General features: G+C 36.4%; 3 protein-coding genes and 34 non-coding genes across 48 annotated transcripts; 36 read left to right on the top strand and 1 right to left on the bottom strand.

Moving 5' to 3' along the window:
* Window positions 1-1,635: 1,635 nt before the first annotated feature.
* On the top strand, window positions 1,636-1,707 carry trnaa-ugc (transfer RNA alanine (anticodon UGC)). The gene has a single exon. It is a non-coding gene; the product is annotated as a tRNA-Ala (tRNA).
* Window positions 1,708-2,086: 379 nt separating this feature from the next.
* On the top strand, window positions 2,087-2,158 carry trnaa-cgc (transfer RNA alanine (anticodon CGC)). The gene has a single exon. It is a non-coding gene; the product is annotated as a tRNA-Ala (tRNA).
* A 116-nt stretch (window positions 2,159-2,274) lies between these two features.
* Window positions 2,275-2,346, top strand: trnaa-ugc (transfer RNA alanine (anticodon UGC)). Its single transcript has one exon. It is a non-coding gene; the product is annotated as a tRNA-Ala (tRNA).
* A 187-nt stretch (window positions 2,347-2,533) lies between these two features.
* On the top strand, window positions 2,534-2,605 carry trnaa-cgc (transfer RNA alanine (anticodon CGC)). Its single transcript has one exon. It is a non-coding gene; the product is annotated as a tRNA-Ala (tRNA).
* A 187-nt stretch (window positions 2,606-2,792) lies between these two features.
* trnaa-ugc (transfer RNA alanine (anticodon UGC)) lies at window positions 2,793-2,864 on the top strand. Its single transcript has one exon. It is a non-coding gene; the product is annotated as a tRNA-Ala (tRNA).
* A 116-nt stretch (window positions 2,865-2,980) lies between these two features.
* Window positions 2,981-3,052, top strand: trnaa-ugc (transfer RNA alanine (anticodon UGC)). Its single transcript has one exon. It is a non-coding gene; the product is annotated as a tRNA-Ala (tRNA).
* A 125-nt stretch (window positions 3,053-3,177) lies between these two features.
* On the top strand, window positions 3,178-3,249 carry trnaa-ugc (transfer RNA alanine (anticodon UGC)). The gene has a single exon. It is a non-coding gene; the product is annotated as a tRNA-Ala (tRNA).
* A 175-nt stretch (window positions 3,250-3,424) lies between these two features.
* Window positions 3,425-3,496, top strand: trnaa-cgc (transfer RNA alanine (anticodon CGC)). The gene has a single exon. It is a non-coding gene; the product is annotated as a tRNA-Ala (tRNA).
* Window positions 3,497-3,552: 56 nt separating this feature from the next.
* trnaa-ugc (transfer RNA alanine (anticodon UGC)) lies at window positions 3,553-3,624 on the top strand. The gene has a single exon. It is a non-coding gene; the product is annotated as a tRNA-Ala (tRNA).
* A 435-nt stretch (window positions 3,625-4,059) lies between these two features.
* Window positions 4,060-4,131, top strand: trnaa-ugc (transfer RNA alanine (anticodon UGC)). Its single transcript has one exon. It is a non-coding gene; the product is annotated as a tRNA-Ala (tRNA).
* A 187-nt stretch (window positions 4,132-4,318) lies between these two features.
* Window positions 4,319-4,390, top strand: trnaa-ugc (transfer RNA alanine (anticodon UGC)). The gene has a single exon. It is a non-coding gene; the product is annotated as a tRNA-Ala (tRNA).
* Window positions 4,391-4,515: 125 nt separating this feature from the next.
* Window positions 4,516-4,587, top strand: trnaa-ugc (transfer RNA alanine (anticodon UGC)). The gene has a single exon. It is a non-coding gene; the product is annotated as a tRNA-Ala (tRNA).
* Window positions 4,588-4,703: 116 nt separating this feature from the next.
* On the top strand, window positions 4,704-4,775 carry trnaa-ugc (transfer RNA alanine (anticodon UGC)). Its single transcript has one exon. It is a non-coding gene; the product is annotated as a tRNA-Ala (tRNA).
* A 187-nt stretch (window positions 4,776-4,962) lies between these two features.
* On the top strand, window positions 4,963-5,034 carry trnaa-ugc (transfer RNA alanine (anticodon UGC)). Its single transcript has one exon. It is a non-coding gene; the product is annotated as a tRNA-Ala (tRNA).
* A 314-nt stretch (window positions 5,035-5,348) lies between these two features.
* On the top strand, window positions 5,349-5,420 carry trnaa-ugc (transfer RNA alanine (anticodon UGC)). Its single transcript has one exon. It is a non-coding gene; the product is annotated as a tRNA-Ala (tRNA).
* Window positions 5,421-5,607: 187 nt separating this feature from the next.
* On the top strand, window positions 5,608-5,679 carry trnaa-ugc (transfer RNA alanine (anticodon UGC)). Its single transcript has one exon. It is a non-coding gene; the product is annotated as a tRNA-Ala (tRNA).
* Window positions 5,680-5,983: 304 nt separating this feature from the next.
* On the top strand, window positions 5,984-6,055 carry trnaa-ugc (transfer RNA alanine (anticodon UGC)). The gene has a single exon. It is a non-coding gene; the product is annotated as a tRNA-Ala (tRNA).
* A 175-nt stretch (window positions 6,056-6,230) lies between these two features.
* trnaa-ugc (transfer RNA alanine (anticodon UGC)) lies at window positions 6,231-6,302 on the top strand. The gene has a single exon. It is a non-coding gene; the product is annotated as a tRNA-Ala (tRNA).
* A 578-nt stretch (window positions 6,303-6,880) lies between these two features.
* trnaa-ugc (transfer RNA alanine (anticodon UGC)) lies at window positions 6,881-6,952 on the top strand. The gene has a single exon. It is a non-coding gene; the product is annotated as a tRNA-Ala (tRNA).
* Window positions 6,953-7,212: 260 nt separating this feature from the next.
* Window positions 7,213-7,284, top strand: trnaa-ugc (transfer RNA alanine (anticodon UGC)). The gene has a single exon. It is a non-coding gene; the product is annotated as a tRNA-Ala (tRNA).
* Window positions 7,285-7,409: 125 nt separating this feature from the next.
* trnaa-ugc (transfer RNA alanine (anticodon UGC)) lies at window positions 7,410-7,481 on the top strand. The gene has a single exon. It is a non-coding gene; the product is annotated as a tRNA-Ala (tRNA).
* Window positions 7,482-7,656: 175 nt separating this feature from the next.
* Window positions 7,657-7,728, top strand: trnaa-ugc (transfer RNA alanine (anticodon UGC)). Its single transcript has one exon. It is a non-coding gene; the product is annotated as a tRNA-Ala (tRNA).
* A 115-nt stretch (window positions 7,729-7,843) lies between these two features.
* On the top strand, window positions 7,844-7,915 carry trnaa-ugc (transfer RNA alanine (anticodon UGC)). The gene has a single exon. It is a non-coding gene; the product is annotated as a tRNA-Ala (tRNA).
* Window positions 7,916-8,040: 125 nt separating this feature from the next.
* Window positions 8,041-8,112, top strand: trnaa-ugc (transfer RNA alanine (anticodon UGC)). Its single transcript has one exon. It is a non-coding gene; the product is annotated as a tRNA-Ala (tRNA).
* A 175-nt stretch (window positions 8,113-8,287) lies between these two features.
* trnaa-ugc (transfer RNA alanine (anticodon UGC)) lies at window positions 8,288-8,359 on the top strand. Its single transcript has one exon. It is a non-coding gene; the product is annotated as a tRNA-Ala (tRNA).
* A 955-nt stretch (window positions 8,360-9,314) lies between these two features.
* Window positions 9,315-9,386, top strand: trnaa-ugc (transfer RNA alanine (anticodon UGC)). Its single transcript has one exon. It is a non-coding gene; the product is annotated as a tRNA-Ala (tRNA).
* Window positions 9,387-9,561: 175 nt separating this feature from the next.
* Window positions 9,562-9,633, top strand: trnaa-ugc (transfer RNA alanine (anticodon UGC)). The gene has a single exon. It is a non-coding gene; the product is annotated as a tRNA-Ala (tRNA).
* A 1,518-nt stretch (window positions 9,634-11,151) lies between these two features.
* Window positions 11,152-11,223, top strand: trnaa-ugc (transfer RNA alanine (anticodon UGC)). Its single transcript has one exon. It is a non-coding gene; the product is annotated as a tRNA-Ala (tRNA).
* Window positions 11,224-11,339: 116 nt separating this feature from the next.
* On the top strand, window positions 11,340-11,411 carry trnaa-ugc (transfer RNA alanine (anticodon UGC)). The gene has a single exon. It is a non-coding gene; the product is annotated as a tRNA-Ala (tRNA).
* Window positions 11,412-12,068: 657 nt separating this feature from the next.
* Window positions 12,069-12,140, top strand: trnaa-ugc (transfer RNA alanine (anticodon UGC)). The gene has a single exon. It is a non-coding gene; the product is annotated as a tRNA-Ala (tRNA).
* A 125-nt stretch (window positions 12,141-12,265) lies between these two features.
* On the top strand, window positions 12,266-12,337 carry trnaa-ugc (transfer RNA alanine (anticodon UGC)). The gene has a single exon. It is a non-coding gene; the product is annotated as a tRNA-Ala (tRNA).
* A 313-nt stretch (window positions 12,338-12,650) lies between these two features.
* Window positions 12,651-12,722, top strand: trnaa-cgc (transfer RNA alanine (anticodon CGC)). Its single transcript has one exon. It is a non-coding gene; the product is annotated as a tRNA-Ala (tRNA).
* Window positions 12,723-16,510: 3,788 nt separating this feature from the next.
* On the top strand, window positions 16,511-16,582 carry trnaa-ugc (transfer RNA alanine (anticodon UGC)). Its single transcript has one exon. It is a non-coding gene; the product is annotated as a tRNA-Ala (tRNA).
* Window positions 16,583-16,769: 187 nt separating this feature from the next.
* Window positions 16,770-16,841, top strand: trnaa-ugc (transfer RNA alanine (anticodon UGC)). The gene has a single exon. It is a non-coding gene; the product is annotated as a tRNA-Ala (tRNA).
* Window positions 16,842-31,864: 15,023 nt separating this feature from the next.
* tomm70a (translocase of outer mitochondrial membrane 70 homolog A (S. cerevisiae)) lies at window positions 31,865-41,627 on the top strand. The gene is given in 13 exon segments (XM_058779834.1): window positions 31,865-32,223; window positions 35,256-35,429; window positions 35,509-35,635; window positions 35,836-35,945; window positions 36,029-36,177; window positions 37,645-37,739; window positions 37,742-37,851; window positions 38,036-38,170; window positions 39,217-39,324; window positions 39,517-39,633; window positions 39,752-39,849; window positions 39,941-40,063; window positions 40,193-41,627. Coding segments are annotated over 13 exon segments (1,737 nt in total). The 5' UTR covers window positions 31,865-31,986; the 3' UTR covers window positions 40,347-41,627.
* Window positions 41,628-46,388: 4,761 nt separating this feature from the next.
* tbc1d23 (TBC1 domain family, member 23) lies at window positions 46,389-70,069 on the top strand. 2 transcript variants are annotated; one of them, XM_058778014.1, is made up of 19 exons: window positions 46,389-46,534; window positions 49,798-49,912; window positions 50,371-50,476; window positions 51,770-51,974; window positions 52,271-52,394; window positions 52,762-52,886; window positions 53,012-53,052; window positions 53,161-53,264; window positions 53,421-53,543; window positions 54,751-54,843; window positions 56,183-56,353; window positions 56,475-56,517; window positions 57,595-57,701; window positions 59,817-59,953; window positions 60,269-60,313; window positions 62,348-62,436; window positions 65,909-66,044; window positions 66,399-66,593; window positions 68,776-70,069. In XM_058778014.1, exons 1-19 carry the CDS (start codon window positions 46,497-46,499, stop codon window positions 68,858-68,860), a joined length of 2,082 nt encoding a protein of 693 aa, XP_058633997.1. In that variant the 5' UTR covers window positions 46,389-46,496; the 3' UTR covers window positions 68,861-70,069. The 2 variants fall into 2 exon arrangements, with proteins under 2 accessions (XP_058633997.1, XP_058633998.1); XM_058778015.1 differs by lacking the exon at window positions 60,269-60,313.
* Window positions 70,070-70,121: 52 nt separating this feature from the next.
* On the bottom strand, window positions 70,122-110,781 carry tp63 (tumor protein p63). 11 transcript variants are annotated; one of them, XM_058778002.1, is made up of 14 exons: window positions 110,557-110,781; window positions 102,521-102,658; window positions 101,972-102,101; window positions 88,855-89,103; window positions 79,999-80,185; window positions 79,785-79,900; window positions 79,520-79,629; window positions 79,288-79,424; window positions 78,988-79,070; window positions 78,177-78,301; window positions 74,018-74,160; window positions 72,487-72,670; window positions 72,291-72,384; window positions 70,122-71,525 (listed from the first exon to the last, which is right to left on the bottom strand). In XM_058778002.1, exons 1-14 carry the CDS (start codon window positions 110,607-110,609, stop codon window positions 71,223-71,225), a joined length of 2,052 nt encoding a protein of 683 aa, XP_058633985.1. In that variant the 5' UTR covers window positions 110,610-110,781; the 3' UTR covers window positions 70,122-71,222. The 11 variants fall into 11 exon arrangements, with proteins under 11 accessions (XP_058633985.1, XP_058633987.1, XP_058633986.1 ...); XM_058778004.1 differs by having other exon boundaries at window positions 72,487-72,634; XM_058778003.1 differs by having other exon boundaries at window positions 79,300-79,424.
* Between the last annotated feature and the right edge of the window lie 23,598 nt (window positions 110,782-134,379).

The raw sequence follows: 134,379 nt of genomic DNA, 5'->3' as shown, positions 1-134,379 counted from the left end.
AAATATATGAGGCCCTGGGTTCAATCCCCAGCATCTCAAGCTTTATTTAATGCATTTCATGCAAATTTGAAGAAACTAATTTAATTTCTATCTTGTAGATTTATTCTTAATGGAATTAAAAGACTTTAAAAAATACAGAAGCAGAAAATTCTGCAGTTAAATGGGGATGTAGCTCAGTGGTAGGCGCATGCTCTGCATGTATGAGGTTCTGTGTACAATCTCCAATCTTTATTTCATGCATTTCATGCAAATTTGAGTAACAAATGTCATTTCTGTCCTGTAGATTTCATCTTAATGGAATTAAAAGACTTTAAAACCTACAGTAGCAGAAAAGACAGCGCTTAAATGGGGATGTAAAACCTAAAAGAAACCTTTAAAACCTAAAATTAAAAGACTTTAAAAATCTACAGAAGCAGAAAGCAGAGCACTTAATCGGGATGTAGCTCAGTGGTAGAGTGCATGCATGTATGAGGTCCTGGGTTCAATCCCCAGCATCTCAAGCTTTATTTCATGCAAACTTGAGTAACAAATTTCATTTCTATCTTGTAGATTTATTCTTAATGGAATTAAAAGACTTTAAAACCTACAGAAGCAGAAAATTCTGCAGTTAAATGGGGATGTAAAACCTAAAAGAAACCTTTAAAACCTAAAATTAAAAGACTTTAAAAATCTACAGAAGCAGAAAGGACAGCGCTTAAATGGGGATGTAAAACCTAAAAGAAACCTTTAAAACCTAAAATTAAAAGACTTTAAAAAATACAGAAGCAGAAAGGATTGCATTTAAATATATGAGGCCCTGGGTTCAATCCCCAGCATCTCAAGCTTTATTTAATGCATTTCATGCAAATTTGAAGAAACAAATTTAATTTCTGTCCTCTAGATTTAATCTTAATGGAATTAAAAGACTGTAAAACCTACAGTAGCAGAAAAGACAGCGCTTAAACGGGATGTAGCTCAGTGGTAGAGTGCATGCATGTATGAGGTTCTGTGTACAATCTCAATCTTTATTTCATGCAAATTTGAAGAAACAAATTTCATTTCTATCTTGTAGATTTCACGTTACTGGAATTAAAAGGCTGTTCTTAAATGGGGATGTAGCTCAGTGGTAGAGTGCATGCATGTATGAGGTTCTGTGTACAATCTCAATCTTTATTTCATGCAAACTTGAGTAACAAATTTCATTTCTATCTTGTAGATTTCACGTTACTGGAATTAAAAGACTTTAAAAATCTACAGAAGCAGAAAGCAGAGCACTTAATCGGGATGTAGCTCAGTGGTAGGCGCATGCTCTGCATGTATGAGGTCCTGGGTTCAATCCCCAGCATCTCCAAGCTTTATTTCATGCAAATTTGAAGAAACAAATTTAATTTCTGTCCTGTAGATTTCAATGTTAATGGAATTAGAAGACTTTAAAAATCTACAGAAGAAGAAAATTCTGCAGTTAAATGGGGATGTAGCTCAGCGGTAGAGCGCATGCTCTGCATGTATGAGGTTCTGTGTACAATCTCCAATCTTTATTTCATGCATTTCATGCAAATTTGAGGAAACAAATTTCATTTCTGTCCTCTAGATTTAATCTTAATGGAATTAAAAGACTGTAAAAACCTACAGTAGCAGAAAAGACAGCGCTTAAACGGGGATGTAGCTCAGTGGTAGAGCGCATGCTTTGCATGTATGAGGTCCTGGGTTCAATCCCCAGCATCTCCAAGCTTTATTTCATGCAAACTTGAGTAAACAAATGTCATTTCTGTCCTGTAGATTTCACGTTACTGGAATTAAAAGACTGCAGAAAAGGCTGTTCTTAAATAGGGATGTAAAACCTAAAAGAAACCTTTAAAACCTAAAATTAAAAGACTTTTAAAAAATACAGAAGCAGAAAGCAGAGCACTTAATCGGGGATGTAGCTCAGTGGTAGAGTGCATGCATGTATGAGGTCCTGGGTTCAATCCCCAGCATCTCCAAGCTTTATTTAATGCATTTCATGCAAATTTGAAGAAACTAATTTAATTTCTATCCTGTAGATTTCAAGTTAATGGAATTAAAAGACTGTAAAAACCTACAGTAGCAGAAAAGACAGCATTTAAATGGGGATGTAGCTCAGTGGTAGAGCGCATGCTTCGCATGTATGAGGTCCTGGGTTCAATCCCCAGCATCTCCAACCTTCATTTCATGCAAATTTGAGTAACCAAATTTCATTTCTGTCCTCTAGATTTAATCTTAATGGAATTAAAAGACTTTAAAAATCTAAAGAAGTAGAAAATTATGCCATTAAATGGGGATGTAGCTCAGTGGTAGAGCGCATGCTTTGCATGTATGAGGTCCTGGGTTCAATCCCCAGCATCTCCAAACTTTATTTCATGCAAACTTGAGTGAACAAATGTCATTTCTGTCCTGTAGATTTCACGTTACTGGAATTAAAAGACTGCAGAAAAGGCTGTTCTTAAATGGGGATGTAAAACCTAAAAGAAACCTTTAAAACCTAAAATTAAAAGACTTTTAAAAAATACAGAAGCAGAAAGCAGAGCACTTAATCGGGGATGTAGCTCAGTGGTAGAGCGCATGCTTCGCATGTATGAGGTCCTGGGTTCAATCCCCAGCATCTCCAAGCTTTATTTCATGCAAATTTGAAGAAACAAATTTAATTTCTATCTTGTAGATTTCACGTTACTGGAATTAAAAGACTGCAGAAAAGGCTGTTCTTAAATGGGGATGTAAAACCTAAAAGAAACCTTTAAAACCTAAAATTAAAAGACTTTAAAAAAATACAGAAGCAGAAAGGACAGCGCTTAAACGGGGATGTAGCTCAGTGGTAGAGCGCATGCTTTGCATGTATGAGGTCCTGGGTTCAATCCCCAGCATCTCCAAGCTTTATTTCATGCAAACTTGAGTAACCAAATTTCATTTCTGTCCTGTAGATTTAATCTTAATGGAATTAAAAGACTTTAAAAATCTACAGAAGTAGAAAATTATGCAATTAAATGGGGATGTAGCTCAGAGGTAGAGCGCATGCTTTGCATGTATGAGGTCCTGGGTTCAATCCCCAGCATCTCCAAGCTTTATTTAATGCATTTCATGCAAATTTGAAGAAACTAATTTAATTTCTATCCTGTAGATTTCAAGTTAATGGAATTAAAAGACTGTAAAAACCTACAGTAGCAGAAAAGACAGCATTTAAATGGGGATGTAGCTCAGTGGTAGAGCGCATGCTTTGCATGTATGAGGTCCTGGGTTCAATCCCCAGCATCTCCAAGCTTTATTTCATGCAAACTTGAGTGAACAAATGTCATTTCTGTCCTGTAGATTTCACGTTACTGGAATTAAAAGGCTGTTCTTAAATGGGGATGTAAAACCTAAAAGAAACCTTTAAAACCTAAAATTAAAAGACTTTTAAAAAATACAGAAGCAGAAAGCAGAGCACTTAATCGGGGATGTAGCTCAGTGGTAGAGCGCATGCTTCGCATGTATGAGGTCCTGGGTTCAATCCCCAGCATCTCCAAGCTTTTTTTCATACAAATTTGAGTAATACAGAAGCAGAAAGGACAGTGCTTAAACGGGGATGTAGCTCAGTGGTAGAGCGCATGCTTTGCATGTATGAGGTCCTGGGTTCAATCCCCAGCATCTCCAAGCTTTATTTCATGCAAACTTCAGTAAACAAATGTAATTTCTGTCCTGTAGATTTCACGTTACTGGAATTAAAAGACTGCAGAAAAGGCTGTTCTTAAATAGGGATGTAAAACCTAAAAGAAACCTTCAAAACCCAGCATCTCCAAGCTTTATTTCATCCAAAATTCATTTCTTTCCTGTAGATTTCATCTTAATGGAATTAAAAGACTTTAAAAATCTACAGAAGCAGAAAATTCTGCAGTTAAATGGGGATGTAGCTCAGTGGTAGAGCGCATGCTCTGCATGTATGAGGTTCTGTGTACAATCTCCAATCTTTATTTCATGCATTTCATGCAAATTTGAGGAAACAAATTTCATTTCTGTCCTCTAGATTTAATCTTAATGGAATTAAAAGACTGTAAAAACCTACAGTAGCAGAAAAGACAGCGCTTAAATGGGGATGTAGCTCAGTGGTAGAGCGCATGCTTTGCATGTATGAGGTCCTGGGTTCAATCCCCAGCATCTCCAAGCTTTATTTCATGCAAACTTGAGTAAACAAATGTCATTTCTGTCCTGTAGATTTCACGTTACTGGAATTAAAAGACTGCAGAAAAGGCTGTTCTTAAATAGGGATGTAAAACCTAAAAGAAACCTTTAAAACCTAAAATTAAAAGACTTTTAAAAAATACAGAAGCAGAAAAGACAGCACTTAAACGGGGATGTAGCTCAGTGGTAGAGCGCATGCTTTGCATGTATGAGGTCCTGGGTTCAATCCCCAGCATCTCCAAGCTTTATTTAATGCATTTCATGCAAATTTGAAGAAACTAATTTAATTTCTATCCTGTAGATTTCAAGTTAATGGAATTAAAAGACTGTAAAAACCTACAGTAGCAGAAAAGACAGCATTTAAATGGGGATGTAGCTCAGTGGTAGAGCGCATGCTTTGCATGTATGAGGTCCTGGGTTCAATCCCCAGCATCTCCAAGCTTTATTTCATGCAAATTTGAGTAACCAAATTTCATTTCTGTCCTCTAGATTTAATCTTAATGGAATTAAAAGACTTTAAAAATCTAAAGAAGTAGAAAATTATGCCATTAAATGGGGATGTAGCTCAGTGGTAGAGCGCATGCTTTGCATGTATGAGGTCCTGGGTTCAATCCCCAGCATCTCCAAACTTTATTTCATGCAAACTTGAGTGAACAAATGTCATTTCTGTCCTGTAGATTTCACGTTACTGGAATTAAAAGACTGCAGAAAAGGCTGTTCTTAAATGGGGATGTAAAACCTAAAAGAAACCTTTAAAACCTAAAATTAAAAGACTTTAAAAAAATACAGAAGCAGAAAGGACAGCGCTTAAACGGGGATGTAGCTCAGTGGTAGAGCGCATGCTTTGCATGTATGAGGTCCTGGGTTCAATCCCCAGCATCTCCAAGCTTTATTTCATGCAAACTTGAGTGAACAAATGTCATTTCTGTCCTGTAGATTTCACGTTACTGGAATTAAAAGACTGCAGAAAAGGCTGTTCTTAAATGGGGATGTAAAACCTAAAAGAAACCTTTAAAACCTAAAATTAAAAGACTTTAAAAAAATACAGAAGCAGAAAGGACAGCGCTTAAACGGGATGTAGCTCAGTGGTAGAGCGCATGCTTTGCATGTATGAGGTCCTGGGTTCAATCCCCAGCATCTCCAAGCTTTTTTTCATACAAATTTGAGTAATACAGAAGCAGAAAGGACAGTGCTTAAACGGGGATGTAGCTCAGTGGTAGAGCGCATGCTTTGCATGTATGAGGTCCTGGGTTCAATCCCCAGCATCTCCAAGCTTTATTTCATGCAAACTTGAGTAAACAAATGTAATTTCTGTCCTGTAGATTTCACGTTACTGGAATTAAAAGACTGCAGAAAAGGCTGTTCTTAAATGGGGATGTAAAACCTAAAAGAAACCTTTAAAACCTAAAATTAAAAGACTTTAAAAAAATACAGAAGCAGAAAGGACAGCGCTTAAACGGGGATGTAGCTCAGTGGTAGAGCGCATGCTTTGCATGTATGAGGTCCTGGGTTCAATCCCCAGCATCTCCAAACTTTATTTCATGCAAACTTGAGTGAACAAATGTCATTTCTGTCCTGTAGATTTCATCTTAATGGAATTAAAAGACTTTAAAAATCTACAGAAGCAGAAAATTCTGCAGTTAAATGGGGATGTAGCTCAGTGGTAGAGCGCATGCTCTGCATGTATGAGGTTCTGTGTACAATCTCCAATCTTTATTTCATGCATTTCATGCAAATTTGAGGAAACAAATTTCATTTCTGTCCTCTAGATTTAATCTTAATGGAATTAAAAGACTGTAAAAACCTATAGTAGCAGAAAAGACAGCACTTAAATGGGGATTTAGCCCAGAGGTAGAGCGCATGCTTTGCATGTATGAGGTCCTGGGTTCAATCCCCAGCATCTCCAAGCTTTATTTCATGCAAACTTGAGTGAACAAATGTCATTTCTGTCCTGTAGATTTCACGTTACTGGAATTAAAAGGCTGTTCTTAAATGGGGATGTAAAACCTAAAAGAAACCTTTAAAACCTAAAATTAAAAGACTTTAAAAAAATACAGAAGCAGAAAGGACAGCGCTTAAACGGGGATGTAGCTCAGTGGTAGAGCGCATGCTTTGCATGTATGAGGTCCTGGGTTCAATCCCCAGCATCTCCAAGCTTTTTTTCATGCAAATTTGAGTAACCAAATTTCATTTCTATCTTGTAGATTTATTCTTAATGGAATTAAAAGACTGCAGAAAAGGCTGTTCTTAAATGGGGATGTAAAACCTAAAAGAAACCTTTAAAACCTAAAATTAAAAGACTTTAAAACCTACAGAAGCAGAAAGGATTGCATTTAAATGTATGAGGCCCTGGGTTCAATCCCCAGCATCTCCAAGCTTTATTTAATGCATTTCATGCAAATTTGAAGAAACAAATTTAATTTCTATCTTGTAGATTTCACGTTACTGGAATTAAAAGACTGCAGAAAAGGCTGTTCTTAAATGGGGATGTAAAACCTAAAAGAAACCTTTAAAACCTAAAATTAAAAGACTTTAAAAACCTACTGAAGCAGAAAGGATTGCATTTAAATATATGAGGCCCTGGGTTCAATCCCCAGCATCTCCAAGCTTTATTTAATGCATTTCATGCAAATTTGAAGAAACAAATTTAATTTCTGTCCTGTAGATTTCAATGTTAATGGAATTAAAAGACTTTAAAAACGCACAGAAGCAGAAAATTCTTCACTTAAATGGGGATGTAGCTCAGTGGTAGAGCGCATGCTCTGCATGTATGAGGTCCTGGGTTCAATCCCCAGCATCTCCAAGCTTCATTTCATGCAAATTTGAGTAACCAAATTTCATTTCTGTCCTCTAGATTTAATCTTAATGGAATTAGAAGACTTTAAAAATCTACAGAAGCAGAAAATTCTGCAGTTAAATGGGGATGTAGCTCAGTGGTAGAGCGCATGCTCTGCATGTATGAGGTTCTGTGTACAATCTCCAATCTTTATTTCATGCATTTCATGCAAATTTGAGGAAACAAATTTCATTTCTGTTCAGTAGCAGAAAAGACAGCACTTAAATGGGGATGTAGCTCAGTGGTAGAGCGCATGCTTTGCATGTATGAGGTCCTGGGTTCAATCCCCAGCATCTCCAAGCTTTATTTAATGCATTTCATGCAAATTTGAAGAAACTAATTTAATTTCTATCCTGTAGATTTCAAGTTAATGGAATTAAAAGACTGTAAAAACCTACAGTAGTAGAAAAGACAGCATTTAAATGGGGATGTAGCTCAGTGGTAGAGCGCATGCTTTGCATGTATGAGGTCCTGGGTTCAATCCCCAGCATCTCCAAGCTTTATTTCATGCAAACTTGAGTAAACAAATGTCATTTCTGTCCTGTAGATTTCACGTTACTGGAATTAAAAGGCTGTTCTTAAATGGGGATGTAAAACCTAAAAGAAACCTTTAAAACCTAAAATTAAAAGACTTTAAAAAAATACAGAAGCAGAAAGGACAGCGCTTAAACGGGGATGTAGCTCAGTGGTAGAGCGCATGCTTTGCATGTATGAGGTCCTGGGTTCAATCCCCAGCATCTCAAGCTTTATTTCATGCAAACTTGAGTAACCAAATTTCATTTCTGTCCTGTAGATTTAATCTTAATGGAATTAAAAGACTTTAAAAATCTACAGAAGTAGAAAATTATGCAATTAAATGGGGATGTAGCTCAGAGGTAGAGCGCATGCTTTGCATGTATGAGGTCCTGGGTTCAATCCCCAGCATCTCCAAGCTTTATTTAATGCATTTCATGCAAATTTGAAGAAACAAATTTCATTTCTCTCCTCTAGATTTAATCTTAATGGAATTAAAAGACTGTAAAAACCTACAGTAGCAGAAAAGACAGCACTTAAATGGGGATTTAGCTCAGAGGTAGAGCGCATGCTTTGCATGTATGAGGTCCTGGGTTCAATCCCCAGCATCTCCAAGCTTTATTTCATGCAAACTTGAGTGAACAAATGTCATTTCTGTCCTGTAGATTTCACGTTACTGGAATTAAAAGGCTGTTCTTAAATGGGGATGTAAAACCTAAAAGAAACCTTTAAAACCTAAAATTAAAAGACTTTAAAAAAATACAGAAGCAGAAAGGACAGCGCTTAAACGGGGATGTAGCTCAGTGGTAGAGCGCATGCTTTGCATGTATGAGGTCCTGGGTTCAATCCCCAGCATCTCCAAGCTTTTTTTCATGCAAATTTGAGTAACCAAATTTCATTTCTATCTTGTAGATTTATTCTTAATGGAATTAAAAGACTGCAGAAAAGGCTGTTCTTAAACGGGGATTTAAAACCTAAAAGAAACCTTTAAAACCTAAAATTAAAAGACTTTAAAAACCTACAGAAGCAGAAAGGATTGCATTTAAATGTATGAGGCCCTGGGTTCAATCCCCAGCATCTCCAAGCTTTATTTAATGCATTTCATGCAAATTTGAAGAAACAAATTTAATTTCTATCTTGTAGATTTCACGTTACTGGAATTAAAAGACTGCAGAAAAGGCTGTTCTTAAATGGGGATGTAAAACCTAAAAGAAACCTTTAAAACCTAAAATTAAAAGACTTTAAAAACCTACTGAAGCAGAAAGGATTGCATTTAAATATATGAGGCCCTGGGTTCAATCCCCAGCATCTCCAAGCTTTATTTAATGCATTTCATGCAAATTTGAAGAAACAAATTTAATTTCTGTCCTGTAGATTTCAATGTTAATGGAATTAAAAGACTTTAAAAACGCACAGAAGCAGAAAATTCTTCACTTAAATGGGGATGTAGCTCAGTGGTAGAGCGCATGCTCTGCATTTATGAGGTTCTGTGTACAATCTCCAATCTTTATTTCATGCATTTCATGCAAATTTGAGGAAACAAATTTCATTTCTGTCCTCTAGATTTAATCTTAATGGAATTAGAAGACTTTAAAAATCTACAGAAGAAGAAAATTCTGCAGTTAAATGGGGATGTAGCTCAGTGGTAGAGCGCATGCTCTGCATGTATGAGGTTCTGTGTACAATCTCCAATCTTTATTTCATGCATTTCATGCAAATTTGAGGAAACAAATTTCATTTCTGTCCTCTAGATTTAATCTTAATGGAATTAAAAGACTGTAAAAACCTACAGTAGCAGAAAAGACAGCACTTAAATGGGGATTTAGCTCAGAGGTAGAGCGCATGCTTTGCATGTATGAGGTCCTGGGTTCAATCCCCAGCATCTCCAAGCTTTATTTCATGCAAACTTGAGTGAACAAATGTCATTTCTGTCCTGTAGATTTCACGTTACTGGAATTAAAAGGCTGTTCTTAAATGGGGATGTAAAACCTAAAAGAAACCTTTAAAACCTAAAATTAAAAGACTTTAAAAAAATACAGAAGCAGAAAGGACAGCGCTTAAACGGGGATGTAGCTCAGTGGTAGAGCGCATGCTTTGCATGTATGAGGTCCTGGGTTCAATCCCCAGCATCTCCAAGCTTTTTTTCATGCAAATTTGAGTAACCAAATTTCATTTCTATCTTGTAGATTTATTCTTAATGGAATTAAAAGACTGCAGAAAAGGCTGTTCTTAAATGGGGATGTAAAACCTAAAAGAAACCTTTAAAACCTAAAATTAAAAGACTTTAAAAACCTACTGAAGCAGAAAGGATTGCATTTAAATGTATGAGGCCCTGGGTTCAATCCCCAGCATCTCCAAGCTTTATTTAATGCATTTCATGCAAATTTGAAGAAACAAATTTAATTTCTATCTTGTAGATTTCACGTTACTGGAATTAAAAGACTGCAGAAAAGGCTGTTCTTAAATGGGGATGTAAAACCTAAAAGAAACCTTTAAAACCTAAAATTAAAAGACTTTAAAAACCTACTGAAGCAGAAAGGATTGCATTTAAATATATGAGGCCCTGGGTTCAATCCCCAGCATCTCCAAGCTTTATTTAATGCATTTCATGCAAATTTGAAGAAACAAATTTAATTTCTGTCCTGTAGATTTCAATGTTAATGGAATTAGAAGACTTTAAAAATCTACAGAAGAAGAAAATTCTGCAGTTAAATGGGGATGTAGCTCAGCGGTAGAGCGCATGCTCTGCATGTATGAGGTTCTGTGTACAATCTCCAATCTTTATTTCATGCATTTCATGCAAATTTGAGGAAACAAATTTCATTTCTGTCCTCTAGATTTAATCTTAATGGAATTAGAAGACTTTAAAAATCTACAGAAGAAGAAAATTCTGCAGTTAAATGGGGATGTAGCTCAGTGGTAGAGCGCATGCTCTGCATGTATGAGGTTCTGTGTACAATCTCCAATCTTTATTTCATGCATTTCATGCAAATTTGAGGAAACAAATTTCATTTCTGTCCTCTAGATTTAATCTTAATGGAATTAAAAGACTGCAGAAAAGGCTGTTCTTAAATAGGGATGTAAAACCTAAAAGAAACCTTTAAAACCTAAAATTAAAAGACTTTAAAAAAATACAGAAGCAGAAAGCAGAGCATTTAATCGGGTATGTAGCTCAGTGGTAGAGTGCATGCTTTGCATGTATGAAGTCCTGGGGGTTCAATCCCCAGCATCTCCTAGCTTTTTTTCATGCAAATTTGAGTAACCAAATTTCATTTCTATCTTGTAGATTTACTCTTAATGGAATTAAAAGACTGCAGAAAAGGCTGTTCTTAAACGGGTATGTAAAACCTAAAAGAAACCTTTAAAACCTAAAATTAAAAGACTTTAAAAACCTACAGAAGCAGAAAGGATTGCATTTAAATGTATGAGGCCCTGGGTTCAATCCCCAGCATCTCCAAGCTTTATTTAATGCATTTCATGCAAATTTGAAGAAACAAATTTAATTTGTTTCTTGTAGATTTCACGTTACTGGAATTAAAAGACTGCAGAAAAGGCTGTTCTTAAATGGGGATGTAAAACCTAAAAGAAACCTTTAAAACCTAAAATTAAAAGACTTTAAAAAAATACAGAAGCAGAAAGGACAGCACTTAAATGGGGATGTAGCTCAGTGGTAGAGCGCATGCTTTGCATGTATGAGGTCCTGGGTTCAATCCCCAACATCTCCAATCTTTATTTCATGTAAATTTGAGTAACCAAATTTCATTTCTGTCCTGTAGATTTAATCTTAATGGAATTAAAAGACTTAAAAAATCTACAGAAGCAGAAAATTCTGCAGTTAAATGGGGATGCAGCTCAGTGGTAGAGTGCATGCTTTGCATGTATGAGGTCCTGGGTTCAATCCCCAGCATCTCCAAGCTTTATTTCATCCAAAATTCATTTCTTTCCTGTAGATTTCATCTTAATGGTATTAAAAGACTTAAAAAATCTACAGAAGCAGAAAATTCTGCAGTTAAATAGGGATGCAGCTCAGTGGTAGAGCGCATGCTCTGCATGTATGAGGTCCTGTGTTCAATCTCCAAGCTTTATTTCTTGCATTTCATGCAAATTTGAGAAAACAAATTTCATTTCTGTTCTATATATTTCAAGCTAATGGAATTAAAAGACTGTAAAAACCTACAGTAGAAGAAAAGACAGCACTTAAATGGGGATGTAGCTCAGTGATAGAGCGCATGCTTAGCATGTATGAGGTACTGGGTTCAATATCCAGCATCTCCAATCTTAATTTCATGCAAATTTGAGTAACCAAATTTCATTTCTGTCCTGTAGATTTAATCTTAATGGAATTAAAAGACTTTAAAAATCTACAGAAGCAGAAAAGACAGCACTTAAACGGGGATGTAGCTCAGTGGTAGAGCGCATGCTTTGCATGTATGAGGTCCTGGGTTCAATCTCCAAGCTTTATTTCATGCAAATTTGAGTAACCAAATTTCATTTCTGTCCTCTAGATTTAATCTTAATGGAATTAAAAGACTTTAAAAATCTACAGAAGTAGAAAATTATGCAATTAAATGGGGATGTAGTTCAGTGGTAGAGCGCATGCTTTGCATGTATGAGGTCCTGTGTTCAATCCCCAGCATCTCCAAACTTTATTTAATGCATTTCATGCAAATTTGAAGAAACAAATTTAATTTCTGTCCTGTAGATTTCAAGTTAATGGAATTAAAAGACTTTAAAAATCTACAGAAGTAGAAAATTTTGCAATTAAATGGGGATGTAGTTCAGTGGTAGAGCGCATGCTTTGCATGTATGAGGTCCTGTGTTCAATCCCCAGCATCTCCAAACTTTATTTAATGCATTTCATGCAAATTTGAAGAAACAAATTTAATTTCTGTCCTGTAGATTTCAAGTTAATGGAATTAAAAGACTTTAAAAATCTACAGAAGCAGAAAATTCTGCCGTTAAATGGGGATGTAGCTCAGTGGTATAGCGCATGCTCTGCATGTATGAGGTCCTGTGTTCAATCTCCAAGCTTTATTTCTTGCATTTCATGCAAATTTGAGGAAACAAATTTCATTTCTGTTCTATATATTTCATGTTAATGGAATTAAAAGACTGTAAAAACCTACAGTAGCAGAAAAGACAGCACTTAAATGGGGATGTAGCTCAGTGGTCGAGTGCATGCTTCGCATGTATGAGGTCATGGGTTCAATCCCCAGCATCTCCAAGCTTTTTTTAATGCAAATTTGAGTAACCAAATTGCATTTTACTCTTAATGGAATTACAAGACTACAGAAAAGGCTGCTCTTAAGTGGGGGTGTAGCTCAGTGTTACAGCGCAAGTTTTTCATGTATGAGGTCCTGGGTTCAATCCCTAGCATCTCCAAGCTTTATTTAATGCATTTCATGCAAATTTGAGAAAACAAATTTCATTTCTGTTCTATATATTTCATGTTACAGTTTTTCTCGATTGCTAACACACTATAACTGATTAATTTGGCCCATTTTTCCAAACCATACATACAGTTCTCAAAACAAAGACATGTTTCTCAAAACTTTTAACACATTTCACTTGTTTGCACACACGTTCCAATTTTCTCAGTGTTTTCTGCAAAACTCTACACAAAAACGCCATCATTTTGCACAGGTTTAACCATGTTCTCATTTAGAAAACACAAACACACAATATAATTAACGGTCACACTTTATATTAGGTGGCCTTACAGTTTTTCTCGATTGCTAACACACAATTCATGAAACAATTCACCATTTTCTCACAACTATAAACACAATCTCAAAATTACACACCAACTTGTGCAAACTTCAAACTTCCAGGTCAAAATCAAATAGTTTAGTCAAAAACATATTCTCTTTTGTCCGACTCAAACTTTGGCCTCAGATGATACACAAACCTGTCAAATACTCAGACTACGTTCCTGTCTAGAGAACACTAGTGAGATCAATTCAAAACACTGTTACAAAAGCCTCCTTTTCGGAAATAGGAATCCTTTTGCTAGTCAATGTCTGTTACAGTATACAGCATAAATAAAGGGGTGCAGATACAGTAAAATTCAGCAATAAACTTTAAGAAAAGTTTACTTTCATTACACGACTGTAAAGATATCTTACAGTAGATGAAAAGCACTAGAAGAGAAAAGTTCAAAGACCAAACAACTGAATATACAGTAAACACACACTGGACTATACTGTCAGTTACTGTGAATGAATAAATACATTAATTAATTAATTCATTCATTCATTCAGCATCCTCAGCCAAATTGCATTACAGTATTGGTAGTATCCTTATTTGTTATAGCGGTTTCTTAGTCTTCTGAAAAAATACTTCTCTGCCTTCCCTGGACAGTTGTCTCTCAGTTCTGCAAAAATAGAGTAGATGTAAGGACTACTTGGCTACAAATCATTTCAACAGTACAGTAATGAGTTTGAGGGTGTGTGCTACAGTATTTACTGTACATAGAATAATGAAAGTTCTCTCATCTGAAGTACTGCTGCTATGTACTGTAATTATATTGTATGTGTCAGTAGTATTGAAACCTTGTAGATGAGCCTGTAGGCCATCTTTCCTCACGGTCAGTCCATGCAGAAGAACGTGGTCAACTATAGTGCTTTGTATTTCATCAGGAACAAACGACCTTTGACCTCATCCCCTTAATTTTTTCTTTTCTCCTCCTATTCCTCTTTGTCTCCCACTACCATAATTCATTTTCCAAAACACATAATCACTTGTGCTCCTGTGCATATCATCCTGAGATTCTGACCTGTGTGTCATCAGTTTTGCTACTGAATGTTCACACATGGATAAACATGTGCTGTTTGTGTTCATTTTTTGATGCTTGAGTTAATTATATTGTGTGTTTGAGTTTTCTAAATGAGAAAATAGTTAAACCTGTGCAAAATGATGGCGTTTTTGTGTAGAGTTTTGCAGAAAACACTGAGCAAATTGGAACGTGTGTGCAAAAAGGTGAAATGTGTTAAAAGTTTTGAGAAACATGTCTTTGTTTTGAGAACTGTATGAATGGTTTGGAAAAATGGGCCAAATGAATCAGTTATAGTGTGCTAGCAATCAAGAAAAACTGTAACTACTATGTACTTACATCAAAAAATAAGTACAATGTACTTATTGTGTTCATACTGTATTGCAAAACACTTCTGCTGCTATTGAGGTGGGATACGGGTAAGGTTAGGGACAGGTTTGGTGGTATGGGTCGGTTTAAGGGTGGGTTAAGGTGTAAGGGATTGGTCAACAGTGTAATTATAAATGTAATTACAGAAATTAATTACAGATGTAATTACATATAGGTATTTTAAAAAATATAATTACAATGTAAAAACATGTATGTACACAATAAGTGCATTGTACCAAATGATTAATTCAAATGTAAGTACATAGTAGTTAAGGCCACCTAATATAAAGTGGGACCTAATTAACTCAAGCATCAAAAAATGAACACAAACAGCACATGTTTATCCATGTGTGAACATTCAGTAGCAAAACTGATGACACACAGGTCAGAATCTCAGGATGATATGCACAGGAGCACAAGTGATTATGTGTTTTGGAAAATGAATCATGCTAGTGGGAGACAAAGAGGAATAGGAGGAGAAAAGAAAAAAATTAAGGGGATGAGGTCAAAGGTTGTTTGTTCCTGATGAAATACAAAGCACTATAGTTGACCATGTTCTTCAGCATGGACTGACCATGAGGGAAGATGGCCTACAAGCTCATCTACAAGGTTTCAATACTACTGACACATACAATATAATTACAGTACGTAGCAGCAGTACTTCAGATGAGAGAAATTTCATTATTCTATATACAGTAAATAATGTAGCACATGTTGTACACCCTCAAACTCATTACAGTACTGTTGAAATGATTTGTAGCCAAGTAGTCCTTACATCTACTCTATTTTTGCAGAACTGAGAGACGACTGTCCAGGGAAAGTAGAGAAGTCTTTTTTCAGAAGACTAAGAAACCGCTATAACAAATAAGGATACTACCAATACTGTAATGCAATTTGGCTGAGGATGCTGAATGAATGAATTTATTTATTTATTTATTTATTCATTCACAGTAACTGACAGTATAGTCCAGTGTGTGTTTACTGTATATTCAGTTGTTTGGTCTTTGAACTTTTCTCTTCTAGTGCTTTTCATCTACTGTAAGATATCTTTACAGTCGTGTAATGAAAGTAAACTTTTCTTAAAGTTAATTGCTGAATTTTACTGTATCTGCACTCCTTTATTTATGCTGTATACTGTAACAGACATTGACTAGCAAATGGATTCCTATTTCCCAAAAGGAGGTTTTTGTAACAGTGTTTTGAATTGATCTCACTGGTGTTCTCTAGACAGGAACGTAGTCTGAGTATTTGACAGGTTTGTGTATCATCTGAGGCCAAAGTTTGAGTCTGACAAAAGAGAATATGTTTTTGACTAAACTATTTGATTTTGACCTGGAAGTTTGAAGTTTGCACAAGTTGGTGTGTAATTTTGAGATTGTGTTTATAGTTGTGAGAAAATGGTGAATTGTTTCATGAATTGTGTGTTAGCAATCGAGAAAAACTGTAATGGAATTAAAAGACTGTAAAAACCTACAGTAGCAGAAAAGACAGCACTTAAACGGGGATGTAGCTCAGTGGTAGGGCGCATGCTTCGCATGTATGATGTCCTGGGTTCAATCATTTCTGTCCTGTAGATTTCACGTTCCCGGAATTAAAAGACTGCAGAAAAGGCTGTTCTTAAACGGGGATGTAAAACCTAAAAGAAACCTTTAAAACCTAAAATTAAAAGACGTTAAAAACCTACAGAATCAGAAAGGATTGCATTTAAATGTATGAGGCCCTGGGCTCAATCCCCAGCATCTCCAAGCTTTATTTAATGCATTTCATGCAAATTTGAAGAAACAAATTTAATTTCTGTCCAGTAGATTTCAATGTTAATGAAATTAAAAGACTTTAAAAACCTACAGAAGCAGAAAATTCTTCACTTAAAAGGGGATGTAGCTCAGTGGTAGAGCGCATGCTTTGCATGTATGAGGTGCTGGGTTCAATCCCCAGCATCTCCAAGCTTTATTTCATGCAAACTTGAGTAAACAAATGTCATTTCTGTCCTGTAGATTTCACGTTACTGGAATTAAAAGACTGCAGATAAGGCTGTTCTTAAATGGGGATGTAAAACCTAAAAGAAACCTTTAAAACCTAAAATTAAAAGACTTTAAAAAAATACAGAAGCAGAAAAGACAGCTCTTAAATGGGGATGTAGCTTAGTGGTAGAGTGCATGCTTTGCATGTATGAGGTCCTGGGTTCAATCCCCAGCATCTCCAAGCTTTATTTCATGCAAAATTCATTTATGTCCTGTAGATTTCATCTTAATGGAATTAAAAGACTTTAAAAATCTACAGAAGCAGAAAGGATTGCATTTAAATGTACGAGGACCTGGGTTCAATCCCCAGCATCTCCAAGCTTTGTTTCATACAAATTTCCTTTCCTAAGATTTCACGTTACTGGAATTAAAAGATTACAGAAAAGGCTGCTCTTAAACGGGGGTATAGCTACAGTGTTACAGTGTTAAGTTTTTTATGTATGAGGTCCTGGCTTCAATCCCTAGCATCTCCAAGCTTTATTTAATGCATTTCATGCAAATTTGAGGAAACAAATTTCATTTCTGTTCTATATATTTCATGTTACAGTTTTTTTCTGATGGCTTAAGCACATTTTTTGTAACTATTGGCTATTTTTGCAAAACTCTACACACAAATAAGAAAACCCTTCACCAAATCAGCAAAACATTGTAGTTTTCTTGCAAAAGATAATAAACCTTGCTTAACTCTTCAAACCTTCGTAAAAATGTTATTTTCGTATCAAACAGTTAACACAAGCCATCACATTAATAAGCACACAATGCACCAACTACACACTGATGGTATGAATAAAAAACACATCTGGCTTTTGCTTTCTCTGTGCACAAGGTAGGCTATGTCAGTTTGAGGTCATACTTTTGTCATAGTTCTGTAAACATAGAGGGATCCAAACTTCAAGTACTGGTGTTTTTTTCCAAGTCAAAACAAAATAGTAATTTCACTGAGAAAAAAAAATAAATCAGTCTACATCGTGTCGTCTCTCTGGGTCCGGCCACAAAATTTCGTATACATCACATGCAATGCAATCCAAGGCACCGGGGAAAATATCTTCTGGAATGGCGTATCCAGGCCTGACATGATGCCTGGTCAATATCCCCACATGCCTCCTCCATTGCCTGTAAAAGGGCTATGCGTTGATGGGGATGACGGTCATAGACCTTCCAGCACCAGGCAGAGAAGAACTCTTCAATTGGATTCAAGAATGGAGAGTATGGGGGGAGGTTGAGTACAGTGAAGAGTGGGTGATTTGTAAACCAGTTGCGGACCAAAGCAGCCCTATGGAAACTACAGTTTTTTACAGACGCTAGGACACATTTCTCAATACTTAGGTCACTTTTGCAAAACTCTTCACACAGTTCTCCTAACCAACTTTCAGCTTGGCAAAGCAGTTCATTTCACATTCAAAATGCACTACAACTACCAAAACACTTTATTCAGGTCTCAAATCAACTCATTCTTCCAGAACACTAGCAAAGGTTGACAGCCGACAAACACACTTTGTCACCCACAAAACAATGACCTAAAAAACACTAACAACATGTAGCATTATACAATGTTTTCTTGTGTAAAACAAGGACACATCTCCGTTTATAATTCACTGCAATATATGTTACTGGAATGAATCAGACATGATGCAGAATTCGTCAATATTTTATGTCGTTTATTTATTTTATAAGTAATTTAGTAATTTCAAAATACAACAATTTGTATACACACCATCCACTGATACAGATACAATAGTAACGCTAATCTACTCGGTCTTCTCCATTTGGCCACAGATTCTCATCCACATCACATCGTATGTCATCTAGGGCAATAAACCTAGGAAATAATCTTTTGGCATGCCTGATCCATCCCTGGCAATCTTCTGCTGATAAACTATATTGCCAGAAGTATTGGGTCACCCCCTTCTAATGAACAGGTTTGACTACTTTAGTCATTTCCATGAGAACAAATCTTAATTTTTAAGCATATAATGATATTCTAGGGAATTGTTTGCTTCTAATTTTATAGCAACAGTTTGGACAGGACTCTTTTATATTCTAACATGTCAATGCCTCTGTGTATAAGGCAAGGTTCAAAAATAAATGATTGATTGAGTCAGTGTAGAAGAACTTGACTGGTCTGCAGAAAGCCAAGTCCTAATCCAAGCTGAACACCTCTGTTGTGATATTAAATGCAGATCTTGGGCCTAAAACTCATCACTAAACACCAATGACTTGTACATACACTATATGGACAAACGTATTGGGACACCCCCTTCTTTAGAACAGAAAAAGCACTTCCAAAACTGTGGCAACGAAGATGGAAACATAATTCATTTATTTAAAAATTGTATTTCCATCTCTGTTGCAACAGTTTTGGAAGTGTCTAAAATGACTGTACCCATATGTACAAGTCATTGGTGTTTAGTGATGAATTGGCTGCTCTCGCAGACCAGCCTCTCTCATTGAAAGACCATGATTTATTACATGATCAGTAATAGTTGCCCTGATCTCATCTGAGACTACAGCTCTTGATCTTCCTCTTATTCTTCTTCCACCACGCATACTTCTCCCTCTTGCTCTTTCAGCCACTTCTCCAGCATGTTTACATCACAATGCAGATTATTCAATGCAAATACTTTTTATAGATGATATTGAAATTATGTAAAGGAGTAACATATGTAGGTCTTCAGCTACAAAAGGAATCACTTGTAGTTGGTCCAACGGTTTTGATAGCATTTCATTTTCTTTTTCTAAATATATTTTACTGTAATAAAATATTATTGTAGAAATGCAGAAAATTGCTGTTTTATTCAGTTTTGAATAATGTGTGCAGTGTTATATGGGCCCAGGGTTGCATGATGGTGAACAACACCATTTTGATTTATAGCTGCACACATAATTATGTTACCACCACGTTGTGCTGGGACATTGATTATGGCACGGTGTCCAATAATGTTCCTGCCACGTCTCCTTGTCTTAGTGAGGTTAAAACCAGCCTCATCCACAAAAAACTGCTCATGACCCATGACATCTGCCTCTAGCTCCATCACTCTCTAGACAAGACAAAACTAATTCAGCACAGCAGGCCCATGCACAGCACTACAGTATGCACTTCCAGATTCAGTACCAATGATACTATAGCTTACCTGCACAGTCATATCGCAGCTGTTTTACACGTTCACTGTTTCTTTCAAAAGGTACTCTGTAGATTTGTTTCATTCGGATTCTGTTGCGGGCAAGTACACAACCTAATACAGAAATGCTCACATTGTGTATGTTTTGGAAGGTGGTGTCATCCTCAATTATGCGCTGCTGAATTTCTCGTAGCCTTATGGAATTATTTGCAATCACCATATTGACTATATGGGTTTCTTATTCTGCAGTGAACATTCTTCCTCTGCCCCCAGCATCTGGTCGTCTAGCAATTCTGTAAAGTAACAATTTCAGTATTTTTACATCTATGGTATTGTTGTGTTTCTCATTAGAATTTGGCAGTGCTACAAATCTTAGTGCAAAGTGACTGTACTAACCGATTCTCATTTCGAAATGTCCTTATGATGCTTGCTACAGTGTAGCGGCTCAAGTTAGGCTGAACCTGTTGGCCAGCTTCCCTCAGGGTCATTCCATGGTTGATTACATGGTCCACTATTGTAGCTCTGATGTCATCAGTAATTATATTTCTTACTCTTCTTACCCTTCCTCTTCCCCCTCCTCGTCCTCCTCTTGCTCCTCCTTGTCCTCTTCCTCTAACTTCACCTCCTTGTCCTTGTCGTCCTCTTCCTCCTCCTCTTCCTCCTACTTCTTCACCTCCACGTCCTCTTCCTCGGCCTCCTCTAATTCTCACTCTTCTCACTCTTCCTGCTCCCTCCATTGTACTCCACACGGACAGCTTACCTGTAGCTTATTTATAGTGCTTAGGCTGATTGCAAAGTGAACTAATTATCTAAAACAGTTTTCACATGTGACAGTGTGCCAGACAGTTGGCAAAATAGTGTAAATAATAGCCATAAATGTGTATAGTTTTGCTAGGAGTGTGTTGATCATTTGGAAATTGAGTGTAAAGCAGTGAGTTGTGTTTACAGTTCCGCAAAGAGTGCTGTGCAGTGGATTGTAGCTACAGTTTTGCAAAGTGTGTGTTACAAAATTGCAAACTGAGTGCAAAGCAGTGTTTGCGCTTTTAGTTTTGCAAACTCATTGAGTGGTTTTGCTATAAGTATTAATAGTTTTAGAAATTGTGCTATAAGAATCACAGTTAGGGTTTAAGCATTCAGAAAAAACTGTAATATAAAAGCCCACTTCAGGAATGAACAAAGTTGCATCGATGGCAGAAAATGCATATGAGGTCACGAGTGAAAACATGGAAAAAGAATGTGAATGTATAAATGTGATTGTTTTGTAATTGGATAGGATGAGGGACAGAGAAAAGGGACAGTGGAGATGCATGCATGCTTGAAGAACTTGAGGTGGCAGCTGAGGTTGAGGTAGAAGAAAGTGTAGTGACAGAGGATCAGGAGGAGATTACAGTGAACAGAGAGGAAGATGATCGTGAGCAGATGACAATAACCAGGAAGCATGAGATTAAGTGGCGCCATAGGCCATTCATCATGTTTCAGAATCATCTGATTTATGACAGACATCCCATGAGCCCATACGAATACTTCAAACAGTATGTACCAGATGAATGAATGAGACATTTATATGAATGAATGAGACATTTATATAGCGCTTTCATGTGTATTGCAATACACCGAAAGCGCTTTACAATCATGTGGGGGGGGGGGGGGTCTCTCCTCAACCACCACCAGATGCGCTCTTCGATCTGATGTCTGACAGCACCAACATCTATGCCATGCAAAGGGGAAATCAGAACCCTCATTGGTCTCCACCTTGCTATGGGCGTGATGAAAATGCCAAGAGTCTCCATGTACTGGGAAGCCAGGGTGGATTTTTTTCGAAACATTATGTGCCATGACAGATTCTTCCAGCTTAGGTCACATTTGCATTTGGTCAACAATTTGGAGAGGCCGGCAGAGAACAATGATGTTCAAGATGCAAGGCCTCTACCTGAAGTGGAGTATGATATGGTTGACCGAATTATGATGAGAAGACAGAGGCCACCAGATGCAAGAGGCCATACTGCACAGGAAAAACACATGTATTCTGTGACAAATACAACATCCACCTTTGCTTTGTGCCACACAGAAACTGCTTCAAGGCTGCTCATCACAAATGAGAGAATATATGGGAATATCCAGCAGATGTATTTTTGTTATTTTCCATTTGTTGGTAATTGTGTGATCTCTTATTAGCTTACATTGTTAAAAGTTAGCAATGTGTTTGGAAGTTCCATGATAACTGAATGCAAAACTGATTTCTTGGGGTTACATTGCCCACAATCATCCAACCCATTCAATCTGCCAACCTCCTATGTTAAAAACATGGCCTTTTTTAATCTAAAATTTCATGGCATTTTAAGTTAATTTAGTCGTGGCGTCCATTGTAATGGACATGAAAAAATACCAATAAAAACATGAGTTATCAAAAAAAAAAATCACATTAGACACATTTAACTTTGAATAAAGCACATAATCCACCGAGATTATCTACTGTCATATAGTTTGCATGTTGTTGTACTAGTTAGGACAAAAACTCAGATTAACATGGAAAAGATACCTTTTATCGCAACACATGTGCTCTGCCACTGAGCTACATCCCCATACAGGTGCATCTCAATAAATTAGAATGTCGTGGAAAAGTTCATTTATTTCAGTAATTCAACTCAAATTGTGAAACTCTTGTATTAAATAAATTCAATGCACACAGACTGAAGTAGTTTAAGTCTTTTGTAACATCTGCTTATGATCCTTGATGGTCGTTGGGACTTTATGTCTTAAGAGACCCTTTTAGCCTTTTGACATTTGCATATAATTCACAGCCTGGCCCCACATTCTACTGTTATATGGGTGCTAATTGCCAAGGGTTGTCCCCCCCACTGTCAAAAAGACGCTAAACAGATCGACTATCTTGTCTCTCCATCGGACTTCAAACACATTCCAAGAGAACTAAATGACCCTCGGTACCAGGCCTGTGGACTACCCCCACGATTACAAGATACATAACACACACATAGAGGCATTTTCTTTATTTAGACCATAATTAATCAGTTACAAATGTATCTGGTATATACATGTGTTGTTTGTATGTTTCCTTATTATATTAGCCTAGTTACCAGTCGTTATTCGTATTAGTAAGCTCTAAACACTCATATTCAGGTGTATGAATGTATCTCTGGTTTAATACTTTTTAGATGTCTCTTTCTTGATATCAAAATGATCTGCTCTTTATTCCTCACACAATGATGTACACTATGTGATCATGAAATTCATCACACTATTTTTACTGTACTGTGGGGAAAATTACACCAGTCTCCAGATCAGTTGTAAAACATGCAAATGAGGTGTCAAGTGGGACAAAGAAACACTTTCCCGCTGAAACTATGAGCCTTGTTATTGGTCAAACTAACCAAAATGGGTGTTACAGGGAAAACATAAAACTTCTCCCACACCAAAAGGTTCATCTTCTCTTTACTTTCGGTGCCCTGGAGACACACTTATCACCTTGGAAACCTCACGACTCCCCTTCCGGGGGGAGTCCGTTCTTCTGGCAGTTTTAAGTTCAGTAACTTTGTCAATTCACTTCGGACTAATCAACCCATGGCTGGAATGACGAAGCTTTCACTCCTAAAGGAATCCACCAGGAATCTACACATTACACTGAAAAAAAGGAAAGGCAGTTTTACTGAATTCACTTAAACAATACACTTACAGTCTACTTAATAAATTTATGTTTGAGATGCAAACATAATTTTATTGTGTAAAGTCTAAATGAAATTCAACACAGTCATCAAAACATGATATAATGACTTTCAGTGGCGGTTCTACATTGAATTACTCCCCGGGCGAGACCCCCTCTGAGTGCCCCCCCCCCCCATTCGAGAAAAATATTTTTTTTAGGTTTTTTTGCTAAAAAATTTTGCACAAACAGTTTTACTATAACAATATAAGTGTAAGACAAGCTTATATTTCTCAGTTGCACAAATCCTTCAACATGAAAAACACAATTCTGCACAAAACAGTATAAGTTATCAGAACTTAAATACTCTATATACATAATAAACACTCTGTGTCTATTTGGCACTCGACAATCAACAGATTTCCCATCCCCCAACACTGTCACTCACGACCAGAAGTCAAGACTAAACCACAAAGTGAAAATAGCAGTATTCTTTAGTGATATGTTATTTACACAGTGCAAATAGCTTTAGATTCTATTTATTCTATGTTAAAATAAAATAAAAACATGGCGAAAAACATTATTAGAGAAAAAACATTACTTATTGCAAAAATAGTGGTAATTATCTGCACTTCTGCATTGTAATACATTATAAAATAGTATGCAATAACTTATTGAGTGTAATTTTTAAATTTTATTTCTAATTATTAAATGGATGCCACCTTATTGGGACAAAAGCCCTCTCTACACCTACCCTAACCCTACCCGATACTTTATGTTCAACTCTTTGATTATTTCCTTCATTTTTATTAAAAATAAATGCTTTTCTGATGTGATGTGATTTGAAATTTAAAAGGGAGAAAAAGTTCGCCAAAAGGCAGATTCGAACCCTGGTCGATCGTGTCGAAAGAAGTGTAACGCAAATTTTACCATCTGCACCACTGAATCTGACAGTTAGTAACCGTCTTTTGCATATTTGACTATCCCAATCATACATTTGTGGGTGGAGTTAATCTAAATAGCCTCTGCCAGCAACATAGCTATTTGCACTTAAATAGACACTCCGATTTTTTTTTTTTTTTTATTCCCAACAATTAAACAGTTGCTCACATGAAAAAAACACTTCCCGCGCCCCTGGGTGTGACTGACTTTAGCCCAGTTGTCCCACTAATTTGGGAGAGGTGAACTGTCCACCGCGGCCGCGCCCCCCTCCCCTTTCCACTTCTCACACAGCTTCTGTGCTCGGTACCTTCTCAACAAGCAGGGGCGCCAATTTGCCAATTCCCCGCACAGTTATATGATAGATAATATGATAGATAATAGAAAACCGCTTAGCATCGCAGATTATTTTTTTTTTCCAAGTGCTAGTGCCGCCCCCCACGTGTCATGAAAAAATGCCGCCCCGGGCGGCTGCCCCGTTCGCCCATGCCTGACACCCCGACATTACCGCATTCTCAGTCAAGGACACTGCTTGACAAACTAGCCCATGTTAGCGAAAGTGCATTAACGTTAGCCAGTTAGCTTCCAAACCTGAACTTCTAAACCGCACCTGTGATCAGAATCTGTGTAGTCTGCTAGAATTGTAAATTTTCCCTGGTTTTATAACTGTTGATTAGCCCCTTAAAATCTACTATGTTTTTATTTTGGGGATCATGATTTGTGACGATGCATTCATACATTAATTATATTCATTAAAATTATTAATTTTACCATTGGTTAATATGCCGAGGTGACAGTTGCTGCACGACCAGTTTGCAAGTTCTGCGCGACTGCCACTAGTTGTAAGTCATTTACAAGTGATTAGTTAATGATGAACTAATTATTTACAAAACATTCATAAGTGATAAGCGTTTTGTTAATTAATTTACAAGTAATTAGTTAATGATGAACTAATCATTTACAAAACATGACTATTGTTCACAAATGATTATTTACTAATATCCTAATGATTTACAAATCTGTCGTAAGTTATCTTAAAAAATAGCATCATGAAATAATCAAACAGATCCTTAGTAAATGTTTAATAGTCACTAGTTAAGTTACTCGGTAATATATTATTAATCACTTATAAATCATTGAAATGTCAACATTGTACTATTATCTCAATAAACATTTGTTAATCATGGAAAAAAATTATGATTAAACCATTAGTAAATGATCAGTATATAATTCATGTATGTTTTGTTAAAGTTGTAAGCTGGTCTGTTAAAAAGCACAAAAATGCAATTATGCTAAAACTTTTTTTTTTTTTTTTTAAAGAATAAATTATTTGCTGTCAAGTGAATAAAAAAACTTAGATATAAATATTAACATATCACTTACTAATCATTTATGAACACGTAATCATGATTTGTAAAAAATGTGTTAATCATTAACTAATCACTTATAAATGACTTACAACTGAAAGTTATTATAAAGTGTTACCTATCTTATAATTAGCATAGTCTTTCATTTGGAAGAGTACAGTAAATTGTTACTTATATTTAGGCCTGCACAATAAATCGCATGCGATATTTAATGCACATCTTGTGAGTAAAGCCGGTTCTGTAATCAGCGGTAAATCTCCATCACTTGTGTGCTTTCAGATGGAACAGCATTTACTACACAGACGCGCGATTATGAATGTCATTTTGCGCAGCTTGTCAGTGAACAACTGCTCTATGTTGTAAATGCTGCTCCATGTGAAAGCACGCATATGATGGAGATTTACCACTGATTACAGAACTGGCTTTACTGAAACGATGCCCATGAAATATCGCATGCGATTTATCATGCAACACTACTTATAATAGTTAAAATCATTAATTGTTGTTGTTATTTATGACAAATTTCTGCTCTTTCTCTCTTTTCAGTGACATTTGCTGTACATGTGGAGTTTCAAAGCCTGTTCAGTTGTTGTTGTCTCTGTCAAGGCCCAAAATTTCAAATCTAAACTCCACCAGTGAGATAGACCGCTTTTTGAATGACTGCAGAGACTATAAATGATAAACCCCAGAACAATTCCAACAGCCTTCATGCAAGACACCACTGCAGAGCGCAAACTGTGATCTCATCATTGTTTAGACTGTTCCTCTAAGTCAACATTATTTTTTACATACATTTCAGTTATTAAAACATTAATTATATTGCTGCACTATGTTATGCATACAACAGTGGTTGTCTTTGTTTTTATACTAGTCTCATTAAAACTAATATGTAGTTTAATTACATTTAATCATCAGAGAAGTTATTCATGCTAAGTTTTTGAAAGCAAAATGTTGTTTAGACATGTCATTTAAATGACACTTTGTTCAAACGATTAAATAAAGGCTTTACAGAAGATTTTTGTGTTATTGAAAATGAAATGAAACAACAAACCATTTAAATTTGTATTAAAATTTAATTTTAGTGAAGTTATCAAAATTATGTTAAGATAACTTAATTTAATTGCACTGAATTAACATGATCGAAGCATATATCTAAAATAAATTAATAATGTTAAGCTAACATAACTGAATTATGTTAGGATAACTTAAAAAGACTATGTACACATTACTTTTTGAAAACACATCTGATTAACACAAAAGTATTATAATGAAACCACATAAATGTGTAGGATACTGTGAATTCAAACTAAATGTGTGGAACCATTGTCCATAATTCAATTGAGTAAATCCAACAAATCTTTTTTTTCAGTGTATACATGCACCAGGATGCTTTACTCGGCACCCACAAAACCCATGCAAGTAACCGCTTGTTAACTATCTAGATGCGCTTCTAGGCTTCGACCCCTTTTAATTAAGGTGATGTGATTATCTGATGGTTCTTAACAGGTTGTAGTTAGCTGATGTTAAAATCCTGCCATACTCTCACCCTCTCTCTCTCTCTCCATGCCTTCCTTGCGTTGACATCCATGTTTAATGTGTGTATGTCTGTGTCTAGTTCGATGTTGCATGTTCCCCTGTAGTATAGTTTAATAAACATCCGTATGTATTCACACTTGGTTGTCTGTGTCTGCTGCTCTCAGAACGAGGTCACTTTAACGTCCGGTCTTGTTGCATGCTCGGGGAGCAATGTTTCAGTAAGGAAATTATTTGTCGTGGCCAGAGAAATAATTTCCCTTAGAGTCAATAGAAGGGTCCATACCGCGGACGAACTAATCATTTTATTGTACTATTAATACTACAGCTAATTCCTGAAGATGGATATATAATTGATAACCCGTTATGATTAATTATGTTCATCTCATAAAGCAAATATGCTACACTTTGGTTCTTTTAATTGTGATGATTTTGGCTCACATTTAACAAAAACCCACCAATTCACTATCTCAACAAATTAGAATACTTCATAAAAACAATTTAAAAAAAAAAACATTTTTGTGAATTGTTGGCCTTCTGGAAAGTATGTTCATTTACTGTATATGTACTCAATACTTGGTAGGGGCTCCTTTTGCTTTAATTACTGCCTCAATTCAGCGTGGCATGGAAGTGATCGGTTTGTGGCACTGCTGAGGTGGTATGGAAGCCCAGGTTTCTTTGACGGTGGCCTTCAGCTCATCTGCATTTTTTGGTCTCTTGTTTCTCATTTTCCTCTTGACAATACCCCATAGATTTTCTATGGGGTTCAGGTCTGGTGAGTTTGCTGGCCAGTCAAGCACACCAACACCATGGTCATTTAACCAACTTTTGGTGCTTTTGGCAGTGTGGGCAGGTGCCAAATCCTGCTGGAAAATGAAATCAGCATCTTTAAAAAGCTGGTCAGCAGAAGGAAGCATGAAGTGCTCCAAAATTTCTTGGTAAACGGGTGCAGTGACTTTGGTTTTCAAAAAACACAATGGACCAACACCAGCAGATGGCATTGCACCCCAAATCATCACAGACTGTGGAAGCTTAACACTGTACTTCAAGCAACTTCTCCACCCTTCCTCCAGACTCTAGGACCTTGGTTTCCAAATGAAATACAAAACTTGCTCTCATCTGAAAAGAGGACTTTGGACCACTGGGCAACAGTCCAGTTCTTCTTCTCCTTAGCCCAGGTAAGACGCCTCTGACGTTGTCTGTGGTTCAGGGGTGGCTTAACAAGAGGAATACGACAACTGTAGCCAAATTCCTTGACACGTCTGTGTGTGGTGGCTCTTGATGCCTTGACCCCAGCCTCAGTCCATTCCTTGTGAAGTTCACCCAAATTCTTGAATCGATTGAGCTTGACAATCCTGATAAGGCTGTGGTTCTCTCGGTTGGTTGTGCATCTTTTTCTTCCACACTTTTTCCTTCCACTCAACTTTCTGTTAACATGCTTGGATACAGCACTCTGTGAACAGCCAGCTTCTTTGGCAATGAATGTTTGTGGCTTACCCTCCTTGTGAAGGGTGTCAATGATTGTCTTCTGGACAACTGTCAGATCAGCAGTCTTCCCCATGATTGTGTAGCCTAGTGAACCAAACTGAGAGACCGTTTTGAAGGTTCAGGAAACCTTTTCAGGTGTTTTGAGTTGATTAGCTGATTGGCATGTCACCGTATTCTAATTTGTTGAGATAGTGAATTTGTGGGTTTTGTTAAATGTGAGCCAAAATCATCACAATTAAAAGAACCAAAGACTTAAACTACTTCAGTCTGTGTGCACTGAATTTAAGTTTCACAATTTGAGTTGAATTACTGAAATAAATGAACTTTTCCACGACATTCTAATTTATTGAGATGCACCTGTATTGTAACAAGCTTTGCTGTTTCTGTAGTTTTACAAACACTATAAATCCAGTCGTGGAAATCTTTACAGAAAGAAGTGAAATTCTTTTGCTTAAATTTGTATGAAAATCATTAAACAGTGCTTGGAGATGCTGGAGATTGGACTCAGGACCTCATACATGCAAAACATGTGCTCTACCACTGAGCTACATCCCCAATTAATAACATCCTTTTCTGCTTCGGTAGGTTTTCAAAGGCTTTAATTCCAGTAACGTGAAATCTACAGGACAGAAATTAAATTTGTTTGCTCAAATTTACATAAATGCATTAAAAAAAGCTTGGAGATGCTGGGGATTGAACCCAAGACCTCATACATGCAAAGTCAAGTCAAGTCACCTTTATTCATATAGCGCTTTTAACAATACAGATTGTGTCAAAGCAACTTTCCAATATCAAATTAGGAAAATAGTGTGTCAATAATTGAAAATTTAGTGTTTAATCTTGTCATTTTACGTTAAAGGCATTTCATAAGTCAAAGCATGCACTCTACCACTGAGCTACAACCCCATTCACAAAAACAGTTGCGGTAATTATTTTTTGCCAACATGTTCATGAATGTACATGAGGTTCAAAGGTCTAAAAAAACAGGAAAGGTTTTACTTAAAGATTAAATATTGATTGGAGATTAAACCCAAGACCTCATACATGCAAAGCATCAACCACTGAGCTACATTCCTGCTCAGCCACAGTGATTTCTGGTTTTGTAGGTTTACAAATGCTTTTAAGCAAACATGTATGTTAAAACTGTGAACTCACTGCGAACGAGTATTCCATAGCAAAGATGGCATCAGTCACTCAGTAAGTGCATTTTATAATGTTAAAAGGGTTTAATATTTATGAATTAGATTCTAAACTTATCCATTTCATTGCGAGTGCAGTGCACTTCCAGAGAGAGCTGCCCATACGCACTTTTGAGTGGCTATGATATTTGATTGATTCTGTCGTGTTGCGTCTGGTGTGGACACCCAAATTGCTTGTCACTTGAATCTTGTTGTGACACGTGTAGTTAGGACACGGTGTAAGAGGTGTCTGGTTGTTGTCCTAGCATCTTTATCTGATGGCACTGGACAGTTTGCTTATGTTAGTCCACCAAGATCCAATCAAAATGTAGCAAACCTTTGTCCACTACTGTGACAACACTATCTTTCACTACACTATCTTTTAAAAAGGCACTAGGACCTAAAAAATAAGCACTAGTAGCTAATGAACATGTGACCCTGGACCACCAAACCAGTCTTAAGTCACTGGGGTATATTTGTAGTAATAGCCAAAAATACATTCTATGGGTCAAAATGATTGATTTTTCTTTTATGCCAAAAAATCATTAGGATATTAAGTGAAGATCATGTTCCATGAAGATATTTTGTAAATTTCCTACTGTAAATATATCAAAACTTAATTTTTTGATTAGTAATATGCATTGCTAAGAACTTCATTTAGACAACTTTAAAGATGATTTTCTCAGTATTTTGATTTTTTTTGCACCCTCAGATTCCAGAATTTCAAATAGTTGTATCTCAGCCAAATATTGTCATATCCTAACAAACCATCATTATTTATTCAGCTTTCAGATGATGTATAAATCTCAATTTTGAAAAATTGACACTTATGTCTGGTTTTGTGGTCCAGGGTCACATATGTAGTAGAGTACTTAATGCAAAAGATACTAGAATCTAAAAATAAGTTCTAGTAGCATGAAAATAGATACCAGTACAGTTTATAGATTAAATGTTAAACCGGCTTGCCATACTGCTGAGGCTTTATTGATACTTAGGTTGCTTTGATAGCAGCTTCAGTTAATCTGTATTGTTGATTTGGGTGTTTCGCATCTTCCTCTTGACCTTACCCCACGGATATTCTATGGGGTTCAGGTCAGGTAAGTTGGTTGGCCAATCAAGCACAGTAATATCATCAGCAAATCAGTTCATAGTATTTTTGGCCCTGTGGGCAGGTGCTAAGTCCTGCTGGAAAAGGAAGTCAGCATTTCCATAAAACTTGTCAGTAGACATTAACATGAAGAGAGTTAGCATATGACATGACACCCCAAATCGTCACAGACTGTAGAAACTTTACGCTGTACTTCAAGAAACTTGGATTCTGTGCCTCTTCACTCTACCTCCAGACTCTGTGGAGGGTGACGATATGATAGTCTTCTGGATAACTGTCAAGTTTTGTGTACTGAGCTAGATCAAGAGACAGCTGGTATTTAGTGCATGAATGCCAATTTAATTAAATTTAAAGTTAAATATTCTAATATTTTGAGAGTTTTTATTATTTATTTATTTGCTGTAGGCCATAATTGTGGATTTCAAGTTGTAATTACAATCTACTTGGATATGCAGAGTAGGGGGCAAGATCCTTGAAGGACAGTGCCCAATTTCTGAGAGAAAAGAAAAGAGGGTCTCTGCAAATAGACTACAAAGGTAAAGCATTAAAAATAACATGGTTGAATGAAAACGAAACAAAAAAATATTTAAATGTGTTGGAGAAAAATAGAAATAATTTTATAAGAAATATATTTTTTCTTTCTGTGGTGGAACACTGATTTTAGTTTAAAAGTACAATAATCAGCCTACCACATTATGGTTTAGAAGCAATCTATCCAACACGGTCATCTTTTAAAATAAATGCTGAATACATATATAAATATCAAAAATTCAGTTCATTGTGGATAACAAGCCCTAGTCCTCCAGTATCCCATGATACCACCTGCTGAGTGCTCAGCGCGGCGACCTCAGAGTAGCTTGTGTAAAGGAGGTGGTTCGTTGTTGCGTGCGCACGTTAGTGTCTGAGTTTGCGCGTTAGCTGGGTGCTGCTGCGTGGATGATGGCTGCATCGAAACCCGTAGAGCCTCAGTCCGGGAGTGGGCTCCCCCGTTGGCAGCTAGCACTCCTGGTCGGGACTCCGATTGTCCTCGGTGTCGGAGCGGTCTACCTGTGGAACCGAAGTCGCGGCAAAGAAAAGCAAGGGAAAAGGAATGGGGAGAGGAAAACCCCCGAAGGAAGCGCTAGCCCTGTCCAGGGCCAGCACGGTGCGACCAATCCAGAGCTGGAGAACATGGTAATGAGCCCAATTATAATGCCAAACTGTCCACGTTTTTAGTACACATTATTTATATATGTGGACCTGTTATTTTGCCTGTAAATATTTTCTTGACACCCCGACATTACCGCATTCTCAGTCAAGGACACTGCTTGACAAACTAGCCCATGTTAGCGAAAGTGCATTAACGTTAGCCAGTTAGCTTCCAAACCTGAACTTATAAACCGCACCTGTGATCAGAATCTGTGTAGTCTGCTAGAATTGTAAATTTTCCTGGTTTTATAACACTTTATAATGTAGGATATATTTTTATCCCACGCTTAATGGTTCAGATTTTTTTTTTACATGTGAAAGAAAATCCTGGTGGTGTGTGTTATAGACGAGGGCGGGGAGGCAGTCAGAGAGTGGGACAAATCCACATGTGACAGTTTCCTTGTAAACTATTAGTCATGAATCTGTTTAATTAGTGCATGCTTGTACTTCATATGTTGACAGCGTCGCCTATATTTTAACGATAGTTAAGCCTAAAAACGTTGTCGCACATGGACCTATGCATGTTTAGCATATATGATACAGTATAGTTTCAGTCACACAGTCAGGGTCAAACTCTGCTGTCCATCCCCTCATTTCACATGGTTCCGGTCAAAGAAAGCCTAGTGATGTTTGATTTGTGAACTTAAACTAACTTATGAACTTGATTCTTTTTGGTCAAACTACTAGTTTGTGAATCATTCTGATTTAAAATTCTTATCCAGTATTATCAAATGACTGGAAAGTAATTAGTCAAAAAGTGTGGGAACATTTGGTCACATCAAATGCGTGCATTAATTACACACAGAAATCCATTGGTTTAAAAATATGAAATAGTGCCTCCTGATTGAACCAGTGGAAATGGTTAAAGTTAAATTTATGCATATATGTGATATTCATGTGTGTGGTAATTAACAGTCATATGTAACACAATACATGAATGTGATACAGCAGCTGCATTTCATCTATTATAGGCTTGCTCTGCCAAACAAAAATTAAGAAGCAAAGCATGTACTTGCAGCTTCCAGCCATAACTTGGAGTCATGTTCAGATTTAAAGATCATCGAGTTCCATCCTTTATAGTCTCAGAATGAGAGATGCATATATCAAGCGATATTATGTGCAAGATGCATTATCTTTCAGTGTATTTCAGTTGTACAGAAAATTTTAGGTGTTCCTTTTTGGTTGTTCATTTTTCTTTTCATGCATATGGTTAAAAACAGTTGGCAGTATGCTTCCCTATTTGTATTATTTTGAATGTGCTGAAAAGGACATCTGAATAATGCTTCTGTGTGTCCTACAACTTGGAGTTGTGGAGTTATTGAGCTATTAAAATGTGTTGACAAAATGGCATGACGATATCTAGTTGGAGTTGCAGGAAATGCGTAGATACTTCCATCAGTATATACTTTGCAATTTGTGAATGTATATGCTTCTTTTGTACTATCTGTGATATGACTGACTTCATTCTCAATAGGAAAATCACCTCTCTGTAAGCTCTGAGGATTAGACAGACAGACAGACAGACGTGGGGTGGGGGATTTGGCCAGGACTAAACAGGGGGAGGAGTCTTAGGCAGAGATTATGATTTTTATGCAGTTAAAAGTGTGTTTGGATGCTATATAGGCAGGTGAAGGTGAAATTATTCTAAAGTTTCATTTTCACTTCATCTAGGTCTATTTCTTAAAGTTTAACAAGCTCAACAGGAACATCAACATGGGAAAAAAGAGACAGTGTTTTCATTTGTAGATTAGGGCAAGACATGCATTAGGCACACAAACAGAATCACCATATGAAGCTTACTGTTGCAATACCTGCTAATCAGTAGCTTCATTTGAGATGAACATTGACTAAGCTTACAACAAAGAACTTGGCGAACACAATTAAGTGAACCTTTTTCTGCTGGTCTGTTTGCTGATGTCCTGTCAGATTTGACAAATTCTTGTATGTAGCCCGTCTTCGGAAAATGTAGGCTAATTGCTTTTTTGTGTGTGTGTGTGTGTGTAGCTACAATACACAATTTTCACATTTTCTAAATTGCAAAGATTTAGTTTGTGTTTGAATTTACTGTCATTTGAAAAGGGAACTAGTTCATTTCTACTCTGGGTTTACTGAAAAAGTTTAAAGGAACACTCCACTTTTTTTGGAAATAGGCTCATTCTCCAACTCCCCCAGAGTTAATAAGTTGAGTTTTGCCGTTTTTGAATCCATTCAGCCGATCTCCGGATCTGGCGATAGCACTTTTAGCATAGCTTAGCATAGATCATTGAATCCTATTAGACCAGTAGCATCGCGTTCAAAAATGACCAAAGAGTTTCGATAGTTTTCCTATTTAAAACTTGACTCCTCTGTAGTTATATCGTGTACTAAGACCGGCGAAAATGAAAAGTTGCGATTTTCTAGGCCGATATGATTAGGAACTATACTCCCAGTCCAGCGTAATAATCAAGGAACTTTGCTGCGGCGGCAGGCGCAGTGATGCGCAGCGCCTGAAAGTAGTCCCCAGCTATATTATAACCAGGTAACTGGCTGGGGACTACTTTCAGGCGCTGCGCATCACTGCGCCTGCTGCGCCATGTTACGGCAGCAAAGTTCCTTGATTATTACGCCGGAATGAGAGTATAGTTCTAGCAAAATCGGACTGAAAATCGCAACTTTTCATTTTCGCCGGTCTTCGTACACGATATAACTACAGAAGAGTCAAGTTTTAAATAGGAAAACTATCGAAACTCTTTGGTCATTTTTGAACGCGATGCTACTGGTCTAATAGGATTCAATGATCTATGCTAAGCTATGCTAAAAGTGCTATCGCCAGATCCGGAGATCGGCTGAATGGATTAAAAAACGGTAAAACTCAACTTATTAACTCTGGGGGAGTTGGAGAATGAGCCTATTTCCAAAAAAAGTGGAGTGTTCCTTTTACTGAAGCATAAATATAACATGTATAAAAATAATCAAAGCATGCATTTTATTTATTATACTTTTGTAGTTTTGATTAAAATAGTTGTCTGCCCATCCAGAGTCCCCTTGACAGAGCACAGTCTGCTAAGAATAAGGGCAACAAATACTTTAAGGCTGGCAAATATGAGCAGGCGATCCAGTGCTACACAGAAGCAATCAGCCTATGTCCCAAAGAACAGAAAGGAGATCTGTCCACCTTCTACCAGAATAGAGCAGCAGCCTACGAGCAACAGGTTTGTCTCTGTCAGATTGTCATTTGTAGTATCACATACAAAATGTTACACGTCTGAATGATTGTTTTTTGTTTTGTAGCTGAAATGGACAGAAGTGATACAGGATTGCTCTCAGGCAGTTGAGCTGAATCCTTGCTATGTAAAAGCCCTTTTTAGGCGTGCCAAAGCCCTGGAAAAACTGGGTAACAAGAAGGAGTGTTTAGAAGGTTAGCATTATTTCTGGTTTTTGATTTATGTTTTTGAAATTTACTAGAATTTTTGCTTTGTGTGGAAGATTTTAGAGTCATGTATGATGTGTTTCATCTCTTAATGCTTTTAAGCACCACATGTTACTAAACAACCTGCTGTCACAATCACTGATATTAGCTATCAAGTTGTCATTAATTTTTCTTTTTTTTTTTGGAAGATGTGACAGCAGTATGTATTCTGGAGGTTTTCCAGAATCAGCAGAGCATGCTACTGGCAGACAAGGTTCTGAAACAGCTGGGAAAAGAGAAGGCCAAAGAAAAATACAAGGTGGGAATGTGACTCAAAGGTACAAATCTTAAACAAACTACATCATATATTTATATTTGCTTTCTTATGTTTGCTCTTCTCAGAACCGGGAGCCCCTTATGCCATCTCCTCAGTTCATCAAGTCCTACTTCAGCTCCTTTACTGATGACATAATTTCACAGCCTTTACAGAAGGGGGAAAAGAAAGATGAGGATAAAGACAAAGAGGGTGAGGCCTCGGAGGTTACAGGAAGGTGAGACCTGAGTGCATTATATTTTGCCCATTCACACTGAGATTTTTACACTCACAGTGTTTCCTTTCATTGCTTTTAAATTTTAAATGTTCAATTCATTCTTATACCTGCTCACAAGATCTGGGGCCTCATTTATAAAACGTGCATACGCACAGATTTGATTTTAGAGTGTGTATGCACTTAAATCCACCCCAGCACTCATATTTTGTAAAAACTGCCTTTGATGTGGGAAAAGTGCTTAGCTTCTCATCAGGGTCTGAGCAGATGTGAACACTTTTTTTTGTTCAGACTTCTGCAGGTTTTTAAAAATGTAAGCTGTTCTTGCTGCTCGCTTTTCTAAATTACAGAATTTGGATGATGACTGGTAGGGATGCACCGATACTGAGCTCCTGTACTCGTACTCATACTCCTTAAAATACCACGATACCAAGTGCCGATACCTCACAGCATGTGATAAGTGCCATATTCAGACAAAGAAACAGGACAACATGCAGCAGAATGGAGTTATTAGAGATTAAGGATGTCTACGAAGCAGATGCATGCAATGAATAATGTTAAACATTCAGTATTAATGCCTTTATAGCTGATGTGCGCGAACTGAAAAGCAAAGCACTGAGTGGATTGAGCGGGCGCCGCGCAGATGCGCGAGCTTGTCGAGTGAATATTATATTATATTATATTATTATAAGTATCGGTTCAGGCATCGTTGAGGCACCGGTGCCGTTTTAAAAGTATTGCTTTGGCACTGGTATCGAAAAACAAAAACAATACCCAACCCTAGAGATGATCATAAGATCATATTTAGGATGGTTTCTGCACAACATTTTATAAATGAGGTCCCTGATCACAAGTTAGGCACTGCCCCATTGCAACCGTAAAGTAATTTGCCTTCACTTTCACTTTCCAAAGATAATCTACCAGCTCCCCTTGATGAATGAATAACTTAACAAACAGAGATGAATGAATAACTTGGTAACACTTTACAATAAGGTTCATTAGTTAATTACATTAGTAAACATGAATTAAGAATGAACAATACTTCTACAGCATTTATTAATCTTAATGTTAATTTCAGCATTTACTAATGCATTATTAAAAATCACAAGTTGTGCTTGTTAACATTAATGCACTGTGAACTAACATGAACAAACAATCAACAACTGTATTTTCATTAACTAACATTAACAAAGATTAATAAATGCATTGTTCATTGTTTGTTCATGTTAGTTAATACATTAACTAATGTTAACAAATGACACCTTATTGTAAAGTATTACCAATAACTTATTCATAACCATAATTCATGAGAATTTTCTAATTCAATAATTAATTTACATAAGTGTTAAAAAAAGATATTTATTACTGATATTTTTTTTTCTCTCATTTGAATCCAAATTATTTTCTCAATTCAATTTTATATATATATTACTGTTAATTAACTGCAGTATTGTACTTCTGTTTCCTCAGCTCAGGCTACCTAAAGGCTAAGCAGTATATGGAGGAGGAGAACTACGATAAGATCATCAGTGAGTGTACAAAGGAGATCGAGTCTGGAGGAAGGTACACAGCGAAGCTCTTCTACTGAGAGCCACCTTCTACCTACTGATAGGCAACGCTACGGCTGCACAGCCTGATCTTGACCGTGTCATCAACATGGATGATGCCAGTGTCAAGGTAATGGGATTAGGATCAGAAGAATCCTTCTCTTACTGCTATCATCTTCCAAATGAAGTGTCTATATATATATATATATATATATATATATATATATATATATATATATATATATATATATATATATATATATATATATATATACACACACTATTGGTGTTAAAGCATCTTTCTGATGTTTCAGTTACGTGCTAATGCACTCATTAAACGTGGAAGCATGTACATGCAGCAGCAGCAGCCCCAGCTTTCCACGCAAGACTTCAACATGGCTGCAGAGATCGACCCCCGTAATGCAGATGTCTACCACCACAGGGGACAGGTATGATGACTTTGCATACATGTTGGACTTTTCATCTAAAGAAATGCTTAAAAGAAGGTCCTTATGTAGAATGTTCTTGATTATTAATATTTTCAGCCATAATCTTCATTTACAGTTTTTGAAGAATAAGGTGCCGGTTGCAATAGCAACTCAAATCCCTGCTGAGCTCATGACCCTGCCGAGTTAATGACCTTGTCACCTCAAATACATTTTCTGGCCTGCTTAATATTCTCGGTAGAGAAGAGTTTTGAGCTGCTTGCATTGAAGAACTGACTACCCAAATTCCTGTGTGTATCTAATCCATGCTAACATGCAAGTTGTTTATTTATATTCTATTAAAAATAATTAAGAACATTTCTGAGGCAAAAAGTGTTTTTTCTTTTTTAAAATTATAAATCTTTGTCTCACTCGTTTGGTCTGTCACCTCTTTTCTGTTCTTAAAGGGCAGTCAAACTATGTTTTTTGTTCTAGTGACTTTCATTTACACACGTTCATGTGAATTTTGTTGAATTCCAAAGTTTGGTGAACTCTAACCTGCAAATTTGTTTCACATGAACAGATTTGACCAATAGAAGATTTACAATACAATAGATGTGAACTCTTAGTTGAATTAGAAGGCAAACTTTAAGCACTGCAGTGAAGTGCAATAAAATGTTTATTTTTACACATTGCATTTATTATGATTTGTTGTTGCATGGTCAAAGTCTAGTGTGACCGTGGCATTAATCAGTCAGTTTGACGGGCGTCTTACAGAACAGTATAATCAAAAACTATCAGTAGATGGAAAATCCTCTGCGAAAATAGTTGTTTTGAGTCAGTTAGTGACGTAGATGTGCTTCTGGGAATTTTGGATTGTTTCTGTCTGTAACGTTCTTGAGATGGCGTTCACCAATTTAACTTAAGATGTTTGTACACCATAGCAGCTATGTGGAATTTATTGATGCTCATTTACTATCGTTCTTACTTACAATTTGCTTCGCTGCTCTGCAACATTAAACTTGTGGAAATGTCTTGACATCCTATTGGTAATATTTTCCATTTCTCAGTTGAAGATTCTGCTGGATCAGGTAGAGGAGGCTGTGGGAGATTTTGATGAATGTATAAAGCTTCGACCAGACTCTGCACTTGCCCAGGCCCAGAAGTGTTTTGCACTGGTAAGTGCCACAGGAAGGTTGCACCTTTATGCTGGTACTTTTCTTGAAGCTGTTTGAATGAGATGATACCTTTGCTTAATCTATGTGGTCTACTACTATTGACTTTCAACTAGAAGAAACTGATATGAGAAATTCTACATTTTACTCATTGTAAAAATGTTATGAATGTTATTGGCATTTTTTTTCTCATAGTACCGGCAGGCCTACACTGGAAACAACCCATCCCAGGTTCAGAAAGCCATGGATGGTTTTGAGGACGTCATTAGGAGGTTTCCAAAGTGTGCTGAGGGCTATGCTCTGTATGCACAGGTATTGCTCACCTCGATTGCATAAAACCATTTATAAAATTATGCTTTATCATTGTTTACCTCTTTATCGTCTTACTTAACTATGATGTATTTTCTACTTCTTTTTTTTTTGGTGATAGGCACTAACAGACCAGCAACAGTTTGGTAAGGCAGATGAAATGTATGACAAATGTATTGAACTAGAGCCAGACAATGCCACAACATATGTCCACAAAGGGTTAGTTTTATGTTTTTTTGTAGTTAAAGAATCCTGTTAATCCATTCAAGTTCAATTAAGAAAATACTTATCAGTTGTGTTTCTTTTGCAGTCTGTTGCAGCTTCAGTGGAAACAGGATCTGGAAATGGGCCTTGAACTCATTAGCAAAGCCATTGAAATTGACAATAAATGTGACTTTGCTTATGAAACCATGGGAACCATTGAAGTCCAAAGGTTTGTGATGAGTCTTTGATTATATTGAAACTTTTATGTGGCTATTACAACCTTATGATTTTAGCTTGGGGGGTACAAAAACTTTTTGTTTGTTTTTTATTCAACACACATTTTCAATTTTTTCTACAGAGGCAATTTGGACAAGGCTATAGACATGTTCAACAAGGCCATCAACTTGGCCAAGTCAGAGATGGAGATGGCCCATCTCTACTCCCTCTGTGATGCTGCTTATGCCCAGACAGAGGTGGCCAAGAAGTATGGGCTCAAGCCTCCCACACTATAACTCTTGCCTCCTTTTGCCACTCTCTACTGCCGGGCCACAGTACACGTCCCATAACCCATCTTTTTTTTTACTTCATTATAAAGATGATCATTATGAATGAAAAAAAAAAAGGCCGGACAGGTTCTGCTACAATGTTTACACCAGTTTTTATTTGAGTACTGGAAGGTGGCACAAAAAATGGTGGAGGAGCAGCAAAAAGAAACAAGATAAAGCAAAAAGCAAGTGAAAAAGACTGGCTGCTTTGTTTGATATCAAATCATCAGTGGCATAGCTCACATCCTCCCTCATTGAGTATGGCTTAGGCTATCTTGCAGCTTGTAACAGTACCCATTTGTTCATGTTCAGCCTCCCCTGCCAATTGGTGTGACAAATGTGAATCTTTTTGATTTAATAATCTTAATTTAATGGTCAACTATGAACGTTGGTTTTTCTTTCTTTCTTTCTTTCTCTTTCTTTCTTTCTTTCTTTCTTTCTTTCCTTCCATCCAAGACACCAGATTGAGTAAGTTTGAACCATTATACCAGTGTATACCATCAGCAGGACTGCATTATTGATTCATGGTTTAATGCTGTAATGTGCGCAAGTTTTGTCCTTTCACTGTCACATCCTAGCAACCTTATTTACGGTCTTTGTTGTATGGGAAGTGAAGGATTAAAGTTTTAGTTGAGATGTATTTGTGTTATAAATTTGTTCTTGATGTGTCACTGCTGTGATGACGCTGTGTTTATAATAAGGGGATTATATTGAGGTTAAATGCGAAATTTTGCCATACAGTTATTCATTTTTGTTTGTTTTTACCTTGAGTTTTGGAATTTTTTTTTTTTTAACATTCTGTGCTGCATTTAATAATACATGTCAATATAAATTAAAATATCCTATAGAAGATATTCAGCCTATTTAAAAATAAATAATTTAAAAAAAAAATCAAGATAAAGTGCACATTATTTAATATTGTTAAAGATCGTATAACTAGTTTAAAGCCCTTTTAGCCCTGTACAAGAATTTTTCTGTGAAATCACCTTGCCCATCTCTTCAAAGTGAGGCACTAAAGTGTTAAATGTTAAAAATGTAGCTGTGAGAAACATAGCATAGAAAAAAATATAAATCACCAAAATTACATTCCTCTCATTTTATCTTCCAAACTGCACATATCTGATTTTATTTTGTTTAGTTTCTCTGTGAAATAAAAATGTCATTGAGGCGTATTTTTGAAGAATGGCTCCCTTCTTTATAAATCTTAATGGAAGAAAATAAAAGAAACACCTTACATTTAGCAACTAAGTTCTTCCTCCCTGGTCTTTTTTGTTCAAATTTTGCATTCATTTGTAGTCTTGAGATGTTAAGATACTTTTAAAGTCAAAGTGGCATGCCCTTAAATACATACTGTATATTTGTGTATATGGAGGACAATTCTATAGAATCCAAACTAGTGTGTGTGTGTGTATATGTATATATATATATATATATATATATATATATATATATATATATTAAATTTATATGTGTATATATATAAATTAATTAATACTTTGCTATAAAGTAGTATAAATCCCTGTTTTCATTTAAATTAAGAATGGTATCCCTGTTCATATTTAATAAAACAGTAAGATTTTTTTTCTTGACCATTGCAGCCATGACTTCTTCACTACATTCATATATCCATCTTTTTAAAGGGAAATGGTTATATATTGTTTACCTGCTTTAAGTTTATGACATCAACAATAACAAAGTGACATTACTGTCTTTCAAATATGGATTGAGATATTTTCTCTTATTGTGGCTCTATTTTTAAAACTTGGCCTTTAACCTGACCAGAACTAATAGTTTACAAAAAATAGGATGTGATAATTTTCCTGTATGCATGTATACATTGATTATTAAGCATTGCCTAATATGTAAATGTTTACATATGTTTGCTTATTTGTTTCCAGTCTGATCAATTAGTAGTAATGCCCTTAAATACATACTGTATTTAAATACATACAGACCAATTTTGAGGGAATAAATAATTCAAGACTGCTGCATGTTTGAAGAGCATAACTGATTGTTTAAAATACACTTTACAATGCAAGCCAAGTGGCACCACCTAAAGGTTAAAAATGAATTTGTTGTGCTTGATCTGTTGAAAATAGCTGTGCAAAAAAAAAACGCCTCGAGTAAAAATAAATAAATACAATAAGAGGGGAAAATGTGATGTTGGTAAAGTTTCCCTGTGTAATATTAATGTATAATAATATCAAATAAAGAAATGAGTTGCCTACAGTTATTCATAAAGCCAGCTTTGTTTTGTGTTTTGATGCAAATTACTTTCATCTGTAATTACTTTTATTTAATGTTTATTAAATGTGCTTTTAAGTTAAATGCATGACCACCACATGCCAAGTGACAGCTGGCTATTTTGGCTTAAACTGGCACATTTATACATCTCAATATTAATGTGTATTGTTCTTAATAAATAAATAAAAATAGTTTTACATTGAATTATTTTATTATATTAATATTAATATTATACATCTTTGTTGAAGTCAGTGTTTCAATTTCTGAATAATTCTGAAAGTAAAATGACAATGACCAATGCAACAATGCACACTGACCAATACGTCTGTGCTCCGTTGGTATGGGCTCTTCAGAGTTCTTTTCCTAAATGTTTTAGAAGTGGCACACGTGTTTCCCGTGAGATCCTGTGAGGATGGCATGCCTCCTCACTTTTTGCCAGGGTAAAAAATCTAATGAGATCAGTAAATGAGTATTTGCATGCAACCCTTGACAAACGCATAAAAACTAATTTAACAAATGTGGTTTTTAAAACAGGTGTTACTCTTTTGTCTTGCCAACATCCATCTTTCAGTCGTTCTTTGCATGAAAGTGTAGACGTTGTGAAGAGCATCGTCATGATAGCCTACAATAAAAACAAAGTACATCTTTAAAAAAAAAAAAAGGCAAAAGTACCTACAGAGCCAGGTTGATGTAGGGTGAAGTCAGCTAAAATGGGCTATCAGGTTAAATTGGCCAAATAAGATCGTAGCATCATATCTCTTTAAATTATTACAGAAAATCACAATAACTGATATTGCATTGTTGCTTCAACACTTGTTGAAATGTAACAATTTGTATTGATCTGAGTTTAAGGCGGGCAGGGCAGTGTTACATGAAGCTTGTCAGAGAAATTGTAAGGAAACTGAGCCTGATATAGTAAATTTAATTCATCAATAATCAATTATAAGTAAGCTTACCAACAAACCAAAGGTTTATGAACAATGTTTTGACATAGCCTTTCAAATAAAAAGGTTTAATTTATCAAATAAACTTCAATGTTTGTGAAAAAAGTCATTTTAGGTAGAAATGGCTGGTTAAGCTAAAATGGGCCACAATTTTCAGCTAAAATGGGCTGCACACACACACACACACTTTTAGACAGAAATTGAGGGTGAAAATAGGTTTATAGGCCTAGATATGCATCCATACAAAATCTGAACAGTCTTAAAAAAAAATACAAGCATACACACATACATGCAAGACACTAATGCACAGAAACGCACCTATACAAACATGATCAGTTCATTTTTAATTGCATTGTTTAATTAAATGTTCATTAAACTTTCTATTCAATTAAATACATTCATGGTGTTGCTATGGCACACTAAAGATAAGTGTCAATTTACTGTTAAATATAAAACGATTTAAGCTGAAATTACCTGTGTTGTTCTCTTTTTATATTGGCCCATTTTAACTGAACAGCTGGCTCATTTTACCTGAATGTTGTGGCGTGGCTCAAGGAGGTACCTCCTGATACTCGAACTCTCATAATTTTAAAACCTTTATACTTTTTCACATTTAAATATAAATATATTTAAGAGACCCATGCTAATTTATAAGAATATCATTAGATCGCATAGCTTATTTGATGGTATTATAAGTACAGTGGGTACAGAAAGTATTCAGACCCCTTACATTTTTCACTGTTATATTGCAGCCATTTGCTAAAATCATTTAAGTTTTTTTTTTTTTTCCTCAATGTACACACATCACCCCATATTAACTGCAAAAATGTCAACAATTCTGTGTTTTTCTGATTTATTAAAAAAGAAAAACTGAAATATCACATGGTCCTAAGTATTCAGACCCTTTGCTCAGCATTTAGTAGAAGCACCCTTTTGATCTAATACAGCCATGAGTCTTTTTGGGAAAGATGCAACAAGTTTTTCACACCTGGATTTGGGGATCCTCTGCCATTCCTCCTTGCAGATCCTCTCCAGTTCTGTCAGGTTGGATGGTAAACGTTGGTGGACAGCCATTTTTAGGTCTCTCCAGAGATGCTCAATTGGGTTTAAGTCAGGGCTCTGGCTCGGCCATTCAAGAACAGTCTCGGAGTTGTTGTGAAGCCACTCCTTCGTTATTTTAGCTGTGTGCTTAGGGTCATTGTCTTGTTGGAAGGTAAACCTTCGGCCCAGTCTGAGGTTCTGAGCACTCTGGAGAAGTTTTTGTGCAGGATATCCCTGTACTTGGCCGCATTCATCTTTCCCTCGATTGCAACCAGTCGTCCTGTCCCTGCAGCTGAAAAACACCCCCACAGCATGATGCTGCCACCACCATGCTTCACTGTTGGGACTGTATTGGACAGGTGATGAGCAGTGCCTGGTTTTCTCCACACATACCGCTTAGAATTAAGGCCAAAAGTTCTATCTTGGTCTCATCAGAACAGAGAATCTTATTCAGGTGTTTTTTAGCAAACTCCATGCGGGCTTTCATGTGTCTTGCACTGAGGAGAGGCTTCCGTCGGGCCACTCTGCCATAAAGCCCCGACTGGTGGAGGGCTGCTGTGATGGTTGACTTTCTACAACTTTCTCCCATCTCCCGACTGCATCTCTGGAGCTCAGCCACAGTGATCTTTAGGTTCTTCTTTACCTCTCTCACCAAGGCTCTTCTCCCCGATAGCTCAGTTTGGCGGACGGCCAGCTCTAGGAAGGGTTCTGGTCGTCCCAAACGTCTTCCATTTAAGGATTATGGAGGCCACTGTGCTCTTAGGAACCTTAAGTGCAGCAGAAATTTTTTTGTAACCTTGGCCAGATCTGTGCCTTGCCACGATTCTGTCTCTGAGCTCTTCAGGCAGTTCCTTTGACCTCATGATTCTCATTTGCTCTGACATGCACTGTGAGCTGTAAGGTCTTATATAGACAGGTGTGTGGCTTTCCTAATCAAGTCCAATCAGTATAATCAAACACAGCTGGACTCAAATGAAGGTGTAGAACCATCTCAAGTATGATCAGAAGAAATGGACAGCACCTGAGTTAAATATATGAGCGTCACAGCAAAGGGTCTGAATACTTAGGACCATGTGATATTTCAGTTTTTCTTTTTTAATAAATCTGCAAAAATGTCAACAATTCTGTGTTTTTCTGTCAATATGGGGTGCTGTGTGTACATTAATGAGGGGAAAAAAATGAACTTAAATGATTTTAGCAAATGGCTGCAATATAACAAAGAGTGAAAAATTTAAGGGGGTCTGAATACTTTGAAGTCTTGTCTTGACTTCTCCACAAGGCTAAAATGTATGGTTGCATTTTTATTCATATTTTTGGATATTAATGTATAATAATATCAAATAAAGAAATGAGTTGCCCACAATTATTCATAAAGCCAGCTTAGTTTTGTGTTTTGATGCAAATTACTTTCGTAAAACACACACACACACACACAATTAAAATGAAATAATTCGAGCTAATTAAATACTCTCTAGATTCATCAAGAAGTCGTCTAATTTATTTATTGAATAACACATTACAAATTACATACATCATACAACAAGGGGATGCAACATTAGAGAAAAATTATGCCTATTTACAATTCATCCCAAATCTAATTCAACACCAGCAAGTGGACTAGGTTACATGCACACAAAAAAAAATGAACGATTGATTTATTTTGGAGGCAGGCAACAAGTGTCATATCATGTCGAAACCGAGCGGGTTTAGACCGCTCATTTTTTATTTATTAAGCTAAAATCTCGCTCTTGTAGAATACACTGCTCCGCTTATTATCGCGTTCTACGTCGCGTCTAGACTTGCGCTAAGCGCGTGCGTGTGGTCGTAGCGACAAGACGCTGCTATTAGGTATTTACGACACAGTTTGACGTGGACCGTCACCACAGCAATGGCGGATGCTGTAGGGGAAGTGCTTGAAGGCAGCTGGTAAGAAAACACAACTGATCAATTTTACCGCAGAACGATTCACGGTTCCCAGACTGATATTGTTATTGGAACTTGAAGTCCGTTGAAGAAAGACTATTAATGTTGTAGCCTTTTCTCGACAGCCGTTTGTGTGTCAGGTAGACAGCGATGCTGTGCTAAACAGCTAGTCTGACTAGCCAAAGCAGCCAGTGTATTGTTTGGAGACTCCAGCTGTTTTCCAGACCTTCTCAGCAGTTTGACATTGTCATTTTATTCATATTTTGATCTGTTTAATGCGCATTTTAAGCGATTAAACGTCGCTGTGTTTTCGTAGAAGTTGGTTGTTAAAACAGCTTTTGCTAGATGTTAGCGTAGCTTTGTACACAATAGAGTTGTGATGATTTTGAAACAATCTTAGTTTTCATTACCGCTTCACTATGGCCAAGTTTTCCTCGACTAATATAGTAACGTATGGTTCGTGTTTACGCTTCTCGGCCTTTGTTAAAAGTGTGAATTCTTCTGTTTAGCTGTGCAAGACATCTTTAATAGCTGTGGTGGTTTTCTGAAACGCTGTGATCACGTAAGTGTTTAGACTGAAACAGCATTACTGCCTTTTGTGAGTTTTTCTTGAAACTACTGAAATAACAAAATTGAATGGTGGATAACTTTACTGTGATTTATTTTATTTTTAATTTTTAAATATAAAGTGATTCCTTCGAGGACTGTTCCGGTTATGTCTTGTACAGGAAAGTTGAGTCACGTATTAGCATCAGAGACTTGTCCTAGGTTAAAAATGTTTGAGGAATGGATGAGTATGTTTCCTTTTGACAGCCCAACTAAACTGACAATTTATTGTAATTTTAAAATGTTTTATTGTTTAGGCATGTTTTGGTTTAGAAATAAGTTCAACAGAACTATTCAGAAAAGTATTTTAAATCTTGACGTAATACACAGCCATGTCTTTTACCTGCAAAGCACTCTTTTTCTCATAATCTACCATTATAGTTTTCTAAACAGTTTTGCTTAACATTCTAGAGAGGAACTGCATAATGACGACAAGTTAGGCAAACATAGTTTTAATCCTAGATTTTAAGTTTAGTGGTTCTTCTACAAAAGGAAAAGGTTCACACACAGAAATCACAAAGACACACCTCTTTTTGTGAGCATTTGCGTCCCCTTCCTCTTCTGCTGAATATGGACCTTCCTGTTTTCACAGACAATGACCACAAAGACAAATGATCCCGTAGGAGAGATAAATGGAGCAAAGTGTGAGGGTGACGTATATTTCAGTCTGTAATATCAAAATCCATTACCTCAGATAGCTCTTTACATGTTCTTTAGCTCCTAGTTTTGATTTTACCTAAAAAAAAAAAAAAAAACAGAATATGTTGGCTCTTAAGATTCCTATCTCATTATTAAGGCATTCAGCCAAAATATCTGGTTGTGGCAATTTGCATTTTTCTCACCCCAGTTTGGAATGCTTGGTATGGCTGGTTGTTTGACAGCTTTGATCTTATTTCCTAAGAGTATGTCAGGAATTTAGAATGACAGTGAAACCCATCATCTAATCATCAATTTGGGTTTCTTGATGTATTTAACTAATTCCATTGATGTAAATAAATGTCACCATGGTGATGCTGTTAGGGTGGATCACAGATTATTAGAAATTGCGAGAATGTGTTGGAATAATCAGTTGAATGGATGGAAAAATATACAAAAAAATAAATATAAAAATAAATAAAAGAAAGAAAAACAGTTTGTCTTTATACACATACAATGTTTGGTGTTTTGTAATTGTTAATTATTGCTCTGAAAAAGTTTATTTTATAATTTGTAATGTTTGTTTTAGCAGCAGCTGTTTTGTGCATGGAAGAATTGGAGCATTTGCGGTGTGTTTGAACGAGTGATGCACATTGTTTGATTCCAGAACAGTTGTTTTTTGCAGTTGTGTGTGTCTGAGAATGGGGCTTTGTCTGAGATTTTTTTTTTTTTTTCATGATGGTATAGCAGATGGTAAAGAGGCCTCAGAGGATTTCTTTCTGTTTTACCTCAGCTGAAAATGCGAGTTTTTTTTCTCCTTTCCTTCTCTCCTTAAAATCCTCATGCCAAGTTCTTAGCTTGTTTTGCTAGCGTCTAGGCTGTTTGAGTTTGTAGTATCTTTGAGAGAAACCCTGGAGGAGAGTGGAGTGCTGAAGAGCAGTGCAGAGTGCCTGAATCTGTGCCTTTTTGACTGAATATTGCACTTGAATTCTCAATAATGCATGTTCATTGCACAGCCATGTCACCTGGTGTGCACAAACACCACCTTATTTGTTGTGGCAATATTAATTTCTGTAAAGCTGCTTGACATATTGCTCATAAATGATTCATGTCACCGGCTGTTCACGCCTGTTTTCTATCTGCCTAAGCTATTCTTTAAATTGTTTATGCACAAAATGCATCAGACAGATTGTTTTTATTCTTATTTAATATATTTTTCCCCCACCATCTCTGACAACCAGTTGCAGTGCAAACTGGTCATTCACCTGAAAAATACACATTTTGCAAGTGATGATAATAACTGTTCAAATAGATTTCTGCTTTTAAACTAATGTTGCGCTGATTATCTTAATTTTGTTGATGTTTTTGTTGTCTGTTATTCTTATATGAACTTATTTTTCAATGTCAGAGTTCTTTATTTACTGAATTTCTCCAACATCGACTAAGGGATTAAGATATGATCTGCACTTATCTAAATATGTTTGTTTCCCTCTTAATTCTGGTATTGGTTAATTAGAATATGTTGCAGTTTTCTTAATGCTAAGTTTATATTAACATAATTTATAATTTTAATGTACACTACCGTTAAATTATTTGAGGTCAGAGAAGAAATTAATAATTTTCAGTAAGGGTGCATTAAATTGATCAAAAGTAAAGACATTTATATGTGACTTTATAAATGAAAAATAAATGCTGTTTTTGTGAACTCTTTATTCATCAAAAATACTGAAAACTGCTTTGCGGTTTCCTAAAAAATATTAAGCAGCACAGCTGTTTTCAATATTGATAATAGAAAGAGCAATGTTGCTTGAGCCTCAAATCAGCATATTAGAGTGATATTGTGACAATGATGAATTCAAAAATGGCTACTAGAAATTTACTGTTGGAAAAAAATATATACTGTTGTTAGTGTTTTGTAGTTCTGTGTAGGTACAGCAAACACATTTCCTTGACTTCTTCTAAATGTAGTTCGAGTGATTTGATCACAGTGTCGTGTGCATTTATTGTGTGTGTGTTTTCTGAAGGACTCATGATCTGGCTGACGCACTTGACTCAGCAGAATGTGATCTGGACACTAACCAGGATGGTGTTATCCAGGTCCGAAACCTACCCCCACAACAGCGGGCCAAGTTATGGATGGTAGGTATACTATGTGTGTTTGTGTGTGTGTGTGTTGACTAAAATGGCTTGACTAATCAGCCTGCATAGCATAATGTGGAATTATTGACTTTCTGGATTATGAAAAAGCTTTGAAAAGATTGTACATGCTGTGTGTTGATGAGAGAGACAGAAAAAGCGTTCATGCTTATGACAGAATACATAAGAGATCCATGCAGAGCTTTCTTTTAAAGTGTTTCCTTTAGAGTCAACGGGTCCCAAAGGGCTTTAGAGAGCCTCTGTATCGATTAGATGGCCATTAAGGAAACTGTAGTAGGCTTAAAGTGTAGGACCCTTTAAACGTACACCCCATGGAGATGGCATTAGCTTATATCACACAGTGAACTTCAGGAGGAACTGCAGTTGCTTTCATTGTTTCCCCTAATTTTTCCCTAAGTTTTAGTTTCTGGCTCTGACATTGAACGTGTCTGTGTTAACAGATTGCTTTGAACGTGTCTGGTAAAGGAGATAGTCTTTCCTCATGGGATGGGGCTTTGGACCTACCAGAACAGACGCTCATTCACAGCCGCAGTCAGCAGATCATTGGTGAATAACCTTTGCACACCTCACCTCATTTTCATTGTGCCATTTATGTGTAGTAATGCACTACACATTTATAGCATATCAGTTCTATGAATGTGGAGTCAGACACTCTACATTATAAGTCTACTGGTTATTCAAAACATCCTGTGACATTGTGCATTCCACACACATTGACCTGTTAGCAAGACTTTCCATTTGTTTGTGTACTTCTGAAGTTTTAAAACACTTTTACTGCAGGTATGAGTTTAATTGTAAAGCATATCTTGAAACTAAACCAGCAAATTATTTTTGAATCCGGAGTACCTTCCGTATCTGTTACACATTATTTTGATGTAATCTGTAATGCATTTAGGCATTTCTTTTTAGAAGCTTCATTGGAGAATTTTAGTAATGTGTCTAAAAGTCTGCATGAAGTTTTAACTGTTATGTAAAGCATGGTACAGATATTATTGTGAATTATTCATTCATGTATATTTCTTTTTTCCCCTTTTTTTTGGCCTCATAATGTATCATAAAATATCATAAGTCAGTCGTCCAGGCAAAGCTACAGATATCTGGTGACATGCTGGATTTCTCCAGTCATGTAATCTACTTAGACCACCCCTTCACAATCGACTACAAACTCTCATTCATTTTTGTGTGCAATGCCCACATCTCAAAAACCAATCAGTTTTTTTCCCCCTGCTTTTTTATAATCTGTTATACTCAAATATGTGTCACAATACAGAATGAAAGATCTGCCGCTCTTAAAGTTTCATTGCGACTTATTTGTTTTTTAAATTTTCTGTATAAATTTAGTCGGTCATTTAATTAGTTAGTTTTTCCACCTCATTGTTTCTGTAAAAATAGCTGACATGGCAAGAACAGGGCATCAGGCAATATGCTATGCTGCTACTTGTACAAAAGCCGTGGCATGCAGTGTTGTGTCATCAGCTCTATAAAAACTCAAATGCAAACTGCCAGTTTTCATTTTAAAGTAGGTTTGTACACTTAAAGAAATAATGCTTTTGACCATTTTTAAATGGATGTACACTCGGATGAAATTAAGCCTCATACCAGTATCTAAGAAAAAAATCGTTCTATCACATGATCAGTCATGTCTTGCAAGTAAATAAACCTTCAGCACTATCTTGGAAAGATGCTCCCAGAGTCATGATAAATCCCACACATTCTTTTAAGTTCTGTGCGCCAATCCATCATCTCAAACAATATACTAGGGGAAAAATATGAAACAGTGGGACTTTTTATTTTATTTATTTATTATGATGCAAATTATTATTATTTTTTTGCATATAGATGAGCTAGGGTTACCAGCGGAGGAAGGGCGGGACCTGGTATCAGATGTGGAGTCAGTGATCACCTTTTACTGCAAGTCCAGAAATGTTACCTTTACTCCAGATCTTAGTTGGCCACACATCCTCAAACCACTCCTGGGATTACAGCTGTCCCGCAAAGACCTCTACAACTGCTTCTACGCCGTCATGAATAAATACATCCCACGGTAGGCGTGTTCATATGTCTTATCTGTGTATTTCTCTACTTAAAAAAAAAAATAAAAAAATAAAAAAATAATGATAAAACCCCCCAAATTACCTCGAAACCAATTTTGGAGAAAAAAAATAAAAATATATAATGAAATGTTGCAGATAATGTAGCAAATCTGAATCCTTAAAGTTTCAGTTTGGTTAAAGGTGGTTAAATGCTGCTGAATGCCACCTCTTCAGGTGTTTTCTGTCCGTTTGGAACATGCATGCTTCAGTTTTCTTGGAATAGGGTCATATTATTTACCTTTTGCAGAGACTGCGTTGCGAAGGGAAGACCATTTCACCTCTTCAGACTTCTCCTGCAGTACCATGAGCCTGAATTCTGCTCATTCCTGGACACAAAAAAGATCACTCCTGATTCCTACGCCATCAACTGGGTCAGTCGATCTCTGGCCTGTTTGAATATTTTATAAAGTATTTGGCTTAGTACAGGGTTGTCCAATCCTGCTCCAACTTGCCACAACACATCTTCCTATAAGTTTCTAGTATAAGTTATTAAGACCTTGAATAGCTGGTTCAGGTGTGTTTAATTAGGGTTGAAGCTTTTATTCTGCAGGACAGTGGCCATCCAGGAGCAGGATTTTAAACCCCTGGCTAAGTGTTGAAATTATAAATTAACTTATACACACTATGGATCAATTCTGAAAAAAGCGTTATGGTCATTTTCCTGGCCATAACCATAAATGAATAAAAAAAATTATTAGGAGCTGTATGCTAAAGATGTTTTTTTATTGTCTCCTGCAGCTAGGCAGTCTCTTTTCTAGCAGCTGTCTTCCTGATGTGTCACAGGCCTTATGGGATGTTTATCTCCAACAGGCTGACCCTTTTCTCATCTTCTTCCTCATGCTCATCATCCTTGTCAATGCTAAGTATGTGACAGTTCAGAATGTTCAGTGATCTCAACTAATTAATGAACTGCACCAAGACAGTTTTACTTTCCTGTTTATGAGATCAAGCAAAAACACGTTTTTCTTTGTTTTTTTTTAATGTCCAGAGATGGCATCCATGAAGGAGAAAGCAAAGAGGAAATTATCAGTAAATTCTTTCATGTGTTATTTATTAAAAAGTACATTACAAAAATCTGTTGCATTGTCCTGAATGACCAAAGTGTACAGCTGTAATTCTTTTTGTCCTTTTTCCCAGGTAAGCTGAAGCGTTCACCAGAATTCCTAGATGTAGAGGATCTTGAAGACTTGTTTTCTTTAGCACAGTATTACAACAGCAAGACGCCTCTATCTCTTAGAAAGGTAAGTGTTAAATCTGTGCTCTTTGGGCTGTGTGTGACCAACTTCCTTTCAATATGATGCACATCACAATAGATGCAGCAAGATAGAATTGTGGGGTATCACAATAACAGTTTAGCAGGTATCACATGCTCAATTATCTGGTTTATGTGTGTGCAGGAGAACCATAATCTGTTTGGCAGCAGTCTGGTGGCTCTGAAGGAAGAAGACATGGACCTGAGTCAGGCTCTCTGTTTGCCTGTATCAGTCCCTGAGATCCTGCAAGCAAACCAGCTACAACCTGTGAGTTCCCACCCCAAGATAACTTTTGAAGTAGGGCAGCATGATGTTGGAAAAAACTCACATTGCTATATTTTTTTCCCCTGTGATTAGATATTGCGATAGAAAAAAAAAAATCACCAGATGACTTGAACAGCTCTATTTGAAAAAAAAAAAAAAAATTAAAATTCACGACACAGAAAGCCTTAGGAACATTAAACTGCTGTGAACCAATACTATCCATTAACTTTCTTGATAGTTTACCTTCACCTAAGCCATAAGCAACCGTGTTTACAAGGATATCTGCAGAGACATGCATTTTGACACAGTTTCGCGCATGTCATTTCAGACACAAATAGACGTGGAGATGAACGGAATTGAGTGTTCATGTGCATCTGCGTGGCTCTCACCGTATCTACACCGGATGCGAGCGGCGTGGCATGGCACGGCAAAATAATAACCCATCAAATCAGTGATGCTGTCTACGACAAATCCTCGACATTAAACTGATGCCGCGTTCTATTTATGACGTACTGACACAAAGTTCACATGATTTGCAATGATTGCTTTTCGCATCCAGTGTAGGCAGCCTCTAGCTGTTGCGGGGCGGCGCGACACGACACGAGCCTGTTGCGAAAATGATTAGTATAAATATAACATAAGTAAACATCCGCGATAGTCACATCGCAATGTCGATGCTGAAACGATGTATCGTGCAGCCCTATTTTGAAAACATCTCTCAGATTTATTAATGTTGATGATCAGGGCTCAACAATAAAGGGGTAGTTCACTTAGAATTTTTTTTTTTTAGTTTACTTGACCTCATAATCTTTGTAAACCAATAAGACTTTGTTCATGTTCAGTACAAATGGAGATATTTTTAATGTTATCTCACTATTCATCAAAAAGCATTGTAAAAGTAATCCATACCAGTCAAGTGGTTTAATCCAAGGAGACAAGATTGATTTTAAGCACATTTACAATATTGTAAGTCAAACACACACGTTTTAGTGTTATTTTATGTGCGCAATGTATGTAAATTGCAAATCAAATAAAAAATAAATACATTTTCTATTTACACTGACCTTGAAAAACTAATCTTTGAAGTATAGTATTTTATGACACCTGTGCACAAGAATCACTAACAGATGAGTTTCACCATGTAATGCCCTATTTCTAGTGATGTTATTCCTATTTAAATGTATGTTCTTGTGATTTGCATGCTGTTTAGGAGGGCGTGAGGTTTTTTGTAGTTGACTGCCGTCCTGCTGAGCAATACAATGCTGGTCACCTCTCCACTGCCTTTCACCTGGACTCTGACCTGGTAAGAATTTTTGCAAGCAGAAAAAGCGGTATTTGTTCATAATAGTTCTAATAGAGATTGATTTCCTTTTGGATGCACTTTGTTTCCTCAAATACAATTTTTAATATGTGTAGCTGCCTCACAGAGTAATTGTACACAGCTCTATGCACTAGGCTTGGGCGGTAATACGGTAATATGGTATACCGCGGGATCTAAAAATAGCAACGGTATCAGTTTCAATACCGTTATACCGTCATAAAAAAACAATGCACTTATATAGGAGACGAGGATATATATTAAATATAATTTATTTAATGCCTAAAAATGCGTATGCTTGGTTGTTATCACGTGACAGCGTGGAGGAGAAAGAGAGAGGGGGGGAAAGATGGCGAGTCACGCACCAAGTGACCTGGTCTCGAAAAAGAACACAACTTCTGCAGTTTGGCAGTATTTCGGTTTCGACCGAGCGAGAAGGAGAGGCGGTAACACGGACGAGGCAATTTGCAAATTGTGCAACAAAAGGTGACCGCGAGAGATGGAAATGCGTCGAACCTAAGGTCGCATATACGAAACCACCATCCACTCACACTGCTGCGAGGATGGACCCGAGTTCACTCAGTGCAACCAACATGATCTCACAGAATTCCGTGTAATGTTCACAGACTTAATTAACCTCCGAATCTGTGGTGGCATCACGGAATCGCCGAAAATTCTGTGATGGGCTCACAGAAGTGATACCAATGTAAGTCAGTGACAGGCATCAGCCGTGCTCCACGCACGGAAACCCTTAGCATCAACATGCCGACGCGATACTGGCAAATTTATCGTCATCATTATTGTTCAGAACTGGGTAGGTTTAGGGTAGGGGTGGGGTCAGGTACTCCGGTGAAAGTATAACTGCATCGGAGTCACTCTTTTTACGTGGTCCGATGCAGCGCTGGTGTTGAACCAGTGAATCCGTGCATGGACCACGGCTGATGCCTTCTGTGAGCCCATCACGGAATTTTCGGCGATTCCGTGATGCCACCACAGATTCGGAGGTTAATTAAGTCTGTGAACATTACACGGAATTCTGTGAGATCAGGTTGGTGCAACAGTTTCAACGCCTCCCGATGCTGTTTTTTGTTTCAGTATTAGTGTTTGGTATTCAGTTTCTGAACGGTTTAGGCACAAGCCAACAGTTTGGTGACACTGTCTGAGCCTTATGTCATAATTTTTTTATTATTCACGGTAATACCGTATACCGAGGTAAAATAGGGAGGAGGTTTGACGGTATCAAAATTTGGAAACCGCCCAAGCCTACTATACACCTCTGTGTCCTTGACTTGCAAAACTGTAATGATATTGTATTGATTCACAGATGCTTCATAATCCATCTGAGTTTGCCCTGTCAGTGAAGTCTCTTCTGGAGGCACAGAAGCAGTCTCTGGAATCAGGCTCTGTGGCAAGCGGAGAGCATCTGTGCTTCATGGGCAGTGGACGTGAAGAAGAGGACATGTACATGAACATGGTGCTTGCCCACTTTCTACAGGTCAGAATTGCATCTGCTGCTACATATTGAATTGTGCAAAGTATTATTGAAAGCATTTGACAAATGTTAAGAATGTAAGTGGTAAGTCTAATTGTGTGTTTTGTTTTTGTTTTTGGTCTAGAAAAATAAAGAGTTTGTGAGCATAGCAAAAGGCGGTTTTATGGGTAAGTTCTGTTTTTAGTTGCAAAATTAATTACACTTGATCATTGCATTGTACTCTCTGTCTCTGACCAAATTTGAGACAAAATGTAATCAAATATAAATAATTAAATAAATGGAATGTATTCAGATGCAAAAAAAAGTAATCAGCAGGTTTACATGGTGACAGCAGCAGTTAAAGGCCGCATTTACACTGCATGGTTCAAGTGACCCAATTCCGATTTTGTTTTTTCCCTCCCATGTGGCACAGATCAGATATGGCCCACGACCGTGTAAGCAGGAAAAAAACGCATGGATTCCGATATTCTCCGATCGGTTTCAGGCCTATATGTGATAATAAATCAGATACGAATCGGATACGTGCATTTGCGCCTGCTGTGTAAGCGGTCAGATCGGATATTTCCCTGTAAATTTGACTCCTACGTCATTGAAAAGTGAGGTTTTTTTAAACATTTCATGGTACAGACATACCTGTAACAAATGAAACATCTCTAGTTGAGTAGCAGAGTATTCATTTCGTTAGTTTGTGTGAAATAAAAGACTTTCTGACGCTGAAATGTGCTGCTGTTGTCAGTGACGGCGGCTCGTGCACAGACGAGTGCTTCAGTCCCGTTCGTTCATCACCGATGAACGCATTTGGTTTTAATTACTAAAAAAACACAGACGATGTGACATGCTTAACATTATCTACCACCCAAGTATTCCAATCGCAAGCTTTCAGCGGAGCTGAAGATCATCACTGTCCTGAAGAATTTGTACTAGGATATATAATTATTTTGATGTAGCCTAAAGATGTAACTATTACATTAAAGAAGTTTCTATATGAATTCCATGTCAATAAATTAAACTCAATGTACTATTCAAATTGATTTGTGATGTCATGCTATTTTTGGCTTGTTTCACCAAGTGCAGTGTAAAATGCACACATCGGATATGGGTCACTTTTAAAAGAAATGTAAGCACGTCGTCCAAAAAATCGGATATAGTCACAAAATCGGAATTGGTCATCAAGACTTTCAGTGTAAATGCAGCCAAATTGTGCTGATGAAACTGAAGCTAATTTATTTTTCTTTAATGCTCAGCATTGCAGCAGCACCTGGCAGATATTAATGTTGAAGGGCCGGATAATGTTTATGTTCACTGGATTGTGAGCACCTCAGGATCCCACAGCAGCCTCAGCTCAGCTGACGTGAGTTTAGTGTGTGTGATGCACTTTACATGAAAGAGTGCTACTCAGCATGTAGCCTTCAAACCATGCTTTTGTGGCCCATGTTCTCATCAGTTTTCTCAATCCATTTTCAACAGTTTCTGTGGGTCTTAAAGTCTTAGTTTGTCCTTCCACAATATAAGGCTCTATAAAGTTTTTAATCTGAGAAGAAAGTCTTAAATTCTTAAGTTATTTTGCATGCATTGCAAAAAAGGAATATCTTTCTGTATTTTTATTTTCCAATGCAAATATATAAACATCCTAAAATCAAGATAAATTTACTTGAGATGCAAATGTAAAATGAAAAAAAAAAAAAGTAAAATAAAAAAATCTGACATTATTTCAATTTATGCTTAAAACAAAAACAAATGTCTTTCAATGGGGTATAAGAAAACTTTTCTGTAAAATGAATTAAAAAGTAAAGGAAATCGTATTTTTATTTATTTTTATTTTAGTTGCTAATTCAACTCTGTGTCCTCACTAGACATTTACATTTAGAGAACATATTGGTGTATTGTGTTCCCTTCAGTTGATTCCTTAATTTTTCTTTACCTAAAAAGGTCTTAAGCTGTGAAAATCCTAAAATTACCTTCATAAAACACTGTTTTAAGTGTATTTTGGTACCTCTCTGAAGCTTTATCCACCTTACTTTTAAAGTGAGAGTGGTGCCATTTTATCTTGAATGTGCAAGGTGTCTTTTGCTTATTTATAATATTAAACTCAATGTACTATTCAAATTGATTTGTGATGTCATGCTATTTTTGGCTTGTTTCACCAAGTGCAGTGTAAATGCACACATCGGATATGGGTCACTTTTAAAAGAAATGTAAGCACGTCGTCCAAAAATCGGATATAGTCACAAAATCGAATTGGTCATCAAGACTTTCAGTGTAAATGCAGCCAAATTGTGCTGATGAAACTGAAGCTAATTTATTTTTCTTTAATGCTCAGCATTGCAGCAGCACCTGGCAGATATTAATGTTGAAGGGCCGGATAATGTTTATGTTCACTGGATTGTGAGCACCTCAGGATCCCACAGCAGCCTCAGCTCAGCTGACGTGAGTTTAGTGTGTGTGATGCACTTTACATGAAAGAGTGCTACTCAGCATGTAGCCTTCAAACCATGCTTTTGTGGCCCATGTTCTCATCAGTTTTCTCAATCCATTTTCAACAGTTTCTGTGGGTCTTAAAGTCTTAGTTTGTCCTTCCACAATATAAGGCTCTATAAAGTTTTTAATCTGAGAAGAAAGTCTTAAATTCTTAAGTTATTTTGCATGCATTGCAAAAAAGGAATATCTTTCTCTGTATTTTTATTTTCCAATGCAAATATATAAACATCCTAAAATCAAGATAAATTTACTTGAGATGCAAATGTAAAATGAAAAAAAAAAAAAGTAAAATAAAAAAATCTGACATTATTTCAATTTATGCTTAAAACAAAAACAAATGTCTTTCAATGGGGTATAAGAAAACTTTTCTGTAAAATGAATTAAAAAGTAAAGGAAATCGTATTTTTTATTTTTTTATTTTTTATTTTAGTTGCTAATTCAACTCTGTGTCCTCACTAGACATTTACATTTAGAGAACATATTGGTGTATTGTGTTCCCTTCAGTTGATTCCTTAAATTTTCTTTACCTAAAAAGGTCTTAAGTTGTGAAAATCCTAAAATTACCTTCATAAAACACTGTTTTAAGTGTATTTTTGGTACCTCTCTGAAGCTTTATCCACCTTACTTTTAAAGTGAGAGTGGTGCCATTTTTATCTTGAATGTGCAAGGTGTCTTTTGCTTATTTATAATATTAAACACATTGGTTTGTAGCTCATTGGTTTGTTGTACTTTATTCTTCTAGTTATTTACCTATATTAGATAATGAAGTCCAAATAATGTACGTTCACAGGAAATATCTTATTTCCGCATTTGAAAAATAAGGTGGATACATGTAACGCATTCCTTTCATTTTCTGGGTGGTGTTTAGTGCCATCTTGTGGACAAGCCATTAAATGCTTTAACTTCCATTGTGATAAGCAAATACCTCTTTGGTTTTGGATTAATTAACTTCCAAGGTTAATTCAGCCCATCTCTTATATTGATACAGGGGGAACTGAACAGCACAGATGGGAAAGGAGTTAAATCGCTTGTCAACAAAATGACCTTTGCACTCAAGTCAAAGTCAGTTAATGTAAAAGAGAAGGTGATCAGCTTCATTGAAAACACTTCCACACCGGTGGACAGGTGAGCATCTTTAATTTTCTTTGCACCGGACAGGCATTCTTTCACACTTTTTCTTTCCAGATATGTATTCTATTAGTTAAAAAAAATAAAACATTGAGGGCTGTTTAATGATCAGGTACCAGTTGCAAAAACCTAGCCTCTAGTCTAGACTGTCTTCTTTTTTTTCTCCCCCTGCCCTACATTTATTTAAAAAAACTAAACAAAAACAAAAAACAAATGATATAGCATAGAGGAATTTTATTATAAAATATTGATTCTCTGACGTCTTTCTGTTTTAATCATCCTCCCGACCTATGCCCTGTTATTTCACACTAGAATGTCTTTCAATCTACCCTGGCCAGACAAGGGAATACTGGATCGGTAAGACTTCATTAATGTTTGTCTGTGCCCCCACCAGCGTGCATCCAGTTTCTGCAACATGTCCTCTCAAGGTGGTGCTGTCAGCTTTAGCTCATTTTAGGGTTTTAAAACCCTGATTAAATGGCACACTCATGTATGCTCTAACACCATATGCATCTGCATTACCTGCATCTATAGTACAAATATCCTTTTCATCCTTTTGAATTTACTGTTTCCTGCTAAAATTCTTCCGAGAATATCGTCAGAGTAGAGTAACATTCTAGAATTTGCTACTTTGTCATCCACTACCAGACATTCACACGCATGTGTAGTAGAATTCACAAACACTCAGAATGGTGGAGGCTGTGAACCACAGGTCTTGTCACTTTCTGACAGTGTTGGCTGCTTTGACCTCTAACAGTGCGTTTGCCACTTTGTGCCTTTCTTTGTTTTATGCCAGCAGTTTCTGTCTCCGCAATCTGAAGTCTGATCTCTGCTGTCTGGGTCCTCTTATATGTTCCTAATAGAGATGCACCGATCGACTGGCCAGGGACTGGAATTAGCCGATTTTCCGCATAACCGGCCCATCGGTCTGTCGATTCTCAGCTGGTCTGTTTTGACATCACACTTACGGCAACTGATTATGTATTTATGTCATGTCAGATGAGGCTTGCACCGCCTGAGTGAGTATGTGAGAGAGACTCGAAACAAATGAGCGCAACAGCGCGCACAGAAAGTTATAGATGCATACTGCGGTAGTAAAAAAATATAAAATAAAAAAATTATAATATATACAACATTGCAAGACCAAGATGTTTCCACGAATATCACTGCAATACGGCACTGATTTTATACAATTGTAGTAGTTCAGTAAACAAGAAGTTAAAATGAATGACTTATATTTTAGAAACAATATTGACTTTTTTTTTTTTTGCTCAATTTCGTTGACGCAAATAGTTCCAATCAAAGTCACAACAGAACTTCGCTGAGCAACACAGCGGTGTTTCATTGAATGAATCCATGTTTTTGAATGAATCAGCCGTAGGAACGAATCTGTTGAATGAAGGACTAAATGACTCTCTCATTAAAACAGTCATTTGCCACCACCTAGTGGTGGTTTGGTTTCGGATTTAAAAGTATCTTTGCATTTTTCCCAACATTTCTTTATTTGCATGTTTAAAACATTATTCTTAAATTCTTTATGCGTTCCTCAACTTCATCAAACAGTCTGTGTAAATGCATCTAATGCCACTTCAGGTGCAGCTTCTGTGTTTCCTGCAGTGAAAAGATGTAGTTTGTTGATACTGATTTCATTTGAATGGTAACAACTCTACAGTTTCTTATTATTTTAACTAAATTAATTGTAAGAATGTAACAATTTGATATGAAAGATGACATTTAGTAAGGTTAGGGAAAAAAATTACCATTTAAAAACATAGTGGGAAATGACATCTGTTTTGTTATATACAGCAACTCCTTTTCAGTTAATTATTTCTGCCTCTTTCCAGTAACAGAGCACTTTATTTTGAGAGCTGTTTAAGTGAGAGAACATCTGTAACTTAGTCCAGATTAGGGCTATTGTAATGTTTGTATATGCTGCCAATTATAGTTCTTAAAAAATCGGTATTGCCAGGTCACACTTAGAAAAAAAATCTGAAATCAGAACCGGCCAAGGAAATTGCAATCGGTGCATCTCTAGTTCTTAATGAAGGACTGTAGTCTCTCTCCAAACAAATACAGATTTGATCACAGCTGTGGAAGACTGGGGCAGTGATTAAATGTTAAAGTAAAATGGACTCGAAACATTCACTTTTGTGAATTGCCTGGCCTTCCACACTTTGATTCTTATCTCTGGTAAAATGCAAACATCTTAACTTGCCTTTCTTCCAACTAACAGTACTCGCCTTTCTAATCCTAGAGGACACCTCATCTTACTGCCATTGCTCTTAGAATGCCTGTATTAAGACAAGGAAATCAATGTTGGTGTGAAGGACGAAACTTTATTCTTTTAGTGGATCTTGTAAGTACATATGATGTTTTTCTTATATCCTTCAGGCACATAAGCAGCAGTGATCGGGTGGGGAAGCCGTACAGGGGTGTGAAGCCTGTCTTTAGCATTGGTGATGAGGAAGAGTATGATACAGGTAAATACACAAATTTAAATCGGGGACATTCAACCTGCCTGGAGAACTCGATTTGCAGTTTTCTGCAGAGTTAGTTCATGCACACTTTCACCAGTGTTGTTATCTATCTATAAGAATTATTATTATTATTATTTTTATTTATTTGTTTGTTTGGTAATTGAAATAAAGCTGTAATAAAATGTAAATATTAGATGGAAAAACTTAACCCACTTTTCCATCAAAATTACCTGGAACAATTTGTCCCAGGAACTTTTTTTACCCCAGACCTGTTGATGTCTGCGTTTCCATCGCAGTCTGAAGTACCAAGAAGAATACGCAAATAGCAGGGATTAAAGTTCTCCGTCGCCACGAAGGATCTGCGTTAATTGCAGCGAGTCTACGACGGATTTCCGTCAATTGGAAAAAATGAGGGGAAAAGAAACATGTAGCGCATTGTTGTTGTTGTTCTGCCGTCACACCAAAAATCATCCCCGCCACATCTGCAGCTTCTCACTGACTACGTTTACATGGACATCAGTAATCTAATTATTTACCTTATTCTGAATAAGACAATATTATGATTGAGGTGTTTACATGAGTTGCTTTTAGAACAATCCTTTCATGTTCCCGTTTTACATGTTATAGTACATAGATCGATTAATGTCATGCGTCATTACGTCCCCACGCGACGACATCTGACGTCTCCTCCAGAATTTCACGTATAAACATATAGTTCGTCTTCGTGATGATGCCATATACAGTTTTGGGGGTTTCACTTTTAATTTTATGAAAGCTTCTAGTGCAGTTAATTATTTGTACGTGCATACAGATGACTGCGGTGTTGAAGCTCTTTTATTTGCCGTCAAATGGTTGACCACTGCCGTGTGTATCTTGTCGCAAAATGCGGCGAAAAGTCCTGCACGACGGTAATAACGTGATTAAGGTGTTTACATGTCTATACTGCACTTCAATAATGCGACTAAAATAGGAATACTCCATGTCTTAATTCGATTAGTGTTTACTTCGATTATGACTCAGTAAAGCCGGATTAAGGTCATCAAAAATCTGTTTACATGGTAGACTCTTAATCAGAGTATTGTCTTAATCGTATTAAAATCGGAGTATTGATGTCCATGTAAACGTAGTCAGTGATTCATGATTACCCATTCATAAAGACAGTCACTTGCTTAATCCCTGAATGAATCAGCCCTTCGAACGAATCAATTGAATAAATGATTCAGTGCTAAAATCAGTGACATACCGCCACCTGCTGGCGGTTTGTTTCATTTTTAGTGTATAATTTCAGTTATTTAAATCATTTCTGTATTCAAAATGTTATATTTAAAACATTAATGCCCACATAAATCTATGAATTTAATTGCACTCATGCCACCTCTGAGCCTCATATAATTGGTAACTTATTTGTCTTATTCTACTTCTTATGTTGTTTTAAATGGAAATTTTAAAAAGCTTATAACCATACATTTTTGAATTTGACAAAGATGAAAATGATGCCATTGCAAAGGTAAAAAGAAAATACCCCTGTAAGTCACTTTTAAGGAGTCAAATGTCTCGTATTAGGAATGCTAATTTTTGATCAGAATTTTATTATTGATCAGAAGGTGCTCCTAATTTTTTTAAATTAGGAGGACAAGCGTTCCTAAAAAGAGCAAGAGACTGTACAACATTCACGACTGATTTTTACATAGAGAGGGTGACAGCGCACCACATTAAAAGAAATGATCATTCATTGTTTTCATAACCACTGGCCAAACTCAAAAACAAAACTAAAATTAAAACATCTTTGAGAGCAAGGGCCTCCTGGTGTTTCGGGGGCCCTATGCAGTTTGCGTATTCTGCGTATAGGGAGGATCGGCTCTGGACAGGTATGGCTGTGGAATGGGGTTTGGCCAAGGAAAAATTTTCAGTCAAAATATTTCTTTTTTGCTTTAACCCCTGAAATAGTATGGTGATGTAGGACTGCGTGCGTTTCTCAATACCAAGTACGCAAATTTCGGACTTGGTCCTCAGTTCTGACTTCACGAGTTCGACTCGGGAGTGTGAAAACCCGCGGACGGGACGACGCGAGTCTGGTAATTCTGCATAGAGAAGCATACTTGATAACATCAGTCAGCTCACCTCGGCTACTCCAATTTTTCTCACTGTATTTACAATAGGATGAAATGTATCAAACACCACTGCCTCTTTTCATTTTCATATAAACGTTTTAATATAGCCACGGAAATGTAGTTCAGGGAATGTACATTGCAATGAAACGAAATATTATATCAAACAGCATTGCCTCTTTTCATTTTCATTTTAACGCATTAATAGAATAAAGACCAAATATTACCTGTTAGATTTACCCAAAGCGAATTATATCGCTATACCAGCGAATTATACCACTACAGAGACATCAGAGCCAGCAGCAAATGTCAAAGGGACTAGCCGAGGTTATGCTCCTCTCGTCAGGATACATGAGCACAGATCGCGTGGAGCGCACGTCTCCGAAATCAGCGAAGCACATTTTCAAATAGGCGCTGTTTTTATAAATAAACCGCAGATTGGAGTTTTAAACAACTACATTCTCGCCTGAAATACTTTTAAAACTGCATTTCATGACACAATAACAGTAATATTTTTAAAAAATTATGCAAATATGGTGGTTAAAATACAATGCTGCGTGAACTCAACCAATCAGCATGCTCAGCGCCCAAGTCCCGCCCCTGAAAGTCCCGGACCTTTGGAAAAAGTACTACCTCGTGAGCAGGGACTTTTTTCAGGGGCAAATTTGTACCCAGAACTTAATTTAGATCCTGGTTCCTGCGGTGGAAACACAACGAGTACCGGCCCAAAGTCCTTAGTTCCTGGGTAAAGTTCCTGCGGTGGAAAAGGGGCTTTAAACTTACGAAACTTAAATGTATTACAGTTAGTTGCCACAGCAACATTTCTATTTATTAATTTAAGTTGAAGTAGTAAATTAAAATAAAACCTGCATTAAAGCTAAACAGAAATATATTTTTTTTAAAAACCTAATGTAAAAAAAAAAAAATTAATGAGAACTGAAAATATAAAAAAGCTGATTTAAAAATATGAATGTGAATACTACAATAGTATATAAATGCTAATTTAACACTGATCTGAACTATTTAATCATAGTCTTCAAGGTTTAGGTGCAGAGGTAAATTTGAGTATCCTTGATATTATGACTTTGTCATTGTATTTACATTTGATCTTAGAATTTTATCATTGTGGTGATTTGCCAAAAAAAAAAAAAATTTGGTCGTTAAATTTTGGTGTAAACTTGGTCATTTACTATTGTTTTTCAAAAGCCATATTGCTTTTTTTTTTTTGGATCAAAATAAATTAAAAAGAAAGAAGACCATTTTCAGCTTAAACTAAAAGAATCACACATTTGGTACACTTAATCATCTCACATCTGTCTCACTGTGTTTTTACTTAATGTTTTTCTTATTTCCTTCCCTCTTTTCAGATGAGATTGACAGCTCATCAATATCAGATGATGACAGGAAAGAGATTGTCAATATTCAGACTTGGATCAACAAACCAGATGTGAAGCACCATATTCCATGCAATGAAGTTAAGGAGACCGGACACATGTTCCCAAGGTGAAGCTACCTGTCTGAACACATGATATGGGATTGGCCAAGAATTTTACTGAAGTCAAAATTGTCAAATATCAGTTTAAATACCAAAAAAATAAATAAATAAATAAATAAATAATAATAATAGTCTTGCATCAATAATAATAATAATAATATATCTGTCAATACAACTGTCAGTAATATGTCATCTGTGATGATATATTTTATATTAGCCAATGTAGTCAGTAAAATAATCCTGATGCATGTGAAAAACTGATATGTTATAATGCTTCAGCCCATCAGATATTGGGCCATTCTAGCTGGTGGATGGTGGGTTGAGTATAGTGGTGGATAATTCTATCGTTTTATCTTCCACAGCCATCTGCTGATCACTGCAACACACATGTACTGTTTGAGAGAGATCGCTGCCCGAAAAGGTTTTGCTTACATCCAATCCAGGCAGGCCCTAAACTCTGTGGTGAAGATCACCTCCAAGAAGAAGCATCCAGAACTTATCACTTTTAAGTTTGGCAACAACAATGCTGCAGGAGTGGAGATAGTGGCTGTGGAAAGGTATGGTGACTGACTACAGGACGCCAATGTATTTTATTTTATTTGAACCTTTTTTCACATTATCTCCTAATCTCTGTTTACTATATACCAGTGTTATTTTAGTATTAATTATATATTATTGTAGTTTTTAGTAATATTTTAAATGAGCTTTTGTTTTATACTTTTTGGTTTTTATTTTAATTTGTTTATAGTTCCCATTAGGAAGCATTAGTCAATGTGTTAACAATAATTTACTATGAGTAATACATCCAAGATTAATAAATGCTTTAGAAGTATTTTAATTGTTTTGTTAAACAATGTTGTAAACTAATGGAACTAATGGTTTTACTTTTTTTTTTTTTTTTTTCTTTGTGTGCATGTAAATTTTAGTCTTTTCAATGAACAAAAATGTATTCAATAGTTTTAGTTAATGATAATAACTCTAAATAGCTAATAGCTTAATAGTATACAGGTGCATCTCAATAAATTAGAATGTCGTGGAAAAGTTCATTTATTTCAGTAATTCAACTCAAATTGTGAAACTCGTGTATTAAATAAATTCAATGCACACAGACTGAAGTAGTTTAAGTCTTTGGTTCTTTTAATTGTGATGATTTTGGCTCACATTTAACAAAAACCCACCAATTCACTATCTCAACAAATTAGAATATGGTGACATGCCAATCAGCTAATCAACTCAAAACACCTGAAAAGGTTTCCTGAACCTTCAAAACGGTCTCTCAGTTTGGTTCACTAGGCTACACAATCATGGGGAAGACTGCTGATCTGACAGTTGTCCAGAAGGCAATCATTGACACCCTTCACAAGTAGGGTAAGCCACAAACATTCATTGCCAAAGAAGCTGGCTGTTCACAGAGTGCTGTATCCAAGCATGTTAACAGAAAGTTGAGTGGAAGGAAAAAGTGTGGAAAAAAAGATGCACAACCAACCGAGAGAACCGCAGCCTTATGAGGATGAGCCTATGTCAAGCAAAATCGCTTCAAGAATTTGGGTGAACTTCACAAGGAATGGACTGAGGCTGGGGTCAAGGCATCAAGAGCCACCACACACAGACGTGTCAAGGAATTTGGCTACAGTTGTCGTATTCCTCTTGTTAAGCCACTCCTGAACCACAGACAACGTCAGAGGCGTCTTACCTGGGCTAAGGAGAAGTAGAACTGGACTGTTGCCCAGTGGTCCAAAGTCCTCTTTTCAGATGAGAGCAAGTTTTGTATTTCATTTGGAAACCAAGGTCCTAGAGTCTGGAGGAAGGGTGGAGAAGCTCATAGCCCAAGTCCAGTGTTAAGTTTCCACAGTCTGTGATGATTTGGGGTGCAATGTCATCTGCTGGTGTTGGTCCATTGTGTTTTTTGAAAACCAAAGTCACTGCACCCGTTTACCAAGAAATTTTGGAGCACTTCATGCTTCCTTCTGCTGACCAGCTTTTTAAAGATGCTGATTTCATTTTCCAGCAGGATTTGGCACCTGCCCACACTGCCAAAAGCACCAAAAGTTGGTTAAATGACCATGGTGTTGGTGTGCTTGACTGGCCAGCAAACTCACCAGACCTGAACCCCATAGAGAATCTATGGGGTATTGTCAAGAGGAAAATGAGAAACAAGAGACCAAAAAATGCAGATGAGCTGAAGGCCACCGTCAAAGAAACCTGGGCTTCCATACCACCTCAGCAGTGCCACAAACTGATCACCTCCATGCCACGAATTGAGGCAGTAATTAAAGCAAAAGGAGCCCCTACCAAGTATTGAGTACATATACAGTAAATGAACATACTTTCCAGAAGGCCAACAATTCACTAAAAATGTTTTTTTTTTTTTAAATTGTTTTATGAAGTATTCTAATTTGTTGAGATAGTGAATTGGTGGGTTTTTGTTAAATGTGAGCCAAAATCATCACAATTAAAAGAACCAAAGACTTAAACTACTTCAGTCTGTGTGCATTGAATTTATTTAATACACGAGTTTCACAATTTGAGTTGAATTACTGAAATAAATGAACTCTTCCACGACATTCTAATTTATTGAGATGCACCTGTATACAGATATTTGTATTTTTGATTAAAAACTCAAAATTAAACTCATTGACTGTTCAGTTTTTACATTTTTACACATCCTTAGTGTTTAGTGTGTTTACTTATTTTAGTCAACTTTAGTCAGTGTTCTGATATTTCTTGTCTTTTCTGAAGGTATTTAATTCCAAATGCCGGTGACGCCACTAAAGTCATCAAACAGCAGATCATGAAAGTTTTGGATGCTATGGAGAGCTCTTAATGACAGAGACATCAGAGATGCTGCGCTCTGGTCATCCAGGAGACAACCACAGCTCCAACCAAAACCGCCGAAAGGGGAAGGAGGGAGTAGAGCATTCCCACAGTTTTTTGTCATCACCCCCCCACCTCCTCTCTGGGCAACAGTGACGTGGAGTTCTGTCATGACTCTTTGGGCACGTTGCCATCATGATTGACAGGAGTTCTAAAACTTTGGGCTTGGAGATGTCAATATGAGAAATGGTTATTTTGTTCATTTTGCTTTGTGATTATGATTTCTGTTTTGAGAAACTGACCTAATTAAGCAAGTTAGATTTATTATCTCTCCTTTATCTGTCTCGAGCCTTAATGAGCTATAGGTTTTTATATGAGTCTCAAACAGCTCCTCTGGATGAGAATACGGTTTTGGAAACTCAATCAAGGAACTTCATTGCTCTTTATCTGCTTCAGTGTTTGAAGTCACTAATTCTTTAGCTATTTGAAGATGTAAACATCATATATTGCTGCATACTTATGTAACTGAGAAGAGTTTGATGTATTTATCAGAGCAGTGTTTTTACAGCAAACCGATTCACCAGGAGCCTCATCACAGACACTGAGGTGAATAAATATACTTCATTTTCATATTTGGAAAGTACGCTACCCTACAGGATGCTGCTTGCACAAGTGGTTACACATGAATACTTCCATACAACTCTGCTGCTTTCTGTGCTGATTGACTAAATCTCCCTGAAATTATTAGAACCTTTTGTCAGTTTCTGGTTCCATAAAAATTTGTGATCGCAGCTTTCAAGAATAAAGGGAACTGGTTTGTGAGGCAGTTCTCTAAGCAATTTAAGTAATACAACTATTGTGTATTAATTCTGAAGCACTAAAGAAAAAATGGCTTGTGAAGCCAGTAGCCATCAAAACTATATGTATACACAAGTCAAGTGAGTGTAAGGAAAACCAAAGGTAACGTTAAGATTAAGGGAGGGTGATAAGTAACGGTTTTGAAACTAGGCATGTCAGTTTGTCTCACTATGCAAGTTAAAAAAAATTAAATTTGAAAGTCTTAAATGAGAATAAGATTTCCTTATGTCCCCAACATGAAAGTGTTATGTCAGAGGATCGTGCTCCCAATGCTCTTGCAAACTTTTTAACCTTTGTTTATTGTCTGTTAAACCACAGAATTCTATTCATATCTCATTTAAATAAATCAAAATAAGGTCCACCATGTCTGAATATTGTTTAAATAAAATGATTGTTTTTGTACTACAATACAATCAATGTTACATGATATTTGTTTTATTTTGTTTATATCAAAATAAGTACATTGCAAAATATTTACAATAATTCCTTAATAGTTTGATAAAGAATTGTATACTCGGGTGACACATGAAAGCGTAATAAAAAAAATCTGTACAATATTGCCACAGGCTAATAACAAGTATCAAGTGAAGTGGAAATTTGTTTTAAAAAAATACTGAAGCCACATTACATTAGCAATGTGTTTATACACATTGGCCAATGTATCAATGTAAGTCACTTTTATGCTTTTAGAGGCCAGTAAACAGCATGTCTATGCATTATCACGACTTTCAGCAATTCAATACTTACACACTGCAATGCAATAGTATCAAAGAGCAAAGAGTGTTTGCGACTCACAAATAAAAGATACAAAGAAGGGTTTACAGTATTACATAGAGGCTACATGAGAACATCAGTCTTACACCACGGATGAATAACACTTTCTGTGAGAATAAAGAAAAGAACCATGTGCGATTTGAAATACATACAATCAAAGCTGACAAACGTCAACATTTAAAAAAAAAAAAAAAAAGACATTATTCAACCGCAAGGAATGATCGTCACAACACAGAATACAATTAACACTAAAGCTCCTGCTGGTAGGAAAAGGCTTTTTTACACAAAAAACAAACAAACAAACAAACAAAAAAAAAAAAAACCATGTAACAAAAAAGAAACCCCAAAAGTTCAGTGTGTATTTTGCAAGTAGTAACAATATGTTAGCATTTCTTAAGTGCTTTGTCTCAAGAAACAGTAAAAATGACAATTTAGCAAAGCACCATTTCCCCTCAGCTACAGCTGTTTGCGTTTAAAAAAAGGGGCTTGAAATGACAACCAGAGCTAAATCCACCAGAAGAGAAATGAAACCATAAAGGACTTTAAGTGCATTTTATCTGCCCATTTACGTTTAAGTGACCTAGACTATGAGGCTCACAGTTTTTTTTAATCATCACTTGCAGAGGAAAACTGTGAAACGATCTGGACCAACACCAAGTGTGTTAATATAAAACAGCGCGCGAGTGTGTGTGTACAGTAAATGTGCACTGTTGACGATGTATGTACGTGAGGCGCTACGTTCATTCCCCCTCCTCCTTGATACGCTGTTGCTTGTTGCGGCGAGAATCTGGAGCCAGGTCAAAAGAGAAATCGGTCCAGTCGTCTCGTGGAGGAAATGAAATGGTCTGACGAAGAGTGAAACGCACTGCATCGATCACACGCTCGCCTCTGGCTTCGGTGGAGCCCACGCTGACGGTGGATGTCCCGCTAGAGGTGCGCAAGATGTGGGGAGGTGGAGAAAACTCCATGGTCTGCCGGTACTCCATGATTCCTTTCCAGATGATGTGCTGGAATTCTGTGGGAATCTTCAGCCTGGACAAGTCCTGTGGATAGATATACCACAGAGCTCATGAATACAGTAGCCACTGCTCTGATCTCTCCATCAAGAGACACACCAGATCATATATTTTCATATGGATCCTCTACAGTGAATGGGTGCAGTCAGAATGAGAGTTAAAAATGCTGCTAAAAACAATCCAAAATGAATACACACAACTCCAGTTGATGAATTGAAGTCTTGTTCGTAAGAAACATATCCATCAAGATGAATTTTAAACCATCAACAAAATGAGTCCATAATTCATTAAAACGCTACCTCCATGAAAACGTCTATCCTCTGGTCCTCTCAAAATACACCAAAATATGTTTAGAACCGTTTTCGTTTGTTTAAGACAGTGTATGATCTTATGCATATTTCTCTCCTGATTCAGGAGAGACTTTTTTCTCTGGAGAAAGCAATAATATGGATAGAGGTTTTAAGTTAGAACGTCTTGATAGATTTATTACATGCAGTTTTTCAGTTCACAAAATGTTAAATGAGTTGTGGACTATTGTGATGTTTTTATCAGTTTGAACTCTCATTCTGACGGCACCCATTCACTGCAGAGGATCCACTGGTGAGCAAGATGCTAAATTTCTCAAAATCTGTTCAGATGAAGAAGAAAAACCTCATCTACATCTCGGATGGCCTGAGGGTGAGCTAATTCTCATTTTTACATGAACTATTCTTGTAAAAATGCAACTGCTAAATAGTTTTTCCAAATATGAATGAATATGAAAAACATTAAGGAGAAAGGCAAATTCCTCACCTCTAAATTGTAGTTCTCAATCTGGTAGATATTGGTCAGTCCTTGGGCTGTGAAATAGTCCAAACAGGCTGAGCAGCCCAGCCTCAACAGGAAGCTGCAATTGACAGATATTAAGCTTTAAAACATGATTACAGTAATGCTATTACACTTTCATTGAGCCATTTCAGAGAGACTTACTGTAAGTGTATTTGTGTACCTGGAAATGCTGTTGTCCATGGGGTAGGGTGGCGGAGGTGTGCAGTGAGAGGGCACCATTTGTAACTGAGACTGCAGGGGGTTGGTGGGGCTCAGGGCACTCATGTCTGTGTTCATGGGAACAGGGCCGCCCATCATGGGAGGGGTCACTGAAGGGAGGGGAAAGGGTTGAGACTGTAATAAACCTCAAAAGAAGGGAAATAAAATGGTAACACTTTACAATAAGGTTGTGTTAACATCAGTTTATGCATTAGGTATCAGCAAATCATATATAAACTTTTACAGCATAATACTTATTCATAGTAATGTGTACAAACTATAATGAAAAAAAGCATGAGAAAAACAATGAAGAATATATACACTGCCAGTCAAAAGTTTGGGGCATTTGTTTGGTTTTTTATTTATTGTTAATGTCCCTAATGCTCACCAATGCTGCATTTATTTAATCAAAAATACAGTAATACAATACTTTCTGCTATAATTTTATTATAAAATGTAATTATTTCTGTGATAGCAAAGCTGAATTTTAGCAGCCATTATACCCCAGTTTTCAGGGTTACATTTTTCTTCAGAAATCATTCTTATATGCTGATTTGGTTCTTAAGAAACATGTTCTATCCATGTTGAAAACAGTTGCTGCTTAATATTTTTGTGGAAACCGTTATGCATTATTATTCAAAAGTTTGGGGTGAGTAGTACTGTCTGAACAGTCAATTTATCAAAGAATACTGAAAAAATGTATTACAGTTAAAAGATTTATTTATTTATTTATATATATATATATAGTAAAATATCACAATATTACTTTATTTTCTTATTAAATAAATGCTGGATTAGTCAGCATAAGAAACTAATTTCAAAAACATCTTTTAAACAATCTTAATGATTCCAAAAGTCTGACCGATATGGAAAAAAATGTATTATTCATTGTTTATTCATCATACCAAATGCATTAACTAATGTTTATCCCTATTGTAATGTGTTACCAATAATATAAAATCATGCAATATTTTCTGTCCCCATCTTGCCCACATTTATTATAGCCTATATATTATACACACACACACACACACACACACACACACACTACATAAACTGTCAAGTCTTTGACTGAAATCGACTGAAATAACAAACACCTGAGGGCACTAAATATGGATTAGGTAATCTCAGAACATGTGAAACCTGAGGCACATTTCACACAGCAGGCCAAAGGAGAATGCATATTTGTCATGTGTAAGTACAATTTGACAGTGCCAAAGTGTGCCGAAGGGAAGGCAGACTGTCCCACAAAGATCTAGTTCAATTTTAAAAGGAAACTCTGTCAGATTGACATTGAGATCTGAGTGTTTCTCAAGCCCAGACAGGATATTCTTCACTAGGGAGAAAGTGTTCACTTTTTGTACAATTTATATCCGAAATCACTTTAACTCGATTATATGATCTTTTGTTAGCCCTAAACGACACTGACACATTTGTAGACAAACTAGGAATATACATTAATTAAATTATTAATGATTTTATAGAGGCCTTACTGTCAGTTAATCCTCCACCCATGCTGGAAGGGGTGAGTGAGTTGCGTTGTTGGGGGTTGATGAGCTGACTGACTGATGGCAGTTTGTTCTTGCCGAGGGTGGGTGAGCTGGAACCAAAAGCAGGCTGGGGTGGCAGAGAGCTCCTGAGGGAGAGAAGATGATACATGTTCTGTATTAATAAAGCAGAGTCTCTTGCATAGGCTTTATTATAGAAAATGTGCAACCTTGTCATGATTAAATGCTTTCTATTAATGTTTTGGACACTATGGAAGGCCTAAACTGTGGAGAAACACAGAACATGTTTGTGCTGTTCTGTAATTCTTAACAATGAGATATAAACATGCATATGAGTTAAAAGTCACAGAGAGGTTACTAAATCCATATACTTGTGTAGTACTTTACCGTACATTACTGCTATACTGTTTATGTGCAATGGGTTTCTGTGCAATAACAAATGAAAAATTGCAATAACAAATGAAAAATTAACATATATTTTTAATTTACATAACCTACTTGTGAAATATAATATTAAAAGGATTAGTTCCCACATTCAAAGAAAATGGCATTATTCAATTACGTTACAAACATTTATAGTTTCTTTTCTTCTTTTTTTTTTTTTTTTTAAATCACAATGGTTTGGTTACAGTCTTCAAAATATATTTTATGTTCCATTGGAAAAAAAAAAATAAAACATACAGGTTTGGAATGCCATGAGAGTAAGAATTGCAGAATTTTCATAATTGAGTGAACTACCCCTTTAAATGATTCTGAACTTGAATGTTACGCTCATTGTTGATATTATTTATATTTTTAAATGCCCTGACTAAAAGCCCCTGACAATTCAAGTAAAAAGAAGAGTCGAGAAGAAAAGAGAATAAAGAGGAAGAGCAGGGATAGGAACACAAAAGCAGAGAAGTCATTTATTGAATAGTAGTAACTGACAAAAGTGCAAGAGCCATTGAGAATACAACAACCATTAATTTCATATGAAACAACAAAAGAATCTGTCAACACTATAGCATTCACTTCCTTTTCTCTTAACTGCTATGTACACAGCAGGAAATACATCTTTAAGAAAATGAACAAATAATCAAGACAAAACACACAAATTACTGCCCAGCAGTGCACTTTACAAAACATGACCAGCATTATCAAAATTCAGTCATCAATAAAGTCTATCCCCCCACATTTATAGACAACTCAATGAGTCCAGCTCCAATAATAAAATGAAGACAGAGGCAAAAACAATAAGCTATTTAAGATGAACCATCATCAAGATCTTAAAGAAAAACTATGAGTCCCATAAAAAAAGATGTGTGCTTGGTTCCTGGTCAGTTTCGACATTCAGGATGGTTTAGATAGATAGAAAGAAGAAAAACAGATGGAAAGAAGAGAGAAAGAGAGAAATAAGGTGGTCAGCTGAGAAGTTGCTATACTGTTTATGTGCAATGGGTTTCTGTGCAATACCAGCAGATCAGTCCAACAAACACAATAAATGCTGAGGAAACAAGCTGCCTCAGTCACAAGGGCCCTTTAAGAAACATAAAAAAAAAAAAAAGTATGGACAATAAAAGGTTTTAAGAAACTTTTGACACTTCAGATGATTGAACAGTAATACCAATGCAACTAATCCAACTGTAAGGTGAGTGTAAGCAAATTTAACACACAAATGGATTATTTAAATTGATAAATGAGCGCCGTAGTCTAGATAATACACTTTGGAGGGACAAAATCATGCAATGAACTTTCCAAAAATATCTAAAATGACTTCACTTGAGAGCTCACATATGTAAAACGAGGTGTTCACGTGGTAGAAACAAAATCCTGCGTTCAACCTATTTGTGGCATAAAACAAGTCTAGGAGTTACCACAGGTGAAGCACAGGGAGCCCCTTTGAGGGGTAGAGGATGAGATGAAGAAGAAATGGAGAGAGATGAGCGAGGGATGCTCTGAGGGAGGAGGAATGTGATTCCTACTTTCAGGAAGCACTGAAGCGCCTCTTCTGCTCACCTATTGGGTCCAGAAGCTCAGAGCGCAAACGGGCCCTTAACAGGCTGTAGGAAAGAGTCAAAGATAGACAGTGAGAAATAGAAAGACAGGAAAATGCAGGCAAGAGAGAAGAAAGAAAAAGTGGAGGAATAGCAAAATGTCAGGAATGTGACAATATTAAAAGATATTCGACTGTATCGTTAAATAATAGAAAGAGAGAGACCCCAGTGATAAGCAGCTGATGATGAGTAAATCAAACTTGAATTGTACAGAGTATTTGCCAAAAAGAAATGTGGTATGTTGTAAAATTATGCAAATACAAATCTTTCAAGCCTCATTCGTTTGAATAAAATTTCTATATGTGATTTAAATGCGCTGATGTCAGCTATTAAAAGTCTCAAACAATGATGAAACCAAACAGGGTGCATGATTTTAAAAAAAATATATTTTAGCCATGTGCAATCTCTCCACAAGGTGGCAGTATGTTGCAACTAAGGAAGTAATTTTAGTGTTTGAACTGTAGAAAGAGTGAGATAGTATGAAAAGGAAAATCAACAAAATAAAACACCCAACCCACTGAATCTAAGGCAGAAGGAGCTTTATTGAAAAGGAAGAAAAAGTATAGTTAGAAAAACAGGTTTAAGAGAGAAGTCACAGCATGCAGACAATGCTGAAAAGGATCAAACGACATTTGCTGCTTGGAAATGTTAACCAAAAATCTGAACAAGGATGGGACTGCTTTTAATATATACTGCATTAACATGCTATACTCGAATAATAGTTTAGGAGAATCAAAAGATGCACATTTCACAGAATGTGTGTTCGGTCTTTGTCCTACAACGGGACAGTTTTAAAGATAATGGCTACATGGTCAGTCTTACCTAGTCATTTAGCTCAGACCAAAGCTTGAGAAGATCAAACGAACCCTAAAATCAACAGCCTTTCTTTATTTTCTCACACTAAACAGAGCACTTTGAGCTGGTTTAGCAGCTTATAGTCCTGAAACCCAGTAGAGAGAATAAGCATTTTTGAGCCATGGGTTCCCTTGGGAACATCTATGTGGTTTTAGAATAGTGATTTTGGATTGAAACGTATAGCGTGTGCTGTGGTCAACATTACTGAACCATTTTCACATTCTGTTCTACAACAATTGCTAACACAATGACTACAATGTGTGATTATGTAACCTAACTCTTTAATTTACTAATAATTGAAATTTGGCTATTAGAACTTCCCTAGGGAATCCATGGTGAATCCAATTGACCTACAAACTGACGTCATGATTGAACAGCTCAGTTGGGTGTGTATGGTTTAAGCTGTCTTAAGGAAATTTACAGGAAGAAAAGCATTGACATCCAAATCCCAGTGTAAGGGCGACGAGGCTCATTTAAAGCACAATTTACAGGTCTCTCCCTCCCACTCTGTTGAGCACTATTACAGCAGATTCAGAATGTATTTCTGAGAAAACTATGCTTAAGGCTAAAGGCTGAGTACAGACAGAATTTGCATTTACCGTGAAGACCAATAACAATTTGTAGGCAGAGTTTAAACTTGTTTGTCTGAGGTAATCCGAATGTCATAAAATGAATAAATCAGAGCACCATCTCAGCAAGGTACACCCTTAATGAGAAGCCAAGCAGAATTTAAAACAGTTATTAATACTATGTGAATTTATGTCGATCATAACAGCAGTCATCAATGATGCACAACACAAATCTCATGCAAGATGCAATCCAACCTCATACTTTCATGCAGTAGTCAAGGTTATATCATCAGTGTGAGAGAATTAACTGCCACGTTAAGTTCCAGTGTTTGCACTATAGAAACTCTCAGATGGGGCGGAAATTGCTGAACAAACAAACCAAATACTAAAATGACAAAGTGAGTTCACAGTCAGTCAATGAGCAATCACAATCAAATCCATAAGTGTTAAAAAAACCAAGCAATAAATTTGATCAAGTTATTGAAAACTGACACAAATATCAATCTGTGGGTGGACCTTGCTAACACAGTATGAGCCTATATTTTGACTGGCTAGTCACATTATACAAATGAAGAAATGAGGAACAATTCTCCATTTTTAAATTTTTTTTTTTTTTTATAATTTTCAAATGAGGTAGTATCACCCCATTTTTATTGGGGAATCTTCCTGCATGTGTAAGGTACTCACTGTTTCTGCAGTAGGTTCTGCTGCTGCTGTCTGTATGACTCAATAGTCTGCTGAGGGAGGAACTGCATAAGTTCCAAAGACTCTTTGATTTTCACCAAAATCTCATAGATTTCACGGCCTTTAATCTGAAGCACAGAGAAGGAGAGAGAAGGAGTAAGCCTGGATGTCAGACTCCTGGATTATGCTCAGTTCTTCACTTTGAATATACCTTAAGAATGAGAGATTATCTTTTCAGTGTCAAATAGTTCTATGACACTTTCTATAAAGCCTACATATAAATTTAAATGTAAAAGTTGTAAGGTGTTCATCATTCATTCATCTTAATGTTAATTTGTAATACATTGCGGTTCATGTACAAATTGAAATATGTAATATAGCATATGAAAAAGCATGCATGTAAAAATTAACATTAACTAATGCTGTAAAATATTTTATTGATCATTTATTGTGAGTATACCCAATGCATTAATGTTACAAATGATGAATTATACTTTTATTATGAATAACAGTTATGAACAATCAATTATTATAATTATATTTAACCAGTTTTTTAAATGGATTATATAGTATGAATAATACCAACAATGCATAATATAAACAGGTTTCATAAACGTTTGTACCAACACTTCATTCACAGACATCAAGACATCATTCTTGTGTGTAAAATTAGTTAAATAAAGAGCAACAGAATGGAAGACAATGCAGATTTATCTTTAAAAGTGGATTTTCTAAATAAATAAATAATAATAATAGAAAAAAAAAATTTCCCTAATGAATATTTACATTGGAAAAACAGATTTGAGATACTCACAGGCAGACAAAACACTTCCTCATCGGTGGATCTTCGCTTCTTGATGGAGTTTAGCTGAGAGAGGTGAGAGGCCTGACGGAAAGCTGTGGAAGACGGAGATAGAGGAAGTGAAACAGCCATAATACAAGATCAAGCACAAAACACAGAGCTAAAGCAGAGAACAGGTGGAAAAGTTGCAGTGTGTGTTTGTACAAGAGGGCATGCAGTATGTATGGAGGTAAGAACTATCTATAAGATACATGCGATGCAAATGTGTTTGTGTTAGATGAAGCCCAGTCACCAGCCCCCAGCACTACTTACGGCGTTTCATACCCTCACTGCTCTTTGTGCCATCGCTGACATGCTGTTTACGGATGCTGTCCTCGTCAGCCTTCCGGTCACGTCCAGGGCACGCACAGATACGGGCCTCAAAACACCGTCGACCCAAAACCTGACCACTGAAGAAACGATCAAGCAGGTATATGTCAGATATACCTGCATATTTCTATATTTCCTCTAAGGGAATACAATCCAGTGTTTAAAATGGTCTTACTCTCTGGTTTCCAATGTGACGATTATGAGGATGGGGCGTCTGTTCATTCCACCAACACAGCTGGAGTTACACATAAAATTGTACAGGATGGTTGTGAACTCTGTGCCCACCTGTTAATAGGGAACAGTTGTGTCATACACTACTCGTTGTTGTTCATTTCTCTAGAGCGGTTATGTTAAATTAACATCTGGTTGGGAATGATTTCAGGTGTGCAGTGTATATACAGACAGTCAGGTTTCTCTGAAATGTGTGTGTGAGTGTTCACCTGAGGGGGCTCGTAAGGCACCAGCACACTCTGACGCCCAGTAATGGAATCCTCCACGTACTGAGCATGACTGTTTCCCTCAACCCTAATCAGGTGACTGGGTGGGGCTATTTGGCCTATTAAACACAAAAGTCAGTCAATTATATCTCAAAGCTGAAGATTAAAAACATGTTTAATCGCATTTCCAGACTACAAATTTAGAAAAGTAATATACCGTCATTGAACTCTCTGCTCAGTTCATGGTTCGGGCATCGTTTGACCACCTCGGTAACATGCTCAGCTTTCTTATAGACAGGCATGGCCCGTATGACTGCACCCTGGGGTGGGTTGGTAAGGACCTTGATTTGAATGGGACATGTTTTGGCAATCTGACAGTACAGCTTCTTCAGTTCTGTGGAGTACTATAGAAAAGAGAGAAGAGTTTGGTTAGTAACTGCCATAAAACAATTTAAATGTACTTTATGCATCTGTAATAAAACTGCACTCCTATTTTAACAACATAAGCTCATTTGAATCTGTATTACTAAAGTGTTTTTGCTTTGAGAGCTTTTGTCAGATGTTTTTAATGCTTAAAAGTAACTTTTTTTCTACGTTATTAAAAAAAAAAAAAAAAAAAAATCTAATGGAATAGTAGTTGCTTTAAGCTACCAAACATCCATTAAAGATCACTTCTTTATCTAATAGAAAATAAGCCTTTCTCACAAACACATGCAAAGTTGAGATAAAACAGCTGCAGTCTGGCAACCCTTTAGTGGAATAAGTACCATATAACAGTCTTGAAAGGGAAGAGCAGCTGGCTTTAGGCAGCAGGATCCTTCTGGATCTGCCCTACAGCTGTCACAGGTTAAGATATACCTGTGATTAAGGACACACACTGAAATGTGCTTTCCAAATCACCTGAAGAATGATTAATCTATGAAGAAATCAGGACCATTTTGACACAGAAATCTGATGTTAAAATTATTGCCCTGATGTGATGATATTTCTAGTGTTGAGCAATGAGTAGCTTAGACTTGCCCTTGGATGCCTTTATAGGCCTCATTCATGTCATAAAACGAGTAAAACAAATGTCTATTTGAATCTAAATCAGTGGTTCTCAACCTTTAACATTTTTTTTGACCCCCCAGTACTAAAAAATACTAAAATAAAAATTAATTAAATTGTAGAAGTCCAGTTCTGGAGTTTGGGGGGCTAGGTTTAATTAATAAATATATCATTTTTGTTTTGTTTCTTTAGCTTGCTGTGTCTCGTTTTAAAATATTTTAAGTCAACTTGATGCCCCTTGGAAGTTTGCTGAGGTCCCCCTAGTGGGTCCCAGCCCTCTAGTTAAGAACCAATGGTCTAAATCATTCATAATACCATTCTAATATAAACTGACATGTTCAGATCAACAATTTGCAGATCAAGATTTTTTTTTTTTTTTTTTTTTTTTTTTAATTTACAGAAGTTTGCTCTGCTGGAGTTTCAGGAATGGGTTTATAGTTTCTCAATGTATAACATGAAAATTAAAATTTACCTGTACGTATAATTATTAAATACAAATCGTATGAGGTAATCTCAACTGCATTTCCCAACATCCTCTTTATCATTGATGACAGCTTGATGTTCAGGGTGTCACTGACCACAAAAATCACAATTGCATTACACCGTGTTCTTGAATCATCCTCATCACCACAGGCTAACACTCAGGTGTTACTCATACTTACAGCATCGTCAGGTGTTTAAGATACTGTCTAACCATACACATAGGTGAAAAAGAAAGATCTACATGATTAAACAGTACCACAAAGCGTGACCGCCAACATTGTGACAACTGTAAATCATCACTCAGCCACCAAAGTTGCAAAAGCTAATGGTATGCTACACATTTTGTATTGTAGATAATGGCTGGTTGCACATCACTTCTTTTTCAAGAAAAATAGCATGGATACTTTTCTTTAAATGAATTCTTGTGCTGAAAGCAGCGTATCAAGTACATGGAAAATAACTGAGTTCATTTGTTCATTTGAAAAGGTGCAGAAGAAAGAAAGAAAGAAAAAGGGCTGTGAATGTTGCCAGGGGCTGTTTTGAAGAACAATGCCACATTAAATTCCATCTCTATTAACTTTTGATATGAAGTGTTCCAATGAGCTGAGCCCGTCCCAACACCTGCTTGTGAGCTTTCAGAATATTACACAATCTTGACATAAACGCACACATAAACGCCCGCACACACACACACACACACACACACACACACACACACACACAAATCGCGGCCATTTCCTGAAGTGACTGGTAGAACAAATTGGGGGAAAAAAAAGAGAAAAAGAAAAAAAAACTTTACCAAAGCTTAATCTAGCATAATGTTCATTTCTGCATAAAATTTTTATATGTTAAACATTAACATTTAATTTCCAAATTCACATTAAAATATTATATTTAAAAATAACAGAAATTAACAAGTTAATGAATTGCTATACACATCATTTTTAATTAATATAATACAAAAACTAATGCATTAACTAATGTGAACAAATTGAGCCTTTTTTGGTACACATTTTATGTCAGCTGCACTGAAAATAGATTTGAATAGTCCATATTTTTGGCCCCTGTCCTGTCATATCACTTGCTGATGATGTCTTCATCAGAATTTCAACAGCACGAAGCATCTACACTCATCACCTGCACTGTCAGAACTGACTTGACCCATTTTAGCTGTGACTAATTTAGCGCCAGGGTGCTTTCACCGGTGGATGATGAAGGCGTTTTGTGCGTGAACTGAACGCTTTTTTAAAAGGTGTTCTATAAAAAAGAAAGATAAATAACTGTAATTACCCCTCTGCTCCCAACCTGATACGCTGCTGTACGCTCCCGTCATTCAGTTAAATGAGGTGAGTGAGAGAGAGAAGGGGAGAGGAAAGATCTCTAGAACCAAAGAGAGAGTTGTAGACATGAATGCCAAAGGGTCAGCCACACAGAGGCCCGGCAAAAAAGCCAGAGACCTTTGACAGAAGCTTGACATATACTGACAACAAACACCGTTCTTACATATTTTGGAACATCGTAAACTCCAACCTACAAACCTTACCACATAAACAAAGCAGTTGATGTACCAATTCTAGCCCTAAAGCAACAGATTTTGAGAATGCAAATATGTGTGGAGGCTGCTGTGTTTGCTTGGGGCCAAATAAGCTGCTTCTGACAGGGAAAAACACACACAAAACACACACACATATCAAGGGTGGGGCAACAAAGTGATCTGATGAATTGGAGGCATTGGCTTTTTTACAGGGAGGGGCACAGTGGTGTTAACGTGCAATTATGTTCCAGTCATGGGCTACAATGTGAATTCCACACACACACACACACACGTTTGTTTTTGTGAAAAGTGGGGACGTCCCATTGGCGTAATGGTTTTTATACTGTACAAACTGTATGTGCTATTCCCCTACACCAACCCTACATCTAACCCTATCCCTTACAGGAAACTTTGTGCTATTTCAGATTTTTCAATACACTCCATTCTGTGTGATTTATAAGCATTTTGAAAAGTGGGGACATGGGGTAATGTCCTGAAAAGTCACCTTCTCCTTGTAATACCTTGTTATTATACAAATTTATGTCCTCATTTGTCACAAAAAACGCGTGCACACACACAGGTTAGAGTAACTGTTTAAACAGAAAAAGGGGATTTGAGAGAGTGACTGTCTAGGTTGAGAACAACTCAGTTGTTAACAACTCATTAGTATCAATAACTAATAATAAATAACTTTTAATGTATTTTTTAATATAAGTTAATATTCATAAATATACGATTGTTCATTGTTTTTGTTTTTTTCATGTTAATTCATAATACTAAAAACACTGAAATACATTTTAACGTTACTTATAACTAATGTATTATATTATTATATACCATTATAACATGTTAATATTTTTATATCTCCAGTTTTCAGTTTTTAATGTTAGTTTCAGTAATTAAGTTGTGGATTTGTAGTTTTAATTAGTTTTGACATTTTATTTTTCTATTTATTATTCTATTTACTTTGTGATTTTAGTACTTCAACTTAGTTCTGTCAACATCGATCAAATAGTTAATAGCAGTGTTGTGGGTAATTGCTATACACATCATTATTAATTAATATAATACAAAAACTAATGCATTAACTAATGTGAACAAATTGAGCCTTTTTTGGTATGCATTTTATGTCAGCTGCACTGAAAATAGATTTGAACGCGAGTTACGTAATCGGATTACTTTTTTTCAAGTAACTAGTAAAGTAACTCATTACTTTTCAATTTAGAAGGAAATATCTGAGTTACTTTTTCAAATAATGCCAATTACTTTGTTTCCTATGTCCCATGACAGCTCTCGTGTTGCCATGTTGAGAGAAATCGTGAGTAAGTGCAGAGGCGTGTGTGCGCTGTGAACATGATGTTACTGTAGTTCTAGACTAAATGTCAACATGTATTTACTCATCTCAAGTAATATATTTACTCTATTTTTTGGAATTTATTCAAAATAGAAACATTTTTTAACTAAAGTATTTACTATCACCTTTTTTTTTTTTTTAAATTCATCACATCCTTGCTGAATAAAGTATTAATTATATATTCATATTTATATTAAGCAGCACAACTGTTTCCAACATTGATAAATCAGCATATTAGAATGGAGGACCATGTGACGCTGAAAACATGGAGCAATGGCTGATAAAAATTCAGCTTTGCATCACAGGAATAAATATCTTAAAAGTATATTAAAACAGAAAACTATGATTTTAAATTGCAATAATATTTTGAAATATTATTTTTTTAAAAACAAACAAACAAAAAACAGATAAATGCAGCCTTGATGAGCATAAGAAACTTATTTGAAAAAATCTTTTGAACGGCAGTGTAAACTGGTTTCTTCAAGAGATTTCTACACAGAGATTTGTGCACACAGTTAAACCGCAGTCACACCAACAACAAACGCACACACATACAGTGTTGTACGTGTTGTGACAAGTTTGCAGCTGTAGTTTGTGTGTGTTTGAACAGAGCAGGGCTGCAGGCTAAGGCTGTATTCGTGTCTCAGCATGGCAGGGCGGGTTGGCCCAATGCTCTGGCGCCTCTGGTCTTGTCCCACCTCATACCTGACATGTACTGTCACGCCAGTTGTCTTGCCCAAAACCTGTTTCATTGGGAAATAAATAAAATGTGTGTTTTTCCTCCTCTTTGGCACAGTAATAAAAATACCTGTTTACAGAGTTTTGCTTTCCAAACATTTGAAATAAAACTTTGAGCATAGGGTGCAAAAAATGTAATTAATCAATAGAAAAATGCAATGCTGTTCAAAAGCAAGTTTCACAGGGCATTGGCTCATTATCTGTGCTTAATACTTTTTGCTAGAATACTACTTCTTGCAGCTAATAACTCATGCATTGCACTGGAAAACAGGGCAACAAATGTTTGCTCTAGTGCACGTTTGCACCACTTAGTTTGAGCAAAATGTATGCAGCTACGGTTTTGAATAGCGAATCAACAGCCATAATGTTGCTCGTCATGCTTGAAAACTTTGCATGGCATGGTGCTTATGCATATATACTTTAGTTTATTCCAAAGTGAAAAATATGCACAAAACAATGAAGCAAAACATAAATATCAAGATTTAAATGCAGACATCAATAACTCGCCATGTTTGTAGTGCATGTAGCGGAAGATCATCATGTAACCAACCCTCATCAGATTCATACTTTCTCTAGTGATGTAAACAAATGCCCCCATGCTTCCTGGCACTAGTTAATGCCCTGTGATTAAATTATATGCTTTGGAAATGTGATCTTTCCCAGAAAACGTGTGACAAGCTTTGGTGTAATTATGCTGGATTTCCCCTCGTTTTGCTCAATGGTCGCCCTGAGTGCTGCCAAATTCTTTCCATACTGCTACCTTTATTCCTTCTTTCACTGAGAATGAAGGTGTTTGCATTTCTGTTCTCGTTCAATTACACTCTGAAGGTGTTGCACAAAAAAAGGTGGGATTTAAGGTCACGTCTAATAAGTAGATGCCGGACCTTTTCAGGTTGCATTGTGGCATCTCGACTGCATGAGAGGATGGAGATTATGATCGTGCAAGTGAGCTAAAGCAGACGTGGCGGCTATACTGGTGCTGACAGACTGATCTTCTCTTTGACTCAGTCCAGCTCTACCTCTTGCATGGTCTTTAAAAGCACAGGTAATCTTTCATTGTTCAAAGACACAAAACAACAAGAACAACGGATCTCCAAACAGAACCTGTCAGAGAAGTGGGCTTTTCCAGATACGCCTTTCTTAGAAATCATTTCCCAATCATAAAAATCTTTTCAACCCCAGATTTTTTTTTTTTTTGGTAAATTAACCTCTCCCTCCTTTTCTTTCTTCTTCCTCTGCTTGCTCTAGGTTTTAGGGCTTTACGTGGCAATGTCAGACGAGTCTCGACAGGCTCGTTGACACAAACAAGTCTCAGCTCCATCTCACGAGGCGTGGGACGGGCCTGCAGATGTTCCATGGACAAGTTGTATCTTGCCACCTTTCGCTGGAACACTCGTCTCTTTGAGCACTTCTGTCCTCCCCCAACTTCTATCCTCATTCTCATCTCCTTGTCCTGCGGCATTATGAGAGACGCAGTCGACAAGCTTTACTCATTGAGCAAGTAACAGCCCCTTCGGCACTGCAGGGTTCAGGAGGAAGGCATGGAGTATTTACACGAGTATTACTGACCCATTCTTCTAATCCCCAGCTCACTTCTTGAGACAACAACTCCAGTGGTCGCATTCCTTCGGTCACAGCACTCTATACAGGTGAATCAATGGGCAAACAAAACTGTGTCGTACCGTTGGATGCGCTGTTGATAGGTTGACAGGAAAATGCAAATGGTGGCTCTGCTCAAAAGAACATCAAACAAAACGCGCCAAAAAAAAGTGAACTGAAAATGATAGAGGGGATGGGTTTCCTCTGAAAACTGAAAACGAACAAAAAAGGTTCATGTATGGTTTGTCTTATCATTGACATCAACAAAAAAGCAGGATTGCAAAAGCTTTCCCGTAAATGAGGAGTGGTAGGATGCGATGCCAGGAAATACGTGTGTGTGGGTGTGTGTGTGTGTGTCATGGAAGCTAAATGCAGGATGGATTGAGCTGCATACGAAGAACACGTTTGGGTTACATTAAAAGTAAGCCACAAAAATGCCTTTCACTTGGCTAAATTGTTATTAAATTAAAGGAAGTGATATTCTTCACAATGTTCTATACACTGTGAGAAATGGCAATATGAATGAGTAGGGACGTCTTAAATGAGACAACCAAGGGTGTGGTGTCTTTCTCACACCCAGAAGTCTGCTCTAAGTACGGTGAGGTGTCTGACAACTTCTGCTGTATTGGTAAAGTCAAGGAGTGAGGATGACAAGGGCTGTTGTGGGAATAGGGTAAATGTCACAATCCCACACTGCACTGTAGCCAATGAGCACTGAGCAACTCGCAAACTAAACTCCGCTCAACTTGTTTACTCAAAGATGCGAGACAGCATTACCACAACTGACTCACTGGTTTTTCAAGACCACAATCTGCCAAATTCAAGATTAATGAGGCATTGGTTTATAATGGCTGGGATCAATTAGTCTAAAATAATCACAGATTTTTATCTCATTTAATGTTTGTGATTGAATAACTTCCACTGAAGCTCTCAATTTAGCCTAGCCACATTTAGCGCAAAATGACATAACGGTCATAGTTCTTATTGCCAACATACAGTAAATTTAGGTAATGGTGTGAAGATAAGATTTAAGACCTTAAGTGGCTATAACTAGCTAGCAACCGCTAGGGTGCACTGTCCAACTGAAAGCCACTTTTTGGTTGATAGACATCAGGCTCCCTGTTCCCGTGCTACTACAACTAGCCTAGCGGGTTTGGTTGGTTTAGGTGACATCTATCTATGCAAAACAAAGTGACAGTGACACAGTTATTGTAATACTCACTGATGCGCATTGTTTCCGCTATGTGGACATAGCGGTTTATGAAAAAGACATAATGCGCCATCAAACAGCTCACCAGTAGGGGTCAGTCATGGCCCTTTTTGGATAGAATTTTCTTTTCGTATATTATAATTTTCAAAACTTATTGAATTTTTTTTTTTAAATAAATGTATCAAAACTATTTAGTTATTTTAAAAAAATACATTTGATCGTTTATATAATTTAATTAAGATTTTTAAAATTGAATATGGTTGCGACTATTTCAACAGACAGCAAATCTCAAGTAGTAAAACAGACCAGTTTAAACCTATGCCTGCCATTTTTTTCCTTGGCCAGGTGGAGTTTTGTAACTGAAAACTTTCATATAGATCACAGAAATGCCTAAAGCTGAGATCAGACAGGTAAAAACTTTACTCTCCTCCTGGAGGAAGAAGAACCCTTGACAGCAGAAATTAACTGCTTTTTTGAGCACATCACAGAGTCTTGATCTTTGTGTAACATAGAACCACAATGCATTGTCATAATACAAAAAACACTCAATTCACAGACAAATGCCATGCATAAATGGGACGAATGGTTATGAGTGATTTGTGACCAGAGGGCAGGAGGTCCAATTTCTGCACCAGGAAATATTTGGTTGTTACCCTAAAACCAGACACTTAAACTCAATATAGACTGAAGGGACAACGTGCTCTCCTCTCTATGCTCCTGTATTTGTTTGACCCCAATACCTTACCACATGAAATCATTTAATTATTTATTTATTTTATTTTTTTGGTATAATGGTATAAATGGGTTTTGTTTGTACACTGTAAAAAAAAAAAAGTTGAGCCAACTTAAAATTTTAAGGCAACCAGTTTCAGCAGATTTTTGAGTTTGCTCAACTTATTTTTGTGGGAGATTCTCAAATTTTTGTTGTATAAACTTAAAATGACAAGTTGAGAAAATTAAAAAATCTGCTGAAGCTGATTGCCTTAAAATTTTTAGTTGGCTCAACTTTTTTTTTACAGTGTAGTTTACTAGCAATATTGAATATATAATAATACAAAAATTATATAAAAGTCATAAGTATTACACACATACATCCACTATGTCTTACCGTCCAGGTGGCTGATTTGGCTGTACTGGACTGCTGGAAGGACACATCAAATGTATGTGGGCCAGCATAGTCTGTGTTGGATGGGATGGCAGGTGATGGAGATAGGGCCTCGAAGGTGGAACTGGGTTGGGCGTAGGGTGATGGTGCTGTTACGTTGTTCTGAGTATGCTCATTGTTGTAGGGGCTGGTGGAGGTGGATCCACCATTTTGATCCATGCTGTTGAGAAGCCCCAGGCTTGTATACTGTGGCTAGAGGAAAAACAGAGAGTATTTTTATCAGTATAAAATCTTTTCAAGTGTTTATGGCATTAGAAGTGTCACACGAACAAAGACACAATATTCATCAAAATATTAATGAGATGTTGCCACAATACAGCTTCTTTTGATGTTAATACATCAGGCTATGATGTAATGGTGGGCTTAGAGAAACAGATGATGTGCATAACAGCCAGTGCTTGGCAAACTTAAGTCTTTGTATAGTATATGCAAGTCAAAGAGAATTATGACCCAAAAGGTTATGCTCTTTATCAAACTGTTTATCAAATAGCCCTGTCTATGTACTTGTATAAAGAAAGGCAGTAAATGTCCTTCTATTACAGCTGCAGATGTGTCAACCGTGACAGATGAGTAGGCTTACCAAAAGAATAGTGATGCATTATGTAAAAAGGAATAATTTACACTATGTAAATTTTCTAGTTATGCTGTCACTCAGCAACATAAACTAAAAATCAACATCACTATCTAAAGTGTCAACATCACTATCAAACATTATCTAAAGTATTGGGGGAAAAAATCCAAGCCATGATTCAATGTGTGATTATCCAAGAAATTTAAAGTAGCCTAACAGGGTCTTAAAATTTATAAGTAGTTAATTCTGAGTTAATTTGAACTGTCAATTAAGACATTCTTTATCCCAGTCATTTTTATTCTATAGGTGTGAAACTGCAGTTGTTTACAATGTAAATAATTTAGGACCAATTAAGTCTTTAGCCTGCCTTAATTGCTCTAAGGTTGTTGGTGAGGTCTGTAGGAATGAATAAAGACTCTAGATGAACTGGAAGATGCAGTAATAACAAAGGAAGGTGGGTACAGCAAGGGGGTCGGCAGTAAATGGGCGATACACAGTTCACACGGCTCCTGTTGCCTTGTTCCAGTGAAGGCGCAGAGAGGAATTAAAATGACTGTCATTTGAGAGAAGGAAGAATGTTCTGGAGGTAAGCCAGCCTTCTCCAACCCCACTCCTCCAGTCCATTCCTTTCCATTTATACATGCCACATTCCTGGATGAGGTGCCATGGCTGTATGGCTCTTTAGACCGTCATTAATCTCAACCGAGTCCCTTGTTTATTTCAGGCATGGATGGAGACAGCTGTCCAGCTTGCACGCTTATTCCTCTTTCTCTCTCTTTTCATGTCTCTTTCTCTTTCACTCTCTCACACAAAATTCTCCCGGTGCTGCTGGAGGCTCGGGTGAATCACCATCATTTAAATTTAAATTTATTTTTTTTTTAAATAGAATTATGCATTTTGTACACCTACACACCTGTGAGTGGATTAAATCACTGACCTCAACAAGCCTCTCCAGCAGTGCCGTAGGGCATAAGAAAAGAGGTGCCATTTGTGATGTACAGACAGGGGTCATTGTGTGTGTGTGTGCCACGAGTCTGCTCAGCCTTCTGGAAACAATGAGTCTCAGGCTTTTAAGAGCCTGTCTGAAGAAACAATAGACCAGGTCTATTGGTGTATGAAAAGAAGCGTATTGTAGAGCAGACGCACATACCCACACAAAGAGGACCCAAACACTAGAGCTGTACCCTCCAGCCTCAACAGCGATTCTCAAACACACACGTCCTTTACAATGAAGCAATTAGGACAAAAATTTTTTAGAGACAGTAAGGCCACGTAAGTCAGTCTATGTGTCTGATCCCACTAGGGAGGTGTAGGCCAGTGCGCAGTCTACTTAAAGCCATTAGCAGTACATTAGCATTTGTTTGAAATTTACTTAAAATAATCGGAAGAACAATTTGCACAAGCCTGTAAACTGTAAAAACGCATAGGGAAAAAAGTAATGCAGCTATGTATATATATATATATATATATATATAAAAACCAAAAACAAAACAAAAAAGTAGAGATTGTAAAGTATATAAATGAATGCACTGGTAAATAACATCTTTGCCTATTCCTGTATAGCTTAACCCCAAGAACTGGTCTCATGTAGTGCATAGTAAAATGTTCAGATGTTTACAAAAATTCCCCTAAAATTCCCCAAATTTCCTAATGTCTAAGACTCTTAAGCAATACTTAGCGTTGAATTTTGCACTGATAATAAAATGAGGGGAACGTTTATCAACTGTGCTAAATATTAAGAAATAACTAAATCAATTCAAATTTGTGTAAACAAAAAGCATCCAGTACAACAACATTTAGTATTTAGTCCACCTTTCAGATCATATTGTGATTTTCTCTAGCACATTTTTATCAAATACTATTCCTCCACAATGCAACAACCATATAACAACTGCTTTAGCTGCTCTTAAAAATACCAGTCTGTTTATAGCCTCCTCAGAGAGTGAGCCTCTGGGATGTCAAGATGCTTAAGCAGAACCATAAATCAAATGACCATGACGCATCTGTCTTTTATAATACCAGTGGGAAAAAAAGTGTAGCAATAATAATGCAGGTGTAATCTCCAATTACAAGATAAATGCTTTTGAAATGCCACAATATATGTTGATATCCATGACCTCAATATTGTTCAGTTTAAGTTTATAGATTTATTATATATTTATATACAGTGGGGGTGATCAGTCCTTCCCACAGAGTTTAAATTTAAATGTTTTTACAGAAAAATATAATATAATATAATATATAAAATAACAAGCTCAAAGTGTAGAACATGGCACCAACAACACCAATGTCATGGGTTTGATTCCAAGGGATTGCATGAACTGATAAATGCAACGCAAGTTGCTTCGGATTAGGTCTGCCAAATGCATAAAGGTAATACTATAATAATATATACATCATATACTACTCTGTTTTGTTTACAAGCAAAACCCTCTTCTACCCCGGTCAAAGATAAATATGGCTGTTTCTAAAATCAAGACAATCTTAAAGTTCAATATTTATCAGTTTCTTATGTTACAGTAAAATAACGAATGATTATGATTTCAGTTTCGGTTCCGGATTGACAGTCTCAAATGAATTCCAGGGTAAAACAAAGAACTGCAGTTGCATCTTTTAACGATGCATTCTAACGATGTGCTGTTGACAGATGTCAGCAGTGTCAGCATTACAGTTGATTTTCAACCTCGAATGCTACCTGTCTTTGTTCCTGTTTCCACAAGATGAACCCTAATGGCCAAAACCACTAAATTACTACTTCATTCTAACAACTACTTAAGTCTAGAGTTTGAGAGCAAAATGAGGGCTCCTAACTCAAGAGTAGTGACAGGAGCCGAGGCTGCCCTGGCCTGGGGGATGAAATGGCTGCCATTCCTGGGTGTGTTCCAGTGACCTGGGCAGTTTGTAACCCGGGATGGGTGTTGAGAACATCTGTGAGGCCTTGATGAGTGACCACAGGGGTAGAAAGCATTAAGCACTAAATTGGGGTGGGGTGGGGGGTTAGGTGGGAGCGCTCTTATTTTCTTCACACTTCATACCCAGTGGGCTGGGCAGAGCAGATGATTGTATCTGTATCCACCAGAGTTAAAACAATTACAATTCCTAGACTTCTCAGGTTCACTTTGATGCACACATTCTTCAAAGTGGCTCCGCAATCTATCAGTCAGACGAGCGGGAGTTTAACCTGAAGCCCTTACGAAGAGAGAAAGATGGACGCATCTTTAGGGACAACCTGCTGTCAAAGAGCAAAACCAAACCTTAACCTAAAACTAAAAGTAAGCGAACCTCACCTCACAAGATGCAACAAATTCAAGAAATTACCACATTTGATCTATATGAACCATCATTTAAAACATTTGCAGTAAATCAACATAAACAGTACCATCTTATTTCTCAAATTCCTTGCACCTCCATGTCTCCTCTTACAACACAAAACATGCATGTCTACAGACCCGTAACTCCTACCATGATTAAAGAGAGTGAGAAACAGAGTGTTTTAAAAGCATTAATCAAAGCTGTGTGGGCAGTGGATTGGTTACCTAAAGCCAGCTTTAAAAAGGGGGTGTTGAGGGTGGGGGGGACGGACCGGACTGTGTTTCTACCAACAGGTTTGTCTCTGTGCTAACGGTGTTGTGTTGACAACAGCTTTGTGCAAGAGAATGGCAGCACTGAAATCACAGTCTGAACTACCACCTGTCAGGAAAGAATGGGGGTGCTTTTAGACAACAAACACAGATCCGGCCGCTATCTTAGATGGCTTATAACGCTCAAGATATAAACTTAAGTTACGTTATACTGAAAGTTCTGTTTTATGAAAGTTTTGACAACTTATTCAACATAAGATTTTTTTATATTATTACAAAAATGAATACATTATAAAAGTCAAAACAGTATAATTTTGGCGTAATAAATAAATATGCTTTCCATATATCAGTGCTGGCATATTGCTGCATTTCAACAAAAATACACCCAGAAATTTAATAACTATCATCCATGACAATTCAAAAACACATTAGCAACCTGACATGAAATTCAAGCTTAGCTGTGAAATCATGATCCTTTTGACACCTCACTCAATTATATAGGCTTAAAGTATTAATTGTTTTTTTCCCCCCCTTTCCTGATATAGCAGCGCAATGACAAATACACAAATTAAGCTAAAGAAAGGCTTTAGAGAAATTTCACATAGCAAAAAAAAATATTTATATACACATAAAAATCCCTTCTGCAACAGTTTGTACACAAAGGTAAACATTCACTGAGTGATATTAAGCTTAAGTAAAAGTAGACTCCATTAGTACTTTCTCAAAGCAAACTGCCCAATCGCAGCCCATTGTTCTATACAAACAAGATTATCAGTCTCACCGTCCCAGACAAATCCATTATTTGCCAAATACCTTGACTCAACCCAAGAGCACCGTACACCGTAGACAAAACAGCAGCTAGGCAAACCATTAAGGCAATACACGTTGATTTTTATCTGTATAGACGCACGTCCGATTTTTCACACCCACACATCATTGTAAAATCCATTATCACAGTTCAAACCAATGACTTATTAAATGCAAACATTTCACTTTCTAAAGTGTTGATATAAAACAAATTAGAAAACATGTGCACAAAGCAATAATTAACCAATAAAAACCAATAATTAAGTTTTTCTTTTTAAAAATAAAATGCAAAGTGTTATACTAGGACCACAAATCACAACATATTCTTAAGTAACAGCATCCCATCCAGTGTTTTTGGTTAACACCGTAAGAGGTGAAAAAACATACGGTACACAATATATATCCTAAAGCCTTTACAAGGCCTACTTTTGATGCCACTCTTGCCAGTTACTCCAGAGGGTTCCCTGAGAACCCAGAATTTAGCACTGGGACCAACTCAATCTTCAGATGGGCAATGGTAGCGCAAGGGCCTTACCTCACTATATGATGTGGGAGGATTGGTCTCCAGGTACAACATATTGGCGCTGAGGTTGAGCAGTGCAGCCGCTGTTTGCTCCACAGGCTCCAGGATTCTTACCCCTTGTTTTTCTTCTTTTATCCCCTAAAAGTGTGATGTGGGCTACAGAGGTGAACGGGACAGGCTTAAAGTCTCTATAGGAATTCAATGGGATTGCCATATATACCAGGGACGAAGAGGGAGGTCCTGAGAAATTACCTGTCCAATACCTGAGTCCAATACCACACCCTACTTTTGGGAAGGTGTTGCCCGTCTTCTGGCTCTTCCTTTAAGATTTAACCCTAAGGAGTTGCGTAGCACTAGACCTAGATGTTTTCCAAAGCAACTATTTAATTGCTATTGTCTTTTAACTTTTTATTTTTTTAATTTTTTTTACATATTATCTAGACCAATAAGTGTTCTTTAATGTATGAAGTGATTTTATTTTACTTAAATGTTTCAAATTTTAAACGAGTAAAATGTGAATCAAACACTAATTAAAATCTGTGCAAGTGTGATGATAAACAATGAAATAGGCACTAACAGTTAAAAAACATTAGTCAAAAGGAATTATATCAGGTCAGCCATTTAAATGACTTATTTTAATTCAATAATGAAGCACACTTCAAATTAAAATAAAATAAATTACCTATAAACTAAATTTTATGATTTTAGTATTTGATGACATGATAAAATATGATGGATAGAATCGTGAGACACAGTAAATGACTTTGCACTGAAACATAGAGCCTCCAGACACACAATTCTCTCTTGCTTTTGGAGGGAATCCTCTTTATAGTTCTACAATGACCTTAGAGCACTAAATTCTCTTCAGCAGTAGCATCCATAGCCCCTGTTTGCATAAGAATGAGCCCTCCCCAGCAGCCAAAGAGCCTCTAGCATGGCCCTATGACAGTCTAATGAGAAACAATAGGACTACAGTTGAAAGCTTGTATCTATCAGAGATGACTGGTGTAGATTTGTTTTGAATACACTAATGTTGTTTCAGATAGGGGAGAACCAACCCTCTTCTTTGTGAATATTTAAATGTCTTCATGTTAGATTCATCAGGTGATAGAGAAGAAATGCCATTAAAATCCCTTTTCAGCTCAAGTTACTAACGTGATTTTATGCACTACATAAATGCAAGGTGACCAGTCATGAAATTTGTTAAACTGTTACTCTACGCTATACATCTCGTTTATGATATTTGCCCTGTAAATGATCAGATACTTCATCAATTGATTCAAAACCATCTTTACAAACCTACAAACTTGTAAATGAACTCATACTTCTACAAACCAAATGTGCTAAATTTGGTCCATTTACCAGACTGACTTAAAACTGTTCACTTATGTATTCCTAAGGTTGGCAGTCCCATCCCCATGTACAGCAGTCTCATGCCACTTAGTCATCTCTGAAATTGGCAGACTGCAACATTAATGCACAATGAATCACGTTTACAGTATATGGCACTAAACTAGCATAAAAACACATTTAAACTATTACCACCTATATAACACCCTTCTGGGGGTAGTTGTCATTCAGAGCACTTTTGATTGGGGGTAATTAGAATTAGCTAAACAAACTTCTAATTACTTTAGAAAAACACTGGCTGCAAACGACAATAGGGGTTAAGGCCCTTGCTGCAGTAGTAGCACTGAAATCACTATGGGCTTCTGCTGTCAACTCACCCAAGGCATTGTGATTAATTTAGCTGACTGCAGTGGAACTAATTTAAAAAGACCAGAGCTAAATATTACATGTTTACTTACAATACGCAATTCATTATGCAGTGTCTATTACATTTGCTATTCATTATGGAAAGTTCTCATAGAATATAAGAAAACCTGCTAACTACAGTATTAAATATCCAACTTTAATTGTGCAGAAGTAGTGCTGAAGTCCAACTAAAGATATACTGAAGTATATATGATTGTGCTAAAGTGGAACTATTGCAAGTATACTTTAGGTACACTTTAAATATCTTGCATTTAAAGACTGATAATATTCAAAGATCATACAATCCTCATCAATAGTGCCATTAAAACACATTTTAGGCTTAAAATTAAGAAATGTGCATTGCGCACAAGTAGCACTCCAAATAAAGTTTAATAATAATTTTTATGTCAGTAAGTCACAAGCAATGTGTCAGTAAATACGCTAATAGATTTGAACTACTTAGTATAAAATAAATGTTATTTAAATTACTTTTTTTTTTTTTTTTTTTTAACCACAGATACCATTACTGTTTATACTCTATTTCTGATCAAATAGTTGCAGACTTGGTGAAAATACAATACTTCTATCAAAAAATGTTTTTGACATTCTAGAATATTTGTCTGCACTTTCATTATACCTATAATCTAAGATTGTTTGTACTGTCTGTATGTTTTATTAACAGATGTTAATATGTAAATTTTTTTAAAGTGTTTATTGCACTGCCTTGTAAGGCTACTCCTGGTCAAGACGTTATTTATGTGTCCCGTGGGGGTCAGAGGTGACAGAATTAAGGGACAGCCTCAGGTGACAATAGTCACGGTGCACAAAGGCCTGGACCCCAAAACCTGACCCACCTAACAATCACAAATTATACCACAGACTAGAATCAGAAGTAGTAAGCCCCTAAAAAGATTTTGCTTTAGGGAGGCATGGCCATTCATAAAACAGAATATGTAGATTATATTTACTTAGATCATTAAATCAAATGGCTGACTGTTCTGGTTATCAATTGTATATGAAATTGCATACATTTCGAAGACTCTTGGATTCTTTGAGGCTTTCAATTTAGATAATGATGTGGCCTTTTTTGTTATTTATTTTTGTCCTATCCACTCTTATTAAATAGCAAGCATCCCAAACACCCTATCTGAACCAATCTGAATAAAGATTCTACTTGTCAAGTCAACTACTGTTTGTGTGATAAATATATTTTCATACACACATGTAAAACAATTAGGCTAAATTAGGCAACTGCTGTCAGGCAATAAACAGGCTCTGCATAAAGGTGGTGAACCCAGCTGAAGCTTCCCGGTGGCTCAGACAAAGGATGCTGCACTTAGATCTATATGGACACTTAAAGGACTGTTTGGGCTTACAACTCTCAGATTAGTGAGGTGTCATGTGTCAGGTGGCTTGTGTTTTGAGAGACACCTGTTCAAGAAACTCTGCATCACCCCTTTAATAGAGGGGTAAGTCGTTTTTTTAATTAATTTCATTTTTTTAATTTTGTTTTATATTTTATATTTTATGGCTAGTGTTTTAAATGACACCTGTTCAAGAAACTCAGTAGGAGTAAGAAATGAAGAAGGGTTTATTTTTAAAAAAATAGATTTTGTTGGTTATATGATATGACAAATCATTCCCAATGGTATTGTGGTACTTATATTGCAAAATAAATAATTATAAAATAATAATAATAATAATAATGGTGATTTTTTTTTTCTCATCAATGGATTTACTTTTGAAAATCCAATGATGTGAGTTCACTAGCTGATAGGTAATAGTGCTATAGTTCAGGATAATAAGCCGTTTGTGATGTCAAAGACTAAACACCTGTGGACATCAGAGAGCAAAAGTCAACACCTGTACTCTGAACTTTAGAATTGTTTTACAGCGTAATTGGCACTAGTCCTCACTATCCTGTTTTGATCCATGTCTAGTCTTCGAGGGATGGTTACGTTCTGTTATTAGTTAAAAGTTATTTGTTTCAAATCATTATGATTTCTGACCTCAATAAATGGTATCCTTTTAGCTGCTGACAAACATTTGTAAGACAAATAAAAAAAAATGCCAACTCCTACACAATCGTACGACAATGCAGAGCTTTTCAAACAAACCAGGTCAAAGGTAACTGCTGTAATTTTCAGCATGAGACAGAGGTAAGACTTAAAGATATTTTAGTAATTTAGAGATATGGACTATAATTTCTTCCTTTAGTTTTGCATTTATATGAAGTCGTCTAGTTCTTACAAATACATAGCATGTCCTAATGCTTTGATGTGTATTAGTTAAAGAGAAAACTGTGTGAAAGGAAGAGAGTGGAGGAAAGGAAAGAGACAGAGGGAAAAAGAGAAAGAGAAAGAGAGAGAGAGAAAAAAAGAGAGGTAAATGTTTAGATGGATTACTCTGTACCTTGCCAGTACTGTTTCATTTCGCTTGAGGCAAACTGGTGGGGTGAAGAGTCAGCAGTGATTTAGCAGTTGTGATTTAAACTGTGGAGTTAAATCTCAAATCAAGAGTCAAAGAGAATCGAATTTAATTGAATTTTTTTAAGAAAACATTTTTAGTGGCTCTGGTGATCTGAACTGAACATGCATCAGCACTGTGAAAACTTTCACATTTACACGTAAAAACATCCTTTAATTTTTTTTTTTTTTTTTAATAAATGAGGAGCAATTTAAGAAAATTATATTAAATATCAAAAAAAAAAAAAAAAAAAGTACTAATCAAGATTTTAAATAATTCACAAGAAATTATAAAATATAAGATGAACAGTAGCTACAGAATGGATGGATGGCGGTAAGGAAGCACGCCTTAATTATGTGTTCCTGCCTAATGCTGAGTCAGGCTCTACTTGAAAAGAACACTACAAATGACTAATCAAGGGCTAGGGCACAACACAGCCTAAACAAACCATTGCCTCACCACCTTCAATGTATTCAAGGGACATATTATGCTGAATTTTTGCTGCTCAGCAACACCCAGATCCAAAAATGTACTCAATGCACAACCGATTTCTCTCACCAATCTGTCAGTACCCATTTATAACTGAAACAGTTTTCAAAATATAGAATCAGTTATTGTGTCACTTTATTTAGTTTGATACTGGTTTTGATGAGAGAAAAAAAGCAACACTGTGCATTGTACTGTGTGGAAAAGTGATACAAGTAAAAGCCGTCAGGCTTAAATCCACCTCTGTCTGGAGTGTTTATATGAGTTGGTGTCACCCACACAAAATTATTTAAGGCTGCACATATACAAGCATACAAAACAAAACTGCAGTTTTTAATGTACCCCTGGTTGAACATCACTACTTTAAGATCAGGCTACACCAGGCTAAATGTCTTTTGAAATTAATAACAAAATGTGGGACAATGCATCTGTGATTTCACCACATTTAGCTGCTCCATCTCACCATGATATCAGCTGAGCTGTTTGATGTCAGGACAAAACCTTTCCTCTGTCACATTCCTCCATTCTACCTGACTCCACACCTCTCTTTCTCCTCCCCCATCCCCGATCTCACACAGACAGAATAGGACGCAAGCCTCAGTCAGTAAAAGCGGCAGGTGCTGCTCTAAATTGTTGCCCTGCAGCTACAGAGAAAGCACACCTACCCAAGAAAGAGCAATTTCAGATTAAAACACAACACCCCTGCACAATACAAACACAGAGGACCCTGAGGGCGCCAAACAGCGCACAACATCCAATAATTAATGTAGGCGGCAAACCTTTTTCTTTTGGTGAAGGAGTTCACCGAATACTCATAAGCTGGTAATTAGGAGATAGTTTAGCAAAAAGTAAAGTTCTGTCTCAGAATTTTTTGTACATTTAATAAGTCCAATATTGCTTGGACCCCAACATTCTTCAAAATTCCTACAGAAGAAAGAAGCTCATACAGGTTTGGAACAACATGAGGGTGAGTAAATAGACAATTTTGTACTTTTAGGTGATCTATTCCTTTAATGGGACAGCAACTATGCCCACCTCTGTCTAAAAGTTTGATCCTCAAAGTTTAATGAGCATCATTGCAGCAAACGATTGGCAGGTTGCCATAGTTTTTCTAGGTTTTCGATCAACACGAATGCAAGCTGGCAAGGGACGGAGTGTTAGCGTGCCAGTGTTAGCGCACCACACCCGGTCTTCACTGCAAAGGAAGATGGGGGCGGGTGGTGTTGTATGGGGGGGTATTAATCACCAGATCAAGAGAAAAGATAATCCCTCAGGGCCAGAGAAGCAAAGCGTTGCTCAGTCTCTCCCTTTTTTTCCCCATCTTTACTACCGGACAACTGCATTCCTCTGCTGGGAGGGGAGCCACAACCACCTAATTCTCCTGCGCGCCCAGAGAAAACTGACAAGGCCTCAGCGTCAGTAACAGGTCATACATTTAATGTCAAACTTTCCATTGCTCTTCTGTTGTGTATAAACACAATGTTAGAACTAAACGTGTTGATAGAATCTGCCCAAGGGATACACAGATTTTGCATGACCTACATCAAATTTTGTTAAACAGTGTTACCGATCACAAGAACAAATTTTAGAATTAGTTTGAACTAGAAACAAATCTTGTCTTGAGTATAGAAGGGTAAAATGCTAACTTACACCAAAGAAGAAACTGTCTGATGTGTAGTATTGTTGTAAATCTCCATCTTCATAATTCATTGATCCACTTCAGTCCCTTAGATTTTTATGCTCACCCAAAAAAATATTTTTCTTGCATGACACAATGCTACATCTGAAGCACTTCAATCAGGACGTTCCATTGCAGGAAATCAAGGCTATCGTCATCAGGACTTTATATTTAGCGTGTTCATCCGGACCTGGACATACCTTTTGACTTTGTTGCCACCAAAACTATCCAGAATGACCAGGGGAAACCCATAAACACCCCCAATAAACAGTAACACCCCCACATGCAAGTGCAAGGTAACTGTTTTTGCTGGGGCTTACCACTAAATTCCCCAGGACTGAAATTATTCACTTGAGTGCTCACACTAAACAAAACCAAGTTTCATAAGTGATAAAATAATTATGGTAGTCTACTTAACGAATTTTGTATGCATTCAAAAATGTTTGGCTGCTGTTCGATATTTAAAAGCAAATTAGACAAACTAAAATAAAAACGGCACTAAAACAACTGGACAAAAATATTAGAGATTCAAACGGTTATTATTGTACTGAAAATCTAATTATCTACTGCTACCATCAAAAAAAACGGCCCGTCTGAGACCATTCAGTGGGAGGTTTTTAAAAAAAAATCCCCATGTACATTTGCTTTAAACTTTGCAGGGGATTTTGGCAGAATTCAACAATTAAATGCTTGAGCACTGCAAGTAGTAGGAAACCAAGCTAAGTATTGAGAATATATTATGTATTAATTACTTTTGTTCATTTTAAAACATCTAAATTCTTTGTAGTTTTATGCTATGTGAAGTTACAGTAATGGTAAATTTATAAAACAGTCTAAGGGCTATTTATATGTATACACTAGCATCACTATTACATTACATAGGAGGTATATATTTGGGAGATAGTTTGATTCAATAACCACTTATCACCAATCTACTTTGGCTCCTCCTTTAGAAAAATGAAACCTAACTTAAATTAATATTTAAAGAGGATTTCTTCATTCAAGGAGTTCAGAACTTGCATTTTGCATAATCTGCAATCTTGAAATGTGTCAAGAACAGGGTACCACAGTAATTCCACAGAACTTTGTGACACTGCAATATCTGAAATTGTTATTGCACTTTGGTGCAGTTTTTAAATGTGAAAATGTGTGAAAAGCTGTTTGGGATGTGTTTAGTGAAATGAAGTACTCACTGTAAGGGGCTCCTCAGGCCCACGCATTGTGATGCAGTCCATACTAATCTGTATGGTATTGGATGTTGATCCTACTGCAGAGCCCTCAGAAAAGTTGAACTCGATAGGCTGCATTGAATGTAGCGCAGACCTAGAACAGAAACCAGTAAATTGATTGAAAACAGTTTTGTTTTCTTATTTACACTTGCATATTTTTACTCTTATTAAGAAGATAAAGTAAAATGTATTCATTAAAACTTTTGTTGAATAAAATGTCATCCAATAAGTGGGTGACTGCTTATACACTAATAAATGGTGTTGTAGCAATTTTTATTCTTAAGTTGATAGTAAATTTCACAATTACAAAGAAACAGCAAGTAATACATTGAATTGAAGTAGTAGAAAGACTGCAGTTGTATTTTCTTATAAGACACACTTCAATAATTTACAAGTGTTTTTTTTTTTTATTATTATTATTTATTTTTAAATTGTTTAATTTTTACAGTTTATTGCTTTTATTTAAATATTTATTAAAATATGAGTGAATTTGTAAGGTACTTCATAACTCACTGGTCCAGCATCTCCAGCAGCTGGTTGAGGACGTCTTGTCCGAGGATATCTGTACCCTGAGAGCCCTGGCCCTGTGACATGGAGGCCAGGAAAGAACCTTCAGCCCATGAGAGACAGGCTGCTGTTGGTTCTCTCAATCTAAAGAGATGGAAACAAAATTTAAATCAGTAATTCTGCCAAGTGTATCAGGGCACAATTTCTATGTAAAATGTTTCTCAGGTTAAGAAAAAAAATAAAATAATAAAATTAACAGTATTTTGATAAATTTCCAGAATTGCACATAATTGTATTGGAAACATTTTAAATTATGTAAAGAAAATATGGGTGTTGGTTTTGCCATGCAAAAGTCACTTCCAGGATTGTGGAGGGTGTTGTGGGTGGTTTCCAGGGTGTTAAAATATAGTTGCTATGGTTTTCTGAATGGTTTCTAAGGGTGTTGCCAGGTTTTCATTAATTTTAGATGGTAGCTTAAGGTAGTTACTTATTGGCTGTGTTATTTTAGTATCACTGAGATAGTAGTATAGTTTTTATTAATATTTCAAATTCATTTTTATATAATCAATTTTCATTTTCATTTTAGTAACCTGTGTTTTTGTAATTTTTAATAGTTTTTTAAATGGTTATTTTCTATAAATGTAAAACATATCACTTTTTTATTCATTTTTATTTCAAGTTTAGTTATTTTTGCATAACTAAATAAAAATGAGAAATGTCTGGCAACTAGCTGAAATAAAATAGGTTTAGCCATTTTAAATATTTTAGCTTTATTTTAGTTAACATTTATTTCAAATAATAAAAATGTTTTTAAATAGTTTTAGTTAACTATAACAATAACCCTGCTTACTGGCTCTGAGTCTATATTTTTGTCACTAGAAAAAAAAATCATAAGCTGCACATTTTGAAAAGTCATCCATATCTTTCATACCAGTGGCGTAGGAGTTTCAAAAAACCCTTATCCTGACTATGAGAAACAGAAACAGTGATGTGAGTTGCAATACTGCTAATTACAGTAACAACAGACTTGAACTCAAATCTCATTTAGTAATCTGATACAGTATTCATTACTGCGTTAATGGTGGAAAGAAGGCACTGCACCCATTCAGAATGTAAAAACAACCCATTCTTAATTGCCTCTCCCCCCACAAAAGCCATGCTCTGTGCCTGTCTAATGCAACACCAATAACCAATGTTAACATGACATTTAGGAGCAGTAGAGAGAATAAGACTGTCAGTGAAAACACCATGACCCTCTCCATCTGAAATATGACACCAAGCCAGAGCCCAGCGTCTCATTGTTCCTGCTGAGGAGCAGCATACGCTGACGACCAAGCAGAGCGGAATTCCCCCTCGCTGTCTATATGATAGCAACACCACCGCTATGCAGTATTCGGAATGTGTGTGGCTGAACTGGGCTTGGCTGTGGATGGGGGTTGAAGGTAGTAAATGTATGTATGTATGTGTGTGTGTGTGTGTGAGCGTCTGGGAGTTGGGGTGTCAACCCATAATCTAACGTTGGCACTCGGGTGTGGGGCCGGAATTCCCCTACATTCTGTGAGGTGGGGAGATATTAATATACTAAGCTATGTAGGCATGTCTAATAAATGCTGAATGCTTTAAGGTCGAAGGATGTCAGATTACTGTATCCTAGACAGATACACAAAGCAACACTAGTCTTTGATATCACTGTAAACTGACACTTCCATGCCAGCCTTTGAAGATAAACTTCAATTTATAGTATTTAAAGGGAAAGTTCACCCAAAAATGTAAATTATGCTGTCATTTACTCACCCTCAAGTCGCTCCAAACCTGTCTGAGTATTTTTTTTGTCTTCTGTTGAACATAAGACATGAAGAATATGGGTGCATTTATATTACATTTACATTTATATGGGTAACTAGTTGCTGATCCCCATTGACTTCAATTGTACATCAATTAAAAAAAAAAAAAAAAAAAAGGAAGTCAACTTGGAACAACTTTAGGTTAAGTAAATGATGACAGAATTTTCATTTTTGGATGAACTATCCCTTTAAGATTTTTTTTACATTCATTTGATGAGTTTAAAAAGTTTACAGTTAGTTAAAGGGGTGATTCACCTAAAAATTAAAATTCTGTCATCGTTTTCACAACCTCACATCATTCCAATCTTGTATTCCTCTGTTTAGCACGAAATCAATTATTTTGAAGAGTGTAGATAACAAGTGGAAATGTATGGGGAAAAAATATATTACGGAAGTCAATGGCTACCGTCAACTGTTTGGTCACCAACATTCTTAAAAATAACTTTTGTGTTCAGCAGAAAAAAAGAGACTCATACAGGTTTGGATGGACATAAGGTTGAGCAATTAACAGACTTTATCTTATCTCTTTCTCCTAATGAACGCGGTTCATACTTTGTTTAAGCACAGCATATACAGGGAATCAGTTGGGAGCAATGGGTTTTAACTAAACATCTTTTGTGAAGAAGACAGAAATGCATGCAGGTTTGGAATGATATGAGTAATTTCTGAACAGAATTTTCATTTAAAGGGATAGTCCAAAAGGGACAAAATGCACATTCACTTTTTAATAAAACCAATTAAAACTACACCCATTTCCTGAAGGAGGAAAATGGGATGTGCAAAAAAGCATTTGGAATTCAGATTCAATACCATGAAAAATCCCTCTTTTCCATTTTCTTTCCATGGGTTCCCCAAACACAGCTCTTCAGAAGAAAAGAAGGTTATATACTCTTTTTGTCTTTGTTCAGCTGAAGAGGTGTGGCACAAAGTGAATGCTAGAGTTGAATTACTGGGACAACGGTGTGCTGCCAGGCCTGTCACTGGGGATAAAAGCTTTTTCAACCCAAATGTTTACTTTAAGCCTCATAGATATTGTCATTTGGCACACTGGAAGAAGCACAAATGCCAAGCCCAATGCGTCAATTGTCACGGTGTGTCCACAGGTCCATACCTCAGCATTCCTACTTCCCATTGTAAGATACAAATATAAAACCCCACTGCATTTTAGACTGTGAACATGAACAGTCTGAGGGGCTTTTAAGGGAGTAAGCAAATACAAAATAAAAGCTGGGGCCTAATTTACTGACAGCTGTTCATATAGTTAGTTGTATTAATGAATGTCACCCATTACAAGTACAATCAAAGACAATGGTCCTATGGAGAATAGCGGGTACTTATTGGATGTCATTTTTATAAAATGGGTGGGATCTTGCACAGATAAACAGAACTGGGTATAACATTGAGATGATTTTGCTACCTTTTTAGGTTTTGCAATTTTTGCATGGTATTTATAGATGTTACAAAGTTATAAGCAACATTAAGGCGATGCATCTGGAAATTAAAAAAAGAGAGGTATATTCTAATGTTAAGAAAAAGTAATCTTGCTATTCATTATTCCATGCAGAAATCATTTGTGCCATCGCAAACAAGCAGCATCACTCCATCACTGTAGATAATATTTTTAGTATTGGTTGGTTTACTTTTTATGCTGAAACAAATACAAGCCCTCTAAGCAAGAATGCACTGATTCTGACCCTAAGTCAATAAATAGACAATATTAAAATTCTATACTGTCAAACTAAAGTTAAACTTTGAAAATAAATAAACAACTAAATTTGAAAACAAATAAATTCATAAATTCTAAAATAAATAAGTGGATTTAAGCATTACAATTTTAAGGAGTACAAAAAATATATATATATATTCATTTTTTAAATTATGTAAAGATTATATTTAACAGTGTTATCAAATTATTAGTGTTTTTAAAGATTAAAGGGATAGTTCAATAATGTTGTACAATAATGTAAATGTTCAGTTTCTTGCACAGATCGAATGTTTCACTAAAAGACCTCAATATAACGTCAGGAGCCACAGGTATTAATTTTGTTCCTTGATATGCTTTTTTCTTTTCTTTTCTTTTTATTCTCAAAAACAGGCAGCCGCTGACTTTTTATGAATTTCCAAGTACCATGGTTTCAGTTCAAAATCTTTACTGCTCTACTCAAGAAAAATGTCACCTACATCTTGGATGGTCTGAGGGTGAGTAAATGAACTGCAAATTTTCATTTTTGGGTGAACTATCCCTTTAATTCTAATTGGGATTACGGAAACAATACCATTTTAATTACATAAAGGAACATTTTAATTGTCCTTGCACTTTAATTATCTCTAAAAAGCCCTATAAACAATTCAGTAAGAAGCAACGGTTAATAAACCAGCGGAAGCAACTTAAGCAAAGTGTTTATGTCACAGGGGTATGTCATCTATATCAAATATCATGGAAGACTGTTTCATTTATAGTTCTCTGAGAGTGCTAAATGGCTCTACAATTGTCAGTACGCTTACATTTAGCTTTTGCTATCACACTCAACAAAACCACAAAACAAGATACTACTTCTCTTATGTCAGAGAATGTAGTGGCTAATAACTTACACAAGGTTCAGCAGCTCTCTGTATAGGGATTACATGTCTCTCTCTCTCTCTCTCATTGATATGTTATTGCATTTAATATTGTCAACATTACAGGTTGGTGAGAGCATGAGGACTATATAGGTCTCCAGCAGGTGCTGAGTGGCTGCTGTCTCAGGTCACACATTCATGTTTCAGATCCCTGGCCGAGAAGTGAGAGCTGGGTTGACAGCCTTGGTGTCATGACATCATCATCATCATCATCATCATCATCATCATCATTATCATTATCAAACCTGTGCCAGGGGAATTATCCAATTAAAGTCGAGTGAGGATGCAAGCCCGTCAAAAGGTCAGAAAACGAAGGACAAGCGGAATAAATACAATATGGTTTTCAGCCAAGAATGACATCATGGTCCCACAAAAGGTGCAGCACCCATGCATGAAAATATCCAGCTCTGATTTACACCCACAGATATGACAGGTGAAGTTTATGGGCAGATTTCTTATCCATCATCAGCTAAAGTGGGAATGGCCATTTCAATTAAACAGCTATATCATTTATGTTCACTTATTAATTGGATCAAACATAACAGCACTCATAAAGCCTGATAAAACAAATAGCGCAACCTGAGAAAGAGTAATTCTAGAGTCATGCAGCAAAGGAACACTGTCATTCTCCGTCAAATTACTAAAGCCTAAACATGCTCAGATTTCCTCTGAATTCAGCTTTAACACTGTTGCTGCCACATCTGTCATTATCTCAAATCAGTCATCACATCCCCCAATTTAGCCAAGAAATCCTGCTTCTTTTCCTTTAATTTAAGCTATAGTGGGTAATAAAAAAAAAGAAAAAAAAAAGTGAGACAAAAAGAAAGGCTTAGCTTCGTTTTTCGATTCCTCTAAAAATGGCATAAATTTCTTGGAGACAATAGTCAACTGTAGTTTTTCATTGTGGATATGTGTATGGTGGGCTTCATCTCTAGTGGTAGCTTCTTTGGAAGCTGTGGGTGGGTGTCTGGTTACTGGGGGAGTTATGCATTCTGCCTGAGGGAGAGGCTGCACTGCGTCCACTTAAACACAGACCAGGCCCCTCGCAGACAGGATGGGGTCAAAAGTCGCAGCTTAACAGGGCTGCCCATTGTCTCCTGACAGGTTGGGCACATCCAGCGATGAAAATGCAATCAAAACAAACAGAGCCCTGCAATCTGGGGAGACAAGTGAGAGGGGCTTCTCCACTATCTTCATTAATCAGATGCCAGGGAACGTTCAAAGGGATCTGCCGACCCTTCCCTCATCCCTCAAACCCGGGGCTGCAGGATGGACATGGTGGCTCAGACAAAAGAATGGTGGCCCCCATGATTTCTCCTTCATTTAGACGCTTGCTTTCACTGTGAACGACCCCAAATTCTGTTAAATGTGGCAAAGGACTGAACTGTCCCAAAGTTATACTATTTCATATGGACTTATTTCGCTCTGCACCCGTTATTTATTCATTTTTAAAAGTATCCTACAAGTATTTAAAAGTGTCAGTATGCTGATAAGGAATAGTCATGTATTACATTTATTTATTTAATATTAGAGTTTATTCAATTTTTTAATTATAATAAATGTTCACTGTTGGTTGTAAGAAATACACAGTCAGCTTTGTTCAAATAGCATTATTAATGAGATAGGTAAATATGTGAAGTATGCTTTTTCCTAGCAGAACAGATGTAGTACAAGCATATCAGAGTAAACAGGTGTGTGACAATGATTTAACTGTTTGGAAATGAAATATTACTCAATCGCAAAATCTACACAGCATTTTCACCCATTTGATCATCTTTCCAAGAGGGTCTAATTTTGTAGGATTCGTAAAAAACAAACAAACAAAAAAAAAAAAACCTTTGAGCACTTGACTTTTTATTTTGAGAACCTCTGTTAATGTTATTTTTACTCTTTACATGTCTGTTTCTCTTGTTTTGTGGTGTAGATTAGACCTACTGATAACAGCTGGATCAGTCACAAAAACAACCGTCTCTGCAGGTATACCCACATGTGCTCAAAGGCTAAGACCTAACAACATAAACGTAAGTGAGGCTGCTTGATGTCAAAAAGTATATATTATGGTAACGATAAAGTTTTACATCAATTACAAATGTTGTCTCTGGTTTTGTTGGTTTAAAACTTTACATTAGAATAGTTTTTTGTGAATTGTATTTTTCAGTAAAATTCCAAAATAAAATTTTTTGTCTCAGCTTTTGGGTAAACAAATGAACATTGTGTAAAACCACACTAGCATTCAGGCAAGGGTAAAAAATAAGTGTATATTAAATCAAAATCAATTGTTAGGGCAAATTCAGCTAATACTTAAGCCATCACATGTTTTAAATTTGACATTTACTAAATTTGTTAAATCCATTTTTGCTTTCCAACTTTCATATAAAAAGGAAGTTTATATTTGAAAATTTTTATGTTCAATGAATTGTCATAATTTGAACAGTAATTTGGCTGAAAATCAAACAAATACTGCGTAAGGGCAGGTTCCTTTGGGACCACTTTCCTCATATAATTAGACAGCATGCCCCATAAATGAACATTTTATTTATTCATTCATTTTTTTTCTTGAACAACTTTTAGGATTGAAAAGATAGTGGAATATATATATATATATATATATATATATATATATATTATTATAATTTTTTTTAATTACACGTTATAGTACATGCCTACACAAAAAGTGACAACTAGCACCATTTTTTAAAAGTTTTTTAGCAATATTATATATATATTTTTACATTTAAGTACATTTAAACAATATATTTTTGATAATTTTACAGACCTGAAAATAATCAGACATGAACAAGCATTCATTTTTCCCATCTTACCTTGTGACTACTGTCAACATACCAAATTACATAAAGACCACAAGTATCTCATTAGAAAAAAAAAATGGTGCTATTAGTTTTATATAACCTACTTTACCATAATTTATTATTTGATAGATTAAATATTCAGAGCTGCCAAGGAAAGCTGGTATTTAAAAATGCATGTAGTGTATGAAACTGCTATTTCAATTGGCTTTTTAAAGAGGTGCCAATACTCCATTGAAATGGAATACTACATTAGAACATCATTAACGATACAAGCATGAAAATTGAATCCCTAGCTATTAATACAGCTTTATTTAGATTTGAACTCTGTTCAGAATCAGATCCACAGAAACAAATGTCCAGTAGCAAGTGCATGAAGAGCTAACAAACAAGCAGGCTGAGGATCGAGTATCCAGACAGTTCACCTTAAACTGCACAAAATACTTTCTTTGTCGCCATAAGAACACCACACCTATAAATATCTTAGCCAGGCAGCAGCTGAAGAACCAGACACAACTGTTAGCACCTCCAGCAAGTGTCAGTCCAGACAGTAACAATTTAATGAGCAGAATAAGAACAAACACACTGTTCTGGACCATAGAAACAGGCAGGCATTGCTTTGCAATATGTGCTCGTATCTATTTACAAATGAAGCAACTAAATAAAACCACATGCACCATGTGTGCATGCCCAAGTAAGTGGTCAAGATAAACCTAGTGACCCTACAAATGGCTCTTCAGAACTGGCCAACAAACTGTAACTCCTGTCTTACCGTTGAAAGGCTCGTTCTGGGCAGAACTGTACTGCTGCATAAGGAGAGGTCATATTGCCAGACTGGGGTCTTTACTGAGGTCGTCAAGGTTATCGGCAAGTGGCCCAGCACATGTATTACAGCAGATCTGGAGTTACAAATAAATTAAAAACATGAAAAACATAAACAAAAAAAGAAACAGTGAGGCAGATTAAAGTGCTAGAAGGTCAAGTGCACAGGAGTGAATCAAGTGTGGAGGATGTTTTAATTTTGGTTTAATCTTTCTACAGCCCACAAGCAAAGGGGCGGCGTCAATGCCAACATGCTGACCAATCCCTGACAACAACTGGACATGGTATCATACCCCTTCAGTTGCTAGGATATAGATATTAAGCAACAACCCCCACCCATTCCATTTCTAGTCCATGTCCCCAGTGATGTCTGTCTAAGCACTAACCTGAAAAGCACATTCCGCCGTCCATTCGCTGGCTGCAATTTCTATCCAGAATCCCAGGAGCTTTCAGCTATGCGTGGTGATTGCATCACACCAGCCTCTAAGTTCTATTTTAACCCGCCCAGGTGAAAAAGATGTCACATCAAATAGCCCTCAGTGACCACGATGGCTTTCTAACCTGTCAATAAGGCTGAAACCCTGTGTTAGAAGTTTATCGCCTTGCGTCTCTTCATCCGCTAACATGCAGAGTGAACGCCTGTGACAAGATACTAATCTTAATTGGCAGATTCCTGCTGTTATAAAACCAACAAATAGATGTTATCCTCTTGATGTCAACTTGTTGCTTGCTAGCTACCAATTTAAATTAACCTGCTATTGTATCCTTTAGTGTTCTATAGACACAACATACTGCACGATGATATTCCAAAAATAAAGGCATCAATACATCGCACAGAAATTATTGAAAAATCTCTGCTGACGGTATCGTCCAGAGGCTGTAAACTTAGAGGTGTTTTGCGGTTTTTAGGGGTTGAATTGCAGATGAATCAGAGGTTTAAAATAAAGGGGAGGTCACAGAGGGGAGAAGGATAATAAATAGATGCTGGGTATCCAGGGAACACGATCTGGTGTGCCAGACTTTTGTACCTTTAAAGAGAGCCTCAGTCAAGTGTCATCCTTCGTCTATCCTATGCCACTACCCATAATGCACCATAAAAGGGACCCTTAATAATGGAGACACTACTGAGGTCAAGACATGGACGTTTACACGCACGTGTACATGAATTCTCATTCGCAGCGCAGTTTACTAACAAAAGTGGAAAATGAAAGACAAGACTTGTTTTTGTCTATTAGGAATTGACTGGATTGTGTAAACTGGGAGTCCCATACCAAAAATGAATCAGAGCTGATTGCAGGTTTGTATTATCCAATAACCTATGTGATTGAAATTCTCATTAGAAAGACTGAAAATTTTAACGTCATATTGACTTAATGTTGTTTTTGACAATAATATCCGTTTTGAGACTAACTAGCCAGCAGTCTCCCAATCTCATGTCCTTTGCGCATGCCAAAGCAGCAAGTTATTTTAGGCCAACCCCCCTACACACACCCAACACACTGTTAAGCACACACTGCACACACCCAGGCAGATAACTTTACAAACATCTGCAAATTGTGTGTCCTCATTTTGCCATTCCTGAACAGAATCCAACATAAACGACATGTTTTGGTTTGCTGTACTTGGCTTTAGTTTATTGGAGGTGACAGATTCCCACATATCCACAGCCGAAGTGAAAACACTTTTAACTTAATTATCAATGGATACAATGCTAGTTATTACAGACTTCTGCTGTGAACTGGATGAATATTAAATAACTAAATGCATTAGAGAAGTGATTCCTGCACCTCCTTTAGGAGGCAGAATCTTTCAGTGCAGTGCACACGGGTTGTGAATGTGAGCTTGCAATCTGATTAGATAAAAATAATAAAATTAAACAATGGCAAGAAAAAGTGCCTTTCTGTTGAGTTTACGTTGTGGGCTGCAAGCAAAATACAAATATATGAGTGACATGACAAGTGTTGTCCGATTCAGAAACAAGCTAGTTCTTTTAATGAATCATTTGAAAAGCTACTTGTCTGAATCCTTTACTGGATGAACTTGTTGAATCTGTTAGAACAGTAACTGAATCCATAGCTGACTCACTGACTGAACGTCAAGTACTTGTCTGTTTCAGAATGAAGTACGTAAGGTTGTGAAACTTGAACCAGTGTAATATATAGACTATATACTGACTGAAAGGTGGACAGGGACTCCCATGAAAGACCAGCTGTGTAAATCAAAAGACAGGTATTGTTGTACGCAGGTATTTACCATAATAACATGCGTCAACAAATTAGATTTAGGTACAGATCAAAGATTTTTGAAATATTCTGCCAGTGTCAGCAGGTAATAGTTTTCTTAAGGAGTTGCAGAATCACGTCATTTTTTTCAAACACACAACAACTGTTACAAAGCCATGCAAACCCCAGACCACTCTTTCATAGATGTGTTCTATACAGCATTTATCAACTGGATACACCCTGAATCAAGTTTGCTAAATTGCTAATAAAAACTACAGGAAACTACAGAGAATTATTTAAATCTCACTGCAAACATTTAACAAAATTATTTTTCTCAAGACAGTATGTATTACAATTTCTGTCTACACAGACACGCAAACATTATATTGCATAATGCTCATTTGCTTGCATAATGCACATTTTTTCCAGTTTTTTATTTTTTTGTGAAATGTCATGTTTTGCAACACAGTCTTGACATGCTGCTTAATGTGTAATGTGAATGCCCCTCTAATTAGTGGGATTCTTACTGTATAATTTAGTTTTGATGGTGTGCGTGAAGTTACAAAATAAGCTTTTCCTTCTTCTGTGTTTAGGATTAAGAATGTGTTATTTTATATTGAGATGGTGTATAGTTTTTGGAGTAATATTTTTTGGAGTCATGTGAACGAACTTGAACTTTTTTAACCCATGGATCAGCAGTAGGCCTATGTCTGGTGTAAAAAACAACAACAAGACTTATGAGCAAAACACCATATCTGTGGTGAAAAATGGAGGTAGACCAGTCTTATTATGAGGGTGCTTTGCTATTAGAGGAAGTGGAAATCTTGACTACATGAAGGACATAATGGATTCTTTGAAGTATCAGGCCAAGATTGTAATGCCTTTGGTGCATGAACTGAAGCCGATGATCACTGGACTTTCCAGCAGGGCAATCATCCCAAAATATACTAAAGTCTACTCAAGCTTGGTTCGTAGAATATTCTAGAGGGACCTGGTCAGTCTTCAGTTTTAAATATCATTAAAAATATTTGGTGGAATGTGAAGAAAGCAGTGGCAATATGAAAACCAAAGATCATCAGTCATCTGACAGTTTTTCAAGTGAGGAATGGGCCAAGATCCCAGAAGAGAGGTCTCAGAGGTTTTTAAGCACTCAGGGCAGGGGTCTCCTACTCTGCTCCTGGATAGATACCATACTGCAGATTTCAGCCCAAATCAGATTTCAGCCCCAATCAAACACACCTGAACCAGCTATTCAAGGTTCAGAGTTACTTGATAATTACAGGCAGGTGTGTTGGAGCAGGGTTGGAACTGAAGTCTGCAGGGGGTATTGCAGAAAGCAGGTTATGTGACATATCCAGGTGAGTTTGAGGGTAAGTACGAGGATAAACTCAGCTTTCGGTTCCAAAAATGGAGGTAACTTTCATGGTATGTAAGTAGCCAGAGAACATAAACTCAGGAGCAGGTTATGTTAGAGGCTTAGTTTAATTGAGATTTGTTAGCACATGGTGTGACCTAATGACAAGATTACAGTGTGCATGGATAAAACATTTTTATAATATAATTTATTTTATTCTAATATGGTTATTATATTTATTTTATCCTCACATATATAATTTGAGGATAATTTTTAATAATACTACTAATAATAATAATAATAATAATTTTTCTGGGTTCTGTTTTTTTTTTTTCCGTTTAAATTTTTTCTAGATTCTGTCTTCATAAACATTTTAATTAAAAAGCACGTCTGTTTCATTGAAATGATGGAACTTACACAATTTATTACACAATTAAAATTTCTGGATTCCATTTTAATGGTTTCATTTAATTTTAATAATCAAAAGCATATGTAATTAATTGATTTTATATTAAAAAAAAAAAACCTAATTTATTATTATCATTTTATTTTATATTGCAGAAATACTGTGTTGTGGTAAATTCTGGTAAATATATATATATTTTTTTTTTCTGGTAAATATTCCTTTACAAATGTTTACATTTTTTTTATTAGTAGAAATACTATCATTACATTATATTTCTGTCACAATTTCTTCAAGTTAAACCAAACTTTAATTTTGACAGGTTGCTTTGAAGACTTTTAAGTTTCTGTTTATATGACGATAGTTTTTTTTTTTTCTCAAAAGAAATGGTAAATTGCTCACAAAATGACTCTCAGAGCAGTTCTAAAGATTATGTTCATGCACTCATATATTGAGGTGGCAGAAGCTGAAAACACAGCGAGTGTCACACCACTAAAAATCACCTTCAGACCAGCTGGTTAAAGTAATTTAAAAAGCGGCTAAGAAAAGTAATATTTGTCCTGAGAAAAACTCCAGCAGCAGATGATTACAGAAGCCACTTGGTTTTTAAAATTTTTTTTTTATGTTAAGTGCAATGAAATTTGTACATTTCTGTTATTTGTGTCCAAAACCAGAGAAACGCTTATTGGGCTTCTGTATATGAAAAGATCATGAGGACTTTGTGTAGTGCATACAGCATCTTCACCATCAAAATTTATTTTTGGACAAATTGTTCAGACTTGGACTAAGCTCTGTAGTGATTACCACCCCTGTTCTCCAAGCAATGTAACATACAACAAAATAACATTACTAATATGATCTCTGGGTGAGTGCAGGTGATATTGCAGATGACACATGAAACCCTTACATCACTGCAGTGTTAATTGCTCTTAAAATGCAGACACTGAATGTTAGTCACTCCATGCCCATTACTTCATATGAAATACACATCCTCATTTAGGGCCCAAGTGATTACGTCAGTCTCCACAGTGGGCTGTGTGGCCGGTGTCCAATCCCACATCACTAATGCGCTGATTATCTCTTTGCAGTGTAGCTCAGTGTGTCGCTGGCTTGGTCTGCAGGGTTAAGCCCATGTTAATCTGTACTTGCATAGATGGGTTAAAAGTAGTTGTTTATAAGGCAATGACTGAAGCACATGCAAATTTAAGTACATCATCCCCCTTAATTCATCTTCATGCCTTTATCTTCCTTTATGCATCATGGTACGGCAGTTCACACCACCTATTACTGTCCTGCCCTTGCATACGGCACTAAGCAGTTGTCGGGGGGCAGCTGGTGAGGACGGTCTTCAACACGAGGTCAAGCGTACACTGCGTGGGATGCACATACGCCGGCCACTCTGTGCAGGGGTCAAGCGTATGCGTATGTGTCTGTATTGCCCGCTGTGACTAATGGTGGGGGTATCCATATGAGTCAGAGGGACTGGTGTCCAGTGCAGCGTTTGAGAGGTGATAATTCATGGAGTACAGAGGCTTCTGAACAACTTCAAAACTGCCCGGCAACTCACCAGTGTTTACATGAGCCTGTCACATTAAACATGAAGAGGGATCATTCCTTTTAAGAACAAAATAAAGTGAAATAATCTACTTGCTGCCGTTATAAATTCATCACAAAGGTGCATAATAAAAAAAAAAAAAAAAAAAAAACCCCCCCAACAACAACAAATTCCTAAACTTGTATAGAGCTATTTAAAAATCATAATCCACTTGATTTATCCAATTTATTCTGTCGGCCCTATAGAGGGAATAAGAGATTTTTTGTTATAATTTTCAAGTAAAGTTTAAATGTAATTAAAAAAATATTTCATGTGGCATAAGTATCAAATATAAAGAAATATTTTCATTACCCCATGAATAGCCAATAATTGAGTGTGCATCATTATTATTTTTAATAATATTTTTAAAATATGTATTTCGTTGTGTTTTCTTTAAATTACATTAATTTAAAAATAGTAAATTTAATTAATTGTTAATTCATGAACATCATGCATTTTACAACCAACTACCTTTGCCTTGTCATAAAAGTATTAATAAGTTTTTTTTTAATCTTTTTGAGGCTGTTTTCATCACTTCGATCAGGACAGTTGTATCACCCTGACATTTTGTTTTATGCCCCTTAATGCCAAAATATAAATATTAATTTTAATTCAGAAAAAAAAAACAACAACAACAACAACAACAAAAAAACATACTCATTGGGTATATTCATGTTATTGTATATGTAAACTTGCATGTATATCTTAATAAAAAAAAAACAATAAAAAAAAAAACACCTCCACTTCTCACATAGGTCATTAAAGAGATAATACTAGTTCCTAGTATTATCCACCTTGTTATTGTTGTAAGTATAAAACTGTAGACAAAGACAAATACTTTCCCACGTTGTGAATCACACTATACTACCCTTAGCTCACTTTTGTCACAGTGACTTCCCCACCTAAAATCAGTTGTGTCACCATTCATGGGAAAATTCATGTTGCTGGTGGCAAAGAGTAAAAGGCGAAGTGCCAAATTTGAATCATCCAGTAGGACAGCTTTTGGTGGGAACCAGATTTTTTTTTCTTCTTTTTTTTTTTTTTATCCTCTGTTGCATTATTAATGACAAATGGGTTTGGGATTATTGCTGAATATTATTCACATCTAGTAAAAGCTGTTGGTCCACAAACAAAACAAATAATTTGTTTTGCTATTCATGTTGCACCAGTTGCAAAACATGTAACCCTTCCTGAACTGTTTAATAGTGCCGTTTTTACACAACACACTTTTCTGGCTTTCCCTTTGTTCTTGTGCATGTGCCAGTTTAATTTAAAAAAAGAAAAGTGAATGCTGCAAAGGTTGAGTACAGAACTAAAGGTTAATCATAGGTTATCCAAGCAACATTTAATTCATCACAATTATTAATTATTATTATTATTATTTATTATTATATTATTAATTGCTAAACATATTTTTGTTTAAAAGGGTAAAAAACAAAAACACCTTTCCACCAATCGTATTAAAAAAGTGGAGCATACATTGACAAGGATAAGCCACCATTCTTGTTTAAACAGGTTTTTCTGGACTTTGTTTTTTCCCTTACCTCTCCAGTACAAAATCTTTTCATTTACAGACAGAAAATACTCAGTAAACATGACAAAGTTCATAACAGCTAAGTTATCCAAAACAACAGTCACTTCAAGCCTCAGATCTCAAGCCTTTTTCACACCGCCAGCATCGCTGAACGTTGCTAGTCGCTGCACTGGTTTCTCTAGTAATGAATATCAACACTGCTAAGATATCATCAGATCTGTTTTTATGCTACTAAAAATATTAATTCTCGAAGAAAGGAGGATGTAAATAAACTGTATCAGTGCATAATGCATAATATTAAAAGCAAGAATCAATACAAGCATCATGTTGCTCTGCAAATTTTCTTCTAAAATTAGCATTTTTCTCATGTTCCTATGTTTATGCTCAGTTATTTCACTTTAATGGCAATGAAAAGAACCTATTTATTACCATTGCAGTGAAATTACTGAACCTACACATAGGAGCCTGATAAAAATGCTCATCTAAGAAGAATGTCAAATGGCAATTGGAGGCTTTTGCATCTGAACTCTTCAGATATATATAGTGGTGATATATACAGTGGCATGCGAAAGTTTGGGAACCCCTTGCAGAATCTGTGAAATTGTGAATAATATTTAGTATTGTCCCAAGATATTTTACACAAAAGATGTTTACATATAGTCCACAAGACAAAAAAATTAAATAAATAATAATAATAAATTGCTGAAATGATTAAAATAACCCCCTTCGAAAGTTTAGGAACCCTTGATTGTTAATACTGTGTGTGGTTACCTGGATGATCTACGACTGTTTTTTTTGTTTTGTGATGGTTGTTCATGAGTCCCCTGAGCACTGTTCTTCAGAAAAATCCTCCATGTCCTGCAGATTCTTCAGTTTTACAGCATCTTAGGATTATTTGAACCCTTTCCAAGAGTGACTGAATGATTTTGAGATCCATCTTTTCACACTGGGGACAATTGAGGGACTCACATTCACTGATGCTCCAGAAGAAAACACGATACATTAAGAGCCGGGGGGTGAAAACTTTTGAACAGGATGAAGATGTCTAAATGTTTCTTATTTTGTTGAAATATCTTCTTCTTTTTTTTATTCATTTAGTACTGCCCTTTGGAAGCAACAGAAGATACTTGCATGTTTCCCAGAAGACAAATTAAGTACAATTTACCTCGATCTACAAATTCAAAAAGTTTTATGTAAAATATCTTACTCAGGACAGTACTAAATAAATAAAAAATAACATGCATAATACGCTCTCTTATTTTGTTAATATTATTCACATTGTCACAGATTCTGCAAGGGTACTTGATTTTGTCCATTGGGAATTGACTGGATCATTTGATTGATGTGAGTGACAAGATGCTAGAGGGGAGAGGTTACGAGGGTACATGATTTAAAAATAAAATAAAATCTTGTGCACGGATTAAACATTCATAATACATGTTGCAATCTTTCATAAGTAAGAATTGTCAATTTTGATTTCATGGTGACTTTAACTTGTTGGCCTTTATTGTCAAGTTTGAAATTTTGATTTAAAATGTTGCTGTAGTTTACCATATAAAATAAGTGACTGGGACTGCTGACAGAGTTAACGTGTGTATATGCGTTGGTGCAGTAAGGGGTCGTGTAAAGAGAGACCTCTTTTAACAGCCCTTGTACACATCTGAGCAGGTGTCTCCGGCTCAGCACTTCTGTGAGGTAACACTATCTTTGATATTCTAACTTTCAGAAAAATAGCTCATGATGTAAAACTTATGGCCTGGTGTTTAGCAACCAGGAGATTGGTATCCAGGCAACCGAGTGACAAGTGTGATTGGTTCCCCCGTCAAACCATTAAAATGAATGTATGCATAGTACATAATTTGGCATCTCAATGACATCTTATCCTGGGTCCATGAGCTACCACATATCCATGCGTAATTCGAGCGAGGCTCTAAGGTGTCTTTTGTCACTGGATAGGCTTTAAAAATAAAACCGGGTGAAATGATGTAAAGGGCTGCTTTAATGCTTGCAGACAGATCTTACTGGGCTCAAGAGTTAGCTGATAGCAACAAGTCAGGTATCAAGAGCTACTTGTGTGAAAATCATTGACTCTACATGACCATTAGGGGCCAGATCCACATATTTTGAGTTATGGAAACAGACTTTGTTAAATAAGAGCCAAACATTAGTTCTAGCTGCTGCCTTTGGCAGATGTGTTGGCCTGTATCCACAAGAATACACTCGCCGTTAGATGGATTGATGCCCAATGGCTACTTTACAGTTCACTTTGTTAAATTTCCATTGTGAGTCATCTCTAAGAAAGCATGCTGATGTGACGGTGTTTAACAATAACTGTGTTTCCATTGGCTCTCAACTGTAACAATCTTTTCATACATGTAATATAGAGTCATGGGCTCAGTTAGATGCAAAGGCCATGTAATCTGTTTTTCTAATTGGATTGGCTCAAGGAATTTACATTACCATGGAAGAGAATGAAAGCCGATCTGAGTGAGAGGGAGGTATTAGTGTGTATGTGTGTGTACATGAACACACAGTAAGGTGGGCCAGGTTCCTATGAAATAACGTCACCTGCCAATCAGGACAACCAGCTGCTAGAGTGTGTGTGTGTGTGTGTACGGATGTTTCCAAGGCACACTGATGCAGTTGTAAAGGCTATCTATTGTTCTAAGGCTTATACATTTCTTATAATAATGATATAAAGAACCCAATCACATCATCTCCTTCAAATGACCTTTCCTTAATGAAAAACTATCATGTGTTAAGGCTTAAAGCAATGCTGTGTGTTGACGCTAACACTGATTGGTTGTCAAAAGGCTAAACCTCTGAGGTGCACTCCTTAACGGGATATGATAGATACAAAGTTCAGGGTGATAAACACGTCAGCAGCTGGATTTACACCAGTCTGGGTCACCATGTACTTTATCTGTCTGATGGTTAGCCTTACCATGAGCTAATGCTAACTACACCTCTTTTTTGGATTTAGATGTTAACTGGACACCTAAACACACAGGTACAAAACATTTCATCACCTGGATTAACGGATAAATCTGTCTTGGATAAAATGTTAAGTGTAATAAGCCATTTTTGGTTTCTCATTACTGGACATAGCATTCACAAATTAAATTAGCATTACACTACTGGAAATACAAAGGGGTGGAATATCAAAGAGCAATAGCATGAAATAGCATGAAAGTCGCTGCTGATTCATTCAGTGTCCTAGATCTTAACTTGCAACGTCAGGCGGGTTGAATGGAACACTATAACTAATGTAAAAATATATGATTACTGCTGGTAGCGCCGTGAGATCTGTGGGAGCGACCTGAGGCTATATCCCTGTGGGGTTGATGTATATATAAGTGAATTTGCGTCAGTGCGTCACTTGTGGGAGAGAACAGAGGATGTTAATTTAAAAGAGAAGAACTGCAAAACAGGTTGTCCCAGCTCTTCTTTACGGGCTGTGCACCCACAGGGCAAATTCAGCTTACTGGAGAATAATCTACCGCAGAAGACAGAAAATCGACAGACACAAGCAGTTTACTCACTACTTGTTTCCACAGAATTAGCGACATAGCAAGGATGACCGCTGCAAAGACTTTTTGTCAATGAACCGGTACTAAAATTAATGAGAGAAAATAAAAAAATAATAATAATGAAATCAACAGTACAAAACCACATGTAAATTGGAAAAATTTCTAAAGCAGATTAAAATGTTACAGTATTAGTTTCTTGTTGATACTGCATGACAAATGATGTTCCGCATACTATCCCTAACCCATCGTTTCAAATGGAACGAAAACACAAATTTACATTGAACTCTCATATAGCTACCATATATAGCAAATTAGCTATCGGTAAAACATTAGTAATGGACAAGATGTTTTCTACATTTTACACTCAGGGTAGATTTTTTCCATTAAAAACTGTGTCAACTAGGAGTCAGAGGATGTGTCATCATTACCAGCACCCCAGCTGCACTCTTAGTAATGAAGTGCATTAACTTTGCTCATACTGTCTTTTACAATAGATTAAAAACAAGTCATCAATCAACAAAAGGTCACATGACATTCATCAGAACCTGGAATCAACGTATACACGTGCTGTAGGCTACTGTGTTGCTCTTCCTGGTCTTGATTATAGAAAAAACTTACAGGTGTGTCTCTAACAGTCTTTTAGTAATGAAAAGGTATTTTCTATTTTAGTGGTGTACCATCAATGATTTAAAATTAAATAAAAAGTTCAACCTCCAGTCAACTGTGGCAACTTTTTATAAGCATAAATAATTCTATGGAACATAAATAAATAAATAGTTCTTGTGAAAATAGTGAATACAAGGAATAAAATCACTTATGAGCAGGGGTGTGAAGTACTTTTACTTTTTACATTTTAAGTGATGTATATCGGCACTTTTACTCTGCTATTTTGATCCATTTTATACAATCTGCCTTCATTTAGCAAGTGCACTCACGCATAAACAATTTTCAAGTTTACACTTTTTGTTCCATTCAGTTGTGGATGCTGCTGATTCACCGAGATCGCCGCGGCTCAGCAAAGAGACGTGTGTTTGCGCGCGTGCGTGTGTTTTCTTTTGAAAAAGTTTCCCCAGTAATACTTCTCTATTTAATGCATTTTTCCTTACAAATTGTATTATCAGCATAACAATTCGAGTAAATGTGTAAAAGGTATGGCATCCTTCTGGAACAAAATGTGCATTTATGTTAAAATTGTAACATAAATGATCAAGTTTAGTTATTCTTATTTCTTTATTGCAAAACGCTAAAACGGGCACCGTTTTGGAGAGAAATGGGCTCTCATTTTAACCCATATCATGGTGTGTGATGCTGAACTATGAGTTTCTAATGGAGTTTGTATTTGCAGGGTCATTCTACAGAAACGTCCACTTTTGGTATGGCAAGATGTCTTAAAATGTATTTATTTTTTTAACATTTAAACTTAGACCACATTATTAGATTACCTCTTGACTTTATGCATACATATAAATGCTTAATTCATCTTTTTTTTTTTAGCTTTATTGTGCAATTATTTCAAGACCAGATTTGTCACTGTTACCTTCTTTAGCAATATTAAAAGTTTTTATGAAATATTATTTCTCGATTTTTTTCCCCCAGCACATTTAGTCAGAGTTACAGAAAAATAATGAAAATGCAAGAAATAGGTAGATTGTGTTTTATTTATTTAATGTTACAGACACAAACAGTACAGTAACACAGTAACACAGCACAGTAACACCAGTAACACCATACATGAGACCTGATATACTGATCTTACAGTAACACCAGTGACAATTTTCATGAAAAATTCATTTTACAAAATGTCTGCTGCAAAGTATCAAACCACATGTTGTCAATCATGGTATACTCACTAAATTAATTAGTTTAAACCATTTGTATTATAGTTTCTTTACATTTCCCTAACAATAAATAGGTCATACCAGTGACGTCAACTAAAAGCTTCATATGAAATCATGAGATAAATGAGAAAATTTCTGATAACTGAAAAGAAACAGTGGACTAAACATGGGCCTTTTTTCATAGATCTTTAGAAAATAGGAAGGAGGAAGTCGAGTGATGTCAATAGCGTGATTTTATTTATTTTTTATTCCAAAATAAAAGACTTTTGTTAAGTGGTAACACCAGTGACACAACTCCAGGGGACAACTGTTTTCATTATATATTTTATAATATTTATTTGGCATTTTGTTTTTTTATGCCATTTACATCATATATTTGACAGTTATGAATAGACTTTTGTATTTTAAAATGGTAGAAAATCCTGTTTTTGACCTCAAAATAAAGCACTTTCCCTCTGTACATGGCTGTGGGGACAAGTAGTTTTGTGGTGCTTGGAATTCTATATAATTAATAAAAAAGAAAAGAAAATGACACATTGATGGCTCAGGAAGGTGTAATTGTTAAAATAACATATTATTCCATTGTAAAATATAAAAAAAATGTAACCCTAATGTGTATTTCAATTGTAATATTTCTGTAAAGTCTGTAGACTTTACGTTTCTGTAGAATGACCCTGCACTGTTCTAAACATTAATATTTTATGTGCAACAACAACAGCATGCTGTCTCAGTGGCCTTACACATGATTTTAAATCAATTTTTTCAAACTTTATGATTTAAATGGGGATGATTGTACTGAGAATAACTTTCATCTTTTCTTCAACTGAATACTGTTTCCGTGCTGTTTTGATGTATTTTAAAGAGTTGGCAGTCAAAATTAAAACTGCTGGATGATAGATATTCTTCATTCTTTATGACAAACAAGATAATGTGAATTAGAGAATGTACAACATTTTGTAAATGTATAAATTGCAGTGTACAGCGTTTATTATGAGGGGGTAGAATTCACAGCTCAGTACTCATGAGTACTTTTAAATAGGCTAATCTTTTACTCTTACTCAAGTACGGTAGTTTTTTGGACAAGTACTTTTACTCTACTCACACTACATTTTTTGGAAAGTAATGGTACTTTTACTTGAGTATATTTTTTCAGTACTCTTTCCACCACTGCTTATGAGTAATAGTTTCTTTTAAATAAAAAATTATGAAATCAAATTTATAAGTGAAATAAAGTCACATTAGGGGTTTAACGTTGTAACGGCAAGATATAAAGTCATTATGAAGTGTAAAAACACTTATGATAAGTTATATTGGGAATTAAAAAGGTGCAATTATGAGAAATAAAATTGCAGTTGTGAAATATAATTTCAGTTGGGAGAAAAAACGTCTTAAAAAACAAACAATATTAAAAAAAGAAACTCCAAGGTAGAATTTTCAAAACGCAGTGTGTTCACACGAGTGTTTAAAAACACTTTCACTGTTTTTGTTTTCTTTTCTGTTTTTTTTAACCATTAAAAAAAGGTCATACAAATGCATTAAAAAGTTATAAAATGCATTAAAAAGTCAAGAATCATACACTGCTGTAGTGTTTGAGGGATTTTTTTGATTGATATATCATTGTGTAATTAATGGGGAAATTCACAGATTATAAAATTCTAATACTATAACAGACTTACAGTGATGCCCAATGTCAAAGCTACAGATGTGAATCTACTTAAACAAGGCACCCCAGTCTCTCAGCACCACCCAGGTTATTAATGTCAATTATGAGACTACTGTCCATCATTTCAGTCTGCAATGCGTCAAGCCATGCCAGTCTTGCCCGAGAGAATTCGTCTCTCCTCCCATCCATTCCTCCCCCTGTCATTCTGCGCAGAAAAAATATTTACCGTGTATCCCAAATACATCCAGAGCGCAAAGAGGAGGAGGGTCCAGAGTGGCTCATGTCTGACTGAGGGTTAGCACCCAGTGGACATCTGGTGAAACTGTAACCCCCCAGCTGTCGCTCTCTACTCACTCGAACTTATCTCCCACCGCACGGACATCTGCGAGTGGCATGCCAACAATTTCAAGGAGGACATATTTGTATGAGTTGCAAGGGGTTGTTGGGGACACAGCAGTAGAGTAACAGTAGGGACACAAGAGACTGAGCAAGCACACAAAACTCAGCCAACAGAAAATGGGAAGAAAGGGGATACAATTTAATGTGTTGTGATTCTCATTCACAGAGGTCCAAATCACAATGCTCTGCTTTAAGAGGTCAAGAGGAGAAAAGCTCCAGGGTACAGGGGGATGGAGGGAAGATGGAGCTGGGGTGTGGGATATGGTGGCGTGCACTTTGGGCGTTAGCGTTCCTTGAACTCGTGCACCCGCTGACATCTTAACCCGGCTCATAAACTTTCCCACTTGTCAAGAGGGGTTTGAGGCTTAAGGGCCACAGGGGCTGAGGGGTGAGAGGATGGCCATTGCTTTAGCTCAGGTCACCAATAAGCAGCCTGAATGTAAATACCTGAGCTTTAGCTGGCTCATGTTTTATGTGCAATATTTATGAGTTTATGAGTATTTATTTCTATTTTTTTAATTGTGCATACTCAGACTATAAAGCATGTAAGGCTGGTGGAGGAAAACATTTAAACTAAAGTGAATGCTAAGCACAGTTACAAAGTAAACGCAACATGACAGAATACTTATAGAAAGGTGTAAGCAGTTGTCATGAGGCAGCATAAGAGTGGAATAACCTGAAGGACTACAAACTTAATGTGTTTATTTGAAATTTACACCTTATCTATTAATGTGTCAAATAATGGGTCCTTTCTAATATTTTATATATATATATATATATATATATATATATATATATATATATATATATATATATGACTGACACCTTAAAAAATACAAAATCATGTAAAACTATTTTTCCCACAAGAATGTAATTCGTTAAATGGGTATTTTTCTTATTACGACATTAGAAAAGCTCACTTTTTTTTTTACTTTATGCCCTTCCATGAATATCTAACTGAATTTACCACAGAGGTTAAAAGCCTACTCTTTTTTTTTTTTTTAAGGCGAGACACTGCAGGTGAATAGGGTAAAAAAAATTACTTTGTTATCGCCTTACTTTACTTACCCAGCTGATTGATTACACTGATAATTGCAAACATTTTTTTCTAAAATGTTAGGTTTAAATATGCAAATGAGTCATTATTTAATGAAATATGCTCTAATTTACATAAATTTAGTACAAAAATCTAAACTAATAATGAAATGCCTTTAACTGAAAATTGAGTGTTTAATCTTATCATTATACATTACTGACACTCTATCCTCCAGTTTGATACTGTTAAGTGCTTTGACACAATCTGTATTGTTAAAAGCGCTATATAAATAAAGGTGACTTGACTTGACTTAAACTCTGGATGATGTCAGTTTAAAAATTCTTGTTTAATTTTTTCTGACATAGAGTCAAAAGTTTTTACAGAGGGAATTTTGGATATCTCATTTTTGTCACTCCATAATTTAGAAAATGCTTAGAACGGACAGAAAATACCGTATTTTCACAATTTTGGGGGGAATAAAATGTTGTATATAGTCAAGCAAATTATATATGAACAAATCCCTCTGTAAAAACCTTCAGGATATAGACAGGAATAAAAATGTAAAGTTTGGTGTGTGTAAGTGCTACTGAAGTGGATATTTATGTCTCAGTGGAGAAAAAACTCCTTTTGAGAAAACGGCCTTTAAAAATATGTATTGCAATTGAAATCTATTGACACACATAGATAAAGTGCTATAAAGGAAACAGTGTCTTTTGGATGTTTTCTTTCCACTAGTCTGAAAAAAAAAAAAAAACTTTATGAAAAACCAAAAAGCCCAAAATCTCAAACTTGACAGGTGCATTAAAATAAATAAATAAAATTAATAAAAAAAAAAGGGTTTTTGCCTACAGTGTCTCCCCTTAAATTTTTATTTTTGGTGTGTCAGTCACCCAACTGCTTGCTTGGTTTTTAGTGACTACAAACACACCACAATACATTGCATTGGATTGCATTACATTGCATAAAGGCATGCATTGCCCCCTGTTGGCAAACAATCACATATATAAAATTGAAATATGTGGCATGCTGACTTCAAGTGGGACAAAAACAGATGACGAATTGCATCAATGTCAAACAAACTTGCAGGTGCAATGCATGACAGAACCAGAGGTAATTAAATCTCAAGTTTTCAATTCTACAATTCTTACCCTATATTTACCACACAGAAATTCATTAAAAATGTTTGAGATTGTGGTGGAATGCGTTTGCATTGCTGCCGCTCGTTAGCTGTGGTATCCTAAACGCTCAAACCAGCGAGGCACGTAGGGGTTTTTTGCGGGTGCATTTTTGGGGCTTCGGTTACACTGGGGGGCATAAAGATTGAGATTGCTGGGAGTCACAAGAGGGATGGAGTGTGCACTAACGCACCTTCAGGGCTTAGGGTGGGCCCCAGATCAGCGTCTGCTCTTTCTCTTACTGATCTGCTCCCTTAAAGCGCCTGTCAGCAGGCCTCACGCTGGCCCCCTGCAGTCTCAGTAGCTGCGTGGCCTAGCAACAGTTTTGACAGAGTACAAATATCAATAGGGTTTGTGTTTTGTAAGACTGTATTATTCTACCAAGAAATGATAGTTTGGAAATTACTTGGAATTTAAATTCAATAAGCAATGGATAAAAGATACCAAGTATATGATTTATTAATTCAAAAATCTGAGATAAGCATATAGGGGTTTTGCTTTTTCTTTTTTAGCGCTGAAAGAAACGTTATCTCTATTAATAACAATCTTTCCGAAGAACACTTTAAACAAAGAAAATGGCTTGGGGGAACTTAAGGGGACAACAATATGTGGGCATCTTCATGAGAAAAATCACAGAAGAAAAGCCTCATTTGTCACCTTCTTGTAAATGCAGTGACTAACGCCTTTCTAGATCAAAGATCTTTATCATATCATGGTGTATTGTATTTCTTTCCTCTTTTCCTCTTCTTGCTAAGATAACAAGTTGCGCAAGTGGCCATCATTCAAGGAATGGGTCTTCCCCTCATGGGTATTGATTACAACATGATTTCCCTGAAGTTGTAAATAAAACAGATTACTGAAGTGCATTTTATAAGTAAATATTTTTTAGTTTATTTCAAAATTAGTTACAAAGTTACACACCATTTCTTTGCAATTATTTGCTTTAAATTAAACCCTACACCATTTTTTTTCAGTGCAGTTGTAAACATTAAAAAAAATAAAAATCACCAAAAGTGTTGCCACTATAATAAAGGACACTTTAACATGCTACTGATGTGAAATTTCCATATCTATTTCCCTTAGCTGGAAGGGTAATTTGTGATAAACCCTTATGTAGAATTTGATAATGTGTATGTTACGGTTATTATTTCATTGCTTTGTAATGATGCAATTGTTTAAAGCATATTTGAGAGAAAAATGCCTTTTTTTAATGGATCAATGGAAAATAATATTGTCTTCTTTTGGATTTATAAAAGGATTGGTTCTCAGCTTAAATGGTCATTTTCTCATATTCATGCCACTCCAAAAAAATTAACTTTATTTTGCGGAATACAAAAAGAGACATTTTAAATGATCTTCTGGTCGCTCTTTATCATGCAACAATAAGCAAGAATGGGAGGTTTTAACCTTAAAAATGATGCAAAAAGCATAAAGCCCTTTGCACAACTCGTGCGCTATATTCCTGCTGAAGCCTTATAGATTTGTGTGATGAACAGCCGCATATTTTAGTCATTATTCACTGAAAATCTCCCTCTTCAGTGGGCTATTAACTGCTGTGACCAAATCTCTGAGTTAGTGAGTTTAATTTATAATTTAGATTATTTATTTATTTATTTATTTTTACTGAAAATATCAAGCTGAATCTCTCTCTCATAAATCATAATCACTACTTTTGGTTTTTCACAAAAAACTACAGCATGCCTTCAGAAGCCATGACATAGTTATAAATAGAGCACACAAGTAATGTGGACCAATTTAAAGATACTTTTAGAGTGTTTTATAGCATTTTGAACTTTCACTGTTTCTCCAAAACTTAAAAAAACCTCAAATAAAATAAAATGTCACCTTTTATGTTCCACAGAAGACAGACAGTCATACAAGTTTGAAACTATAAGGGCGAGTAAATAGTACATTTCCATAAATCTTTTTTTCTTTCTTTAATGTGTAGATCTTTATAGAATATTAACTAACTTGGGGCCGTCTGTGATCTTTGTCAAGAGGTTTGTCAAGACTTTGTCAAGTCACCAATAGAAAAACCTATTTTTAAAAATCCAGAATGTAAACATAAATCACCTTTTAATATTTAGAGATTAATAAAAAATATTCATGGTTGTAAACAAAATGACAGGGGCTGGTCTTTTGCAGTGATGACGCCAAACCAGCAACTCGGCAATGGCGTCCTGACATTTTTGTCATAGCTATTGTTTTCCATGATCTGAATCCAGGGCGTGCTCCTCATCTCCCCTCTACATTCTGCATAGCTGAGAGGGCTAGCGAAGTTGAGTCTTTTCCAAGTGTCCCATTCCTTGCTACGTTTGACACCACACTCCAGACACAACACTGACAGCTGAGGCAAAAATGGGGGGGGGGGGAATAAATAAAACAAAGTATCCCTATCTGCGTCGCCTGCCCCGGTACAAGCTGACACACAGCTGTATGGCCGACAGATGGAAAGAGTAGAAAGCGAAAAGGAAAAGGTGGCTGGGGTCATTAGGCATAATAAATGCCACTGGACTGGTCTAGCTGGCAACCCGAATTCCGCAAACAGGTGCCTCGTGTTTACTGAACAAACAAGCAATGCTCAGAGACACTGAGACGGAGTGGCAGTAGTCTGACCTGAGGGCCGCTACAAACACTGCATCTTAGAACACTTTGCACTGTGACTTAAATCTTACATGGAAACTGGCTTCCATACAGAAATGAGTGGTTGCTCTTCTGTTTTCTGGAAAAATACAGAATTTAACATAAGGCAAGACACTACAGGCAAATACATTGTGTTTGCCATGCACTGGTCAGTTTGGAGATTTTTATTTTCTCTTATTTTTCCCCTCATGTACAGAGCCAGAAATTCACACTTCAATAGAATTTACATGCAACAAACTTGTCCATTTTATTCCTATAATTTGTCACCTGATTTATTTGAGAATTTTATGCCTAAAAACATGGTGAACATTTCTAGCTGTTGGCCGTATTGTATGATTTACAGAGTGATAAAAACAGGTCTAAAAACACATTCTAACATCAAACAAACAACAATTTTAAATCTGGCTTTATCCACTGTTTCTGTTCTGGAGCTTTATGCAAATTAGCACACAATACATAATTTGCATATTTAACCATTACATACATTTCATAAAACTTCAACTACAAAACAATCGTCTTCATTTACTGTGACTAAGCAACCGGGAAAATGATGGTGCTGCCATCTATCCATTTTTTTTTAATTTTTTTTATGGTATTCACTTTTTTTCATTTCAAATAATTCATTTACTGATTTGAAGAAACTTATAGTCTCTTCTCTAGAACCTCAGAGGTGACTCAAGTAAGTGTTTGTTGGAGATTGGGAGGCTACAGGCTATGTGTCACGTCAGACTCGCAATTGACTGTTTGTATAGTGTTACTGGCTGCAGGCATGCTATGTTGCGCTGGTGTTAGACGGGTCATGTGGGGTCATGGGTGCCTTGAAAGTTTCTCAGCCCTTCTCCACCCTCAGCCACTTTGCCAATCAAATTCCACTCAAGGGCAATAGGGAGTCTCTTTTCATATCACAACAAAAACTTAAAGCAGCTGTCTAGAGGACACGATTTACCTTTCCGCTGAGGCTTGACCTATGAGAAGACACAAAACCCTGCAAGGCAATACAAATGCCACTCAAACACAAAATCTCACATCTTAAATGATATATATACACATACATCAGGGATCCTCAAATCTGGCCCACGAGATCCACTTTCCTGCAGAGATTAGCTCTAACCCTAATCAAACACACCTGCGCATGCTAATCAGTGTCTTCAAGATCATTAGAAAATCACAGGAATGTGAGTTTGATCAGGGTTGGAGCTAAACTCTGCAGCAGATTGGCCCTCCAGGGAAAGATTTGAGGAACCCTGACATACATGTTTGGAGTGAACAGAATAACCCCCCCAAAACAAATGTAATCAAAGTTCTCACGAATATGTTACACAACTGCTTTCAGCTGTGGTCATAATTTTTTGAACACCAAATCAGCATATTAGAATGATTTCTGAAGGATCATGGGACTGGACTCTTGACCAGATAGTTTAAAATCTAGTGGCTTAACTTGTGTATCTGGGGTGCAAAGCCCAGATTTTCTTTAACCAGTGGGTTAGCAATATGTACCTTTGATGTCATAGGTTATTTAACTAATGACCGTCCTAAACAATCTATGTGGGCCTAGCTTTAAGCAAGTTACACTGCATGAATGATCCGTTTGCTTTCCTTTACTAGAACAAGCTAATGCGATTTCACTTTTAACAGCCCCTTGCATTTTGTAGCTTTGCTAACTTAGCATAGCTTACAGTATAAATACTTACAGATTCGCCTGCATGATCTCTCGTGTAATTATGACAGTGAATTCAACTCATTCAAATGTAGGGGGACTCAAAAGTCTCAAAAGTACACAAACTACATACAGTTGCTTTAATATCAATATAACTTAAACCTTGTGTGTGGTTGCTTCATTTAGGAACTGAATGCAGGCCAGTTTGTGATTTAGAATAATGAAATACAGTTCACTTATCTTAAGATGCTGAACTGCAGAGAAACTCTCTGATACCGCGTTGCAACACTTATGCTGCCTTCACGTGTTATCGGTATATAAAATTGGAAATTGGACGTGAACGAAATTGACTTTCTCAGGGAGCAGGCGTGATTTCTCTCTGTTATAGAGGGACTTTTTAATCTCTGTTTTTTTCTATATGATAAGAAAGGCTTCTTTTTAACATGTAGAATTATTTATTGTGATACTCAATCAGAATTTTTACAGACATTTGTTCAGGGCCTGAATTTCATTTTTGAAAATGGGGTGAATTATTATTATTATTTTTAAATATGTAGGCCTAATTAAATGTTTGATCATGCTGTGTATTTTCGTTTTTACAATGGGACAATTGTTTAGTGTGCATAAGCACACCGTCTCTGGAGAGCGCACGAGTGCTTAATGGTTTAATGGTTCAATTGCGTGGAGCCTAAACACGCTACTGTATATAGGATGTCTCATTCCCTGCATTTATTTGATCAAAAATAATGTATGCACTTTCAAATACTGTTACTAATAGCTAAGCCGTGACACAAAAATGCTACTGGACTTAGGATAGTAAGTGGGACTCAAGGCAAAAAAAAAAATATATATATAATAATTAATAAAAAAAACATATACAGCCCTTCCATGTGAACTTTCACCCATTTACTAAACATGGAAAAACAAAAGGATGTCAGTTTGTCAGAGGCTGTGCTTCAGTTAAAAGAAAGAAAGAAAGAAAGAAAGAAAGAAAAAAGTCATATTCTGTAGCTATGGGCTACGTCTTATCTTTTCACAGAAGAATGTAGCTTGAACCTCTCTCATTATGAAACCTCATGATGATTAACTGAGGAACTCTGTGTGCTACATGTTACCCATAAAGTACCCCGCACCTAAGCACAGGGATTACTACGGATGTTTATATATGCATTACAGCATATTGACTTCCAAAACTATCATTCTATATATATATTTATTCAAATACATATATCACTCCATGATGAGGCAGCAGTTATTTAAGGTCAAGGGCTACACTGATGGCTCCAGGTTAAAATATGTATAGTAATTTTTTATCTTTGCATCAAATATGTCTTTAAGAGACATACAATTTCAAAAATGCATAGATCTATTTACACTTTATCTTGGAATAACAATCCAAGATGAAGTTGTTAAAATATCTATTACTTTTAAGTGTTTTTAAAACGCACTTCTGCTAATGATAAAACGTCTTTAAAGAAACGTTATGCAAGTTTTTTTTTTTTCACATTCTGATGATACACTGACTTTTAACAAGGCAAATGTCTTGTTTCTTTCCCAAGCTCCCCCCAAAATTGCAAAAATACACAAAAAACTTTTTTTTTGAAAAAAAAAAAGCCTAGATTATACAACAGGTCATAAAATATTTTGATATAATTTGTGATATTTTCATTATCGTGTGGGTGGCGCATGTGCTGCTCTTGTTTATTGGGTGAATTTTTGCAAAAGAGAAGTGAAAGAGAACAATTATTGTTGAGCTTCCATGGAAACACTGCTCTACAACACACAACACCGCAGTTATACGGATGACATCAATGTACTTACAAAATGCATGAGGAAAAAATAGAAAGCAGTCCACAATTCACTGAAGTCAATATATAAAAATGTCACTTTTGAAAATAGATATGATACAATACTGGTCTTTCTGCTTCATCTCGCCAGTCTCAAGTGGAATCAAGATTCTGCCACACTACAGTGAAGTTAAGGTGATATGTCTTGCCTCTATGACAACAATAATAACAAGGTTCATTGCTAATATGAACACTCCCATTAAAAAGACCAATATTATTTATCTTTCACTTATCCTCTTGTGAAATCCAGCTCACTTACGCAGAACAGTGTCATCACTGTTTTATTCTGTCTCTTTTTAAATGCTCTTCGTTTATTTGGCATATGATCCAAGGTTTACTCTGTAGATCTTTTACGAGCAGAGGTGGAGAAGCCATGGCCCGGGGGGACAGCAGTGCCTGATCCTGGATTGCAAGACACGTCCACACTTTCATAGGAAACGCATTAACCCCTTGAGTCCTTAAAGACAAAAATACAGACCTGTATCATGTACAAAACTAACAGGGTAGTGTAGCTAACAGGTTCAGTAAACAAGCCGTAAGCTTGTTCTGCTGTAAATCGATATTGTGGGAGGTTGATGAATGGAAAGAATGCACATATTCGCAGAGCTTCTGGTTTGAGATCTGGTCACAGGCAGCAGACGCTGAGCCATTGTGCAGCCTACAGAAATGTAATCAGATAAACAAGAGATTATCACATAACGTTCGCCAGACCAGAGTTATGGTGTACATGCTTTAAGTCTGCATTCTCCACACTGGTCATGGGTAAAGATCCTGTTTTACAGAACGTGCTGCAGAAAGGTAGTAAACTATATATATATATATATATAGTACCTATAGGTGTTTTAAGCTATAAAATAACTCGCATGCATTATCATATA

This window comes from Onychostoma macrolepis, chromosome 06, assembly GCF_012432095.1.
Source record: "Onychostoma macrolepis isolate SWU-2019 chromosome 06, ASM1243209v1, whole genome shotgun sequence".
Lineage (NCBI taxonomy): Eukaryota > Metazoa > Chordata > Actinopteri > Cypriniformes > Cyprinidae > Onychostoma > Onychostoma macrolepis.
The sequence above is the reverse complement of the archived record's forward strand: the minus strand, read 5'-3'. Positions and strand labels throughout refer to the sequence as shown.

What these genes read in the sequence shown, in the direction of transcription:
- tbc1d23 (XM_058778014.1), top strand. Translation starts at nt 46,497, where the DNA reads ATGGCGGATGCTGTAGGGGAAGTGCTTGAAGGCAGCTG. An exon ending in GAAGTGCTTGAAGGCAGCTG is followed by an intron (nt 46,535 to 49,797) that starts GTAAGAAAACAC and finishes TGTTTTCTGAAG; the next exon opens with GACTCATGATCTGGCTGACG. An exon ending in ATTCCTACGCCATCAACTGG is followed by an intron (nt 52,395 to 52,761) that starts GTCAGTCGATCT and finishes TGTCTCCTGCAG; the next exon opens with CTAGGCAGTCTCTTTTCTAG.
- tp63 (XM_058778002.1), bottom strand. Translation starts at nt 110,609, where the DNA reads ATGACCTCTCCTTATGCAGCAGTACAGTTCTGCCCAGAACGAGCCTTT. An exon ending in CAGTGAGGGTATGAAACGCC is followed by an intron (nt 79,071 to 79,287) that starts GTAAGTAGTGCT and finishes CGTCTTCCACAG; the next exon opens with CTTTCCGTCAGGCCTCTCAC. An exon ending in CAGAACCTACTGCAGAAACA is followed by an intron (nt 74,161 to 78,176) that starts GTGAGTACCTTA and finishes TCTCTCCCTCAG; the next exon opens with GAGCTCTCTGCCACCCCAGC.